Source organism: Myotis myotis, unplaced genomic scaffold, assembly GCF_014108235.1.
Source record: "Myotis myotis isolate mMyoMyo1 unplaced genomic scaffold, mMyoMyo1.p scaffold_m19_p_21, whole genome shotgun sequence".
NCBI lineage: Eukaryota > Metazoa > Chordata > Mammalia > Chiroptera > Vespertilionidae > Myotis > Myotis myotis.
The window spans coordinates 3441178-3572223 of NW_023416326.1; the positions used below are offsets into that span (position 1 = coordinate 3441178).

Here is a 131046-nt window from a genome sequence, read left to right on the forward strand (position 1 = left end):
GAACACTGGTTTGATACATGTGGGTGTGGCCTGGGAGGAGAAGTGGTCTCCATCGTCGGGGTGTTTCCTTACTGGGGCAGACAGCAGCGGGTTCTGGGGGTCACTGGTGAGACTGGAGTGATGGGAGACGCCCTGCCGCCGCCTCCGAGAGCTGGCGACTGCGATGGCCTTGTCCAGTCCAGACAGTCCTTGTGTGCAAAGCTCTTCTCCCCAGGGGTCCAGACGCAGGCCAGACCCCATGACCTTCCTCGTCGCCTCGGTGGGGAGGAGCCGGGCTCCATCTCCCCTGACCCTGAGCAGGAAATCCCGCCCAACTGGGAATCATGAGAAACCAGTGACAAGATATAGGCTCAGGCCCTGGCCGGTTTGGCTCAGTGGATAGAGCATCGGCCCGCACACTGAAGGGTCCCGGGTTCAAGTCCTGTCAAGGGCACATTCCTCAGTTGCAGGAGGCAAACGATGGATATGTCTCTCTCACAGCGATGTTTCTCTCCCCTCTCCCCCCCCCTCCCTCCCATCCTTCTCGCCACTCTCTCTAAAAACCAACGGAAAAAACATCCCTGGGTGAGGGTTAACCGAAAAAAAAAAAAAAGTACATGATCTGTGAGACGAGAGACAGAGGTAGAGATTTGAGAGAGAGAAATAAGTAGGGAAATAACACGCAATTAGTCTGTGTCCACCTTGGCGACTAGTTTTTGTTAAATTCATCAAAATGATGATCCGTGTGTGTGTGTGTGTGTGTGTGTGTGTGTGTGTGTGTGTTCGCTCCTGGGGCTCAAGGTTAGCGGTTGTCCTCACTCCTCTTTCTCGGGGCCTGAGTGCTGACGGAGGGCGCCTGCCATCCATTCAACAAAACGCAATTTGAGCTGAGCTTGCGCAGGTCTAAGTGGGCTCATCTGTCTATTAATTTTCCATGTTTTAGTAATAGAGACATCGGCTGGGCTGGGTGGAAATATGTCTATATCGAGGCAGCTTACGCTCCCTCCCTGACGGCAGGGGTGATAGTCAAACGTTAAACAACCATGTGGGCTTTTAAAAATATATATATATTTTTTGCCCTGACCGGTTTGGCTCAGAGCGTTGGCCTGCGGACTCAAAGGTCCCAGGTTCGATTCTGGTCAAGGGCATGTACCTTGGTTGTGGGCACATCCCCAGTAGGGGGTGTGCAGGAGGCAGCTGATCAATGTTTCTCTCTCATCAATGTTTCTGGCTCTCTATTCCTCTCCCTTCCTCTCTGTAAATAATCAATAAAATATATTTTTTAAAAAAAATATATATGTATTTTTAATTGATTTCAGAGGAAGGGAGAGGAAGAGGGAGAGAAACATCAATGATGAGAGAGAATCATGGATCAACTGCCTCCTGCACGCCCCACACTGGGAATCGAGCCTGCCACCTGGGCATGTGCCCTGACTGGGAATCCAACGGTGACCTCCTGGTTCCTAGGTCGACGCTCACCACTGAGCCACGCCGGCCGGGCCACGCGGACGTTTAGTGGGACCCCTGTATTCAGTCGATTTACCTTCAATTGCCCACCTGGACCTGGGCCTGAACAGATGCCCGTGGGCCCGTGGGCCCCCCCCCGGAAGGTGCCGGGGGTTTGGTCTAAGCACCTGGGTCTGGTGCCGAGCTCCAAGGCACCAGAGCTCGTGGCCTGGCTGCCAGGGCTGCCGGGGTCACCGTGCCAGCCCAGTTCACACGCTGGCTCCTCTGTGCTAACAAAGCGCCATTATCCCGAGAGCCGCGGCCGCCTGCCAAGAGCCAGTGTGAAGGCCTCGTGGGCTCGGCAGCTGTGAATTGGCAGCAGGCGGTGCTGGCTACCGATGCCCTGCCTGCCGGGGGCACTTTCCCAGCGCCAGCCTGCCCTCCTGAAAGGGGCGGGGCTGGGGGAGAGAGGGGGAAAGGAAGAGGGAGGAGGGAGGCAGAAAGAGAGGGAGGCCCCTGGACCTGAACGGCCCCTCCCCTTGGGTGGAAGGCGGCGTATGGTTGATGCTCTCTCATCACTGTGGTTTGTCTGCTCAGTGTCAGAAGAGGAAAAACCACCCCCCAGTTAGGCGACCGAACCACAGGAAGCAAATGCCTGATCACTTTGCAGAAATGGCCTTGGATTCAGAGTCTGGAGGCCTGCGTTCCGGGCTCCGGGCGGGGATGCCCGCCAGCCAGCGGGGGGACCTCCCCCGTCGCCCTGGCCCTGCCTGGCTGCCCGGCCCTGTGCTCTGGGCTTCCTGCTCTAACTGGGACCCTGAAGGCCCGGCCGGTGTGGCTGGGTCCCGTCTGGTTGGGAGAAGGGAGAGGCCGTGGAGGGGTGGGGAGGGTAGTTCGTCATGCATCTGATTCCCTCCTGGACGGAGGGCTCCCGGGTTCGGAGGAGAATGGGACCATCCCCCGGGCTTCTGCCAAGGTGGCATTAGGACCTGGCCTCTCAGAAATACGCCATCTCCCCCTCCTTTCAGCATCTCCACCTGCTCGGCGCCTTCGTCTTCTAAGCTCAGCAGAACTCAGCTTATGTATGTGGGGTGGACATTGCCTCTTGTCTCTCCCAGTTGGCCGTAAGTTCTAAAAGGATGGTCACTACCCCGGCCGGCGTTGGCTTAGCCGAAGTGGTCGGCACACTCATTAGTCAACAGAGCCAAATACCAACAGTACAACGATTGAAGTTTCTTTTGAGAGCCAAATTTTTTAAACTTAAAGTATATAGGTAGGTACATTGTTATTCACTTAATTAGGGTACTCCTAAGGCTTAGGAAGAGCCACACTCAAGGGGCCAAAGAGCAGCACGTGGCTTGCGAGCCGCAGTCTGCAGACCACAGTCTTAGCGGTTGAGCGTCGACCTAGGAACCAGGAAGTTCAGGGTTCGATTCCCGGGCAGGGTTGCTCAATACCCCGTGTGGGGCGTGCAGGAGGCAGCCAATCGATGCGTTTCCCTCACGTCGGTATTTCTGTCTTTCCCTCTCTCTAAAAATCAATGGGGGAAATATCCTCGGGTGAGGATGAAAACTAATAAAATCAAATAAAAGCTAGAGGGACTTGGGGGGCTGGGAAATATCACAGGTGGCGCTTTCTTCCTCCGAGAACAATGGGCCCTGGAGTCCCCCCCAACATGGGGGGCACACACCCTCCCAGCTCAGACCCAGCCCCCGGGGAGGGTGGAGGTGGGCGGGGGAGGCAGCGTCTGCCCGAGGAGGCCCCGGAGCCTGCAGACGAGGAACATCTGTGTCCCATTATCGGCAGAACGGGGTGCGCCGGAGAGTGTGCTGGCTCCCGCGGGCAGGGCAGAAGCACCAGTGTGACTCAGCAGACGCCCCCACCCCATCCCCGGTCCCTCAGAGCCACAGCCCCCCGGGGTCCACCTAGCACCTGGGTCCCCCCAAGAAACAACTCCCACGTACCCTCAGGGCCGCATTGCTCGGGGCTGGATTTTGACAAGACCTCCATCCGCATGAGAAACCTGCAGGCAGGCCTGGCGCGGGCGGCTCAGTGGACTGAGCATCGTCCCGTGCACCAAGAGGTTGCTGGTTCGATTCCCGGTCAGGGCACAGGCCCGGGCTGTGGGCTCGATCCCCACTGAAGGGCGTGCAGGAGGCGGCCGATCCATGATTCTCTCTCATCATCCATGTTTCTCTCTCTCTCTCCGGCTCCCTTCCTTTCTCTCTCTAAAAAATCAATAAAAACATATTTAAAAATAGAGAGAGAGAGAGGAAAAAAGAACTATGAAGAAAAATATATGCTATTGCCACCCTGGGGCCAGATGTTAGCATGAACCAGTGGATGGAGATGAAATGCGGGGGTGGCGGGAGGCCGCCGGCCGGCCGGGTGTGGCCAGGCTGGCACCGGGCCCTCATCCCCAGCCCGCACTGTCCCTGTGACACAGGCTTTCCGCTGAGGCCTGGACATTTTCACAGGAGGGGCTGGCAGCGAATGCTTGGCGTGCGGGTCCTGTGTCAAAGCAGCGGGCTAGGGTCCCCACACTCCTCACCAGGGGCTGGAGCCTGAGCCTGAGCCCTCCGGGACAGAGCCCACCCCGTCTCTGGGGGCCCGTGCCCCTCGACACCGCTTCCCACCAGCCTCCAGGGGGTACCGCGTCAGGACTGCGCACAGGGTGCCTCCTGAAGGGGTTTCACGCTGGCCTGGCCTGGCTCAGGGGTTGAGCATCCACCTATGAACCAGGAGGTCAGGGTTCGATTCCCGGTCAAGGGCACACGCCCGGGTTGCAGGCTTGATCCCCAGTGTGGGGCGTGCAGGAGGCTGCCGGTGCATGATTCTCTCTCATCATGGATGTTTCTCTCTCTTCCTTCCTCTGGAATCAATCAAAATGTTTGTTTTTTAAAAGAGAGAGATTTCACGCTTTTACTAGTAACTGGTAAGAACCCGTCTCTCCTCCTCTGCGTTCAGCAGACGCGTCCTCACAGGCGTCCTGGCCCCCGCAGGGGCCCAAGCAGACAGGCCAGGACTCTCTGAAATGGTTTTATTAAAGGCTATTAATAGAAAATAGAGAATACAACCGGGTTACAAGGAGTCAGTAAGAACGTTTCTCTTGGAAAACCGTGTATCAAAGAGGGAGAGGCTCCAAGAAAAGGAGGCCGCTCCGACCCCCGCTCCGGGGGGCCCGCCACCCCGAGATTCCCCACGTGGGCGGCGCATCCGGACCCGGGGGGCAGGGGACAGACCCGGGGGGGCTGGGGAAAGGACTCGGGCCCTCGTCTGGCTTCTCGGGAGGGAGTTTGCAAAAGACAGTCCACCCGGAGCAAGACGCTGAATCCTTGAGCTGAATCTTTGGAGCGGGGGGGGGGGGGGGGGGGGGGGGGATGGGGGTGGTGAATCCCAAAACATACAGGCTTCCGCTGAAAAGGGTGTATTTTTTTAAAAAAAAATAATACACAGAAACTCCTGGTTTTAGAAGCTCAGTCCCGATACCCAGGGAGGAAAAAGGTGGCGAGCATAAGAGCTTCATTCCCCTGATTTGGAGGCACCGGGCGTCGATCCCCAGGAGGACGGGCAGGGAACCCTGTGCCCAGGAGGATGCGGATCCGAGGAGGACCCCAGGGTCGGGCGGGGTGCAGACCTCGGGCAGGTTCCTTGACTCCCCAAAGTGGAGCAAAGCGACAGGACTCGGGACCCCTCTGGGGTTTCCCGGGGGACCGTGAAGGGGCTCCGTGGCTCCAGGAGAAAGTGGGAGAGAGATGCATCGTCTCCCGGGACAGACAGGTCACCTCGTGGGCATGGTCCCGGGACACGGATCTTCCTATCCTGCCACCAACACCGAGGAACACAAACTCAACGCCTGCACGGCCCCCGGTTCTTAAGGGACCCCGCTTTCTGGGCAGGGACCCCGCTTTCTGGGCTGGGGCCCCGCCGCTGGCCGGGAGGGATGGGGGGGCTGGCCCCTGCTGGGACTCCAGGCTCTGTCCCTCCCACCTTGCTGGAGACGTCTCTGCCCTTGTCTATTCAACTACATTTAAACGGCACAGAAAGAACCTGTATTTGCCACAATAAAGACGGTCAGCAGCCCGGCCGGGGTGGCTCAGTGGTTGGCCGTCGGACCTGTGAACCAGGAGGTCAGGGTTCGATGTTGGCCCAGGGGGTGGGCTGGATGCCCAGTGTGGGGCGTGCAGGAGGCAGCCGATGCATGGGTCTCCCTCCCTCCCTCTCCCTCCCTCTCCCTGAAATGAATACAAATCTATTCTTAAAAAACGAGACAGTCAGCAAACGGAGGCAGGTCGAACCCAGGGCCCAGGGGGCCAGATGAGGTTTGGGGACACGAAGCAACTGGCGGGAACGAAACCCCAACAACACTGGCTCGGCCGCGGCTTTGGCAGAAACCTCCCTGGAAAAAAACAACAAGAGAGCGCGGCCGCGTGCCTCCCCTCGGAGCCAGAGAGAATATCTGGAAGTCGTTTCCGATCTGTCCCGTGAAACAAAGAGGCGTTTTTCTTTTTTTAAAAAACCCAGAGGCTTGGACCAGGTGCTGGCTGGCAGGAGGGGCGGGGATTAAGGCGTCGGTGAGCAGAACACAGTGAGAGGTGCCGTGTCCATCACGCTGGGGCGCGTCCCGCGGGTTCGCGCAGCTCCGGGGGGCCGGGCCGACTCCGGTGGGCGAAGAGGAAGGGTGGCGGGTCCACTCCTCCCACCCCGGTGGGTGCAGGGGCCGCCCTGCTCCCCTGGGCAGCCTGGGAGCCACGCTCACTGGAGCAGCAGTGGGCCGCGCGGTCCCTCTGTCCCTCTCTGGGAGACGCCGTTGCTATGACGACAGAGGTCTCCAGGTCCCCGCAGAAACTGGACTCTTGAGCTTCTGCGGGCGGGCGGGCCTCGGGAGGGTCCGTGGTGGCCGGCGGGACCTGCCCCAGCCAGGGTCGGGCTGGAAGGTCTCGCAACCAATCAGAAGAGCCCTGTCCTCGGGTGACCCCGCCACCCGCCCTCGGCGTGGAGAGGGGGGGCAGGTGGGGACACCCATGGGCCACATCAGCAGCGAAGAACTTCCAGGAGGAAAACGGTACAAACGCAAGCAGAGGGGTAGCCCCACCGCCGCTAGATCTCGACAGGAAATAATGAGACGTTAACACAAAACGTTTAGACATGCAACGCGGACGGACGCAAGGATGCCCGGGTACCAGGCATGGGCCCAAAGACGCCCCCGGCCAGGCCTCACGTCTGTTTCCTGGACATGACGCAGGGGCGAAGGGTGGGGTCGGCCAGGGGAGCCCTGGGCGGCTGGGATTGGGGGTGAGGGTGGGAGGGGGGCACGTGGGGAACAAATCGGCCCACCACGGCAGCCGGCGCGCTGCTGCCACACTGCTGAGGGCATCACCGGCGACCACCCATCCAAGGTAAACCGTCCAAGGAAACCCCCACAGAGAAAAAAGGGGGGAATGGGGGACGAAGGAGAAGGAGATGGAGGCCACGCTTGTCACTTGTGTGACTGGTGGAGAGAGAGCCCTTTGCCAGAGGAGGGGGAACCAGTGCACAGCAGGAATGCCTACCGGTCTTTAAAAATTCCAAATGCAAAAACTTCGGTTATCAAATCGTGGAAAACGGCCGATACATCGGGTCTTAGCAAAAGAGGGGGGAGCTCTGGAAATCTGGACACGGCGATTCTTACAGTTTCCAAAAGATTCAAAAAAAATAACCGCGTACAGAGACCGGGAAAGGCCCCAGGGAGAGGCTGCCCTTTCCGCCCGCGCCCGCCGGCCCGGCCGCACCTCGGCGGGAATCGTCGGGGGTTCTTGGTTTCTCTGTGGGGTCTGTGCGCGTGTGTCTGACTCATTTTACCAGTTGTCCAGGAAATCAAACCCCGTCTTCAGGATGACACTGCTTGCGCTGACCTGCGGGAGAGACGAGAGCAGCCGCGTCAGCAGAAGGACTTTTTTTAGGGCCGAGTAACCTAAAAACAGCATCTCGTTTAAAATGACCCAAATGAAGGAGCTGCTTCCGTCCGCGAGGCTCCCTGACCGCCATTTGCCTCGGCGCTTGGAACCAGAAAATTTTAAAATCAGGTTCAATGCGACCAACATGCCTGGATGTGGTGTTGCGGGGACGAGAAGAGATAAACCAAGGAACGTATATACTTATAGGCACAGCCCATGAAGACCTCGGGGAATGGGGAGGGGCTGGGAGACGGAGGGTTGGAGGTGGGGAGATCTCTGTAATACTATCAACAATAAAAAATTTAAAAAAAAATCAAATTCTATGCAGGCTACACTCGGCCCGGATCCACACGCTTCTCTCTGTCCCCAGGCATGTCTGTGAGCAGCTTCTAGACCAGTGGTTCTCAACCTTGGCTGCACATTAGAATCACCCGGAAATCTTTTTAAAAAATCCTGATTTCTGGGCCTCCTCCTCCGGAAATTCTGTTTCTTCGTTACTAACGTGGTGGCCCCGCCCCATCACAAAGAAACAGAATTTCCGGAGGAGGAGGCCCAGGAAATCAGGATTTTAAAAAGATTCCCGGGTGGGGTGGGGGTAAGGGGAAGAGATCAACCAAAGGACTTGTCTGCATGCATATAAGCCAAACCAATGGACACGGACAACAGGGGGGTGAGAGCATGAGTGTGGGGGGGGGGGCAGGTTGAGGGTTAATGGGGGGATGAGGACACATTTGTAATACCTTAACCAATAAAGAAATTTAAAAAAAGATTCCCAGGTGATTCTAATGTGCTGCCAAGGTTGAGAACCACTGGTCTAGACCAACCCGCACAGCAAAGGAGGAAAGCATGCCTCTCTCTTTTCTGAAAGTCAGGCATGTGTGAATGCAGTCATCACGGAACAAGAGAACACGTCACAAACAGTCTTTCTGATGTCACACACACACACACACACACACACACACACACACACACACACCTTGCAAAGCTGAGAGAATAAAAAGTATGGGGAGGCCTGGCCGGTGTGGCTCAGTGGTTGAGCGTCGACCTAGGAACCAGGAGGTCAGGGTTCCATTCCTGGTCAGGGCCCAGGCCCAGGTTGTGGGCTCCATCCCCAGTGTGGGGCGTGCAGGAGGCAGCCGATCCATGATGCTCTCTCATCATGGATGTTTCTCTCTCTCTCTCCCTCCCCTTTCACTCTGAAATCAATAAAAATATATTTTTTTAAAAAAGGGAAAATATAACAAGCATTGGCGAGGATGTGGGGAAACCAGACGTCTTGCTCGCGGGAATGTGAACGGGTGCGGCCGCCGTGGAACACGGAGCTGCCACCTGCTCCCGCGATGCCTCTTCTGGGATCCGCCCCGAGGGACTGAAAGCAGGGACTGGAGCCCTGGCCGGTTTGGCTCAGTGGACAGAGCGTCGGCCCTCGGACTGGAAGGTCCTGGGTTCGATTCCTGTCAAGGGCACGTGCCTGGATGGCGGCTCGATCCCTGGCCCTGGCCGTGGCTCGTGCGGGGAGGCAACCAACGGATGTGTCTCTCCCACATCGATGTTTCTCTCCCTCTCTCCCTCCACGCTCTCTAAAAATCAATGGAGAAATAGCCTACCTCGGGTGAGGATTAGCAAAACAAAACAAAACCAGAAACAAAGGCGGGGCCTCGAACAGGTATGTGCTCACGATTCACAGCCGCCCGGAGGTGGAAACGGCCGTGTCCCGCCCAGAGGAAGGGCCCACCCACCTCCTGCCCGGAGCAGGGCCACCCACCTGTGTGGCGCTGGGTTCGGAGAACAGCTCATCCGCCATCTCCCCATCGCTGGGGCCGGCCCCGGGGGAGAGCGGCTGGCCCACGGGCTGCGAGGGGGCGCCCTCCTGCGACGCCCCGACGGGCGGGGGTCCCTCGGGCTGGACGCCGGCGCCGGGGAGGGCCAGCGGCTCCGCGCGCGGGGGGACGGGCCGCTCCGCCTTGGCCTCCCTGTCCCTCGGGGCGGGGTCCGGCCGGTAGCTGGCGGGCAGCACCTTCTCCCCCTTCTCCATGGACTTGATCTGGCTGGGGGTCAGCGAGGGGAACTCGGCCTGGGGCCCCTCCCCGCGGGAGCGCTCGGCGTTGATCTTCCAGAAGGCGGCCTCCTCGTCCTTCCGGGCGGGGCCCAGGGCATCCAGGCTGGAGGACTTGCCGCCCTGGGCCGGCCGGAGGGCCTGGGGGGCCTGGCAGGCTTTGGACGGCGGGCGGGGCTCGCTGGGGGGGCCGCCGCTGGGCTCCTGGATGGATAAGGAGGAGACGCTGAACTCCATCTGGCTCTGCAGCGGGGGGGGGGGGGGGGGGGGGGGGGGCACGGGGGACGGGGGAGAGAACAGAGACGACCCTTAGAACCCCGAGGACAAGCGCACAGCCCCCAGCCCAGCAGCGAGAACCAAGCTTTGTTGTCCATTTTCTAGAACTCTTTCCCTCTCTCTCTTTTTAAAATATATCTGTATTGATTTCAGAGAGGAAGGGAGAGGGAGAGAGAGAGAAACATCAACGATGAGAGAGAATCATGGATCGGCTGCCTCCTGCACGCCCCACACTGGGGACCGAGCCCGCAACCCGGGCCTGTGCCCCGACCGGGAATCGAACCGTGACCTCCAGGTTCATAGGTCGACGCTCAACCACTGAGCCCCACCGGGCGGGCCTCAATTTCCTGATTATGGGCTCCCGATATGGGTAACAGAGAAGCGCAGGTCCTGTGATGAGATCCAGGGGTGGTGACCAGGCCACAAAGGACTCAAGTTCAAATCCCAAGCTCAGAGCCCTGGCCGGTGTGGCTCAGCGGATAGAGTGGCGGCCCACGGACTCAAGGGTCCTGGGTTCGATTCCGGTCAAGGACACGTAGACTCGGCCGCAGGCTCGAACGCAGACCCCGAACGGGCCGTGTGGGGAAGGCAACCCATCCGTGTGTCTCTCTCACTTCAGTGTTTCTCTCGCTTTCCCTCCCTTCCACTCTCGCTAAAAACCAATGGGGGAAAAAAACACCCTCGGGTGAGGATTGACAACATCCACCGCGCCCACAGCCCCCAGCCCAGCAGCGAGAGCCAGGCTTTGTTGTCCATTTTCTAGAACTCTCTCCCTCTCTCTCTTTTTAAGATATATCTGTAGTGATTTCAGAGAGGAAGGGAGAAGGAGAGAGGGAGAGACAGCAGCGATGAGAGGGCCACCAGGAGTGACGCCCGCGTGGACAGCTCGTCGCCTTGTCCGCGGCACCGTTTCTAGACAAAGCGCCCGGGACCTCACTGGATTGTTAAGAGCCCGTTTCCGGGCGAACCCGCCGCGCCCAGCGTCTTTCCGAATTCCGCGACCGAACAGATACAGAGCCGCTGGTGTCTTTAAATAGGCCTCTGTCGCGGGAGCGAGCCTGGACTTTGATGTGGAAATTGCAGAGTGAGGGGGACGGGGGGGCCTTCGTGGAGCGCAGGCTTTTCTGGGAGCAGCAATTTCTCCCGCGGGATCCCGCGTAGAAGCCTCAGGAAAGCCAGGCCGTCGGCCTACGTGGACTGGAGGGGAGGGGAGGGGAGGGGAGGGGAGGGGAGGTGCGGGGAGGCAGGGCCAGAGGCACCGGGTGAGGCCCAGGCCGCTGGGGGCGAGTGGAAAGGGCACTCGGGCAGCACTGGGCTGGGTGTGACCTTCTGGAGCAGGGACGGTCCTGCTCCCTCCACGTCCCCGCTCCTCCCGGGAGGGCGTCCCCTGGCGAGGAGGGGCGGCTGGGCGGGTTGACCTGGTTTGGGTGCTTTGGGATGAAGACGAGGAAAGCCAGAGCCTACGGGAGGAAAACAGCCTGGAGTATCTGACCCTGAGTCCCCTCCCCCGGGGAGATGTTATGTTCTATTGTGCAAGTGAGACATGACCACAATCTCCTTTAAGAAACAGCCCTCCTGGCCCGGCCGGGGCGGCTCAGTGGTTGCGCGTCGACCGATGAACCAGGAGGTCAGGGTTCGATTCCCGGTCAGGGCACAGGCCCGGGTTGTGGGCTCGATCCCCAGTGGGGGGCGGGCAGGAGGCAGCGATCCATGATTCGCTCTCACCATGGATGCTTCTATCTCCCTCTCCCTCTCTCTCTCCCTTCCTCTCTGAAATAAAATCTATATATATATATATATTTGTAAAGCAGTCCTCCTTGACCAATGCGGGGTGCTGCGTCTCCTCCCACAGCCCCCCCAGACCCAGGGGTTTGTTTGTAGTATGTAAAGCGCGCCCCGCCGGGAAGGCGCGGGAGGCAGGGAGAGGAGGAGACGGGCCTTTTCTCCTGTTAGATCTCGTCTCCCTCGGTCCCAGGCCTCCAGCATTCCCGGCTGAGCGGGTCTGGGACTGCCAGGGGCTCTGACCGCCTCCCCTTCGACCTGCCCCTGAAGGTCACGCCACTGGCAGCTCTGACAGGCGGGGCCCATCCGACCACGGACAGAGCAGCCAGCGGGAGCAGGGGCAGCCTCTGCACCCCGTGATGAGCGCCGGAGACGGGTGAGATGCAGTGGCTGCAAACAGGCGGGCAGGTGGGTAGGAGGTCCAGGTCACCCTCCATCTTTTTTTTATTTTTTAAATGATGTCAGAGAGGAAGGGAGAGGGACAGACACATCAACGATGAGAGAGAATCACGGATCGGCTGCCTCCTGCACGCCCCACACTGGGGGTTGAGCCCGCAACCCAGCCCTGTGCCCTTGACTGGACTTGAACCCGGGACCCTTCAGTCCGCAGGCCAGCACTCTATCCGCTGAGCCACACCGGCCAGGGCTGGCCTTGGCTCTGAGAGGAGAGATGAGGGGTGAACAGGAACCTCCCTCCCGTCCGGCGATGATGCTGACAGCCCCACCAAAGAGCCGGCTGGGGAGGGTGTGCGGGGTGGGGAGGGCGGTGGGAGGGGGTGAGGGAGTCAGTCCAGCCAGGACAGCGTGTCAGTGACCCCAGGGGGGAACCGGGGCTCCGCTGGCCACGTCCGTTCTAAAAACAGAAAGACCACAACGGAGCGCAGTGTCTATTTCTGCGTCCCACTCACTGGAGAGGAATGTTAAAATCGCAGGGAAGGGGGCGCGCAGGCGGCCAAAACCAACTGTTTGGCTTGGCGGCCTCCGCAGATCTAGACGCCGAACGGAGGCTGCAGCAACGCCGTGGGGGGAGACGAGGGTTTTCTGGAGCAAATCCTAATAGAATCTCGAACCAGCGAACGTCCACTCTCTCCGCGGTGCCTCCCAGGAAGGAAGAGGACGGAGAAGCGGGGAAATAGTGCCCGGCCGGCCGGTGGGGCTCAGGGGCTGAGCGTCGCCGTGTGAACCAGGAGGTCACGGTTCGATTCCCGGTCAGGGCACATGCCTGGGTTGCGGGCCCCATCCCCAGTGTGGGGCGTGCAGGAGGCAGCCGATCCGTGACTCTCTCTCATCATGGATGTTTCTCTCTCTCTCTCCCTCTCCCTTCCTCTCTGAAACCAATTTAAAAAATACATATTTTTTTTAAAAAGGAATAGAGTCCAGACAACTTGGGGATGGAAAGTACAGTGGGGGTGGGGGTGGGGTGGGGTCCCCAGAGCCCAGCTACCAGTGCCAGGCGTGACGGCCTCTGCAGGCGTCTGTCTCCCCAGATACTCCCAGCGACCAGCCCAGAGCACGGGAATGCCAAGCACGGCTGGGCTCCCGCCCGCCCCCTCTCGGGAACATTCCAAGTGCTGGGTTTTTTCCTCTTGAAAGATCAGGAGCCTGAGAGAGGCATCCACCGCGGGGTCCCAGGGGCGCCCTCCCCACCCCCGCTCGCCTGCCAGGCCGACAGGAGTGGGAAAACGCCGGCCCAACCACCCCGACCCCAGCTGGGCCCCGCAGCCTCCCTCTGAGCCCCCCTCTCTGATGGAGAAGTCAGAACAACAGAGGCACCTGGGTCAGCCTGGGAGGGAGACGGGACCAGGGAGGGAGGATGAGGGTCAGCTGGGAGGGAGGAGGGACCAGGGAGGGAGGATGAGGGTCAGCTGGGAGGGAGGAGGGACCAGGGAGGGAGGATGAGGGTCAGCTGGGAGGGAGGAGGGACCAGGAAGGGAGGATGAGGGTCAGCCTGGGAGGGAGACGGGACCAGGGAGGGAGCATGGGGTGGAAGACAGAGGGATCCCAGGAGGCTGGTGCTACACCGAGACCAGTCTGTGCCCTCTCCCCCCGCCCCACCCTCACTCCACACACAGTAGAAACAGGCCCGTGGGGGAGAGCTGGGGGATGGTTCCGCCATCAGGGGCTCTCCTGCTGAGAGCTGTGCTCCACCGGGCAGCGACCTCTGAACCCTGGCACCGGGCAGCGACCTCTGAACCCTGGCACCGGGCAGCGACCACAGCCCCCACACAGCACCAGCTTGCTCTCCGCAGGGGGAACCCCGGGGGCCGGCCTAAAGGAAGGAGCCCACACAGAGGCGCCCCCGGGGCTCTCAGCTCTGCCCGCACGGCCGACAGCGTGGACAGCGTGGACAGCGTGGCCGGGGTCAGCTCGCCGGCCTCAGGTATCTGAGCGTCAGAGCCGGGAGAGCTGGGGGCACGTAGGCAACACGCACGCACGCAGGCGGCGGCTGAACTGAGTCGTCGGGGAAGATGAGAGCCTACAGGTCCCAGCAAGTCCACCGACATGTGACGGGGCGGCTGCAGGGACGGCTGGGCGGCCAGCGGTGCTCCTGTGGGTTCCGCCAGCACACGCAGCTCTCCCTCACGGCTGCCTCTACTGTGTGTGTTTGTAACGGGTTTGTACTGATGTCAGAGAGGAAGGGAGAGAGAGGGGCATCCATGATGAGAGAGGATCATGGATCGGCTGCCTCCTGCACGCCCCACACTGGGGATGGAGCCTGCAATCCGGGCCTGTGCCCTGATCGGGAATCGAACCGTGACCTCCTGGTTCCTAGGTCGACGCTCAACCACTGAGCCGCACCGGCCGGGCTCCGACCAGCCTGTGAGTCCGAAGGCAGAGAGTGACCAAGTCCAGGTCGCAGGGGGCAGGTGGCTCGGAGCCTGAGGCCGGGAGGGGAGGTGGGGGACTTTCTGGACGTCGACCTTGACTCATCAGGACGGGGGAGGGGACAAGAGCCTCTGGGCTCCGGGACACCCTCCACCAGCTCCAACCCGAAACCACCCACGTCCGACCTGCAGGTCGGCCCGAAGGTGAGGCCGCAGCGTGAGCCCCGCGGCCGGGAGGCCAGCGGCTCCGCCCCGAGAGGGGACAAGCCTGGACGGGGACGCTGACCCACAAAGACGTGCCCGGCTGCAGGGACACGGTGACAACGGGTGACACACTAACTTGATTTTATCGCGCCTGCTCAAGTCACCGGGCTCCCGAGGGACCCGCCGGCGTCGGCGGACAGGGACGGGCAGCACGAGGGTGACCCCACTGGCCCCGCATCCGCGAACAGAGCTGTTCTCAAAACCTTTTCCGGGCGCCTGTCCCCCACATTGGCCCCGGGAGCCGAGACCCGTGTCAACAGCTACCTGGGAACCACCACCTCTCCTCCCCGGCCCCCAATCCTCACCCAGGTTAAAAACAGACGAAATGGCCCTGACCGGTGTGGCTCAGTGGATAGAGCGTCGGCCTGCAGACTGAGGGGTCCCAGGTTCGATTCCAGTCAAGGGCATGTACCTTGGTTGCGGACACATCCCCAGTGGGGGGCGTGCCGGAGGCAGCCGATCCATGATTCTCTCTCATCATGGATGTTTCTATCTCTCTCTCCCTCTCCCTTCCTCTCTGAAATCAATAAACATGTATTTCAAAGAATAAAAATAAAAAATAATTAAAATGAAAAGCTCCGCTCACAGCTCTGCCCTACAGAGCACCCCCACCGATGCCCTCAGGGCTGAGCCCCCACACCCCAGGCCCCCACAGAGGGGAGCTAACTCATCGCCAGCCCTCCCCCCTCCTCGCCTCTCCCCGGCCGGCCGTGTGGGGCCCGCGGCCTTCCGAGTCCCGCGAAGGCTGCAAGAAAAACGCACAAGGATGCAGGTCCTGCTAAGAGGGCGGGCCAATCTAGACCGAATCCAACTCACCCTCGTCTCCCAGGAGAAAGGGGCCGAGTGCTCGTCCTGCCAAGTTATGTCCTGAAACGACAATTCAAGAAGAAATCTGAAACTCGGACCCGAGCGCCCCCGGCAAACATCTGCCAAGGCCGCGGGGAACCGACCCCTGGGAACCATCCCAGGTCCTGGCTGGGAGCGGGCCTGGCGTCGGGTCGCCCTGGGCAGAATGTGCTGGCGGCGGCCTGGCTGTCCCCTACCTTCCGGGCCTTCCCGAGGCTGCCGGCCACGCGGCTCCCAGGCCAGGCAGACGGCGCTGACCGCCCGCCCGGGAGGCCCAGGATGGATGTTGGGGAGAAAGGGGAGGGGGCGTTAGGACCCAGGGCTCAGCCCTCGTGCAGGAGGCAGCTGACCCAAGGGGCCACGGGATGATGATTAGCCTTTTGAACAGCGGTTCTCAACCTTCCTAAGGCCGCGACCCTTAAATATAGTTCCTCATGTTGTGACCCCCAATGTCATTGTTATAAATTAAACATCATTAAAGCATAGTGATTCATCACATAGCAATATGTAATTATCTATGTGTTTTCCAAGGGTCTTAGGCGACCCCCGTGAAAGGGTCGTTCGACCCCCAAAGGGCTCGCGACCCACAGGTTGAGAACCGCTGCTTTTGAGGCGCAGTTTCCTCGTCTGTCAAGCTGATGGGGCAGAGACAGGCTGTTGGGGACCAGCCCGGACGGTAAGGGACAGTCATCACGCTCTGTTGGCCGCGGTGGCGTTGCTCTGATTGGAGGAGGCACAGCCTAACCTGGCTGGGAGCAGCCTGTGGGCCTGGGCGCTCACCTGGACATGCGGCCCCTCCTCCCCATCCGGGCGCTGCCTGTGATCACGGAAAGATCGACAACCTTGTTGCAGACCAGAGCCCCAGCCCTTTGAAGACCCCCCGCCTTTGCATACCCACAGCCCTTTGCAAATGCCAGGCCTCCATTACCTGTGAACTGCCCGCTGGCGTACCAGGAGGCAGCCGATCCATGATTCTCTCTCATCATTGATGATTCCCTCTCTCCCCCTCTCTCTCCCCCACTTCCTCTCTGAAATCAATAAAAAATATATATTTGCCAAAACCGGTTTGGCTCAGTGGATAGAGCGTCGGCCTGCGGACTGAAAGGTCCCAGGTTCGATTCCGGTCAAGGGCATGTACCTGGGTTGCGGGCACATCCCCAGTAGGAGATGTGCAGGAGGCAGCTGATCGATGTTTCTCTCTCATCGATGTTTCTAACTCTCTATCTCTCTCCCTTCCTCTCTGTAAAAAATCAATAAAATATATTTAAAAAAAAAATATATATATATATATATATATATATTTTTTTTTTAAGTTTATAAAAATTTTTTTAAAAAAAGAGAGGGAGCGTGGGCCACCGCCCTCCCGTGTGGAATGTCAGTTAAACCCAAGTTATTTTCATTTACAAACTCCTTCCTCCAAAAATGGCCATGGGCTGCCGGGAGGCATGCGCTTCGACCAGCCTCTCTGACCGGAGTCTGCAGCTGCGGGAGGGTGTGCGGGAGGGTGGGGGTGGGGGTGAGGGGAGGGGTGTGGGGGGGAGGAGTGCAGTTGAGCCAAATGACCTGAAGGTCCTACAATGCTACGATCTCAGAAATGATACAACAAGAGGGACCTTGTTGGCAGATGGGAAAACAGAGCCGGTGGACAGACCGTAAATCTCCTTTCATCTCGATTTGGGCCTGGACAGAAAGGGAAGGGAAGGGCGCGGGGGCCCTGGCCCAGGCAGGGCACCCCGGGCTGGACTCCCTCCTTGTGGGATCTGCTCTCTCTTCTAAACGTCAATTATGCAGCTTGCGTCCCTCTGCTGCACCGGCTCACGTCGTGACAGGCAGCCGGGACCCGCTGGCTGTCCGGTTCCAGAAGGTGAATGAGTTCGGGACTCTCAGCACCAAAGACTCGGCCTGGAGCTCGGACAGCCAGCCGTGTCCCTGGTCACAGCCAGCGGGGAGCGGCCGCGCCAAGGGGGTCAGACGGGGAGGGCGCCTCTCCGCGATTTCTCCCCAATTTGGTGTCAAGTCCATCGTCTGCTGTTGGCTCCCGCAAGGAACCGAGTCAAGGGGCACATTCCTGAGATTTCTGCCATTCTGAGCTCATAAAAAAATAACAGAGTGCCTGACAAAAATAAACACGCCACACAAAAATGCGGCCGAAGCTCTGATGTCAGCGCTGGCCTGCGCTCCAGCCCCAGGGGGCGCGGGCGGCCGGACAGGCTCCCAGGCATCAGAACTGCTCCCGCCAGGACCCTGATTCAGGACCATCACCCGGGGCCTGGACGGGGCTACGGCCCCCACCTCCCACTCCTCCCTGCAGCCAACGCTCCACATTCCACGTTAAATGTCATTTCTGCAAGGGTTTGGGTATTTTGCTTTTGAAATTATTTGGCTACAAGTAACTCTATAATTGGCTATGATTTTTTAAAAAAATATATATACTTTTATTGATTTCAGAGAGGAAGGGACGGGGGAGAGAGATAGAAACATCAATGATGAGAATCACTGATCGGCTGCCTCCTGCATGTCTCCCTACTGGGGATTGATCCTGCAACCCGGGCCTGTGCCCTTGATCAGAATCGAACCCAGGACCCTTCAGTCTGCAGGCCGACGCTCTATCCACTGAGCCAAACCAGCCAGGGCTCATTGGTTATATTTCTTCATTGATTATTAGAGTGGAAGGGAGGGGGAGAGACAGAGAGAGTGAAATATCGATTGGTTGCCTCCCGCACGTGCCCCCGAACGGGACTGGGGATCAAGCCTGCAGCCCAGGTACCTACCCTTGACCGGAATCGAACCCAGGACCCTTCAGTCCAAGGGCTTATGCTCTATCCACTGAGCCACATCGGCCGGGCTGACCGGCTATGGTTTATCTGTGGAAGTCACGTCTGTTCCAAAAGTATCCAAAAAAGAGAAGCTCCGGACCGAGCGCTCACTGCGAACCTGGTGGAACTGCATGAGCGTCCCCGTCCCCTTGGGTGGCCTTGCTCAGACCACTGAGCACGTCTTCCCGTGGATTTGACTGCTGCCTCTCAGCCTGTGGCGCAGGGACAGCACCTGCGCACGGCTCTGCAGTGGGGGTCCCTGAGGTGCCCCCAGGTCGGCGGAGGAAGGACGTGGGGAGCACAGGGCCAGGCCACTGGCAGCCCCTCTCCTGGAACATTCGAAGAATTGCTTCTGCAGCCCCTCGAGCCCCGTGAAAGTCCTGTCTGCACTCTGGGCCTCTCTGAGCGCAGGCTGGGGGCCCTCCTGGGACCTCCCCCGGCTCTAGGGCGCACCTGCCACGGGAGTCAGTGGGAGCGGCCCCCTCCCCAGGTCCTAACTAGACTCGGGTTCACACAGGAACTATCCACAGACACCAGACTCAAGACTCTCTGAAGAGGCCCGTGACCAGCAGCTGCAGGCCTGGCCGCCAAGCAGAACCCGCGAGGATGCTGTGTCCACAGCGGAACCCGTGGGCCCCACCTGACTTCGTTTCACCAACCCAACCACCTCCCCAGGTCGGGGCGGGGGGCCTTTTCTCTGCCAAGGGCCACAGGAAACCACCCACTTAAAAATTATCCTGGCTCGGCCCGGCCAGTGTGGCTCAGTGGTTGAGTGTCAACCCAGGAATCCAGAGGTGACTGGTTCCATTCCTGGTCGGGGCACATGCCCCGGTTGCGGGCTCCATCCCCAGTGCGGGGCGTGTAGGAGGCAGCCGATCCATGATTCTCTCTCATCATGGATGTTTCTCTCTCTCTCTCTCTTCCTCTCCCATCCTCTCTGAAATCAATCCTACATAATAAAAGCCTAATATGCTAAGTGTCTGATCATTCGTTCAGCCAGTCGCTACAACGCACACTGACCACCAGGGGGCAGACACACCGACCGGTAAGTTAGATGGCTGCTGAGGTCCAGCCAATTGGACTGGGCAAGACGGGCGGGACACGTCCTGGAGCCCTCCCGCGGTCCCTCCCCGGCCCCGATCGTGCACAGGCGGGGTCCCTCACCCTGGCCTGCACCCTCTCGCAATCTGGGACCCCTCGGGGATGTCAGAGAGCCCGTTTCAACCTGATCCCCACAGGCCAGGCTGAGGGACCCCACTGGTGCACGAATCCGTGCACCAGGCGTCTAGTAAAATATAAAATAAAATAAACAAATAATGACGTCTATTAAAAATAGAGGAGGGAGGAGGGAGGAAGAATCATTACAATATGCTCTGTTTCTACCAACTGCTTATTCTTAGGGACTAAGAGCTGCCCACGTATTTATGGAATCGATGGTTTTCCCTTTGACTCGCGATATATTTAACGCTGCTGATCGGAGCGTTTCCTCAAGTGGAGTACAGACTGCACTTCCGACAGCACAAAGGCGGTTTCGGCTGAACTGTCGGCAGCGTCCACCAGGAATTCGAATGCCCAGCCCAGGCCTGCAGGGAGGCCCGTGTGGCGGCAGCGGGACCAGGGGGCACATGGAGGACAGAGCCAGGGAAGTGAACAAAAAAACAAGTAGGAAGTTTAACAGGGCTGGTCGTGCCTGGCCGGTGTGGCTCAGTGGTTGAGCGTCGGCCTGAAGACTGAAGGGTCCCAGGTTCGATTCCGGCCAAGGGCATGTACCTTGGTTGCGGGCACATCCCCAGTGGGGGGGTGTGCAGGAGGCAGCTGATCGATGTTTCTCTCTCATCGATGTTTCTAACTCTCTATCCCTCTCCCTTCCTCTCTGTAAAAAAATCAATAAAATATATTTAAAAATAATAAAAGGACTGGTCGTGCCCGGCTGGTGTGGCTCAGTGGCTGAGCGTCAACCTATGAACCAGGAGGTCAGGGTTCGATTCCTGGTCAGGACACATGTCCGGGTTGCAGGCTCGATCCCCAGTGTGGGGCGTGCAGGAGGCGCCGATCCATGATTCTCTCTCATCGCGGATGTCTCTCTCTCTCTCTCTCTCTCTCTCTCTCTCTCTCTCCCTTCGTCTCTGAAGCCAATTAAATAAATAAATAAATGAAAGGGCTGGTCTTATTTTTTCGAGAAATGGCTCTTTTGTCCGGTGCTAAGGGGATCTCTTGCTTAGGGTGTAAAGGTGACTCCTGCCAATCAAATGGTGACTCCAGACCAGCCACCGTGCTCTCAGCGGTCCCCTCCCTGCCTGACGGTGAGCTAGTCATTTCATTTCTCTGCCAAACCTGTTCCCCGGCAGCCGCGGGGGCCAGGGAGGGGCCTGTGCTGCTCGCTCCCCGGGCTCAGCTGGGTCAGCGGCTTTCCTCCCAGGAGCCCCAGGGGCAGGGTACCTGCCAGGTGCTGCTCTGGGCATAGAACCCCCCCCCCCCCCATCTGCAGGGCAGCTTGTGCCACTGGCTCTGGACTCATAGCCACGTTCTCTCTAACTCCTGCCCCGAGCCAGGGCTCAGGACGCCAGGGGCAGAGACACCAGAGCCATACCACCCTGGCATCTTTTCTAAGACAGCCACAGATGTGCCAGACGGCGGTGGGGACCATAATGACACATCCACATTCTTTAAAAAAACAAACAAGTCCAGAATGCCGAAAAGCAACCCTCAAATTTCCCTTTTGCTTTTTCTGCCGAAGGCTGCCCTAGCCGGTTTGGCTCAGTGGTTAGAATGTTGGACCTCAGACTGAAGGGTGTCACGGTTTGATTCCCTGCCAAGGGCATGTACCTGGGTTGCAGGTTCGATCCAGAGTTCCGGTCGGGGCTCGAGCAGGATGCAACCGATCCATGTGTCTCTCTCACACTGTTTCTCTCTGTCTCTCTCTCCCTCTACTCTCACTTAAAATGCTGCTATGGGGCCTGGCCAGCGTGGCTCGGTGAGCGTCAGCTTATGAACCAGGAGGTCACGGTTCGATTCCCGGTCAGGGCACATGCCCGGGTTGCGGGCTCGATCCCCAGGGTGCGGCGTGCAGGAGGCACCAGTCCTCCTCCATGAACGGCCAACCTTTCGCCAGCTCTAGGGGATGCATTTTTACTAATTTATTTTTAAATATATTCTTATTGATTTCAGAGAGGAAGGGAGAGAGGGAGGGAGAGAGAGAAACATCAACGATGAGAGAGAGTCACGGATCGGCTGCCTCCTGCACGCCCCACACTGGGGATCGAGCCTGCAACCCGGGCCTGTGCCCTGAGTGGGAATCGAACCGTGACCTCCTGGTTCATGGGTCGCCGCTCAACCACTGAGCCACGCCGGCCGGGTTAGGGGATGCATTTTAAATTCCATGGTGCCGTGAAACCACAGCCACTGCAGGCAGAAAGACAGACGCCCGGGACAACGCCCGTGGATCTCCCCTCAGAGGCCGTGTCTGTGCCTGTGCCCTCCGTGCTGAGCTGGTCAGGGCCTCAGCCGCCTGCTCTAGGCCCGCCTGGCACAGCTCAAGGCTGACAAACAGGGCTGGTTTGGTCTGGAAGCACCTACAGGTATGACCATAAGAGTTCCATTTGTTTTTAAATCAAATTTAACTCAGGACGGGCTCAGCCTGGCAGCTGGTTCAGGAATGACAGTCCTAAGTGAACTTGGCCCCTCTTCCTTATCAGGGACGCTGAGCCCTTATTGGCCCCGGCTTTCTGATGGGGAGCAGGCCTGACCCCAAACTAAGGGAAACTGACAGTCACTGGCCAACATTTGGTTTTGTGTGTGTGTGTGTGTGTGTGTGTTTTGATATTTTTTATTGATTTCAGAGAGGAAGGAAGAGAAAGAGAGAGAGAGACAGAGATACAGAGAGAGAGAGAGAGAGAGAAACATCAATGATGAGAGGCAATCATGGATCGGCTGCCTCCTGCACGCCCCACATGGAGGATCCAGCTCACAACCCAGGTATGTGCCCCGACCGGGAATCAAACCCTGACCTTCTGGTTCATAGGTTGACGCTCAAGCCCTGAGCCACGCCGGCCGGGCACGGGCCAGCATTTGTAAGTACAGTGCTTACAGGTTAACTTCCTCTCGTATTTATTTCTTCATGACTTTTCCAAAGAGGCGCTGCCGGCATTTTCACCTCCCCCGTCTGAGCACAGACCCTGCAGACATCTTTAGAGAGATGCATATTTTCCCTTTGAAAAGGTCTCAGCTCTGGGAATACATTTTCGACCTATACTGTCATCCCTCCGGCTTGCCCCACCCTCTTCTCCTGGCTAAGCAAGTTCATGTCTAATGGAGACTTCTTTTTTTTTTTGTAAATATATTTTTATTGATTTCAGAGAGGAAGGGAGAGGGGCAGGGAGATAGAAACATCCATGATGAGAGAGAATCGTGGGTCGGCTGCCTCCCGCGCGTCCCCCACTGGGGATCAAGCCCGCAACCAGGGCATGTGGCCAGACTGGAAATCGAACCATGACCTCCTGGTTCATTGATCAACCACTGAGCCACGCTGGTGCCACCCTTTTGCCAGCTCTAGGGGATGCATTTTTATTCATTTATTTTTTAAAATATATTTTTATTGATTCCAGAGAGGAAGGGAGAGGGGGAGAGACAGGAACATCGATGGCGAGAGAGACTCTTTCTTTGATGCTTTCAGAATAAATGGACATCGGCCGCCTGTTTCTGTCCTTCCCATGTCCCCGGCATCCACGTGGGCTTAGGGCCCGACCACAAACCTTTTGTGTTAACAAATGTCCCCGCACAGCCAGGCCTGGAGATCGCATGCAAACCTCCTTCTTGGCTAGAATCCCTCCCACCGTCCGCAACTTCCTTGGCCAAGCTCTCCATGCCGGGCGCCTCCTCCCTGCCACCTCCCAGCCTCACCACCAGCCTGTGCGGGTCTCACTGTCACGCCTCCTGCTCCCTCTGACTTGGCGACTCTCCTGCAAAAGTTAAAGTCTCAAAGGCCCCCCAAAAAGCGCCGGGCGAAACCTAAGGGCAGGTTTCAGCTCAACCAACTTCGGAGGAAAAGCCCGGCTTCTGAGCAGCGCGGGCCCCTCGGGGCCTGGTGACCGGGTGGGGGGCACCCCTGAGCTTTTCTTTGCAGCGTCTGTGTCTCCCCAAAACGTACCCCTGCGTTTTTTCCGGCGGAAACAAGAGGCCACCATGCTCGCCCCCCAAAACAAGGCTGGTGCATCCATCGGCTCCCTCGGGCAACGTTCCTTCCCAGGCCTGGGTTTTGCCCCTTATCTCCGGGGGGGCACCTCTTCCTCCCCCTTATCTCGCCTGGCAATTCCACGGCCCCTGGCAGCTCACCAACGCGACTCTGTCATGTGCGGGGCGCCCCCCGCGGCCGGCTCGGGGGAGGCGGGGGGGCTGAGGGGGCCAGAACCCGCTCGTCCGGCTTAACACCCCCGCTGTGTCCACTTTGAGAAACAGCCCGGGAGGCCCAGCGGAGAGGGCGACACGGGGGTTCCTTAAAGACCTCCTGCTGCTCTCGGGAGCCCCCCAAACTCCCGGGGAGCCCCCACGCCGCCCCTCGGCTCCCGGACCGCCGCTCGCACCCCTGCGCCCTCTCCGCTCCAGCCCCCGCTGCGGGCAGGTGCCCCCCTCCCCCGCGCGCCCCGGACGGGCAGCCTCGACGCAGGGAGGGGCGAGGGTCCCGGTCCCGGTCCTGGTCCCCGCCCGGCCGCGCCTACCTCGTCCCCGAAGCGCACCAGCTTCTGGCCCGTGGGTCCGCGCAGGCCGGGGAAGCGCGCCGGCTCCTCGGGGTCCCCGGGCGCGCGGGGCGCGGGGGCGCTCGGACCCACCAGGCAGCGGTCGATGATCGCGTCCTGCTGCGCGGGCGGCAGGCGCGCCCACTCGGGCCCGTACTTCTCGCGGATCCGCTCCTTGTCCTGCATGATCTTCCGCGCCATGGGGCTCAGCGACGCGAAGTAGGAGAAGCGCTTCCGCTCCCGCTCGTCCAGGGGCCGGTTCCCGCTCATGACGACCGAGCGCGAGGCCGCGATCGCCGCCGCCATGGACGCCATGCCCCGCCGGCCGCCGCTCCCCGCGCCCCCGCCCCGCCCGGAGCCCCCGCCCCACCCCGCGCCCCGCCCCGCGCGCCCTCCCGCCCCGCGCCCCTCCCCCGAGATCGGCGCCCTTCCGCCCCGGGAGCCCCGCCCTCCACGTCCTCCCACCCCCGGAGTCCGTCCTCCGCGCCCCGACCCCCTGGGATCCCGTCCCCCGTATCCCCGCCCCGGCCCCGGAATCCCATCCTCCGCGACCCCCACGCCCGGGAACCCCGCCTCCCGCTCCCGCCCACCCCCCGGAACCCCGCCCTCCACCTCCGCATTTGTCCCCTGGTGACACCCCAAAGGTCCCGGCGGCGTTGTCCGGGTCCGCCCTCGATGGTTCCCGTGGGGCCCCCACTTCTCGGGGCTCCCCCAGGCCAGCTCCGGAGGTGGCTGGCGCGTCCCCTGGTCCCGGCGGCCCGGCCCGAGGCTGCTGGAGCCGCCATGGCGCCACGTGGCCACTGTTTGACAAAGGAAACTTTTCCGCCGGGTAACGTGCCAGGAAGCGGCATCCAGCGACCCAGCCGCCGCCTATTCCTCCCCGTCCCTTTGCCCGATGAGCGTCTTCTGTTTGTTTTTAAAGATGCTTTAACAAATATATTTTTAAAATTGATTTCAGAGAGGAAGGGAGAGGGATAAAGATGGAAACATCCATGATGAAAGAGAATCATGGATCGGCTGCCTCCTGCTCACCCCTCACTGGGGACCTGCGACCCAGGCCTGTGCCCTGACCGGGAATCCAATGGTGACCTCCTGGTTCCTAGGTCCACGCCCAGCCACTGACCACGCTGGCCCGGCTGTTCTGCTTTTCTTCAAGCCCAGGACACTGGGCCATTGTCCTGGCACCGGGCGCTGACACAGGAGGGGCGGGCAGTGGGCAGCGAGGAGGCGGAAGGGACGGCCTGGACTAGTGTCCGGGGTGTTAAAAAGAAAATTAGTTCCCGCTCCTCCTAAAGGGAAAAATGAAGTGGGAGGTAGCTCACAGTGCCTTCCCTGCAGGTGGCAGTTCCTCCCACAGGGCCGGCCACCTGCCCTGTGTTTTGTCGCTGTGGATGGAGAGGTCCCCAAGATGCCGCCAGGCCTCTTGAAATGACACTTATTTTGGAGTCTCGGAAAGCAGAGCTCAGCCGCTGGATGTTTGCAAACAACATGGAGAGGGGCGGCCAGTTTCCTTAGGCAGAGACACACCAACAGTGGGGGCCAGGCTGGTCATTTTGAGATGAGGCCCACACCTCAAAAATCAAAATTACGCTGAGCCCGGCCTGCGTGGCTCACTGGTTGAGCACTGACCTGTGAACCAGGAGGGCACAGTTTGATGACTAGTCAGGGCACAGGCCTGGGTTGCGGGCTCCATCCACAGTGTGGGGTGTATAGGAGGCAGCCGATCAGAGATTCTCTCTCATCATTGATATTTATCTCTCTCTCTCTCCCCCCCCCCTCTGAAATTAATAAACATATTTTTCAAAATTATGCAGAGCTCTTATCTATTTTAACATCTGGCTGATTTGAACAAGACTGTAACCCGGTCTCAGATGAGAATTAAGCATCCTCTCTTAAAACAAAAAATTGCATTTTGGCTGTTCCTTTGCTTTCAAAGTAACACTTGGATAATTCTGAACACAATTGTACAGATAATTTACAAAGTTCTGGGGCTTTTTAAAAAATATATTTTTATTGATTTCAGAGAGGAAGAGAGAGATAGAAACATCAATGATGAGAATCATTGATCCGCTGCCTCCTGCACGCCCCCTACTGGGGATCGAGCCCACAACCTGGGCATGTGCCCTTGACCAGAATTGAACCTGGAACCCTTCTGTGTGCAGGCTGACGCTCTATCCACTGAACCAAACCGGCGAGGGCCAAAGTTCTGTTTTAAATGTGAAATGGCCTTATCATCTTCTGGCCCAGAAAGTCTAAGAAAATATTTTTAGAATGTCATGAATGTGGCAAGCTCTGTAATACATGACGCTGTTATCAACAATGTTATCGGCATGATATCCTGGGAACAGCCGCCAGATCACAGCCCGGATTGCACAGTATGTGGAAGACTATGTATGAAGCCAAAAGGATGAGAAAAACTTTTGGGGATTATCATTCTCTACTAGAGGCCCAGTGCATGGAATTTGTGCATGGGTAGGGTCCCTAGGCCTGGCCGGCAATCAGTACCGATCTGTGGGGCAACCAGGGGACCCCCACTGGCACCCGCCTTGGTTGGCCTGGCACCACCTGGTCATCAGCCCTGCCTTCTGCTGCCGCCACCAGTCAGGGCCTGCAAGCTGGGGGCAGCTCCTGTGTTGAGCATCTTCCCTCTGGTGGTCGGTGCACATCATAGCAACCGGTCATTCCGCCATTTGATCGATTTGCATATTAGGCTTTTATTATATAGGATTTAAGTTGCTACATAGGTCCAGTACACTAACCTGAGTGCCACTGAATTCTTCTGGGAATCCTTGCTTAATAGGGAGTGGCATATAAAATGTGTTCTTGAGAGTTAATTGACATCTTGGAATTTGCTTTGAAATTTGCATAAGATACGTTCTGTGCAATTAGAAACCGGGTCCCCTGTGGTTCTTAAAGCAGCTGCAACAAACAAATGCTGCTTTAAGTTTTTCAGACCAAATGTAATTTATTGCCAGAGACGTCCTGATATAAGATGACCTGACACAATTCAAGGACATCAGCCAAAAAGTATGTCAAGCCCAGGATCCGGAAGATGAGGGGTAACTAAAGAAAGACTCCTTCCAGGTTACAAGAAACTCGGGGAATTAAAGAACTTGGCTGAAACTGCTGGGGAATGAATATACATATTCATGCACTCCAGGGAAGAAATAAAAATAGACAAATTCCAAATAGCTAATAAGGTAAAATAGTGAGATGGATCTAGTGTTAAGAATTGTAAAAATTAATATAGCGAGCCTTTTTTTTAAAGAGAGAAACAGCGAGGGAGAGAGAAACATCCATTAGCTGCCGCATGCACACTCCCTACTGGGGATCGAGCCAGCAACCGGGCATGTGCCCTCACGGGGGAATCAATCGGTGACCTCTTGGTGCATGGAACTATGCTCAGCCAACTGAGCCCCTTCGGCCGGGCCCAAAGGGTGCTACTTCCCGTGTGTTCGTCCCATGGTGAGCAGTTCATCTAAATAAAGATGACAGGCCGGCTGGTGTGGCTCAGTGGATGAGCGTCGACCTATGAACCAGGAGGTCAGGGTTTGATTCCTGTGAGGGCACATGCCCAGGTTGCAGGCTCGACCTCCAGTGTGCGGCGTGCAGGAGGCAGCCGATCCATGATTCTCTCTCATCATGGATGTTTCCATCGCTCTCTCCCTCTCTCTAAAATCAGTACAAATATATTATATATATTAAAAAACCAAGATGGGGATGGCATCTGCAACCTTTTGGGTGTCATATGAGCAAGGGGAGGCCTGGGGAAGCCCCTCCCTCGGGCCAGTGAACCCCTTGGACTCTACGTCCACTGGCCCTGCGTGTGCTGTATGTGACGTGTTCACCCACAGGTCACGTTCACGTCCCTGGGGCTCGTGAATGGCTATCCCAGGACTGTTATCTTCTAGTTGAAGATCAGGGCATGGCTCCTCTTCTCTCTCCACTGCCCATCCCAACGTGCCAACGACACAGCCGAATGTCAGCCACATGTCACGTAGGCTGTTAGTACAGGCGTCTGGGGAATGGCCCGGCCCGCATGGCTAGGTGGTAGAGCATCGACCTGTGAACCAGGAGGTCACAGTTCAATTCCTGGTTGGGGCACAGGCCCTGGTTGCCGGCTCGGTCCCCAGCATCCCCAGTACGGGGTGTGCAGGAGGCAGCTGAACAATGATTCTCGTCACTGTTTCCATCCCTCTCCCTCTCCTCTCCTCTCTGAAATCAATAAAAATATATCAAATCACACACAAACACACACAAACAGATGTTTGGGGATGAATTTGTTTTCCCAAACAGTTTGCGTGCCCAGTCCCCCAAGGAGAAACCTTCGAGATCATGGAAAACCACAGAGCCAGCATCCCGGCCCACCTTCTCCCAGCCCATGACCAGCTGACAGTGCCAGCCCGTTTCGGAAACTGAGCGTGAAACCCCGGGCACCGTGGCAGGCGATGATCGTCTGGGGGAGCCGCCTCTTGGTGACGGGGCTGGGCAGTGTGTGTGCTGGCGGATGAAGCCGCCTTCCTAATAGACGCTTTCTGCCCGGACGCAGGCAGGCCCGAGGACAATGACTCAGCCGGCATCTGTTACTGGTTATTCCAGATGCTGCCCTGCCTGGGCTCTGCGCTCCACTCCCACCCCCAGAGGATGGGCAGGGGGCGGGAGTGAGCCTGGCTTGTATTTTTGTTGTGGTTAATCCCCTCACCTGAGGATATTTCCCCACTGATTTTTAGAGTGGAAAAGAGGGGGAGAGACAGAGAGACAGAAACAGCAATGTGAGAGAGACACATGCGCTCTGGCCAGGGCCAGGGATCGAGCCTGCAACCGAGGTACATGCCCTTGACCAGAATGGGACCCGTGACCGTGCAGTCTGCAGGTTGATGCTCTATCCATTGTGCCACACCGGCCAGGCGAACCCGGTTGATATAGGAAACCAGCCGGTACATGGTGTGGTTGGAGGGCTGAGCTCATGACCGAGACAAGGAGGAAGGGAAAGACAAGATGATCTGACAGACTTACTCTTGGCAGAAACGTCGTTGAATGTTTTAAGGGGTTCGGGTATTTTTCCGATTGTAGGGAGAACTGTCATGGCGTCAACCATGGTCTGTCACCAAGTGGGAACAGGGGCGAGGCACCCCCGTGTCTAAGGAACAGAACTGCCTTTTCTGGGCAAAGCCACACGAGGCTCAAAACAGGGCCCTTCTGGCCTCTGATGGCATTTTTTTAAAAAAATATTTGTATTGATTTCAGACTGGAAGGGAGAAGGAGAAACATCAATGATGAGAGAGAATCACTGATCAGCTGCCTCCTACACACCCCCTACTGGGGATCAAACCCGAAACCCAGGTATGTCCCCCGACTGGGAATCGAACCGTGACCTCCTGGTTCATGGGCCGAAGCTCAACCCCTGAGCCACACTGACAGGGCTGGAAGCTTCTTGAATCTGGGTCCAGAGGCTCTTTACTGGATAGAACTCTTGCTAGGAAGCAAGTCCACACTTCATATGAGAGCTGCCCAGGGGCACGAGGTAAGCAGATCCACTTGCAAGGGGTCACCAGGGCCCCAGCTTGCACTTACGGGGCGGGGCGCATGCTGTGGTCACAGCTGATGTGTGTAGGCCCAGGACCCGGAGCACAAGTGGAATTTTCCTCTCAGCGCCGGAGGCCGGGTAATTTTCCAGACTAATTTAAACCAGAGGACGGCTCCTGTAAATCGCAGTGATTCAAGCCCCTGGGCAGAGGCAGAAGCCCCAGGCTCAGAGGCTGTTGCCTAACTCGGGTTAGCCCTCAATGGTAATCCTGTTTCCTGGTCCTGGGATCTAAACAAGAACCCTGCTCGGCTCCCAGAGCATCCTAGCGGTTTCTAGAGCATCCTGGCAGCTCCCAAAGCATCCTAGCGATTTCTAGAGCATCCTGGCGGCTCCCAGAGCATCCTAGCGGTTTCTAGAGCATCCTGGCGGCTCCCAGAGCATCCTAGCGGTTTCTAGAGCATCCTGGCGGCTCCCAGAGCATCCTAGCGGTTTCTAGAGGATCCTGGCGTAGGGCGGCCACACCCAAGTGCGGGCTGCAGATGTTTGGGGCTACAGATGTGATTCTCACGCACGGACCTTCCGGACTTGCTCTTTCATGAACCCGCCGTCCTGCCTCTCGTGATTTCGAACCCGCTGGGGACGCTGTCCGGGAGGCCGCTGGGCACTCGAGGACATGAGGCAAAGCAGAGAAAGGGAAGGGGAGGAGCCTCAGACATGCAAACAGGGTTCAGAAAGTGGCCTCTCTTAGACAGGCAGCTCACTTATTCGGACCATTTCACGAAGTGACCAATGGGTCTCTCGGGATTTAAAAGCTTAACGGGCTGGTGATAAAGTGAGGAAAAGTCCTGGATAAAATGGAAGGATCTGACTTTGAGGTAAAAAGCAAAAAGAGGAAAAAGTAAAAACAAAACAAAAAATGTTCCTCCCCGCTCTCTCTAACCTCGTGCTTTGCGTCCTGCAGAGCAGGGGAGGCGGCCCTCTGGGCTTCCAGGCCTCGGGGGCACAGAGCAGGCGCACAGACCCGCTGGGTCAGGACTTGAGCGCAAGACGCGGACAGACACACAGAGGCTCCCGTGGACGGTGCCTCTGAGTCTAAGCGCCTGGGAATGGAGCCGTGGGTCCAGAGACGACGGTGGGCAGGGCAGGCCCTGGGGTCAGAGAGGACCAGCTGGAACCCGGGCCCCCACCCCCTCCAGCAGCTGGTGACCGTGCACAGTCAGGACTCCCTGCGCCTCAGCTCCCCCGCCTGCAACGTGAAAAGCAGCGACACCTGTCTACCATGAGCGCAGCCCACACAAACACTAGTGACAGAACGCCGGCAAGAGGTTCGCTCTGCAACCAAAATCAAGAAAAGGAAGACGAGTTGGAAATGGCAAGTTTAATGAGCCCATTTCACTCACGGCCACGTACCCTGTCTGCAAAAAATCATCAGTATTTTCTGAATGCTCTTATGCCTGAAGTGAAACTCGTTCACAAAATAAAAGCATACGTGATCCAGTGTCTAACACCAGTGATTCAGAGAAATCACCCGTTTATTTTTCCCAACAAAGAGGGGGAAAAAAAAAACATGGTTCGATAATTCAGTGTTTCGGTCGCTGGCAAAAACTGTCCGCACCAAAGCCGAGCTCCCGGCTGCGGGCTCCGCGCAGGCGCTGACGGCCGGCACCCCCACGGCAGCCCCAGCGGAGAGCCGGCCCGTGAGGTCACAGGAGTCGGAGCCAGACGCCCGGCACGATGTGCCTAAAAAAGAAGCTTTGGGAAAACGCAGACCTGTACAGGGAGGCAAACACTCCTGCTGCCGCCGGTTCCGTTCCTTTTATTAGTTTTTGGTTGTGAAGTAAACGTTTTTGCTGTGAGGGAGGAGCTGTAGGACTTTGAAGTGGAAGCCAGCAAGCCACTGGCTAGTACACACGCCTTCCCTCCCCCAAATCCTCTCATGATTTCTGTTCTGGTTCCGAAAGTAAAGAGAACGATTTCAAGTATTCAATTCCTATCAAAAATTGGTATCAAAAGTAATAAAGGACCTAATTTCTTTGTAATTCCACGTTTTAAAAAATAACTTAAGAAGCACGAGTCCGCCCTTTACTGTGTAAACCCCGCAGCGCGGCTAGAGCTGCTGCAGGCAGCGCGGCGAGGAGTCGGCGTTCAGCACCTCGATCATGGACCGCAGCGTGGGGAACGTCTCGGACACGGAGGGCAGGGCCTTGTAAGCCGGCGAAATGCTGAAAAGGAAAAACACAGGAGGGGTGTGAGCGGTCACACAATTTTACAAAAAGGCAGAGTGTATGCTGCCTTCCTTCCTACTGTGACACCCACTTTCCAACAGCCCACAGCTGTAGTGACAGTGACTACAAAACACGGAGCTGGGAGCGGAACACCCCCCAGGCACCGAGGCACCAGGAGGCTCATGCGATGAGCTGCTCAGAAGTGCCATCCGAGTCTTTGGGGAAAATATTAAAACTGATTGGCACATGACCGTGAGGTGCACACGTCCCACGGGCGGGCACCTGGGTGGAGCAGGAAACCGAAACAAGGGTATCCCGGAAGAACGTGGGGCTGCTAGACACGCGTGGCAAGGCTAACGGGACGCGCAGACGGAACCAGAGTGTCCGCAGACAGGGGCTCCGTCTCACAGCCGGGACCACGAGGCATCTGCGAGCGGTTTCCTCCCAAGCCCACTCCCCTGCGGCTTCTGTAGAGCAGAGCCAGGAGGGGCAGAGGCGGCCGATCACGTGGCGTCCGGCCGTGTTCACTGACGCACACGCGTGTCCCTCGCTCCTGAGCACGGAACCCGAGGGGCGGGGGTGAGCGGGACATGAGCCACGAGAGCTGGCTGTCTGGTTACACAAATAATAAAGACGCCTGTCACTTCCTTCACAGCGTCTGTATTCATTACTGTCACCCACACACTCGCCCTTGAAGGGGCCTTACAGGACCGCAGACCACCTGCCCTGCACGCTCCCTGTGTGAGAGGAACTCGGGGAATCGAGCGAGTCCCAGCCCCTCCGAGGCAGCAGCCCCGGGAGTGGCCCCTTCTCTCCCGTCAGCTCAGCACCCTCTGCGGACCCCGCGAGGACTGACCTTTTCAAGTTCATCCAGCTTTTGGCTACTTTGCTGAAGGCCTCGGAACCAGGGGCTGTCATGGCTTCAAAGTCCACCAGCTGAGAGAGAAGGAGCGTTAGGGAGGGGGTGAGACATGAGGCACGGTTCTCCTGGGACACCTGGTCCCCTCATGGGTCGTCACAACCCACAGCCCGGCTGGAGCGGCCATCCTCCCCGGGGCCACCGCCTACCTTGCCCTTGGGGATCTTCCCGGCCACTTCCTTCCCGCTGGCCATCAGCGCCCCCACGATCACCGAGTACGCGATCACACTGTTTAAACGAAGCACAGGTCAGTCCCCAGCTCACCGGGGCTCCCGTCGTGAGAGGTGACATTTTTTTTTAAGAATCCTCTGAACATTAAACGTAAGATTGCTTTCATTTGGTTTAAAAGGTACAGACTGATTTACTTCTACAAAAGGATCTACGATGTAAAATGCAAGGGTCAATGTGACCGAGAATATCCTTTTCTGAGGAATAAAAGCCTTCTTTTAATTAGGACGCTTCTTCCCACTTAGGTTTTCGATTCCTGGGGACAATGAGTTAGAAAATATGTCTGTTTATATTTAACAGCTTCATGTGGCTTGGCTGTCACATGCATATCGACAATATACTTGGTAGGTCCAGGTTAATCCTATCACTTAAGCATTAAAAACTGGCCTTCAGAGAAGAACAGAACTCGCTCTCCAGTGCTACCAGCGGGTTTGAAAAGCGATACGTTGTGTCCGTCTCCTTCCTGGCATCGAACACACTCCCTCCTGATTCTCGCATCTTTGTGATGCCCGCGCGTGTGCCCGTGCCAGGCGACCCAGGTGGCCCAGGATGCAGATAACTAAGCGGGGTGAGTGGGCCCCTGGGACAGGAGTCGCCCGGGGCTCCCCTACCAGGGACGAGCTCACAGAGGGCACGGCAAGCGCAGGAGGTGGAGGAGGCGGCAGGGCCTGGGCTGGCACAGCAGGAAGGCGCGGCCCGGGGGGACTTGAGGATGTGAGGAAAGGTGGGAGGCGGTGGGGGTAGGACCCTCAGAGGTTCCGCAGGGCAGAGAGGGAGGGAGGGGACGAGGCAGGATGGGGCCTGGCCCGGGCACCCTACAGACAGGTGCTAACAGCACATGCCGGCGACATGCACACAGCACTGGGCACCCTACAGACACCTCCCCTGTTACTGACATCTAAACCCCTGAAGGGTTCATGAGCCAGAATTTATTCACATGGTAAAAGCAGTACAGAATGGTGGGTGACTCAAAAGTATAAAACATTAGGGCTACAGGTCAATTAATGGCTAAAATTTGGGGGAGAGAGATGAGGGTGGGGTAACAGTGTGGGCGAATATGAAAATTAAGGTACAAGGAGCACGAAGCCTGCACACAGTAGGCCTTCAATACACCTTCGTGGAACGAATGAGCCCGAGCCATAGCACTCCAGCACACAACATCAGGACTCTCGAGCAATTATTTTCGATGATGTGGTGGATCAAGGACATAATGTGAGGGTGGACTTCGAAAAAACCAAAAGGCAGGCTTCTGGTCTTTGATTGGGCTACTTCTGTACCCACACCCACAGAGGGAAGTGCAAGCAAAAAAAGAACATGCTTTTCCATATGAAAACTTTAAAAGTATAGGACAGCACTCACCTGGATCCTCGAGAGAGTGGCATTAAATTATAAAAGTAATAAACTAAAGATAAGATTAAGTTGCAAACAGCGTCAGCCTCCTAGGAAAAAAAGACACATGCCCGTGAGCTTACACACCAATGACAGACTGAGTCTTTATCAGAGCACATTGGGAGCAGGGTCATCTCACTCCTCCCCCACAGCTGCTCCCACTCCTGACACCTGGTGTCCCCTAGGCCACTCCTCCCCAGCAGCCTGCTCCCACTCCTGACACCTGGTGTCCCCATAGGCCACTCCTCCCCAGCAGCCTGCTCCCACTCCTGACACCTGGTGTCCCCGTAGGCCACTCCTCCCCCACAGCTGCTCCCACTCCTGACACCTGGTGTCCCCTAGGCCACTCCTCCCCAGCAGCCTGCTCCCACTCCTGACACCTGGTGTCCCCATAGGCCACTCCTCCCCCACAGCTGCTCCCTCTCCTGACACCTGGTGTCCCCGTAGGCCACTCCTCCCCCACAGCTGCTCCCACTCCTGACACCTGGTGTCCCCGTAGGCCACTCCTCCCCCACAGCTGCTCCCACTCCTGACACCTGGTGTCCCCGTAGGCCACTCCTCCCCCACAGCTGCTCCCACTCCTGACACCTGGTGTCCCCGTAGGCCACTCCTCCCCCACAGCTGCTCCCTCTCCTGACACCTGGTGCCCCCCTAGGCCACTCCTCCCCCACAGCTGCTCCCACTCCTGACACCTGGTGCCCCCCTAGGCCACTCCTCCCCCACAGCTGCTCCCACTCCTGACACCTGGTGTCCCCGTAGGCCACTCCTCCCCCACAGCTGCTCCCACTCCTGACACCTGGTGTCCCCGTAGGCCACTCCTCCCCCACAGCTGCTCCCACTCCTGACACCTGGTGTCCCCGTAGGCCACTCCTCCCCCACAGCTGCTCCCACTCCTGACACCTGGTGTCCCCGTAGGCCACTCCTCCCCCACAGCTGCTCCCACTCCTGACACCTGGTGCTCTCCTGTAGTTTTGCTAACAGAAGGGTGCACAGTCCAGTCTAGAGCCTATCTTCCCAGCTGTTTTTACAACTGCAAACGTTTCTGATAAGCATACAAATCTCTACCTCCTTTAATGCTATTTGCAAGGTCAGAATATACATTGAGATGAAAATAAGGCACTTATTAGTATCGATTATGCTCTTGACAAGCCTCCCTACCTCAAAAGATTCTGGTAAGCCCTCCTCTGCACAGAAATTTAGATGGTAAATATGCTTAATTACGTATAAAACTTAGATGCTTAATCATAAGAAGTAATTGATTAAAACTGTGAGAGAAAGAAGGTGCCGTCTCGGGGCCACGGGCACCCGTTCCAGGACGTGGATGGAGTCCTCAGACTCTCGGCCCAGGGACAGCGCAGACATCCAGGGGACAGGCCAGATCCTGCCTCCGGGGAGCCCCCCTTGCATTGGGGTGGGCAATGGAGGGACAAGGTCACAGACCAGAAAAGGTCACTTTCATCAGGGACCACATTTTTCATTTCAATCGTGACAAAGCCCAAATGTATGATAATATATCCCCAATGACTGCAGTTACTAAATATGGGGACCGTCTTCATCAGCACATCTAAAATATGTACAGGACATGAAAGCTGGTTTCAAGCATAAAATGAGTAATCCTGCCAAAACCGGTTTGGCTCAGTGGATAGAGCGTCGGCCTGCGGACTCAAGGGTCCCAGGTTCGATTCCGGTCAAGGGCATGTACCTGGGTTGCGGGCACATCCCCAGTGGGGGGCGTGCAGGAGGCAGCTGATCGATGTTTCTCTCTCATCGATGTTTCTAACTCTCTATCTCTCTCCCTTCCTCTCTGTAAAAAATCAATAAAATATAAAAAAATAAAATAAAATAAAATAAAATAAAATGAGTAATCCCAATGAGAGGACAGAGGCTTAACGTTCACAGAGAACCGCGGGCAGCGTGGACGGAGGGACACACACACCCACCCCAAACTCCGACGAGAGAATGAGCACTTTCCCCTTTGCTGTCAGGTCTTTATAGAGGGCGTCGATTTCCGCGTGATATAATTGTGTTCTTTCTTCTGTGGTCTGAGTTTCCACAGAAAATAGTATGTTGCCGACCCTAAAAATATAAGAACGCGAGTCAGAGGCATGGGCGCTACAACCCAGAGCCAAACAGAGAGTCAGAAAGGAAGCAAATGGCACGCTGATGTGGCACAAGCCAAGCGGAGAGCAGACCCCGCCTCCCAACCACACGGGTGAGGGGTGGGCCACGCCACCTTTCCAACCACACGGATGAGGGACGGGCCATCCCACCTTTATGACCACACGGATGAGGGGTGGGCCACCCCACCTTTCCAACCACATGGATGAGGGATGGGCCACGGGATGCCATTTTCTCACAATCCGGAGGTTGCTGGGTCTAACCATATGCACTTATTCTAGGAGCTTAAGCGAATACAGGGGGAAACGGCTACTCGGGGCAGAGACTGGATTTAAACGCCCAGAAACGGCCACCCTGGTGTGACCGGGGCACAGGGCCTCAGAAAGCTCTGGGACACCAGTTTCCTCTCCTTTCGTTAAGCCTCTGCTGCAGGCGCAGCTCCAGGCCAGGCCTGGGAGGATGTCATTTGACACTGCAGGTGTTTGAGGGAGGGGGCAGAAGTGAGGCACGAACTACTAGGATCTGAGACTGCTATTCTAGGGACCCGAGGCCGCGGGTGAAGTCTGGATTTTAGAATCTATATATATAAAAGGCTAAGCGGCCAGCTGACCGGCGGACGGGTATGACGTGCACTGAGCACCAGGGGGCAGGTGCTCAACGCAGGAGCTGCTGAGGGACAGCAACTTTGCAGAGTGCCCTCTCGCACTCCGGGACCCCTTGGAGGATGTTGGAGAGCTGGTTTCGGCCCGTTCCCCGCAGGCCAGGTCAAGGGCCCCCCCTCTTGCTGGAGGGACCCCACTCACTCTGCAGATGCCCTTTGAGCCCCAGCGCGCCCCAGGTGAGGCCAGCCGGGGAGGGACCGAGGGAGGGTGGCTCTAGGGGATGTCCGGCCCGTCTTGCCCAGTCCCGCCTGGCCGGCCACCTTTAATTAATTTCCTTTCAGTGTGCTCAAGTCTGTGCACCGGGCCTCTAGTAGTTAATAAAAACGCCCCTTCGGGGCTACTGAGAGTGAAAAAATAGGACACCCCCTAAATGGTCAATAACAAAAAAAAGTAGTGGGGGAAACAACTCCCATAAAATGGAGCACTAAGCAATTATTACACATGCTGATGAGAACAGGACACGGGACATGCTATAAAGCAATGGTGAGGATAGTAAAGCAATATGCACAACATAATCGGTTTCTAAAGAAAAGAACTTCAGGGTTTGTATTTGTTAATCTGGGCTTATCTGCATATTCTATTTTTTAATTTTCATCTGTGTATTCTACATGCTGTACACCAGGCGCTGTTCTTGGAATACATTAACACCTGCATTAGAATAACTTGCAATGGCCTTCCGTCTGCCAGTCTCTCAGCCCTGTTCGTCTTATTAGTGAAAGCCTTCCCCACAAAGAACTTCCAGAACCCAGAGGGGCACTGCCACCTGAGACATCACCCTCAACACCGAGAAGGCTGTCACACCAGCACAGTGAGGAGTCATCTGCCGTGTTAACACTATGGCTGTCATGTGAAGAAACACGTGGCCTTGTTTCGAGTCAGGGGACAGGGACAGCCCTGCTGCGGAGTCTCCGTGGCAACCGGCACAGAGCACAGCCCACTCTGCCCCGGCGTCAGCCCCACCCGGCCGAGCACGTACTTGTCGCCGGTGATGGTGATGGTGAAGCCATCGTACTCCTTCCCTTGGTCCTTGAGGCTGGGGACCTTGGTGTTCACCGTGAACCCATCCTTCGTCTTAGTATTGAACTGCTTTCGGGGGGAAAAAGTTCACGTTACTCGTGTTCAAGTCACTGTCAACCCTCACCCGCCGCTGTGCGGGGCGGACTCGACGCCCGTGCTCCCAGGAGGTCACCGAGGTCCCGGACGCACAGACCAGCCAGCAGTGATGGAGCACAGGCCCCAGCACGGACTCCGGGCCCAGCTCGCACCCTGCAGGGCCCCCACGAGGCCGCAGAGAACCACGGCACTGCAGGCTCCCGGCTCCCGGACTGGCCGGGGCGCCCTCACTCCTGGAGCTGCTTTGGGTTTGGGTGGCTTCTATGCTCATCATCGGCTGCAATTCTGAGTCTGAGCGGAAGAGCTGCACCGACACCCGAACTCAGAGCAACACCGTGCCCTGCTGCGCGCCTCCCGAGCACGTCTGATTGTTCTGGAAAGTGTTCCCTGTGACATTGGCAACTGGGGACTTGGACCCACACCGACTCCGCAGATCACGGGCCAGGATGTTCCAGGGATCCCGCCAGCTGCTCCCTCTCGGCTGCACTGAGCCACTGCGCCCAGCACGCTTCCTCTCTAAGCCGACACCCGTCTGACATGTTAAAGCCTCCCTAAGCTGACTGTGTGTCCTGCCTAGAACCCGCCCGCCCCCCCCCAGGAACTAGAGGTTACAGGCAGAGGCGGCCAGTGTTCTGAGTGGTGCATCCCAGCAGCCCTCGTGGAGCCGTTCTGCCCTGTGGGGGGCATTTGGGGAATTCACGGGGCGTTTGGTGGCCACAGCGATGAGGTGGGTGGGAGCCAAGACTACCCGATGCCCCTCTGGACTTTCCTGTAGACGATAACCTAGCTATAACTTAGTAATGACCGAGGCCTGGGACTCCGGTTACGCTTACGCACTAAATGTTTGTTACAGTTTTAGTATGCACGGAATTTTCCAGATTGCCAGCAGCACATAAACTGAGGAAGCGGTGTACCAGGTACTGTCTGGACTTTCCGGAGCGTGGTTTACCGTTTCAGAGAACCCTGTCACCCGTGGCAGCGTCGCTCATGGTACCCGAGTCCCCACATGCTTGAAGCAGGATTCACCTGCGTGTATTTTTAAGGTTCCTTCTGTCTCCCACATCGACTGCTTCCTCACAGACCTGCTTCTATGCCTGAGTGCGATGCCCGAGTTTCACTTTATTTTGGTTATTACGCAGCGTGGGTACGCGAGGGTTTTCGGGCGGCGCACTTTATAAACTTGATGACACTGGCAGCGTAATATTAATGAACATGGCGTTTAGCGACTCCAAGAAGGCTGCAGCTTTACTGTTCCCTGAAGGCGTGCTGCGGACCTGAGGGTAAACTTACCTTCATGATCGGAAGAAGGTCTTCCACTTTGTGTACCTTCTCCAGGGCCTCTCTCACCTCCAACAAGCCTTTGGGGTTATTGGCACTAAAGAGAGAGAGATGGGACTAAAATCAACAGAGAAACGTAATGATTGTGTGGCTGCCTCTCGCTGGGCCACAGCAAAAGTTCCTAAGTAATGGGAAGGGTTCATCCGAACGAGTCCGGCCCACAGATGAGAATGAAGGAAACGGGGAAGCAGATTGGACGAGCATCCTGTGTGGCCATGAAACCTCACTCGCCGATTCCAACCCTGAAGTTAGAAGCAAAGGCTTTTTCTTTGCTCACACAGAAGTACCTGCTAGGTGGTGGTTGTTGTTTTTTATTAATTTTTTATTTCCCTGCTAGGTTTTTATATCAATTTTATATTTACTTGGTGATAATGACTCACTCAGAATTTTTTTTCTCCAGTGTTCTGTTCACTGTTATGACTATATCTTTACATCTCCCTCCCTCTCCGGTGAGGAAGAATGAATATTAAGACTGAAGTCCCTTCTAAAGGATGCCAGAGGAGCATCCTGCCTTTTAGAAGAGACTAGGAAAGCCACAACACTGAGGTCCATGGAGTCTGTTAAGTTATGAAGACGCAGGTTGATAAGTCACTATGAAAGGCTTTATGATTCCAAACACGATGCAAACATTTAATACACTTTGTTTACTCCATCAATAAGCTGAGTTTTCAAGTTTCATAAACATAACAAAGACGTGAAATCAATCCACCACTAGGAAAAAGAATGTAAAGCATTACCCGTGATAAATAAGAATTCTGTCTTTAATAAAATGAAGAATTTTCTCAAAATATTCCAGGTATCTCATGTTTATCACCTGCCCCCTGTAAGAAAAATAATAAAGAATTTTTACAAAGGGATAGATGCCAAACAACATCGAATGTCCAAGTTAATTCAAAAGAACAATAGGAAAGCGAATAGGATGAGGTAGCCACACCTACAGGGAATTCACCCGTTTGCAACCAGTGCACGGAGCGGCAAGGACTGCTCGTCGGCTCGTGCACCCGGTTCCGGGGGAGGTGCCGCCCTGGAGATGCCCGAGTGGGGAGGAGGGTCCTCAAGGGCTAACGAGGCTCAGACATCTGTGCCACTTCCCTCCCCGGGATGCCTGCACTTTCCCAGCGACACGCCTTCTCCCCGTTCTCCTGACGGCACTGCTGCTGCTGCCGCCTGATGTCCACCGCAGGCAGCCCACCATCCCCACTACCCGCCCTAAAGGGTCTCTCACATTTCTACGCCCGCCCCCGCCCCCGCCCCCAATCTGAACCCCAACTCCATGCACAGCCACACGGTGGTGTGCGCACCCCACGGCTATGCACATGGGCCAGAAAATGTACACGCCGACTGGTGTCACGTGTACGTCGGGCTGGCGTACATGTCCCGCATGGACACACCTGACCGGCAGGCACAAGAAAATGGACACAGCCTACGTGTGTGCGACATGCACACACCCAACTGCTCCCCAGACTCCCCCACACCTCGAGTTCCTAACAGTCCGTCCACTCATCGACACTCTCCCAGCTCTACGCCCACCCCTTTGTGTCCTGTCACTACCTGGCCTCCTGGGACACCCACACACCTGAGCCAGACAGGACGTCTCCCTGTGGCCCCATGCTCTCCCCATGTCCACCCCCCACCAGCGCTACTCATCCTACCTTCCAGCATCCTCTCTCCCCTCCAACTCACTCTGCACAGCTTCCAAGCCTGGGTACCTGTTCACCTGAGCTATCACACAGCTTCCTAACCACTCCCCTGCCTCCCAGGGACCGCACTTCCTCCTGCAGCGGGACCAGCTGCGAGGCTGCAGCCAGGACTCTGCACGGCAGAGCGGGTCCGTGCCGGCCCTCGTCCAGGTCATCAGGAAAGGAGCCATGGGCCTCTCGTGGTCTCCAGGCCCACGACTGAGAATAGACTCCGATGAAGACAGAGAAGATGCACGGGGGGTCCTACCTGATTAAATTGATGTGGTTGTTGAAACCTCTGCTCAGACTGCGTGCCGGCATCTGATCTAACCACAGCACCGGCTGGTCTGGGTCCGCAATCCTGTAAAACAGAGCTAGTTAGAGACGAAGGCTTTCCACAGCCCAGAAAGGTCCCAACGCGTTAACAATAAAATATCGTCTTTGCACAGCGGGGAGAAAGCGGTGGCGCAGACCAAACTCCAACCAGCTGTCCCGACGGCCACGGAGGAAGTCAGGACAGGCTTACTAGCAGGGCGGCACTTTCTCATGAAAGTGAGTATCATCCGTGACCCACGCCGGAGCCGGGCACCCCGGCACACACGGCAGCTATAGAGACACGCACCAAAGTCCATGCAAAGGCCATAGGCGCATGCTCTTTCGAAATGACTGCTCTTCTGGCTGGTGCGGCTCAGCTGGCTGAGCGCCTTCCCACGCGCCAAAAGGTGCCGCTTCTATTCCCAGTCAGGGCACACGCCCAGGTTGTGGGCGCAGTCCCGACGGGGCAAGGGAGGTAACCGATCAATGTTCCCTCTCTCTCCCTCTCCCTTCCTCTCCCTCTAAAATAAATAAAAACCTATTTTTTCTTAAAAAAAAAAAAGATTGCTTTTTCTAAAATACTTTTAAAAAAAATGTATGTGGAAACATGGTAACTCCTATTTGTCAATAGTAAATGAGTGTATTTCAAAGAATAATGATGCCAGCAATACTTGACAAATTTAGAGAAGATAATATAGTGTATGAGGCTTCCTGTTAGGAAATAAAACAGAACTTGAAACCTGTTGAAGAGACTTTTTTTTTTTAATCCTCACCTGAGGATATTTTTTCCATTGATTTTTAGAGAGAGTGGAAGGGAGAGGGAAAGACAGAAATATCAATGTGAGAGAGACACCATGAGTGGTTGCCTCATTCCTGAGCCCTGACCAGGACCCAGGCCGGGGAGGAGCCTGCAACTGAGGTACGTGCCCTTGACAGGAATCAAACCCGGGACCCTGCAGTCCGCCGGCCGAGGCTCTACCCACTGAGCAGCACCGGCCAGGGCGAGGAGACCTCGTCTCGGTCATGCAAATGCTGGTTACCGTCTCCACTTCACCGCGATGTCGAACATGTCCCTCCACTGCATCAGCCGCGTCTTCCCGTTCATGCGCACCTTCGAGCTGGTCCAGGTCCGCTGCACGGCCTGCATGACCTCCAGGGCGGCCAGGCCCATGGCTGCGGGAGAAACCGTGAGGGAGGGGCGGCCAGGACAGCTGCGGGCCTGAGCTTGCGTCTCAGGGGTAACTCCGGTCGGTAACAGCGGACCCTTGAACCCTGGGTTGGGGCACTGGCCACCTGCACAGCTGGAAACCCGGGGACCAGTTTGATTCCCCCAAACTAACTGCCAATAGCCTACTGTTGGCCATAAGCCTTCCTGATTACATAAACAGTCGACTAACACATACTTCATCTGTGATGTGTATTATGTACTCTATTCTGAGGATACAGTAAACTTGAGAAATAAAAATGTTATTAAATCCTAAGGAAGAGAAACGGCCTCCACAGTTCTGTGCTGTATATGCAGTTACGTTTACATCGTCTGTTGGCAAGACAACTGTCTGCCAGCACCCACATCAGTACTGTCTTAGGCGATGCACTGTTGGGGCTACACCTGTCCGTAACACCAGACATGACACAGGGAAAGCTCATGTGGGAAAGCTCAGACGTATCTGCAGGTGTCAGGGTTCGTGCACTGACAGGGAAGAGCCAGCAACCTGACTGCTTTGGGATAGCCGGAAATCTCTATGAGCTTCCAGAGATGCACTGAAAATATCTACGCACGAGTGGACCCTGCAGGTCCAACCTGAGCTGTTCAAGGGTCAGTGTGTAAAGAAAGAATCACAAGTGTGGGGATTTAACAAGGCCGGGTGCACACCGCAATCATGACGGCCCTGCCAAAACTCAACCTTTCAGAGGGGACTAGAGATACCCCAAAGGTGTCCCCTCCCTTCGGCTCCCTGCCAAAGCACCCGGAGGCCTCCAGGTAGGAAGCCGCCCCGGGGGGCGGGGGAGCTGCCTGCCCCACAGGCCTCAGACCACCCTACGGTCTGTTAACGTCCACACCATGGCAACCGCACGGAGCCAGGGCAGGAGGCATCGTCCTTCGGGATGCAGATGAATGAATCTACAGGTTGCTGTGATGATCACGTGGAGATGTTGAGTAAGCACAGCAAATGGTTTTTTAAAGCACAGCGCGGGTTAGCAATCCTGGCTCCTTTGTCTGAAACGGCTCCATTTTCGGAGCCTTTCACGTACCTCTGTGTATTCTCTTGTTGGGCAGGAAACCCGGCGTTTCGTACTGCATCAGTGACCCCAGACGATCCGCTACGCAGATCAGCTCCTGTACCTCCGGCTTATAGCTCTCAAAGTTCTGATGCAACACGTCTCTGGAAGAAACAGGTCGGACACGATAAGGACTTTTACAACAGGCATCGGGTCATCAATTTCCCCGAAGAGCAGTCGCCGCCTCCACCGAAAACCAATCAGGAAGCCGAAGGCCAGCCGGTTGCTGCCGATTCTCACATTAGCGATCTGACTCTGTGGGATGCTGGGCCCGAGTCGGCACCGAGTTCTTCCTCGGCAGGATCTGCACCTGCTTCTGGTGAAAGCCTCCCATGTGGGATCAGTGCAGCCCTTTCCAGTCCAGCCAAGCCTTCCTGCCTGTGCCTCCAGCATGCTTTTTTTTAAAAATGTTTTTATTGATCTTCAGAGAGGAAGTGAGAGGCATAGAGAGATAGAAACATCATCGATAGGCTGCCTCCTGCATGCCACTACTAGGATGGAGCCCCCAACACTGGGATGTGCCCTGACCGGGAATTGAACCAGTAACCGCTTGGTTCCTGGTTGATGCTCAACCTGTGAGCCACAGGGCTGGGCTGCCTCCAGCATCCTACCACCGCAGCTGTTAGATACGCTCCCCTCTGGGACACCTTCCTTGTAAACGTGCTAAGCATTCACCATTCCAGTTTGGACGCCTTTCTTTCTTTTCAGAGAGTGAGAGGGTTGATCTTTACGGAATTTTCTTAATTCTTAAGACACTGTGGCCTCCCAGGAATCAGTATCTATTCAGGATCTAACGGTGCTGTGACCGGAGAGCCCTTTGGCATCTCCGCTTTGCCCTACGGCAGCAGTCGTTGGCCAGTAGTGGGATTTCAGACCTTCAGTATGTTAAGTAATTTGTTTTAAAAGTAACACAGCAGAAGAATATTGCGTATCAAAGGCTGCCAGTCAGACTGCCCATGATTAGCAGGGAAGATCCGACTAGAAGAAATGACGAAATCCAGAGGTAAGTTTCATGGTACTTTATAACCTAAAGAAGCCCGGCTGGTGCAGCTGAGAGGTTGAGCGCCAACCCATGAACCAGGAGGTCACGGTTCGATACCCGGTCAGGGCACAGGCCTGGATTGCAGGCTCGATCCCCAATAGGGGGCGTGCAGGAGGCAGCCGATCCATGATTCTCTCTCATCATTGGTGTTTCTATCTCTTTCCCCCTCACCTTTCCACTCTTTGAAGTAAAAAAAAAACCCAAATATATATATAAAAAAGAAATATCTGCAGACGTGTCAAATCCAAAGTGATCAGAAACAGGAGCGGAAGGCCGTGCGCTGGGGAAGAGACGCCCGGCGGACTACGTCCAGCCTGAACAAGAGGACACGCCCGCAGGGCACTCACTTGACGTGGGGCTGCAAGCCCGGCTGCTCCTCGTAGTCTTCTATGAGGAAGGGCAGGTTCTTAGCCCAGTGGTCCTTGAAGCTCCCGGGCAGGTCCGCGTCCACGCTGTACTCCGTGAGGGGCGTGTCCAGGTGCGCGTGGAGGTACCGAGAGTACTCTGCGGGCGGGAGTGAGACCTCACACACCCAGTGCCGCTAAAGGAGCGTCTTCTCTAGCGGGCGGCCACACAAATGTTTTGTGACACATGCACTTCGTTACAGTAACTCTAAATGGGGAGCACCATGCTAAGCGGAAGAAGCCAGCCAGAGAAAGACAAGCATCACATGATCTCACTCACATGTGGAATCTAATGAACAAAATGAACAGATGAACAAAACAGATGCAGAGACACAGAGGCATGAAACAGACGGATGCATTTCAGCGGGAAGGCGGGGGGGGGCTGGGTGGGAAGAGATGAACCAGGGAACTTTTATGCTTGTGTGCATAACGATAATGCAGTGACTGCCTCCTGAGGGGGCGGGAGCGAGGTGGAGGGGGTCAATGGGGAAAAAAGAGACATCTGTAATACTTTCAAAATAAAGATAATTTTTTTTTAAAAAAAAGAATCCTACATGGAGACTCCAAATTTAATTAAGTCACTATTGTTATATGCTAATCGGAATGACCTGCCACTGACTTGAGTCTCCAGGTGAATACAAGCGTTAGCCTGGGCCCACAGTGGCTGAATTTTAACCACCTTCCCATGAACTACACCACAGAGCTCACGTTTCCCTTCCAGATGCTGAGAATCCAAGTGTCAGATTGAGCCTGGTTCTCCGTCACCTGCTAGATGAGTAACTGCCTATATGGTTTCACCCATGGACCGCCTGCTGCTGATCTCTACAAAGCAGCGCAGAAAAAACCCGGGACCTGGCTCCCCATCCCTCCATCTAGAGCTCACAAGTCCCAGTTTTCCAAACCAGGAAAAAAGAGGGAATTCAGAGGACAGGGCTGTGCTGCCCAATAGGCAGCCCATAGCCACCCAGCCACGGAGCACTTAAATGTGGGTGGGGTGCCTGAGAAGCTAAATTTAAATGGATTTGAATGAATTTAAACTTAAAAACATTTGATACAGTTATTAGAAAACTTCAGTATGTTTGAAAGAACTTGCATATGTGAATCTACTTTTTCAACGTTAAATTTTATGAAACTTAAATTTAGATCAAATATGCCCCATGGAAATTTATATTGAAACTGAGATGTACTGTAAGTGCAAACTTGGAAGACTTAGTACAAAAAAGGTAAAATAGCGAATGAATGGTGCTTTCCTATCAGTTACATGTGGAACTGATATTGTGGATATACGGAATTAAATCAAATGTTCTGTTAAAATTCATCCCACCTGTGTGTTTGGACCTTTTCAATGTATCTACTAGAGAATTTAAATTACACACACAGTTTGCGATTATTTTCTGTTGGACAGTACTGTTGCGAAGGGCTCATGGTAACAAAGGAAAGAGAAGAAATGGAAGGAAAGATCTGGCTTTACGTGAAAAACAAAAACATCCAGTTCCGAGTCCCACCGCTCACCACGGGGTGGCTGTGGACAGGCTCCCTGGAACCTCTGATACTCAGCTGTCCATGGAACATAAGAGACAAGACAAGCAATACGCTTCCTGGTTTTCCGCGTGAGAATTCAGTGACTGTCGTTTCTGACTCACCGCGGAGGTATTTCACTTTCAGGTACTCGGGGCTGGCCTTCTGGCCGGGGAGGGGGTCGTTGAGCATGACTTTAGTCTGTGCCTTTATCCCCTCGTAGAACTGCCCCATGGCCACGTGGCTGAGGCCCCGCATGTACTGGCACACCTCGTTGTACGGCTCCAGCTGCAGACACCGCTGCCGCGGCAAAGGAGAAACGCATGTTAGTGTCGACCCAGTTTAGGGAAACGCTCATGTGCGCCATCCTTTCATCTGGAACTAGGCAAGCTCTCCCTCCAGGTGAAATCAGGCCCCATACATGCTCTGTGAATTAGCCGACAGGGCGGGGCAGCGGCTTTCCTTCCGTTCTGAGGCAGAAACCCGACTCCCCAGCAGCCCGCTCATCCCGGGACTTCCCGGGGAGCCACGCACACCTGCAGCCGGCTCGCGCGGGCTCACCTTGAAGTTCTTCAGGGCCTCCTGCAGGCTGCCGTGGTGGTAGAGCATCAGGCCCCGGAGCTGCAGGGTCTGCACGTGGTTCTGGTTGAGCAGCAGGGCCTTCTGGAAGCTCTCGGTGGCTGCTTCGAAATTGCCCAGTTCTCTAGGGGTTTCACAAGAGTCACGCAACGGTACAGACCCGTTAGAACACATACTCAGTAAGTCATCTTCAGAGTTAAGGCCTAATCTGGGAATCGGATAGCTTGGCAAGGGGTTTCCCTTTTTATTTTTATTGATCTCAGAGAGAAAGAGAAAGGGAAAGGGAGAGGGAGAGGGAGAGAGAGAGAGAAAAACATCAATGATGAGAGAGAATCATGGATCGGCTGCCTCCTGCACGCCCTCCATTGGGGATCGAGCCCCCATGTGCCCTGACTAGGAATCGAACCATGACCTCTGGGTTCATAGGTTGATGCTCAACCACTGAAGCCACGCCGGCCGGGCTCTCAGAGTTTTGAAGAGAGTTTCTGTTACTGTCTTCCTTTTCTAACTTTTATGGTACCTTTGAGTAAGTCAGAGTGCATTTTTTTTTCCCCAAAGCCAAAATCAGAATGGCTCTATTTCTGAGGGCCAGGCATGGAGCCAGGGAGCCAGGCAGCCAGGGTCACGGCACAGCTTCTCCCTCCCGACAGAGAAGCGTCAGAGCTGTAACACTTCATCCCTCTACTGCAACCCGCACCCAGATCATAGCCATGTGGGCAGTAGCCTTAGTGGCGGCTTAAAAAAACAGCAGCATCTATAACTCCACAGCTCGTGAGGCCGCCATTCAAACCATCACCCGGGGAAGCCTCTCACTTTCCAGACAGATACGCATACACACGGAAGTTAGGAGCGTAAGAGTAAGTATCATGACACCCTCTGACACACGGGTCCTGCTGTATTCCAGACTCTCAACAAGTGCGCACATGCCTTTGCGATTTAGAATGACCATTTCTTTTGGTTAAGAAACGAAATTTCGGCCCAGCCAGTGTGGCTCGGCGGTTGAGTGTCAACCCAGGAACCAAGAGGCCGCCAGTTCGATTCCTGGTCAGGGCACATGCCTGGGTTGGGGGCTCAATCCCCGTTGGGGGCCGTGCAGGAGGCAGCCAATCGCTGATGCTCCTCTCTCATTGATGTTTCTACCTCTCCATCCCTCTCCCTTCCGCTCTCTCTAAAAATAAATAAATAAATAAATAAAATAAAAACATATTGAAAAATAAAATCTGACTCATAAAACAAGGAAAAGAAACACAACTTTGCTTAGAGATCATTCCTATCTGAGGCTCTGGCTTCCCCACTCGCCACCCGCCTGCTGCCCACCTGGCGCTCCTCTCCTTACCTGTAGGCCTGCCCCAGGCTTTTATACGCATCGATAAAATCAACCTTCTGCTTCAGAGCTTCTTTGAAGGATTCAATAGCTTCCTGCAAAAAGCATATAGAACATTGTTTCGCTTGCAGAACAGTTCAAATTGAGTTTTGCTTCAATCACTAAAGCACCTGAATGTGTATTTCACAGGGTCTTAGTGACTTTTTAAATAGGAGGACTTTACAAAAAGAGAGAGGTAGGAAGTGCAATCAACTGAACCTGGAGAGTTTACTTCAGTCAACAGATGCATCCCTGGGAACCACAGCTTCTCCCTGTCTTAGGACGTTCCGCCTAAAGATACCACCTTCCTATTAATATCATTTCCTTCATGATTGAAAGCCCTGTGGAACCACAAGGCCCACCAGCTGTAGGAAAAACTCAGATGATCATAACTAGCAGCAATAAAATAGAACCAACTAAAAGGGGGGAAAGCAAGCCCACAGTGAAACTGTTCACAAAACACGTGAAAAGGCCCCTGTATGGGCTGTCTGAAGGGTTCCCATGATCTATAAGGAAAAAGAAACAGGGACACAAAATAAAACAGAAACCTTAAAGGTGGGCGTGTGGGGCCTGGCTCCTGGCAGCACCGTGGCAGGTCTGCGGCTGAGGGAGTAGGGGCCACGCAAGCTAAGGGAGTGGGGGCCACAGGGCACCCTGCTGCCAGGAGGAGCCGTAGCAAACACAGCGCTGGCCGCTGTGGGACTCTCCCTGTGAAAACCACTACAAAATGGACCCTTCTGTTTCAGAACCGACATCCCAGGCTTAAACCGGCACCAAGTGTCTTTTTCATTCTGATTGGCTCGTTGACTGTAATAAAGATTATGAAGACATTTCACACATTTCCCCAGGAAAAGAAGTGTCTCACTTAAGTGAATGGCTACAAAGCCTGACGCTTTAATGAGAAAGACTTTACAACTTCTGTGATCATCATTTCATCCTCGATGAGACAGTTCAGAGCAGAAAACTACTAAAGATGTCACATGCCTTGCACATGGTAGGCACTCAATAAATATTTAATGATTTGGTGGGCACACAAGATAATTTTGCAAAAGCAGTACAATCCTAATTCTTTAAAAAGTCACGCATTCCCTGCTTCTGGATTTTCTCAGGGGCGAGGAGCGGGCAGCAGGGCAAGAGGCTGGCATCTAAATATTCCTCAGGCAACAATAGGACAACGTGCACTTTAAGGAATTCAACTGAACACTGTTTGGTAGAAAGAGGAGGACCGGTAACTTCAGTATTTAAGAAATGTTCAAGACCGCTGTAAACTAAGGCTTCCTGTTATGACGTATTTTTGACTTTTAAAATTTTTGCAACTATATTTTTGATTCAGCAAACATGTACTGAGCGCCTACGACGTGCCGGGCAGTGGGAGGCACAGGGGAGACACGGTGAGCAGATCACGACCTCTGTCCTCTAAGCAATCAGTCGAGTTAGAAGCTAGGATCTACCCCGGTTATTAGAATACGCACTAAGAACTACAATAGAGGCACGCGTCCACGTCCTGGGAACAGAGGGAGACGCAGCTACCTGACCCGGGTACAACAGGCTCCCAGAGGAAGGGGTGGTGGGCTGGGCCTCAGAGAACGTGGAGGAGAGGAACTTGGGAAGGACAGAGGCCTGGTGGACGGGAAGGGACTGCGCAGGGGGACGGGGCACTCAGAATTGGGGGGAGGGGGAGGAGAAAGGGGTCAGCAGGAGTGCAGGCAGCTCGGGTGGGAGTGGAGGAGATGGAAGAGGTGGGGACCAGGCCAGTGTGGTCACCTGGGCCATGCTGGCAGTGAGGGCTGGGGGCTGCAGGCAGGGGTGCGGCCTACGAATGGGCTCTGGGCAGCATCACAGCTGTGCACCAGCAGAGCATACAGACTGCAGAGGGGGGAGAAAGGGGCCAAGTAGCAGGGGGCTCGAATGGAGACAGTGTCTCAGGAAAGAAAAGCAGGGTGCAGTTCGGGAGACACCTGTAGGAGCAAACTAGGACCGCCCGGGCAGCTGTTTGGATGTGGGGACGAGGAAGAAGGCAGTCAGGGAGCTTACCAGCCGGAGAGCCTGCTGGGGCCAAGAGCTGCCCATCGGAGGGGAGGGCAGGGCTACCCAGCGTGAGGGGGACCGGAGGAAGGACGGGGCGGGAGGGGAGGGTCAGAGCCCAGGGAGGCGGGTTCAGTCTGGGTGTCTGTGGGCGTCTGGGGGAGGCGCCCAGGGCCATCGGCTGCCCACTGCACTTACAGCATGCTCGGACGCACAGATCTTCAATGTGTGATTTCTCTTCAGCTTTAAGAGGCTTTGGTTCGGGGTTCCTGTCTAATGACTGCACAGCTCTCTACCTCATTCTGCCAAAGAGGGGACACAGCAGAATCAAGATTTGAAGCCGCTGGGAACACAGAAACTACGTTCAAATGCATCAGCCTCTGTGGATATGCGCTGGCTCTGGGCCGGCTGGTGCAGGGAGTGCCCTCACACCTCTGGCCGGGCCTCCTCCCGGCTGGCGGGCGGCCAGCTCTCCCTCTGGCCGACAGCACAACCTCAGGGAACCCTCAGCGTAAAGGCTGATCGAAATACGTGCTCAGAACATACAATTTCTTAAGTATCCTTGAGACACAGATAAAACAGAGAGAATCCAATAGGAAAATGGTTGCTGTTTTTTCCCTAAAACATCCAAACTGTCCGGTACAGCTACTGAACTGGACAGCTGTGCCATCTGCCATGCAATACTGCCTGGTAGGTTTCTATGTGCTGGACGATGACGTAAATAAGGGGTCACCCATCACCCACTTCCTGGATTTCTGAACTGCCTTTGGCCTGGAGAGACCCCTTCACCAGGGACACAGAGGTATCTACACGAAGTTCATTCATTTAATGAAGGCGTTTCACCACTGACTCAGGGTCGGGGCTGCGCCAAACTCAATTCCACGGCATTCTCCCCACCGCGCAGCGAGAGCAGGGTCCGCAGACCACGCACACCACGTCACCTTCAGGAGTCCCCGGTGGAAGAAGGTCAGTCCTTTGTACAGCATGGCGATGGGCTGGTTCCTGTTCAGCGCTAGGGACTGCTGGAAGTCTTCGTGGGCCGTGGCGTAGTCCTGCGGGAGGGAGAGTGGGAAGAATAAGGCAGCACTCGCTAGACACCTGGACATTTCCTACCTCTGACCGGGAAAGAAAAAATCCCCATCTATTCTCTGTCCTTTCAGCCTCAGAGGAAACATTTCATGACCATAAATAACTCGAATGCTTCGACTGTTAAAATAGTGGGTTTTCTTAGGAAATGGATGGGAAGACCGACAAAGGTTTAATATAAGCATACTGTTTCAACTATTCAAACACTATTATTATTTTAAGTAATATTAAAGTGATAACCTGTTAGAGGAACTTTAAAAATTATTTTCTCGTATTCACAGGTTATTGTATTAAATACATCTAAAATAATTATGCTATAAATCGACCTTCACATGTACTATGCTGAGATTTTTTAAATATCTATTTTTTGCATTAAAATTTTTTATAAAAATTACATAAACCCAAAAAAGATAACTGGGGCAATCAGAAATGCCACTGTGATGATAAAAGACAAGCCTGCTAGACCTGGGTCACCCACAGAAGGAACCTGCGGCCTGGGGAGCCACATTAGCTCAGCTCATGGTTCCGGGGTTGATACCCAGAGGAATTCAGACTGTACCTCTAAGTTGAATAATCACACTGACAGCAGGCCCACCCGCTTTCCTACGCTGGCAACCACAAGAGAGGCTGAAGTGTAATCCAGGAACCAAATTTCTCGTTTCTCTCTCTTTCTCCCCCCGCCCCCTCCGCCCCGGCCAGAATTAGCTCCTACTGACAGTTCAAGCAAGTTCTTGGTACTTGATATTTCGCTACGGGTTCTATTTCAGCGAAAAAATAACAATAAATGCTCTTATAACGAACGGTCTTGTATCACCAACATATTACTATGCGGCCCCAAACCCAAATCTTCCGGGAGCAGAAGGAAAGGTGACCTCGGTGTTTATCATCGCGCAAGGAAGTGTTTCTGGGCAGAAAGGACCCACCTCTGATATGAAGTGCAGGGTCCCGCGGTGCCGGTACAGGCGGGCGGAGGGCTGCAGCTGGATGGCCTTCGTCAGGTCGTTCACCGCTTCACTAATTCGTCCCAGAGGGGACAGAATCTACAAACCCAGAAAGGAGGTCAGGAGAGAAAACGCCCAGTGAGCAACCCTAGAACTGCCGACGTTTTCATTACGCTTCAGCACACTCCACTCTCAGCATTACTCCCTCCGCGGACTAGAGTCCTTGACCTCATGCACTGGGCAGTGGGGTTCAAGGTCAGCAAGCTGAGCGGCCTCGCCTGTCCGCCCAGGGGGAGGCTAACGAGCTGGGATGGCAGCCACGGCCTTGGGGCTGCTCCACGCTCTGGGTTAGCACCAATGTTGCTGTTCTTGAAATGTGAACATTTTTCCTCAACCTCTAGTTACTCTTTCAGACCCAAATGTGGGGTCAAAATCAATCGGAAAGAAAACTGGGAACCATTAAGACAGAGAAAGGGCTGGGCCCAGAGAGGGCCGTCCATGACCTGTGGCTACGTCCTCAGAGGTAGTAAGTGCCCAATGACCATTTCTAAGGTTTCGGGTGTTCGTAAGCCCTGGTGTGTTCACGCTTAGCTTGACAGGCATGATCCGCGGCACAGAGAGACACGTCGGCAAGCCTGTCTGGAGAGCTCTTTGGCCCAGCGATGGTGTGTCCAGGCCACAGGACGCCACACGAGATAGTGCGGGAGGCAAAGGTACACCAAGAAGACGTGAGGAAACCCCAAGTGGGTGTCAGTGTGCACGCCTCAAGCTCAAGCACTTTCTCCTCAGCAAACGTTCTTGGTTAGGATTGGTTTTCTCCTGATAATACAGGTCATTTTGATCAAGTTTTACTAACTGGCTTCCTATTCTGCAGAAGCTGCCAACCAGCAAAACAGAGGATTCAGGGGGGCACATTGCCAGGAAGAGGAAGGAACAAAGCACAGGCCTGGGAATCCCACAGGCAGAGTGGGCGGGGCTTCTGTTTGGAGGGAGAAATATCCCTACCCAGTTTATTGACCCCTCAGTACATAACCATAATCAATAGGCAGAATAATGACCTGAGTAACTAAAAATGCTGCATTATGTTCACTGAATATAGACTATTTCAGAGAGTAAAACCGTTCTCCTAAGGTAATTTTTGACATATATGTAAGTGGTATCTATAATTTAGCTGGAAAAAATCGCCATGTAGTGACATCATCGCCCAATAACCCTGGAAAAGGGCGATAGTTGAAAATTACTTTTCTAATTACCAATGTCATTTTGGGATACATAATTAGCTTTTTATTAGATATACAAAACTTTTAAACCTTCTAGATTACTCTTTTTTTTCTAAGTAAACTTAGAAATTAAAGTCATGCTTTATCCATGATGTTTTAACCACCACGCACTCACCAAAGTAGAGAAAGAAAGAACCTCAGGATTACAATCCAACATAGACCGGAGGTAATGAATCATATATATCATTGTTTGAGAAAGAATTTTCTTCTTAAAGCTAAATCCCCAATAAAACATAAAATTCCCGCCCTAACCGGTTTGGCTCATTGGATAGAGTGTCGGCCTACGGACTCAAGGGTCCCAGGTTCGATTCCGGTCAAGGGCATGTACCTTGATTGCGGGCACATCCCCAGTGGGGAGTGTGCAGGAGGCAGCTGACCAATGTTTCTCTCTCATCAATGTTTCTAACTCTCTATCCCTCTCCCTTTCTCTCTGTAAAAAAAACAACAACAAAAAAACATAAAATTCCCTTTAAGAAACGGAACTCTAACTTAAGAGACTATAATTTAGAGAACAAAATCATCACAAATAGTTGTAAATTACTAAAATACGGCCAGTGTGGGGTCAGTGGTTGAGCGTTAACCTATGAACCAGTCAGGGCACACGCCCAGGTTGTGGGCTTGATCCCCAGTAGAGGGAGTGCAGGAGGCAGCCCGTCAATGATTCTCTCTCATCATTGATGTTTTTCTCTCTCCCTCTCCCTTCCTCTCTTAATAAAAATATGTTTAAAAAATATAAAATAAAATACTTAGTGCTTCCTTGCTAAGTTTTCTCTCCCCAAAGAGGAAAAAGAAGTAATTTTTTCCTTTAGTTCAACTATGACATCCCACCTGATCAAGATGACTAAAGTTAAGTTTTATTTCGGTTAAATACATTAACATAATCCCTAAGCATTCCACATGGCTAAGTGTGCAGTAAAATAAACACAACAGGAAACATGGATATTCACTATTATCTTATGAAAACAGTAAAACGAATACATTTCATTAAAAAGCATTAAAAGTGAGTGCCTTCGCACACATCCCTTTCTCTGCTCTGTACGTGGGTCTGATGCGTCTCAAATCTCCTCCCGGTGAGGGCGAGGCCTCTGCGAAGCCGGCACCAGCCCTCCCCTTGCCAACCTCGCGCAGAACTCTGGGGCCGAGGCCACACCGTCCGGCTCCTGAGGAAGCACCCTCAGGTCAGCTCTCGCGATTCCCTGGAGTCCCGCCTTATGTGACCTCCTGCTCCACTAGTGTTCCTTCAAGGTCTGGTGACAGGCACCCTTACCTGAGCTGTGTCTCCATGTGGGCAGGTGTGTCTCATAGGAGTTACAGATAAACACGTGCACACATGCGCGCACACACATGCTTCTAAAGGCTACACGTTTCATTTTGACCACACCGTCATATTACGTTTTGCTAAGGTATGTCACATATACAACAATATACTTTTCAATGAACACTGACAGTAGTACGTGTCGTAAATACGAAATATTACTATTATATGTTAAATCAGGAGTATCATGTTTTAATACTCAATATTACTATTATATGCGAAATCAGGAGTCTCATGGGCCCACAGTTGCCTAGTAACTTCAACCATGTTTGATATTTGAGGAAAACATAGCAGGCATAAGGGGGCTTTAAAATTGACAAGTGATGAAATAATAGAAAAAAAAATTGAGACTGAACTAATCTGGGAAGGGCAGAGGGAAAAGAAAACCACACTCACTTCTGCTCGCTGCTCAAATACCTCTGGGCGGTCTGGTTCCAGGGCAATGACTCGGCTCAGTTCGAACAGAGCGAGCTCGGCATTCTTAATGTCCTTGAAAAGGCATCAGCTCAGTATGAGATGCACTGTTACTCAAGACCGGGCGCAACAGATTTCTGCAATAATAACTTAGTAACGACAGAACTGCTTATTTAGAAATAAATACCAACTTAGCATCTGTAAGTTAAATAAGTTAAAGTACCATTATTCAACTCACTCCAGTCTACCTACCCATCAACAGCACGCTGGCCCTGACTCCTATCACAGGTTCCACAGATGGTGAAATAGTTTCTAAACTTCACCCAGTAAAACCCCGAATCAATACATTTCAAGGGATGAGCATGTGGACACCAGCAGGCAGAGGACACCGCCGACCAGCGGTGCTGGGGGAACAGAAGGGGCCAAGTCAGTGTCAATGAAACCCCTAGGCGTCCTACACAACAGGAAGTCCAAGTAAGTTCTCTCTAAAATCGGCACATTGCCCAGTCAGTGTGGCTCAGTGGTTGTGCGATGACCTATGAACTAGATCATGGCTCAATTCCTGGTCAGGGCACATGCCCAAGTTGTAGGCTCGGTCCCCAGCGGGGGGTGGGGAGGTGGGCGAATGCAGGAGGCAGCCGATCAATGATTCTCTCTCATCATTGATGTTTCTATCTCTCCCTTCCTCTCTAAAATCAATGATATATATATATATGTTAAAAAAAAACCATAACTAAGAACGGAGCTCCCATTCCGAGTCCTGCTGCGCTGCTGACGCCCAGCCCCTGCTTGCACCATGAGTGTGTCTTAGGAACCAGTCACGGTCTCCTGCTTCTCTTGGTCTACGTCCAGTTCACTACAAACTAAAGTGCAGGCTGGCCAAGACTGTCCTTTAAGAGTAGACAATATGGCAAAATTGACCTCCGCAGACCTGGGCAGACATCCCCAGTTCACCACCTCCCGGCCACCTGGTCTTGAGTCAGTCCCCTCCTGCCACCTTCTCCCTGTGACCTGAGCAGCCCTCTGCACTCCCACCAGAGCTCCACCAACAGGGAGCGCTCCATCCACCCTGGTCCACGCAGGTCGTGTAGGCACTACGCAAGCGCGACTATTCCATACTCACATGTAGGCCCTTCTTTCCATAGGCTATCCCTCGGCCATAAATGGCACTAACCAGATCAGGCTCCTCCTAGTCAGACCAAAACAGAAACACGTCAAAAACTAGAAACGAAACAAAACAAAAGAAAACAAAGTCAGTTTCTGCTTAAAGCACGTTAACACCCCAAGTGACAGCTCTGTGCTACCACACATAAGTCAATACGCAGTCCCCAAGCAGGGAAACCTGTATCCTTAAGCCCATGGGAATGAGACACGCAGGAAGAGTTTTGCATTAAAAAAAACAAAACAAAACAAAACAAAAAACCTAAAATAATGAGAACCAACAATACTGAGCCCTGTGCTGGCCTCTTTCACAGGCATCTGATTTAGAATGTAGGTGACTCTCTCGACCACTCCATGGCTGGCAGCGTCAGCAAGCAAGTCCTACAGAAAATGGGGGCTCGGGGATTCGACAACTGGGTGATGCCGCTTCCTGGGTTACCTCCTGTCTTACAATCATGAAACCACCGGGATAGGGCTGACCCTCGGAGCCAGCACAGTGAGGAACAGGACACCAGTGGGCTCCTCGGGCTGTTGGGGACACATGGTCCTTTACACTCAATGGTCAGACCATTCTGCAACCTGCTCTCAGATGGGCCGAATGAAGCGCCACTCAGGCCCAGAGGCAGAGCGACTGCCCGGCCATCGAGCCCCGCACAGCAGGGGCAGGAGCTGCCTCCCTTCCCCCCCCCCCCCCCCCCCCGTGCTGAGAGAGATGCCTCCTGAGTCCATGCGGCCGCTGCCATGTTGACCTCATCTCTGAATCCGCCCCAGGTTTTAAGAAGGAAAAGGGCTACGATCCTGGTGGAACTCTTGACCCTGCTGAAGAATTTAATAGAATCGCACCGGACGGGCCACTTTAGAGGCGAATCTATGGCTCAAATCAGACCTGAGAGGGTGCCGGTCAGCCCTGCAGAAAAGACACCTCACCTCGCTGTGAGCAAAGAGAAAGAATAAAGGAGAAGAGGCCATGCACTGGAAAAGGAAAAGGCTGCTTCAGACAAGATGAGGTCCATCTACACCCAGTGGCTAACGGGTGGGGTGCTGGCTCCACCCGACAGGCCTCAACGCCGTATGGGAAATTGGAAAACTGCAGGGAAACAATGACAGATTTCTAGCTTCTCTTGGAAAACTAAAAGATTCAACAAAGATAGCCCACGTGACAAAAAAATGACTAGAGCTAAGGACTGGCTGGCTGCCTCTTCAGATGAAGGTGTGGATTCGTCTGTCTCCCCAAGCCCATCTGTCTCACATCAAGACACTGCGCTCATGTCAGGCGCCTCCCTGCGCCCCGTGTGGTTCTGGGTTTGTGATTTGTAACTCAGAGGCAGCTGGCATGAAAGGCTGTCCATGCTACTTGCTAAAAGGAAAAAGAGGACAGGCTACAGAGAACCACAGAGGCGCGGCAGCTACTTCCTGTAAGTGGAGCTGACGTGTGATTGTGCGGGTAACTGATTTCCCCTGGGGGTGGGATTACTAGATACGCTCTCCTTCTATGTAACACCCTGCTGTATTCCTTTCAATTGTTTAAAACAAACACGTGTGCATCGGTAAACAGAAAAAACGTTAAGTACTGTGTACTGTAGAAAATAATAGAAAATTATATTACGAATAAACATCTTATTTAAATAGTAAATAAAACATTTAGTATCAGTGGCAGAAAATTTAGGAAATAAAGAAAAGCACAAAAAAGAAAGGGCCCTCATCATCTGCCACCCAGAGGTGACACGGGAAACACTCAACCCCCCTCCTGGCTTCCGGCAGAGCAAGCAGTCTGGGGGGGAGGGTCAGCGGGGAAAGGAACCGCGGAGGCACGGAGGTCAGACAGCCTTCGGGGTCCCCAGGGCAGTCACCCCAGCCAGCGGGCCCCGGAGGGCACCGTCAGGGAGCCTTGCCTGCCAGAGGGGCGGGCAGTGGTCTCCTGTGACCATATTCTCCAGTGAGAGTAAACCCCTCAGATCTGTAACATCTCAAAATGCCACTCTCCAAGTCTTTCTCCTAAAACTGAGACGATCATCAGGTGAAGCAGAAAGAAATGAATTTAAATAGACACTTATTCTTCTGGCAGGACGGTCACCCCCGTACACCCTGTGGCCAAGGCCAGCCACCCTGGGAGTCCCCCACCTCCCCGCCCCACACGGCGACGCAGGCAATTCTAGAAGGTTCACTCCTGAGTATCTCCCGTGTCTCCTTCCCCACCCATCGGCCCCCAACTGGCCACGGAAGCCTTCCTCCTCACCCAGGCTGCTGCAAGGCCTCACCACCTTCCTACCTCTGCCCCCTGCAGGCCTGGTCTAAGTGCCACCTATCGAGCATTACAGTCTGACAATGCCACTCCCCTGGCTGGGAGTATTCTCTGGCTCCCAACACCTACAATAGTGACATTCATATCTCTACTCTCATCCATAGTAAGAAAGAATTTTACATTGCAGCCCAGTACACACATGTATACGTACATAACATACATATATACACACATGTATACTGCGTATACTCCATCTGCACTGTTATCTGGTATTTTCTAGTCTAATAGAAAGTGCATTTTCTAAAAAGTGCTGCCTGACGTGCCAGTTAATTTCAGGCCCTACGGAAGGGTGGCAACTGGTAACTTGAAAAAGAAAGAAATCACATCTAGATGCCTCTGCAGAAAATACCAATCACTCTCCTGCCTTCTGTTCAGCCTGCTCACACACGCTCACATGCGCACTCTGGAAGTCAGCACTACGGACAGCTCCCGGACACCAAGGCTCCCCAGCTCCCTGCATCTGCAAGCACCACCCACCCACCCACCCGTGTTTTCAGAGAATGAATATTTCCACCTTTTAATATTATTTACTTCATGCAAATGAAAAACCCTGGTATAATAAGGTAGTTACTTTATTGGAATGATGGCCACTTAGATGTCTCAAAAATAAAGGTCTAATTCACTATCCTCATCGTATTATTTACATAGTGACTTTAAATTTTAAAAAGATTTATTCTTCCACCACAAGGCTGGCTTTTTAAATTAAAACTCAAAAGTACTGGATTGCCATAACCGGTTTGGCTCAGTGGATAGAGCGTCGGCGTGCAGACTGAAGGGTCCCAGGTTCGATTCCGGTCAAGGGCATGTACCTTGGTTGCAGGCACATCCCCAGTAGGAGGTGTGCAGGAGGCAGCTGATTGATGTTTCTCTCTCATCGATGTTTCTAGCTCTCTATCTCTCTCCCTTCCTCTCTGTAAAAAATTAATAAAATATATTTTTTAAAAAGTCATTGGATTGAAGACAGACAAATCCAAAAAAGTCACCACAGAGCAATGTATGGAGGACTACGTTTGGGCTAAGTTGTAGACACACACACGTATTTACATAAAGGATGTTTATTAAAGATCATACCAGAGTCACTTCCACCAGAATCAGATCATAAGCGGATGAGCTCTAGGTCACATAATCAATCGCAAAAGCCAGCTAACTGCCTCATAAAATGGTCCTAATGCGGCGAGGGGAAGGCACGGGTGCACGCTGGGAGAGACGCAGCACCACTGTTCTGAGGACTGAATACAGAAGGGTGTTGTTGGGATAAAAATCAATTTCACTGCCACAAGCAACAGTACCACTGCCTTGGCCAATGATTGAAAAAGAAGAGCAGTCAGGTTTAAAGAGTGATCATACTCCTAAAATATTATTTAAAAAGACTGATTTAGTGTCACGGTGAGAAATGAAGTCACGGTGAGAAATGAAGCAGTAACTGTTCTTTGCACCTCTGCTACCACCGACTTGTACAGTTTCCTGACGAGACTGGCTATCAAGAATTTGAAGAACTCAACAAAAAACTCTCACTTTCAAACATAAAGCCTAATACGGAAAAGTTCTGTCCAGAAAAGCAGGAACGAGTTTCTTATTAAAATAGTAAAAAGAACTTCAGCATTTGCTATCAAGTCTTTGTATTTTGTGTTTGTTATAGTCATATAATCTAAAGACATGGGACAAACGTCACCACACTCTATGTGAAATTTAAGTTGGCCTCAGGTTCCTCCAGTGTGCCTTGCAAATATGATTGTCCACACCCGTCATGATGTGGAAAACCTAAGAGGCACCAAAACAAGGGATAAGAAGAGAGAAAGCGCCCAGTCGGTGTGGCTCAGAGGATGAGCATCCACCTAGGAACCAGGAGGTCAGGGTTCGATTCCCGGTCAGGGCACAGGCCGGGTTGCAGGCTCGATCCCCAGTGCGGGGTGTGCAGGAGGCAGCTGATCAATGATTCTCTCTTATCACTGATGCTTCTATCTCTCTCTCCCTCTCCCTTCCTCTCTAAAATCAATAAAAATATATTATTTATAAGAAGAAGAGAGAAAAGCAGCAGCAGCAGCGCCCAAGTCACTCCCCCTCCATAGAAAAATGTCACCAATGGCCACCCAGCTCTTTCTTCTGTTGGGGACAGTGTCTGAACGTAGCGCTGCCCCTAATCCCACTCCTGCCCCATCAGTTGCCTGAATCACCAGAAAACCAGTCCAACCTTATCACCCACACATTCACAAAGAAGAACTTCCCAGACTGCCTGGCCGGCGTGGCTCAGTGGTTGAGTGTCGACTTATGAACCAGGAGGTCAGGGTTCGATTCCTGGTCAGGGCACATGCTCAGGTTGCAGGTCCAATGTGGGGAGTGCAGGAGGCAGCTGATCAATAATTCTCCCTCATCATTGATGCCTCTCTCTCTCTCTCTCTCTCTCTCTCTCTCTCTCCCCCTTTCTCTCTGAAATCAATAAAAATGTTAAAAAAAAGACTTCCCAGACGAAAGCAACCCATTATCTCAGAGATTGATGAAAATGCTCTATTACATTTCAATATATTAATGTCTTTTCTCAGCACGAAGAGAGATTTACTTTCTGAACACCATTAGAAGAGAAGCGGTTTGAAGCAATAGACAATACAAAGACATGTTATAGGGCCGTTAAAGGAAGATTTAGAGAAATACTGAAAACATTTACTTATAAAACTAAATGAAAACGTAATACAAACAGTACATATAATCAGATTACAAAAGACAAATGTGTATTTTGAAAAGATCATCAATAGAAAACTTTAATGGTAGAGTGGCAAAACTGGAATTTTTTTTTTCTTTAAAATTTTTTTCTTTAACATTGCTTTATTTCCTTCAACTACAATGGTAATAATATTTTCAAAGAGTTGAATGAATTGACAATATATCTGCGAGCTCATACTGTTTTCTGCTGTTGATCTCCATAGGTTAATTGACATTTGCGCCTATAAATGTATCAAAACCTCCCTTTCAATCCAGGCCCAAGTGTTCGCTGTGTACAAGTTTAAATATTGCAATGTTAAACAGAAAGGTGCTTTAAAAACTATTTACACTCTATCCTTTGTACTGTAAACTCTACTGAAGAATATTATTCCGTATGTCCACCCAAACGCACAGCTCCTTGGGGACTTTAAAGTAATAACTAAAAAATATACCATCAATTTTTTTGAGAGCAAAGATAAGCCAGTCAATGAAGGAAAAATACCACATGATCTCACTCATTCATGGATAATAGAGACCATTATAAACTTTTGAACAATAATAGATACAGAGGCAGAGCTGCCTCAAACAGATTGTCAAACTGCAGCAGGAAGGCCGGGGAGGGTTGCGGGGCAGGAGGTAGGGGGGTAAGAGATCAACTAAAGGACTTGTATGCATGCATATAAGCATAACCAGTGGACATAAGACATTGGGGGATAGGGGAGGCTAGGGGACTGTCTAGGGCGGGGGGATAAAATGGACACATATGTAATACCCTTTGTAATACTTTAAGCAATAAAAAAAAAAAAAAAAAAATAACCAAGCCCATGTTTAAAAAAGAGAAAACACATGCGCAGCAAAAAAATTCAAAATTATTTTCTTAAAATGAAGTCTACGTGCTAGATTGTAAACTAGCAATTGGCCCTTACTGTATCAGCACAGATAAATATGCCAGAATGGTGCTGTGAGCAGTTAAAATTTACTGAGCATTTACTGTGGGCCAAGTACTGGACCCAAAGTACTTTGTAGGATATTGCATTTAGGACTAACTAATATCTTTGGAGGTAGTTATATCCCCATAATCTAGGAGGTTAAGTAACTTGCTTGTGAGCAGCTAAGTGGACTGGAACCTGAGTATCTCTAACTCTGAAGTCCACGTGTTCTTCACCGTCCTCTACGTCAGCCATCGGTAATGGGGACGTAGCTACAGAAATATGGTTAAATGATGATGGGACATATGAGGCCAACCACGTTGGGCTCCATGAAGGGTCCCTTTGCAACTACGTATTTAAGCATTTCGCCTTAACCAGATTTTAGCGCAGTCATCCATCATCCAAGGCCCCATAATCCCACGGAGGCGTCTCATAATTAAAAGCGAGAAACAAATCCACGAGTGGGACTTAACCACTGAGAGCAATTCCTGCACAGAAAGCACACATCTGGATTCCAAGAAGCACAGTGCCCACGCCCGCGGGAGAGGCCACGGTAGGGAGGAAAGTGAACTGCGCTAATGACCGTCTTCTTAAACCTGCATTGGAGGCCCGACTGCCACCGAGGGCGGGCCTCACGTTCCTCATGTACAGTGACACTGCGGAGGGAACGAGACCCCGGACGAGGCCTGCACCAAGGAAGTGCTCCCAGTCAGGGCTGATTTCCTGGGCTTTCGGACCTAACCCTAAAATAGACGGATTACTGCAACACTTCAAGGATGCGTGAGTCCGTATTTTTGTCATGACTCTGAACTTGAAATTACATAATTAAGAAGAAAAATTACCTGAAGCATTGTTGAGAAATGTCTTATTGCTTCATCATAGAGTCCACTGCCAATCAACACATAAGCAATAGCTGTGGGGAAAAAATGCAAAAATATTAAAGGACAGAATAAAGGATCTCAGACGAAAATTCTTTACTGAATCTTAAAAGGCAGCTGTAAGGACTAGAAGCAGTTAAAGAAACCCTAGACATTAATAAGATGTAATCGAATTCCTCTACCACTCAGCACTTGCTAATCAGTCTTCTAGTTTTATCTGGATTTAAATTATTAAAGCCATCTATAAAACATCTGCCTACAAGAAGTAATTATCTTTTTCCAAGTCCATCACTCACTTTCAAATACCAAATAACCTTTATGAGCCTTCCTATCTATATCTCAAAAGAACTAGTAATGACCCTGAATAATATCCACATAACATGTGATTTTACTGTGAAAGTCATGAGAAATACCCAAAGAGCATCACAAATCTCGATTCCTAGGGGTGCTAAATTTACTACCAATTACCTAATAAGAACAAAAACAGAGGCTCAAATTAACATATATTAACATAATACTTAACTGTAAATAATTCACATGATTGCAATGAAATGATAGTCTTTTTTCTACCTCTCCTATTCAAAATACAGTCAAAACACTACTCAAAATTTACACTAGTGAAGAATGAGTAGTTTTGATCAAACTGTTCAGGTAAATTTTAATATTATACATTATATTTCCACCTATAATGCTTGCCCAAACTCTGTACCTCCCCAAATACACCTGAAAAAAATATTCCTCATTCAATATAATACTATATTTCTTTGCAAAAAAAAGCTGTACTGCAACTCTAAGATGTCATAGGTGTTAAGAAGATGGGCAACTAAAACTTTTACTGTCAGTAGAGCTTAAATTTCCTGACAGTTAAAAAGTAGCAAAACGCTTAAACGCAGGAAAACATTAAATGCAGGAAGAGATTTAAATCATCTTTATAACTAACTTGAGAAAAGCAAAGGTCCAAAACATTGAGCATCATAATAATACAAGAGTTTTTGAGGGCATTCTCCAAAATAAAAAAATAAAATAAAACAAAGGACTGTTTTTATACTAACGTCTTTGAAAAGACACATTAAGGTCAAACTTGTATCCAGCAGAACAGTGGATGCTATTCAGATAGTCGTATCAGGTAACAAGATAACCAAAGACGTCTTTGGTGAGGGCCAGTCATATCAGAGGGAAAAGCAACAAACAGTAATAACAGCGACGTACTGCGCTCTTAACACGTGCAAGGCCCTGCCCTGAGCACTGATACACGCTAACGTATTGACTCCTTTACTGCAATGAGGCAGGTACGACTACCATCTCCATTTACAGACAAGCGTAAAGTCGTTAAACAAACTGTCCAAAGACAACGTGCAGTGAATGAGACGCAGGAACCAGGCTGCCCAGCTCGGCTCCGGAGCCCTGCAGACCAGCGCCTTCCAGGGAAATACGCAAGCGCGGCGGAGGTGCTGGGCACTGGCCCGGAATACAAGAATGGTTTCAATTCCTCAATGAGGACTTCGGAAAAGACCAAATCTGGGCCTTAAAGGGTCATTCCTTGTCAAAGGCTGCTCCAAAAATAGCACCAAAAAGTGATTAATACTTTCAAAGTGGGCGACTCTCAGTCATCGGCACCCCCAGAGAAAAGGAGGCAAGACAAGAAGTGCTTGGTCCTCACATACAATGTGCATGGCCACAGAACGCATACAATGGTTACGTGTAAACTAGAGGCCCGGTGCACGAAATTCATGCAAGGGGCTTGGCCCTTGCAGCCCCAGCTGCCTCGCGGCCCAGCCCACTGGTCATTCCGGAAGGTTGTTCTGGAAGGTCATTCCGCCGTCCTGTCTAATTAGCATATTACCGCTTTATTATATAGGATTAGGTAGGAAATCGTTGTATAGGTGCCCCGAGCAGGCATGTGTTCCTGTGAGGTCTGCCCTGCTACCCAGTTCAGTCCTGTATCTCGAACTATTTCCTCTCCTTCAAGGGTGAGCTGACCAGGGAATGAGAAGACACACCCAAAAGCCTACCAGACACGGGCCAGCCCGCCTGTTTTAAACACGCCCTGGACAAGCCAACTGCACGACCTGCTTGCCGATCTGAATAAACTCAACTTCCTCCACCCACGTTCTCAGCCCGTGGTGATGACTGTCCCCGTGAGCGAGTGAACCCACACCTACCCTTTTTATTACACAGAAGGCGGGAGTAGGCGTGGTTCCCTTCTGCTTTCACTTCTACATTGTTCACACTTGATGACTACACACGACCTTTTAATGAGTGACAGTTCCTAGGAACTCATTCCCATAATTATTAATTTCCGTGGAAGCACGGGCTGGAACAGTCCTTCCCGATCATTCCTTTCTTTTATGCTACGACGCAGACCACTCGCACCAGCAGAGCCCGTCTCTGTCGGTCTCGTGCTCTCTACCGCTCCATCCTGCCTACCGGCTCTGCGCGTAATCACAGATTTGAGGGGAAAACCAGAGCCGCACCCCCGACGGAAGTCTCACCTAACTCCTCATTTGTGCTGTCGTTGTCAGTAGCAAACGGAAATCTCTTCTGTTCTGCGATAGACTTGGCCTGGCTCTGAAATAAAAAAACGAACAGACACACACGTTAGCTTATCAGAGATGAAAACATAATAAAAACCTATCTTTGGAAAAGTAAAGCTACACTGAATTTATAGGAGAAGCAATAAATTGTCCCTCTGTCACATCGATTGTGTACGTCACGGGCACCATCTGCGTGTAACGCATGTGCTTCCTCCCCCGATTGCTGGTGGTTCCATGTCCAAGAGCCAGACCTTTCCCCTCCGAAGGGATTCATCTTGCTGGCGGCCTCAACGCTCCCTCTGCGTCTCCAGGGACCATTTAATGACCTCAGCTGTGTTGCAAACATCACATTCTAGTGACCAGTTCTTCAGTGGGTCTTGATAACAGGACATTGCTTTTAAACCCTGACACAGTTTAGAAATAAGAGCTACACGTTGTGCAGAGATGGCACCGTAGAAGGACCAACAAAATCTGACCAGGAAACAAGACAATCCGTTGAATAAAGCATGGCCATGAACGTGACCCTCCCCGTAAGGCAGGAAGGAGAATGGCCCATGCGGAATCCATGCGGACACGCGCACATCTGGCGGGACTCAAAAACAAAGTGGGGCCGGGGGAAAACAGATGAGATGTTAGCTTATAAGTGGGATGATTCCATAAGCAGCATCGGTCCAGCCCACAGAATGAGGACTCCGCCAAGTGTTGGAGACAAATCGTGTCTGATAAAGAGCTGCTACTTCCCCAGGAATGGCTGTCAACGCTCAACGATGACACACTAAGCCTACGGGGTTCACATTAACGTGACAACTTCCTACCGGATTCACCTAAGACATGATCAAACCTGGTACACACACCCACAGACAGGAAAAGCTAAGACGACCCATGGCTCTTGGCAAAACTCTAGGACTGGAACCTGGAGACATCCCCATTATTTGAATTCTTCTTTTTTTTTTAACCCCATATTCCATAGATTCCAGCCAAATAATTTCACGTGGGAGACTCTTCTGACTAATGTACGTGCTGCTTAGCCAATGACTGGGATTCATCCCCGCGATGAGCTTCCTACTCAAACTGAGTAATGAGGTATGTCCACGGGCATCCGAGACCCTCCAAATCCAGGGGTACGTTCAGATACAGGGCGGTATCTGGTTTGCCCAGAAAACAGATCAAGAATAAGCAACCTCTGGTTAAGACACAAGTAAAAAGACACAGGTCAGAGGGCACCGCAGCTCAAGAGTCAGTTCTCGCTTCGAGCCGGGACTCCAGAAGGAACGAGACACCAGAGAATTCTACCAGGACGGGGATGTTCTACACTTTACTTCCTCCAGCAGAACCTTAATGACGAGAGCAGCTCAGCCAGCTCTCTCCTTGAGCTGGGAGCTCCCGCCCCGGGCGACCACGTCAGGCTTCGTGAGGAAACAGCACATTTAACAACACAGGACAGAAGCACAGGACGGTGCGCACATCCGGGGGTGACCAGGCACGAGCCCCTCCTCTTTGTCAGATGACTGAGGACAGCGCACAGATGCAAAAGATTTTTCTGCTTAATACATTGCTTCGAGCCGAGAAAAGGAGGCTATAAATAATTCTCTGAATACTGAAGAAGCCTTATTAATTTCATCTGGCATTCGGTGCGAGGTTGCCATTTGTCAAGGCTTTGTGCAAAAAAGATGTGGGAAAGAGCAGAAATGAAGTCCCATGAAGACAAGAAATCACTTGCCAAGCAACATCAAGAGTAGACTGAAGAGCATGCCTGACTTAAAACTGCTTATTACATTAAAGTAAAGTCTGTAACAGAAGTGGGCAGGGTAGAGTAGGGACAAATTCATTTCTTTTTTTCCATAAAATTTTATTGATTTCAGAGAGGAAGGGAGAGGGAGAGAGATAGAAACATCAATGATGAGAGAAAATCATTGATCAGCTGCTTCCTGCACACCCCCTACTGGGGATCGAGCCCAAAACCCAGGCATGTGCCCTGACCGGGAATCGAACTGTGACTTCCTGGTTCATAGGTCGATGCTCAACCACTGAGCCACACTGGCTGGGCACAAGTTTCCTCTTCTTTTTTTTTTTTTAAATATATTTTATTGATTTTTTACAGAGAGGAAGTGAGAGAGATAGAGAGTTAGAAACATCGATGAGAGAGGAACATCGATCAGCTGCCTCCTGCACATCTCCTACTGGGGATGTGCCCGCAACCCAGGTACATGCCCTTGACCGGAATCGAACCTGGGACCTTTCAGTCCGCAGGCCGACGCTCTATCCACTGAGCCAAACCGGTTTCGGCAAGTTTCCTCTTCTTATAAGGACACGACTCATAGGGCCATCTCAAACTGGAAAGCCAGCTAGTAGAAAGCATCTGAATCACTATCAATCAGAAGTTTCGTCATTCTCTAAGCATCTAATCGTCTGTCCACGGTGGGGATTATCCAATCTCTGGTCACCGCTGGCCTCCATGGCCCACTCACTACCTTGTGAGACAGCCCAGTCTGGTCTTGGACAGATCCAATTCAAGCGTCCAGGTATCAGTCTGGCTGCTAGGCACCGAGTGAGGCCAAGTCAGTACATCGTCCTCTGGTCTGCAACTCCTTCCTATCGTCAGTTCTCACAGGAAAAGGCAAAGCTCTGTTCAGGAAAGAAAGAGTGCCCTACAGTGGAACTTTGAACAAGAGGAAAAAGCAGTATCCAAGTGGATGTTGAAGGAAAGGCCTGGAGAAAGAAGATGGGAACCCCTGGGCACCGGAAGAGGAACTCGGCTTCACGGAACTAAGTGAACAGCAGGCAGAGCCCCCACACCTCGAGGCAGAGGGGCCGCGGAGCACATGCTAACGTGGACAGACAGACGGACACAGACGGACGGTGCCAGTGCCGTGCGCTCACCCGAGTGGAGAGCTCTCCTGCACTTAGGTGGGCTGATAAAAAATACAGACACAGCTCAGAGGGAAGGCGGGGGAGAGATAATCAACCGAAGACGTTGTATGCACATATGCATAACCCATATGTGACACAGAGACAGGTGGTGGAGGCCTGGGGCTGGAGGGGGTCACTGGGGAAAAAGGGGGACATACATAATACTTTCAACAATAAGGATTTTAAAAAAAGAAACAAAAATTAAAAGTACAGACATATAAGATCCCCACACAGACGAAGGCTGGGAAAATGAGATTAGACTCTACTTTCAAACACACGAAGCTCCTAGAAATAAGGTTCCTGATGCCCTTTCATTCCTGAGGACTTCACAGTGACATGTCCTAGGTCCCGAGTGACCGGCCATCCAACTCCTAAGTCACAATAACTCAACGTGACCCAATACAGATGCACGATCTTCGTCTTATGCCCACAGGCCCACTGGGCTCAACCCCTGGTTGATAAGCAGGGACCTGCACCTTCGGGGATGCGCATCACACACAGAGGGTGTGGGCAGAGGATGCGTACCAGGATCTTCTCCGTGTTGAGGGAGAGCAGAGAGTCGCAGGGCAGCGATCCCCGGGGCTCGCAGTCCGAGTCGTGGAAGTTCAGGAAGGAGGACTCTGAAAAGCAAGCAGGCCTTGTTACTCTCCGCGCCTTAAATACAGGGCTCTTAGCGGCTCAGCTGGGAACTGGAATGTGAAGGATCCTCAAAACCAAAGTAAGGACAAGTGTCTAGTCCACTTGACAGCTGTGTGCATGCGTTACAGTGTCCAGTATCGTGTACACCCCTTCGTGGCTGTCCTCACGGCCATCCTGAAAAGGACCAAAGCCAGCTAGACTTCCCAGATGCAGAGACGCGGTTCTGGCAAGTTAGAACTTATCCAAGGCCAACAGGGCAAACCAGTACGAGTCCAACGCTAGTCCCACCGCAAACATGGAATCAGTTTAGTTGCTAAGGCCCTTTCACTGCCCTCTCCCACCTGCAGCATTTACCACAGGTTAAAAAAAAAAATCACAAAAAGGAGAACAAAGCCAGGCCTAACGTTCCAAGATACGCATGGATCTCATATCACAACATACAAATAACTCCTAAAATTCACCAAGCAAAGGGCAACCCAACTTAAAAAAAAATATGGTCAAAGGTCTTGAATAGGCAAATTTCCAAAGAATATGTAGAAATGGACACTGCATTCATGAAACGATGCTCTACGTCATTATTAATCAGGGAATGCAAACCAAATCATGAGGGACCACTTCACACCCGCTAGGATGGCCATCATTTTTTTTTTGAAATGGACAATCTCAAGTGTTGGCAAGGATCAGAGAAACTAGAACCCTCATGCGTTGCTGATGGGGATGGGAATCGGTGTGGCCGCTGCGGGAAATGGCTTGGTGGTTCCTCAAAAAGTTAAACACAGGCTGTGCACATGATCCCATCACTCAACTCCTCGGTACACACCCCAAAGAACTGAAAACAGGAACTCAGACAAGAACAGTATTCAGCCTTGGAAAGGAATGAAGTACCGCTACATATTACAACATGGGAGAAGCTCCACGGCCCCACTCTGGCCAGGCAGGGGAGGCAGGACTTCCTGGAGCCTGTGCCACTGACCAGTGAAGGGAGAGGGAAGTTAAGAATTTCACAGGTGAAGGGGGGGGGGGGGGGTCCAGGCAGAGATAAGCACCCCGTACATCTGCCGTCTTCTTCATTGGCTGGAGCTGAGTATTTTCTGTGCCCACATTACTGAACTCTCAACAGCTCTAGTAACTTCTCCATTCACTCAGTGAATAACGGTATCATCGACATGTAACTACATCAAGATCTTTTAAATATTTATACTCATTTGGCATCTTCTGGCACTAGATAAAACCTCAAAAAAGTGCTCAGTAACACGAGTGACAATATGCACTCCTGCTCATCCCGACATTAATATTTCATTCAGACATGAAGTAAAACGACAGGCGTGGCAAGTGGCACATGGCACCAGCTTCAGCTTCGTGCAGCTGGAAGAGAACCAGTGCTACTGGCTGAAATGGGAAGTTTAGGAGGAAGGGCAGTCCTTGAGGGAAAGGCGACCTTTAAGTCGAGAGCTTGTGCGATGCGGGCTGGAAGCTGCCTGGCATGCAGGTAGGAAATAAATTCCGGGCAGAACAGATAAGAGCTGCCGACATGAACGTGATCGTTACCTTGGGCTCCTTGAACACATGGGGAAGTAAGCTCAGCAAGAAGGGACACGTTCAAGGTCACAAAACGAGGAAAGAGCACAGCCGAGCCTTGCCACATCTGCACTCACGGGCACCACGTCAATAAAGGTCCAGGGTCCAGCTGCCACCACTCCCTCCCCGGCGCTGGGTGCTGGCAGTAAACAGGGGCTGGCAGAGCAATGCCACCCGCTCCTTCCTCCCCGCCTCACCCACGGCCGCCTGAGAGGAGCAGTTTGAGTGCAGAGACAAGCAGCAGAAGTTTTTCTTCGCCTCTCCCTCAACGGCCTAGAATTGTTCAGACGGAGGGCCTGTAGCAGCCGGGAGAGAGCCGTTACTCGGAAGGGCGACAGACTGGGAGCCGAGTGTCCTCAACTGGGAGAGAAACTGACAAGACCTGCTGGTTCAAAGTCCCCTCTGCGTCCCTGGGTCTCTGCACGGAACGGCCAACGTTTACCACACATTTGTTCTCCCCATCTCCCTGTGACCAGCCCTCTTTACCTCTGAAGTCCCGGCCCCCCGCCCCTTTCTTCTCAGCTCAGGATGGCAGCTAAGCCTCCATTGCCCGACTGACCGCCTGTGGGCTTCGGTCCTTGCAGAGCCCCCTTACAGACAAAATTACATTTTGTTTTTCTCCTGTTGATCTGTATCATGTCGATTTCAGAAGAACCTGGACGGGTAGAGGAGAAATGTTTCCTCCCCAACAGAGCTGACTGGGGCAGGTTCAAGGGAGCCCTGGATACGTGGAGGCAGAGCACGCGAACATCTCCTTTGAGGAATTCTGCAGAGATGAGGTTGTGGCTGGAAAGACCCTGGTCCTGTCGCTGCTGCTTGCTTTTTCCAAGATGGGGGCTGCTACTGCCAGGTGCGTGCTGATGGAAGACAAGGGGGCGTGATATCCCGGGCGCAAGGAGAGAGCACTGAAGGCAAAAGCTGCGGGCAGGCCCGGCCCATGTGGCTCAGTGGCTGAGTGTCGACCTATGAACCCAGGGGTCACGGTTTGATTCCTTCTCAGGGCACATGCCCAGGTTGTGGGCACACACCCCAGCAAGGAGGCGTGCAGAAGGCAACTGATTGAAGATCTCTCTCATCACTGATGTTTCTATCTCTCTCTCCCTTTTTTCCTTCCTCTCTGAAATAAAAATATATTTTTAAAAATCTGAAGATACTTGTCACAAAATTATATATGTCAACAAACACACAAAATCAAGATCAAGGAAAAAAAAAAAAGGATTGAGCAAATATACTAATAGTAAGGGTTACTGCAGTTGGTAAAATTTGGTTAACTTCCTCATAGCCAGAACAAGAAAGGAAATAGCTCTCATTATAAAAGCTCCCGTCCACTGATTCCTTATCACCCCCAAGGCACTGCGGATCAAAGTGCTCTCGGCGATCAGATCGATTTCACTGATTTAAACGACTGGTCCCTCAGTTAAGGAAGTTACCATCTGTACTGGCCACCTTTTTTTTCCTTTGTTAAATATATTTTATTGATGATTTCAGAGAGGGAGAGAGAGATAGAAACATCAATGATGAGAGCGAATCATTGATCAACTGCCTCTCCCCGCACTGGGAATCGAGCCCGCAACCCTGGCATGTGCCCTTGACCGGAATTGAACCTGGGACCCTTTAGGCCGCAGGCCCACGCTCTATCCACCGAGCCAAACCAGCTAGGGCTGCACTGGCCATCTTTAAGTCTTATGGACTTGGTCAGGATCAGAGCTGAATGCTAGCTGGCATGGGCAGGTCTGTCTGATGCTGAAGACGGGAGTAGTTCTGGACTCTGGCACGAATCTAGACCCTGATGTGGATCCTATGGGGCTTCTGGATACAGAACATGAGCCCCTCGGGCTGTGACAGAGTTCACTGTAAATCCCGAATTGGTTCCCACACCTTTTCTTCTTAGGACAGAGAGGGGCTGGTGATGGCTGCAAAGGGCCCAGCATCCATCCACCTGCTTGTCCAGGGGAAGGAGGGAGACATGAGACATCCCAGCGTCTCACCACATGGGCACATTCTGCAGCCAGGGAAGCCACGGAGCCAGCGGGAGCCCCCGGTAGCGCCAACAGGGGACTCTGGGAACTGTCTGACGTCATCAGTGGCAAAGGCCCGTTAGCACCTGTCAGCAGCTGCTGGGACATGCATGTCAGCCCGTGAGGCCGGCTGAGAGGCTCGAGCTGCTCATCTGCAACAGCACGTTTAAAATTCCAAGCTAAGAAAGGAAGTACTGCCTGGGGGAGAGACCAGTGAAACATTGAAAGTGAAACATTGAGATAAGTTATGCTCCAAGCCTCCCGGGACAGTGTGCACCCTCCCAAGCAGAGAACCTTAGACAATGGTGTCTACTCGCGAGGGAATGGAGGGATGGCCAGGATGATTCCTCTACATGCCAGTTTAGGAAAACTCACATCTGCCCAGCCAGCATGGCTCAGTGGTTGAACGCTGACCTATGAACCAGGAGGCCACGGTTCAACTCCCAGTCAGGGCACATGCCCGGGTTGTGGGCTCGATCCCCAGTGTGTGGCTTGCAGGAGGCAGCTGGTCCATGATTCTCTCTCATCATGGGATGTTTCTCTCTCTCTCTCTCTCTCTCTCCCTGTCTCTTCCTTTCTAAAATCAATAAAAGTATATTAAAAAAAGAAAACCCACATCTATCTTTATTGGGGGGGAGGTGCATACCGGCATAAGCCTGATGCTACAGGATAAAATGTGCCACCTGGATCAATAATATCCATTCATTTCATAATATCAATTGATTGCATAATATAAATCCATTTGTAGCTTCCATTGCCTCGCATCTGGGTCTCCTCTAGCCAGTGAGCATCACCCAGCTATACTATTATAGGCGGGAAGGGAAATGAAGATTTACACGACATATACTGTTTGCTAGTAAATACTACAGACGTGTGTTGCTACCTACAAACACTTAGTGTTCAGACGGGGTTTTATCCGGGGCCTCACCACCTGGGTTCCTCCTCTGGCAGCTGTGGGGCTGCAGGAAGGGGGTGATCTCACTGTGCCTGGGTTTCCTCTGAGACAGGAACTACCATTCAATGCGGCGGTCACCGGTGTTCCCATCGACTAAGAGAAGAGGCCGACCCACCCCGAGCTCTGACAACACACGGGGCACACCGCAAGCGCTCAGATAGGTTCGTGGTTTCTCACTTCCCTCGTTTCCCTCACCGCACTCGAAGAAGAAGAAGAAGAAGAAGAAGAAGAAGAAGAAGAAGAAGAAGAAGAAGAAGAATGAAAGAAAAAAACCCTGCAATCAGGTAACAGTGTCTTCCCCTTAGAGGGGAGACAATTTTGCAAAGACAGGCCATTCACTTATTTGGATTCCCAGAGAGCGACAGAGTATAAAACCCATTCCTTTTTCCCCCACTCGGCCAGGCTGGCCCTGCTATGCGGGCTGTTTACTAGCCAAAGTCTGTGGCTTCACAATAAGCAAGTCACATACCCCTGACTTCCTCCAGGAAGTCAGGCTGTGCTAAAGGGAAACCGGTGTGTGCTAATCTTGACATCTCATCTCAACCAAAAAGAAAAATACTATTGTCTTCCAGGTACAGAATGCCCAAGAGCAGCGCTCTCAGGCCGTAAAAGCCACGGGAGGGAGGTGGACACAGACCTTAGAAAAGTGAGCCTTAAGGCGACTCACTGCAGGGAAGCGGGTGGGGAAGGGAGGGAGGCGGCTGCAGGGTGAAAGCATCCAATACAGAACTTGGACACAAAACCTGCACGCGGACTACATCCTGCCCGGGCGGCATCTCTCGGGAGCCCATTCCCCGGAGGCCAAGCGCGCCCCGGCGCAATGAATGGGCTGGCCCGGCTCCCTGGCTCCCCGGTGCGCGCGCAGCTCCAGCTCCGACTCTCACGCAGGCTCGGGGCCCGCGGGGCCCTTTTCACCTTCGGGGCGACACCTGACAGGTCACAGGTCAACCCGCAACAACCGGAAGCCAGATGCCGACAAGCAGATAAGACGGGCTCGCTGTGCGGTTCCCCTCTTTCCTTCCAGGGATCGGATGGCAGAGGCTGTTTAATACGATCAACAGCCCAGGGAGTCGGGACACCCGATTTCCAGGCCTAACGCGGGCCAGGCATCCCTGCTCCGGGCCCAGGCCCCGTCCTCCTCCGCCCGTCAGTCCCTCCCCGGTTCCCACGGAGCCCGAGGGGCCGCCTGCCGTCTCCTCCTCCACCCTCTCCGCAGCTGCTGGCCTCGGGAGAGGCCGCCCTGGCCCGGGAGCCTGCGGCCGGCTCTTGGCTCCATTCACCGGCCTCCCAGGGCGGCTATGGGAGGAGGGCGCGCGGCGCGAGGGTGCGAGCGGCTGGAAGCGGCCCCGGCGGGACACCGCGCGGAGCCGGCTCGCGCAGGAGCACACGCCGCGGCCGGCGGCGGAGAGGCCGGGGTTGGGGGCACCCGGCCCGCAGCCCCCACGGCCCCGCGGCGACCCGGACGCCCGCGCGCCGCCGCCGCCCACTCACCGCCGCACTCGGCCGAGAACTGGTCCCCCCAGTCCCCGGACTGCGGGCTGCAGCCGCCGCCCGCCGGGGCCTCCTGCTGCCGGTGCTGCAGCTCCTGCTTGAGCAGGGACAGCGGCGTGTAGTGCTCGGTGGCCAGCGCGCCCGGCATGTAGGGCAGGACCGCGAGCAGCAGCAGCACCAGCGCGCGCCGAGCGACGGTCGCGGCGCCCGCGGCGTCTCCCCAGCAGCAGCAACAGCAGCAGCGGCAGCCGGCAGGTGCCATCTTCCCTCACGGCGCATGTGCGGCGGCCCTCGCCGCGCGCCGCGGCCTCCCAGACTTACCCCGCGGCCGGCAGGTGGGCGGCGGGAAGGGGCGGAGGGGAGAGTGGCATTGCCTGCTGGGCATTGTAGTCCCTCCGGACCAGCTTCGGGGCCCGTTTCAGGTGGTGGGACTACGAATCCCAGCAAGCACCGCGCGGCGCAGACCTTCCGGTCTGGCTTCTGACGTCTTCCCGCGTCACTGAATCGGAAGTTCTGGGCTTCGGTGGCATAGAAATGGGTACTGGTGGGCGGGGAGGGCTGCGGCCCGGAAAGGGGAGCCCCGAGGGGGTGACAGCGGGCAAGGGGAACCCCGAAGAGGTGTCAGCCACTCCTCCTGCCGCTTCGGCTTCCTTCCAGTACAGGTGCATCGAGTGCAACCAGGAGGCCAAGGAGCTGTACCGAGACTATAACCACGGGGTGCTGAAGATAACCATCTGCGTGAGTGGTCCGGTGTGGGGAGTCCTCGGGGAGAAAACGGGGTGGCGAGATGTGGGGACCAACTGTACCAGCTTTTTAGGGTGATGAGAATCGAGTGTCAGGATCTTCAGCGGGATGCTGGGCAGACCCGGCCGAAGTCTGTCTCACCTGTACTTGAATACCTGTCGTGACGGGGAACTCACTACCGCACACTGCTGTTCTCTTAGGGGCCAGTCACGTCTGCGGGTGAGACCTAACCCGGCGGACATGGATTGTAGGTGCTGTGCAGAGGAATTAAAAAGCGGATTAGGTCGACATTTGGGTTCACACTAAAGCCGTTTTTATTTCTAGATATGCTCCCTTTGATAGACAAGTGTTAGCATTCGTACACCCCATAACCCATGTTTAGGTTCTCTTCGTAGAATGAGACTGGAAGACCAGAGATGCTACTTATTTTGTTTTTTTAATATGTGTTTATTGATTTCAGAGAGGAAGGGAGAGGGAGAGATAAAAACATCTATACTAATAATCTATACTAATAAAAGGGTAATATGCTAATTAGACCAGACATCTTCTGGACGTCCTTCCAGACAAAGCCACAGTGGCAGGGGCCTAGGCAGAAGTGGTTAGGGGTGACCAGGCAGGCAGGCGAGCAGTTAGGGGTGACCAGGCAGGCAGGTGAGCAGTTAGGGATCAGCGGTCCTGGATTGCAAGAGCCTAACCTGGCAGTCGGACATCCCCCAAAGGGTCCCGGATTGGAGAGGGTGCAGGCCGGGCTGAGGGGACCCCCCCCCCCCCCCGCAAGAATTTTGTGCACTGGGCCTCTAGTCAATGATGAAAGAAAATCATGGATCGGCTGCCTCCTGCACACCCCACACTGGGAATTGAGCCCTCAACCCCAGGCATGTGTCCTGACTGGGAATTGAACCGTGAACTCCTGGTTCACAGGTGGACGCTCAACCAGTGAGCCACGCCTTGTACCGCATTCTTTACCCAGTTGTAGCTCTCAGAAGCTCTGGGTGCGGGGTTACTTTTCTGAACGCTTTTCTCCAAATCATGTTTCAAGAACCACAAAGTTGGGACCAACTGGCCAACAGGCAAGTTTATCAGTGAAAGTACATTGTAAATGTATAACGATTCCTGCAAACTGAACGTAGAACTTTCTGGGATACTTTCCTGCTAAAATCAGTCTTTAAGTCAAACATCCTTTTAGCTTCTTATATGTGAGATTAAAAAGTTACTGTTTCTAGCCTGGAAGATTATTTTTAGTCACTTCTGAAACCGTGTCTTGAGTCGATGAACAGTTCGTGTTGGGAGGGACGTGTATTTACATAAATGCTGGTGTGGCCTCAGCGCTGTGCAAGTCCGGAAGAGGCTCTGCTATTTTGAAACCCTTTAAGATTTCAGAATGTCTGAATTTGCTTGTTCTAATATTGTTTTTGCATCATTTCAGAAATCCTGCCAGAAACCTGTAGACAAATATATCGAGTATGATCCTGTTATCATTTTGATTAATGCTATTTTGTGCAAAGCCCAGGCCTACAGGCATATTCTTTTCAATACTAAAATAAACGTAAGTTGTGACAGTTTTTTTTTTTTAATTTCCTAACTTTACTTGGTGATGCTTTTGCATTTTAAAAGAATTAATTGTGAATAGAATGAAAGAACGTTTTACATACCCTGTCGGTCCCCGTTGGTATAAAGCGCTGCTTTCCCTGACTGGCTGCTGCTGTGTCTTTGACTCCCAGATGCACGGGAAACTCTGCATATTTTGCTTGCTTTGCGAAGCGTACCTGCGGTGGTGGCAGCTGCAAGATTCCAGCCAGAACACCGATCCCGACGACTTTATCAGATATGCCAAGGAGTGGGACTTTTACAGAATGTTTGCCATTGCTTCTCTGGGTAGGAACAGGCCGTGCTTTCTTTTTTTTTTTTTTTTTTTAATTGATGTGAGAGCCCTAACCAGTTTGGCTCAGTGGATAGAGTGTCAGCCTGCGGACTGAAGGGTTCCAGGTTCGATTCCGGTCAAGGGCACATACCTGGGTTGCGGGCACATCCCCAGTAGGGGGTGTGCAGGAGGCAGCTGATCCAATGTTTCTCTCTCATCGATGTTTCTAACTCTCTATCCCTCTCCCTTCCTCTCTGTAAAAAATCAATAAAATATATTTTAAAAAATTGATGTCAGAGAGGAAGGGAGATGGAGAGAGAAACATCAATGATGAGAAAGAGTCATGGATTGGCTGCCCCCTGCACGCCCCACCCTGGGGATGGACCCTGCAACCCGGGCATGCGCCCTGATGGGGAATTGAACCGTGACCTCGTGGTTCATAGGTTGATGCTCAACGGCTGAGCCACGGCTGGCCGGCGTCATGCTTTCTATATTTAGTTAACTAGCACTTGCACTTGTGATTGAAAATAAGGCGCATGGTAAGAGGAGCCAGTTAATATAGGACTTGAGACTTAATTTTCAGTTCTACCGCTAACCTGCTAAATGAGTTTATCTAAATTATCTGGGTTTTTTTTACTTTTTTATTTGTTACCACACTCATGGTATGGAAATATCGTCAATTAAATGGTCTTTATCCATCTGATGGATGTTATCAGAATAAAGAGTTTCATAAAATATTTTGAGACATCACATTGTTGATAAAATCCTTCAATTTAAGTTCTCATTTTCCATTTTGAAAATGACCTGTGCCCCATCTTTATAAAAACAGATTGAGCCCGGGTCGGTTTGGCTCAGTGGTTAGAGCAGCAACCTGTGACCGAAGGGTCTCGAGTTCAATTTCAGGTCAAGAGCACATACCTCGGTTGCAGGTTTGATCCCCAGCCCTGGTCGGAGGCAACCAATGAATGTCTGGCTGGCTTTCTCTCTTTCTTTTCTCCCTCCCTTCCACTCTAAAAATCAATGGAAAAAATATCCTCAGGGGAGGATTTAAAAAAAAAGAATTGTTGAGATATATTTCCAAAATTATACCAGCAGGATTTGACACAAAAAGCAAAAAAAATGAGAGAAAGAGGAAAAACAGTTGTTCTTGATAATACGTTGTACTTTGGGGTTGTGGTTTGCTTTCATGGGGATATGGTGTTTTTGGATTGGGACATTGGTTAAGATTTTCATTTCCCATTTCCTTCTTAGAACAAGCTGCCTTTTTTATTGGCATCTTTACCTTCCTATGGATTGAAGGAACCATCGCGACGAAAAAGAACCCCAACTTCGTCTTGCTGCTGAAGGCATTGCTGTTATCCAGCTACGGGAAGCTCTTGCTGATCCCGGCTGTCATCTGGGAACATGAGTACACACCGTTGTGCCTGAGACTCATCAAACTATTTGTCCTCACATCAAATTTTCAGGCAATTAGAGGTATGTCTGTCTTCTCAGCTTTCCACGGATATAAAAGCTTCTAGGCTTTGCCCGGTGGCCAGTGCTGCTCAGTGGTTGAGCTTTGACCTATGAATCAGGAGGTCACGGTTCGATTTCCTGTCAGGGCACATGCCCGGGTTGTGGGCTCAATCCCCAGTAGGGGTTGTATGGGCGGCAGCCAATCAATGATTCTCATCACTAATGTTTCTATCTCTCTCTCCCTCTCCCTTCCTCTCTGAGATCAGTAAAAATAGACATTTTTAAAAAGCTATAGCCTTTTATTTCTAGATCACAGTTTTTATATGACCTGTTAAACGCTGGAAATCTTTATAGAATGATGACAATGCCTACCATTTGTATAGTGCGTTCTACATAGCACGTATTCAGTATGTGTTCAGTTTCACCACATGGTACATGTAGCTTTCAGAATGTCTTCTTCCCATGCATTGCCTCTGTCCTGTGGGGTTAGCAGGGCACCATTGTTATCTCCACTTTATGAATGACTTGCCCAGATTTGCATGGTCAGGCAGCTGTCGAGCAGGGACAATTCCTGCCCCACCAAAGGGACAGAGAAGCCACTCTGTGTGTCTTGTGAGAAGTGCTCTTTTAAATGAGCACTTTTTTATCATAATGCTTATCGTCTTGTCACCTGTAAAGCCAAAAGTACCCATTTTTTCTGCTATTTCCTTGATGACCTTAGAATCTGTATTTTCTTTTCCCTTTTAATATTAATGGGAACCTGTGTCTTGACTTCAGGAGTATTTTTGTTATGAGCCGCTGCTTTGGTTCTCTCAAAAGGTTTGCAGCTGGGAAAGGGGGAGCAGGTAGCAGCATAAGTTAGTAAGAACAAATAAGAGTTTTTCTAAAAACAGCCTCACCAAACGATCCCCTTCACACCCCGTCATCTACGTCCCACGTAATAATGACAGTGTCACGTCATTCCCTCTGAAACTTACCCGGGTCCCGTGCCTTTGCTTCCGCAGTGACGCTCAACACCCGCCGCAAGCTGTCCTTCTCGGCCATCGTGTGCGGGCTGCTGGCGGAGAGCGCCATGGTCCACTTCTTCCGGAGGATGGAGTGGGACGTCGGAAGCGACTGCGCCGGCTACAAGTCGCAGGACTTCTGAGGAGGTACAGCGCTCACACAGGCGTCCCTCGCCAGGCAGACAGATGTCACCGTGACTAAGGAGGCCCTTACGGGGGACCCCCCCCACACACACACACCTGGTTGCCTCCGGACGTGAGGGCGGGCCTCACAGGGCCCTTCACTGCTGTCATCTTCAGTGACCTCTGCATCCGGAGCCCTGGCCTCACAATTTCCCTGACTCCGCGGTCCCACTGACTCCTGCCAGGACCTCAGACTCAGAAGTCAGTCGGTCCCAGCGCCACCTTCCCCCACCCTTTCCAACCATCTGCTCCCTCCCTCCCACCCCCAGGGCCCAGGGCCCAGCAGGGCAGCAGCCCTGTGTCCCGGATCTTGTGGGGCTGCTCCCATGGTAGACACGGTGCCCCCACTGTGACTTCCGGTGAGAAAAATAAGGTCACCTGTCTTTGACAGCCCTCTATCCTCCATTACATTAGCTCGTGTCCTATCCCTGTTCATGTCTTACATTACAATTCCCCGTGTTTGTGCCTGACTCCCTCAAACCGGGTCAAGTTCAGTGCCCAGAGAGTCCAGGCCCGGGTTACTCTGCCTCCCATAGAACAGGGCCTGCCCTAATAAGTGTTTGTTGATATGGTTACAGCAGAACATGCTGTTCCAAATACTTCTTTTATATCCACAGTTTTGTTCTTTACTACTTGTGGCATGGCCAGCTTAAGAGAAGACATAAATATAGCCGAACTCCTCATTCCTGTGGAGTAAAGTGAACCCAAGATTTAGATAGACTGCCGGGAAAGAAAGCGATGGTCATGGCATTCGAAACCCCAACCCTGCCACCCCTCAGCCCTCACCCCACCTACAGGAGACAACAAAACCACATGCACAGTCACAGACACGCACAGGAACCTCACACACACACAAGGAATTGCTGCAGGACTGGGGCACCAGCGAAGACTGACACGTTGTAGACCCTGCAGGTAAGCATTTAAATGAAGAGAGGAACATGCATTCAGATTCATAAACATCTGTCTCATTCCCATCTGCATGCTTGTATCTTTTCATTTAAATGTATGCTACTGACTTTAAATAACATATTTAAAATAATACTCTGTATTCTTATAACTTTTCTCTTAATAAAGTCAGAAAAAACTAAGCTTTCGTCAATCTCCAATTCAGTATCTTTCCCTCCCTGTAAGTTACCTTGCAAAGTAACTGACCCAGAAATAAATAACTAAAAACAGCTGAACTGTACACTTTACAGGAGTGGATCATACCTCAGTGAAGCTGTTACTAAATAAGTGTTACCTCTCCCCTTTTCTCTCTTCCTGTCTCACTCATTTGTTCTTTCACTCATTAGTTACTCATTAAACAGATACTACTGAGCACCCACTGTAAGTGTGTCAGACCCTGGGATACAGGGGCGAGGAAGGCCTGGCCCTGTGTGCAGTGACGGGTTTAGAGAGGAGGGTAGCTCATTGCAGCCCAGTGTGATGGGTGCTGTGAAGGGTATGTAAGGGTCCTAGAGTAAACCCGTATGAAGGTCTTCCGAGAGGAGCGGGGACGGCAGGAACCTCCCGTATCCCCGGGAGAGGAGCAGTGCACCCTGACTCCTGAGGGCGGAGTGGGGGACGCGTGCACGGAGCTGCGGACACAGCACGGCAGGCAGGGCGGCACCGGGTCGTGTTTTCAGTGGTTCCAGGAACTCGTGTGAAGGTCAGACTGTGAAGGGCTCCCTCCAGGAGTTGTCATTGACCCCGAGGACAACGAAACCAACAGTTGAAGAGAAGAATCCCAAGTGAGAATAAAACAAAACACTGGGGCAGCATCCCCGAGCAGCCACTTGGTGGCGGTGCTTGTACTTAGAACAATGTCTGTTTTCCAAGCCTCCCTCCCCCCCAAATTGGGATGTGGCCTACTGACAACAAACAAGGCATTTCTATGGAAAACCACTTGAAGCTATAAAAATGAAACCAATCCCTTGTATTTATTTTTTTTTAAGTAGGTTTTTATTGATTTCAGAGAGAGGAAGGGAGAGTGAGAGAGAGAAACATCAATGATGAGAGAGAATCACTGATCAGCTGCCTCCTGCACGCCCCACACTGGGGATCAAGCCCACTACCCATGTGCCTGATTGGGAATGGAACTGTGATCTCCTGATTCATGGGTGGGCACTGAGCCACACCAGCCAAGCTAAATCCTCTTAGATATCCCATATACTGAAGAGCACGTGCATTCGGCCGTCACAGTCATGGGGCAGCCAGCCGTGAGCAAACTACGGCCCGCGGGCCAGATCCCGCCCGTTTGAAATGAATAAAACTAAAAAAAAAAGAAAGACCGTACCCTTTTATGTAATGATGTTTACTTTGAATTTATATTAGTTCACACAAACACTCCATCCATGCTTTTGTACCGGCCCTCCGGTCCAGTTTAAGAACCCATTGTGGCCCTCGAGTCACAAGTTTGCCCACCCCTGGGTCAGACGGTGGCTACACTGTCAGCGCCCCCTGGTGGCTGCTGAGTTCCCGACATAGCCAAGAGCCAGCAGCGCTCAGTGTGAGGACCCTATGTGAGACGTGAATGAGCCCCATGAGAAACGGACAACGGGTCTTTTGTTCAAAGGTTTTCTATCCCTGCCTGAAGCCCTTTGAGCTAAATTTGGAGGAAAACGTCATGGGGTACATAGGAGCCAAAGAGAATATTTTTAGATATTTACAAGACAAAAAAAGATGAAAACATTTTAAAAGTGTTTTTTATTTATTTTTAAAATACGTTTTTATTGATTTCAGAGAGGAAGGGAAAGGGAGAGAGAGAGAAACGTCAGTGATGAGAGAGAATCCTGGATCGGCTGCCTCCTGCACGCCCCACTCTGGGGATTAAGCCCGCGACCCCGGGCATGTGCCCTGACCGGGAATCGAACTGTGACCTCCTGGTTCAGAGGTTGACATTCAACCACTGAGCTAAAAAGTAGTTTTTAAATCACAGTCTTATATGAAGAAACTAAAGCTTAGGATGCTTAAGGGATTTACTCACGGTCACGCAAGTATATAGTGGCACCGTTGGGACTAAAACCTTGGCCTCTACGCCTGGTCTAATGGGGGACCGACCCCTGGAACTATGTTGGTCTGCACACCTCGTCTAGTGGGGGATTCCTATTTTACCTTGTTAAGAAAGGGGATAACTTACTGTGTGTAAAACACAAGAATAAAGAAAAAGAGGAATTAAATAAGTAGGGGCCTGGCCGGTGTGGCTCAGTGGTTGAGCTTCAACCTATGAACCAGGAGGTCACAGTTCGATTCCCGGTCAGGGCACATGCCTGGGTTGTGGGCTCCATCCCCAGTGTGGGGCGTGCAGGAGGCAGCCCATCTCATCTCATCACTGACGTTTCTCTCTCTCCCTCTCCCTTCATTTCTGAAATCAATAAAAATATTTTTTTAAAAAATAGGCCCAATTCAGTAGGTCCAGGCAGGCTGGAGATGGTGTGGCCTTCTCTATTTTTTTGTTAATCTTCACCCAAAGACATCTTTCCACTGATTTTTAGAGAGGGGAAGGGAGGGGAAGAGAAACATCGATGTGAAAGAAACACATCAATGGCTTGCCTCCTGCACGTGCCCCAACCAGGGCCAGGGATCCAGCCTGCAGCCAAGGTACATGCCCTTGACCAGAATCGAACCTGTGACCCTTCAGTCTGCAGGCCGACACTCTATCCAGAGCCAAACTGACTAGGGCTGGTCTTATCACTTTCGATTTCTTGTCCCCACTGGACAGTATGTCACGCACTGAAAGCCACCCCCCACGTAGCTGCTCCTTTCAACGCAGGAAATGCGCTTCCTCCCAGCACCTCGCCCAGTTCCCGACGCAGGGCCCCGCACACACAGGCCGCCAGCACGCGTTCCCGAGGAGTTCCACGTCCCCTCTCTGCCATGAGGTGCCAAAAAGCAATCTTCACCCCAAAAGGAAGAAGAGGAGCAGGGGGGTAGAGTATTAAAGGCCCAATAGGCCCCAGCCGGTTTGACTCAATGGGTACAGCATCAGCCCGCAGACTGAAAGGTCCTGGGTTCGATTCCGGTCAAGGGCACGTACCTCGGTTGCAGGCTCCTTCCTCCCCAGCCTGGGCCCTGGTCAGGGCATGTGCAGGAGGCAACCAATCGATGTGTTTCTCTCTGCCTTGCCCTCTCTCTTCCACTCCCTCTAAAAACAATGAAAAAATATCCTCGGGTGAGGATGAACAAAAAAAAGGCAGAGCAGCCCTGAGACCTCCCTGCGAACGATCCACTGTGGACACATGTCCGAGAAGCAGCCGACAGGGGAGCAGAGCTGCTTTCAAACTCTTCGTGGCAAGAAAACAGACTGTCATTTCCTCCCCGTTTCTGATTAGATTCAGTGCATTCCAGCCAGGAAAGTGGATTCTGATTTCAGGCCAAAATGAGACGCAACCACAGACAGAGTTCAACGTATTTTATCATTTTAATCTACAAAGTGTAACGTGTTCATAAAGGCTTTGAATAAATAGATTAAGGCTCGAGGTGATCTCTGTTCTGAGTGAAGGGGGGGTCCGCTTTCTCAGATCCCAGTGAACATCCAGGATCTTTCCAAACAGAAACATCTGCCCCCCGACAGCACATGACACAAGACAGGAGCCCAGTTCCCCATCGGCAGACCCTCCCGTCCTCCTCTTTCCTCCTCTAGCTGACGGGCACAGAGTGAGACGAATTTCCACAAGAGAATGCAGTGGCCGGTGTGACCTGCAATGCTTGCTTTGTCAGTAATGAGCTGTCACTGAGTCACCCGGACGGTCAGTGACACAGCCGACAGAGAAATAAAGCTCCGCCAAGAGGCTCAGAAGCTCCCAAAACAGCAGAAAAGGCTGCCAAAGAGGCCGGGAAGGAAGGAAGGGCGCCGTGAAGTGTCAGTTCCGATACATCGCTCGCCGGCGAATCCCACAAACCCCGGATGGAGGGCGCGGACCATTCCCCAGCTGTCAGGCCTCCCCGGCTCGGAGTCCTCTCGCAGGAAACACCGTGAGCGTCTTCGCTGGGACCCTCCGTCACATGCTCACCCCGAGTCCTGGCAGGAATGGCCCATCCCCGGGTGTCAAGGATGCCGCCAGGCACCTCCTAACCACCTGAGCAGAAACCCCACCATCAACACCGACGGCCACCAGGTGTCCCTGCCTATGGAACTGGCCACTGGTCCCAGGTGCCTGGGGACCACCCGCAACGCAGGCAGGAGCAGAGGTGCCTCCTTGCCAGAGAAGCAAAATGCTGGCCCTGGGCCCAGGATGGGCGGGTCCCTCCAGAGACCGTCTTAGATGGACTCCAGAATCCAGTCGCTGCCGGAGAGGGCCCCTGAGGGCAGGGCCGGGTCCCTCGGGTCCCTGGGCGGGCCCCGCTGCCTCCCGTCAAGGAGCGAGCTAGGATCCTGGAAGAACTCCTCCTCCTCCTCGAAGAAGCCGTTCTCCAGGGCGTAGGTGCCGTCGGGGCTGGAGGCCGCCTGGCACGCCCCCTTGTATTCCTGGATGGACTCGTAGAGGCTGTACAGCTGGCAGAGCAAGGACATGTCCAGCTGTCGGAGGCCGACCTTGGGAGACGGGGCGGGAGGGAGGGGAGAAAGGAAACATCAGTTCTGGAGGCTCACGTCAGGGGGAACCTCAGCCCCGCGTCTGGGCCTGCTCGGCCAGCACACGCCTCCCTCCCGCACCGACGGCTCAGAGCAGCGCCGGCACGGCCAGGGTTGAGACACCGGAACTGTGTGATGCCCACGCCTCACACTTGACTCCGTGAGGCAGGGAAGGGTCACGCCTGTGGAATTTAGCCGGCACGCCCTGCACTGCACGGGCCGGTGGCCCCGCCGGCTTCACTCTGGATGCGGAAGCAGAGACAGTGTGTCCTGACCTCTTGCTATGATCAGAGTCAGAGAAGCCCCTATGACAGTCACTGTCAGGTCTCTGGGACAGCACAGAGAGGAAGGGAGAGGGAGGGAGAGAGAAACATCAAGGAGGAGAGAGAATCGTGGATTGGCTGCCTCCTGCACGCCCCCCACTGGGGATCAAGCCCGCAACCTGGGCATGTGCCCTGACCGGGAATCAAACCATGACCTCCTGATTCCTAGGTCAACCGATGTTCAACCACTGAGCACGCCGGTGTAACCATTGCACATACAAATCTACTTTCTTAAACACCTTTTAAATAATTTGAAATAATTTTCTACCCGGCTTCCCCTTGAGAAAAAGCATCCGTCCTCTCCAGCGAATACCCTCAGGCCCTCGGGCTGTTCGAGAGGGCGTTCCGGTCTGTTCCCCGTCCAGCCCTGCCCTCTGGACTCTCTCCAGCTTCCCGGAGTCCTCCCTCTCCAGTGTCCGGGTGTGAACACGATGACTCAGCCTGTCCTGTCTAGGATTGATGACAAAGAACGTAAACTTTGATAACGTAAGTCACACCCTCCCAGAGTCACACCAATATCTGCTCAAAAAGTCACAGGAAGCCCTGGCTGGTGTGGCTCCATTGGCCAGAGCATCGTCGATGCCCAATCAGGGCACATACCCAGGTTTGGGGTTGGATGTTTGATCCATGGCTGGGATGCATTCGGGAAGCAACTGATGTCTCTCTCTTTCACCCCCTCCCTCCCTCCCTCCCTCTAAAAAAAAAAAAAAAAAAAAAAAAAAATCAACAAAAAATATATATTTTTTAAAAGTCATAGAAAATATTCATCTGGAAGCTCTCTCTCCTGAGTCACTTGGTTGCCAGTAGGTCACCTGGGGGATCCCAAGACAGTTCCCGGCTAGGAATGAACGGTGGACAAGACAGAAGGGGGGGAGGGGGTTCATGCCATCAGCCCACGCTGACCGTCACCTTCCCAGGCCTGGACTCACGGCTCTGCAGCCCTCGCCGGGTTTCAGAGGCTCTGACTCCCCAGGCTGTTCCCTTTAGGTGCCAATTGCCAGGGTGTCCCCAGTCTGGGAAGAGACTGACCGGGCTGGAGAGAGAACCTGCCTGTCCCCGCTGCCTGCAGCCGCCGCTGACTCACAGGCTGCCCGTCACCAGGCGGAGCGCTGGCCTAGCCTGGCTCACACCTACCACCCAACCCAGCAGATGCCAAGCCTTCAGGCGGACTGAGCAGGGCCTCGAACACTCACACACACACACACACACACACGCACACGCACATACGCACACATGCACTCCACGCCCACACACAGCCCAGCGTCCCTGCTTCTCCAGGCACTAAACTTCCTTCCATTTCCCGGAAACCCTCCCGCAGAGCTAGGATACGAGGTGAGTAGCTGCAGGGACAAACCTAGCCTCCCAGCCAGGACTCGCCGGCCTCAGCTGTGGGTGTTTAGACACTCGCCTGTGAATTTTCCAGAGGGAAGTTGGGAATCCCGAGGTGGCATTCTGTAACCTGTTGTTCTGTAACTGCACCTCGTGCAATGGGTCAGACTGAGCACCCCCCCCCACACACACACACACCTGGACTGTCCCCCACCTGTCCCCATCACACGTCTCAAAGCCTCCTTCCTGCCCGGCCGGCGTGGCTCAGTGGTTGAGCGTCGACCCATGAACCAGGAGGTCACGGTTAGATTCCCAGTCAGAGCACACACCCGGGTTGCGGGCTCCATCCCCAGTGTGGGGCCTGCAGGAGGCGGCCGATCCATGATTCCCTCTCCTCATTGATGTTTCTCTCTCTCCCTTCCTCTCTGAAATCAATAGAAATATACTGAAAAGAAAAAACACCTTTTGACAGATGGGAGCAGATGACACAAAACCAGGTCCCTCCCAAGTGCAGGTGGGAGGCGTGTGTGCTGGGAAAGCCTCCAGCAGGCGGGCCCAGCATCGGCCTCTACGCTGAAGGGCGCGGGGTCAGGGGCAGGACTGGGGTGGGGGGAGGGGGGCCGTGGGAAGGGGACCGGAGGACCACCCACCAGCACTAAACTGCAGGGGTCCTGCTTCAGGACAGGCTAACATCCTGTACGAGAAAGGATTCCTCATCCTTTCAGGAAAAAGTGTGTGTGGGGGGGGGGGGGGGCACCCACTAACTCCCACCACTGTCCCCAATCTACCAGCACAGGGGCCTGTAGTCCCACAGGTCCCTGGAGGCCGGCTGATCTAATTCACAGCTGGATTCAGGAAATAACTCCTTTGTTTTTCTTGTATGTTTGTTTGTTTGGTTAATCCTCACCCGAGGATATTTTCCCCCTGATTTTTAGAGAGCGTGGAAGGGAGGCGAAGAGACAGAGAGACACATCCATGTGAGAGAGACATCGATTGGCTGCCTCCCCCACGCGCCTGGACCAAGGCCGGGGCGGAGCCTGCAACAGAGGGACTTGCCCTTGACCGCAATCGAACCCGGGACCTTTCCGTCCATGGACCAACACTCTATCCACTGAGCCAACCCACCTAGGGCAGAAAAAAAAGTTGTTTTGTTTTTTTTTTTGAAAGCACACCTTGAAAAAATTCAGATAGGCTCGTGGAAGAAAAACCCAGAATTCTCAGATCCTGTGATTTGCTCCTCGTTCTAGATCTAGACCTTCGAGACAAGAACAGTCTGCTCATGCCCAGTGCTGGGAAGGGCCAACAGGATGCCTCCCTCCCTCCGTCCAGGCTGCCTGCTTCCCTCCTGATCGTTTCCTTGTCTTTCCCACAGAGCGCCCTGCACCTGCCCACACACACAGGTGTTCACCGGCCCCGACATCCACAAGGGGGCCCAGCCCGACCCTCCGAACGGCTTCCACTATTCACAATAGGCCGGCTGCACAGACTCGCCGCAGACAGGGCGGGGCTCCCAGCGGCGTTTCGGGGCACCCGGCTTCTGAATGACTTTGGAGGGTGTCATCGGGGAGGGAGTTGTTTCTAGCGTTCATAAAGTGACAACAGAAACATTACCACGAAGAAACAAGACTCAGCCCTAACCGGTTTGGCTCAGTGGATAGCGTGTCAGCCTGCAGACTGAAAGGTCCCGGGTTCGATTCCGGTCAAGGGCATGTACCTTGGTTGCGGGCACATCCCCAGTGGGAGATGTGCAGGAGTCAGCTGATCGATGTTTCTCTCTCATCGATGTTTCTAACTCTCTATCCCTCTCCCTTCCTCTCTGTAAAAAATCAATAAAATATACTTTAAAAAAAAAAAGAAACAAGGTTCAGAAGATGAACCTTCAAAAGTTAAAGTTTCGTTTACTCATAATGAAGTATCACGAAAAACTTTCGGGTAATTTTTAGCAATAAAAATTGTACTAAAAGAAAAAGTCTGTTTTACTAAAGAAACTGAAAAAAAAAAGTTGGGCCCGGCCAGTGTGGCTCAGTGGTTGAGCACCGACCTATGAACCAGGAGGTCACGGTTGGTTCAATTCCCGGTCAGGACACATGCCCGGGTTTCCGGCTCCATCCCCAGCAGGGGTCGTGCAGGAGGTAGCCCATCAGTGACTCTCTCTCATCATTGATGTTTCTATCTCTCTTCCTCTCTCTCTCTCTCCCTTCCTCTCTGCAAGCCATAACAATATATTTTTAAAAATACTGCCCAGCTTTTAACCAGCTCACTAGCTCCCCTCGAGGGACTGGTTGTAGAGAGGACAATCTGGGCTGTACACACATTTGTGATCGATGCCCTTGTTTCTGGGGGGCAGGCGTGGACTGTTAGGGTGAGGGACTGAAGCTCTGAGGGGTTGCAGCCATGGCAGAGCGGGCGCTGGGCCAGGCCTGCAAGACTCCCTCCACCCAGTGCCCTCTGGCCAGCCCGTGCTGCCCGCACAGACCACACTGCCAGCCGTGGCAGAGCAAGCAGCTGAGGTCACAGGTGGCTTTTAGGGGGGGCTTTTCCTGAGACTTCTAGACGTTCTGCTATGAATGTGTGTTCACTGACAACAGGAGGACCCGTGACGTGATCTGTCTGCAATGCAACGCGTGAGTCAGCACTTACGGACGCTTGCGAGTGCGTCTTAGACTTGACGTGGTGAATGCCCCAAATCTAATGGAGTTGTCTCGCGAGGATCAACAGGGCCGGAATGGAAGCAAGCGGTGACCTAACAGATGGTAACCTGATTTCCGAATAAAAGATGTGTTGACAGAAGGACTCTGACCTGCATACTATTTAGAAAAGGAGAAGCAGGCCTCCCAGCTCCCCCATGGGCTGTGGTTCTGTCTCCTGCGCGACTTTCCCCGCCCCTGGGCCGAAATGTGCTGGTGCTACGTGACCAGCTTCACCTCCTGCCAATGCCTCAGTGTCGCCAAGCTGAGGACTGGACTGTGAAGAGCAATGGTCACCCACAGGCAGGAAAGAGACCAGATTGCACGCCTGCACTCCCAGATTAAGCCAGACCCGAAGCTCACCCCACCTCTGCACCTCCCAGAAATGCCTCTGGCTAGGGAAGGAGGTCTGAGTTGGGTTTTCTTTTCTTTTTTTTTTAATGTTTATTGATTTCAGAGAGGAAGGGAGAGGGAGAGAGAGAGAGAAACATCAATGATGAGAGAGAGTCATTGACTGGCTGCCCCTGCACACCCCCTACTGGGGATCGAGCCCTCGCAACCCGGGCCTGTGCCCTGACCGGGAATTGAACCAACCGTGACCTCCTGGTTCATAGGTCGACGCTCAACCACTGAGCCACACCGGCCGGGCATGCTCATTCTTTTAAATCTTGCTGGCCCGTTATATGACACCTCATTGTTTTAATTTGCAAACCTGTGGTTTTTATAAGGGATGTCAAATAGCCTGTCATTTCGCTTTAACGTTTCGGAACGTGGCTGTGATACCTCCAATTCTGAGTACAGTCAACAACCTCATAAAACACCCTCTTCTCACGGTCTCTAGCCTCCACACGCATTTCTGCAATCTTCTGCAGCTGGGCCTCTCCGGGCTGGGGCCCTGGCGTCCACAGGGGTCACCCCTCCCCTGGAGTCACCCTGGTCAGAGGACAGAACAGAGGCCCTCCCTTCTCCACCCTGACCCCAGTCAGGGACAGCCCTCCCTCGCCGATTCTTCAAGACAGGATGCTCATGCCTGCAAAACTAGGCCAGCGCCCAGCTCTGAGGGCCAGTCAAGGAGTGAACAGAAAGTATTCATAAAAACCGAAAAGACAGCCCTAACCAGTTTGGCTCAGTGGGTAGAGCGTCGGCCTGCGGACTCAAGGGTCCCAGGTTCGATTCCGGTCAAGGGCGTGTACTTTGGTTGCGGGCGCAACCCCAGTGGGGAGTGTGCAGGAGGCAGCTGATCGATGTTTCTAACTCTCTATCCCTCTCCCTTCCTCTCTGTAAAAAAATCAATAAAATATATTAAAAAAAAAAAAAACTGAAAAGACGCCCTCGCCGGTTTGGCTCCGTGGGAATGGATAGAGTGTTGGCCTATGGACTGAAGGGTCCCAGGTTCGATTCCCGGTCAGGGCTCGATTCCTGGTCAGGGCTCGATCCCCAGCAAGGGGGGTGCAGGAGGCAGCTGATCATGGATGTTTGTCTCTCTCCCTTCCTCTATGAAATCAATAAAAATATATCTTAAAAAAACCGGAAAGGCCGCCCATCTTAAAAATGCCTGTGGAACCCCAAGGAAGACCAGGGGTTTTCCGTCTCCAAGGTTCTTGGGGGGAGAATAAACATCTATGTTCACTGCCCGTGAAGGAATGAGCCGCAGGAGAGAAGGAGCAACCCGAAAGCCCGGCCTGCTTATCACCTGGAAACATCTGGAACATGTGGGCAAGGAATGGGGTGCCTAGGAGGCCGGGGCTCCGGAGGAGGAAGTGGGGCGAGCGGGGCGAGGATCTGACGCCGCCAGGCCCGGGGCTGGTTTCCTGTGCACGGGGCCGTGGTCTGTCGGCCGGCTTTCCTGCACGGGGCCCTGAGCAATTTCACTTTCACACCGGGGTCTGCAGTCTCCGTGGAGATAGGAGGGCCTCCCAGGAGCGAAAGGGCAAAGCTTCCGGTGGGAGTCAGGTGCACCAGGCTGTGGCCTTCTCCCCGAGCCCGCCCAGGGCATCCCTGCCCACCGGGCCTCTAAAGTCTACAGTTGAGCCTGGCCTGTGTGGCTCAGTGGTTGAGCATCAACCTATGAACCAGGAGGTCCCGGCACAGGCCCGGGTTGCAGGCTTGATCCCCAGTGTGGGGCGTGCAGGAGGCAGCCGATCCAGGATTCTCCCTCTTCATTGATGTTTCTGTCTCTCTCACCCTCACTGAAATCAATAAAAACATATATTAAAAAAACAACGATAGCCCTAGCAGGTTTAGCTCAGTGGATAGAGTGTTGGCCTACGGACTGAAGGGTCCCAGGTTCGATTCCAGTCAAGGGCACATGCCCAGGTTGTGGGCTCGATGCCCAGTAGGGGCTGTGCAGGAGGCAGCCCATCAACGATTCTCCCTCGTCATTAATGTTTCTCTCTCTCTCTCTCCCTCTCCTCTCCTCTCTGAAATCAATAAAAAAAAAAAACAACATAAAAGACATTAAAAAAAACAACTATAAAATAGACTTTGAGTGTCTATCACCTGGAGAAGTTACCAGATGAGGCCCAGACAGCACGGACATTGTGCTTAGCCAGGAGGCACCCCAAAATACTGACAGGATCCTCTCTAGGCGCTAGGACGGTGAGCAGCCTTGAACTGCTTTGCTTCGCTGCACTTTCCATAAAAAGCCGACGTCACCTCTGACTCCTTTTCATCACCTTCCCCGACTCTGAATATTGAATCAGCCATGCCTGCAGAGTCCGCTTCAGCGAAGGGTCTCCCGTCAGGTTCTTGTCCCATGTTCGCGGGTCCCCCACCGGCTGGAGGCTCTCACCTCCTCCGTGCACACCTGCGGCATCTCGCGCTCCCTCCTACTCCTGCCGTCAAACCCCAACTCCGTGCCATCTCCTGCTTCAACACCTCCCGGGCTATGTGAGGCTGAGCCAACCTTGGCCCAGGTCCCAGCACCTCTGGGGCTCCCCATGCTGTTCCCGGGGTGGGGAGGGGGGTGGGGGGAGGAACAATCCGTTCCTGCTCGCTGCCATGGCCTTTCCCACGTGAAAACCCTGTCGCCAGAGGACATTTCTCCATGGATTTTTAGAGAGAGTGGAAGGGAGGGGGAGAGACAGAGAGAGAAACATCCACTGGTGGCTTCCCGCACACGCCCTGACCAGGGCCAGGGATGGATGGAGCCTGCCACCCAAGTACGCGCCCTTGACCGGAATCGAATCTGGGACCCTTCGCTCTGAGGGCCGACGCGCCACCCACTGAGCAATCCGGCCGGGGCTAAAAAAAAAGGGGGGGGGGGACTCATCACATTCTGCCATGAATTCTAGCTGCATCCCTTGACACAGATGGGACCTCAGGCCCTCAGATGAAATAGATCAACACACTATTCTGCAAATAATTCCGTTCTTATCTCGAAAGCCTCTCCCCTCCTGCAAAGGGAGCTTAGGCCTGAGGTGACTGCTCAGCCACCCTCAGCCCCAAGTTAGCAAATCTCTTAAAAAAAAAAAAAGCCAAAACACCACGGGGACTTTCAAAGACCTGGAGGCCTGTTTCTAAAGCCCCCTCTTCTCTTTATCTCAGCCAACCATCAGACAGATAGACCTACCATCTCAGCCAAATATCAGACAGGCAGACAGGCCTACAGCGCAGTTTATTTTCTTTGTGCTTCAAAGAGACTTAGAGAGGGCCCTGGCCTGAGGCACAGTGACAAGGTTGGGCTGTACTGGATCCTGATCCCCCCCCCACCCCACCCCCCAGGGAACCTGGAAAATGACTTCCCAGCAGGGCTCTCTGACTCCCCAGCCGCCACAATCAGACTTCAGAGCATGTTTACAAAGCAGGGAGCAGACAAACAGGAGTGGCCCCGAGGGCTTCCTGTCTCTGATCCCGCAGAGGGGAGGGGGGAGGGGGGCCTTCCTATCTCACCCCCACATGTACCCTCCGCCTAAGTTCAGACTCTGCACACAGCAGGCAGAGGTTTACTATCGAATTCAAACCCAGCACTGGTTTCTATGAACGTGGATCCATCCATAGAAACTGCTGGGAATTGAAGTCATTCTGTAAGCAGCTTTGAGAACCTTCTCAGAGCGGCTTGGAAATGCGTCCATGCCCAGGCGCGGGGGGAGAAGGCAGTCCCTAATGGATGAAAAAGTGTGGAGGCTGCTTGGTCGTCTAGATTTAATGAAGTCTCGGTTCTGAGACCAGATGCGCTCCTTTAAGAAAAAGGATGCATCCCTTGGGTTTCCGGTCAACAATCTCCAGATGAAGAGTTAAAGGATTCTTGTGATAAATGTTTTGGGAAATGTATTATTCTTGGGACAGAGAGAAGCAGCCTTCGGATATATTTGATTTCCTACATTAAGTACCTACCTGGGCGAGGAGAGGGAAGGGGCCTGCAGGTTCTAAACACAGGGGCGGCGGGGAAGGGGATCGTGGCCAGCGAGAGGGTTGGAAAGGAGGCGGGTTTCCGTCCTCGCCTGGCCTGGCCGACGCTGGAGAAAGGCTCGCCGACACCTAAATCCCTGCCCTTGTCCTGCTTTTGGCGTCACCTAAACCGTGCGTCCTGCTCCACAGACACCTCATGCGCTCCCCCAGGGCTGAGCAAAACGAAGCCCCATTGTCCGGAGCCCAGACACCACCCGCAGGCCCGCGCGCTTCCCCCAGACCCGAGGGCGCAGCTGCCCGGCCGGGCGCGGGTTGGGGGCGCCTGGCCTCCACCACCATCTGCGGCCGCCCCCCACCCCCTCCCCCCGCCGTAATCGGACTCTGCACGCGCCGCCTGGGGAGCGGGGGAGGGGGCCCGGGCTGCTCCAATCCGCGGTCTACACTCGCTCGGACAAAGCTGCCCTCCTCGGGGCAGGAAAACGCCATCGCACACGGCTCTGCACCCCCCTTCCCCGGGCGCGCAGGGAGCCGACCCCGACTCGGGAAGTCGCTAGAGTTTCCGAGCCCGCGGGACTGGGGCGGGCTGCGGGTCTCTGAAAGCGGCCCCTGGAAAGGGGGGACCCCCCCAAAACAGGGCGGTGGGCCAAATCGTGAGCACACAGAGGGCAAGTCGAAGAGGTAGGGGAGCCCGGCCGGTGAGCTCAGGCGCTGGGCGTCGACCCAGGAACCAAGAGGCCGTCGGTTCGATTCCCGGTCGGGGCACATGCCCGGGAGTCGGGGACTTGCAGGAGGCAGCTCTCTCGTGACGTTTCTCTCTCTCTCCCTTCCTCTCTAAAATATCAATAAAAACACATTCGAGCAAGAAAAAGGGAAAAGGGGGCAGTGGAGAGGACAGTGCCCGTCTGCCCGGGCCGGCTCCGGGGGCCACCCATCCAGAGAGGGGCGGGTGGGCGCGGGGACTTCCGGAGCGGAGCGCGCGGGTGCCGCGACCTCGCCTCCCTCCCCGCCGCCCGCGGGGCCCCCCTTACCATCTCCTTGCGCAGCAGGGCGAGCGCGGCGTCCAGGTTGGGCGGCTTGGGGGGCAGCGCCGCGCTCCGGGCCCCGCCGCCGCCCGCGCCGCCGCGGCTCAGCTCGTCCTGGATGCGCGACTTCTGCGCGTACAGCCGCTCCAGGTGCCGCCAGCCGCCCGCCGCGCCGCCCGCCGCCGAGTGCAGCAGCCCGCTCAGGCTCTTGGGCAGCGGGGGCAGCCCGTCCACGCGCAGCCCCCGCGCCGCGCCCGCCGCCTCCCGCGCCCCGCCGGCCCCGCTCATCGCGCGCCAGGCCACGCGCCCGCCAGCGCGCCGCGGCCCGAGTCCAGGATCCCCCGCCCGGCCGTTCCCGGCGGCGCCCCACCCACTTCCCGCCGCGCCCCGCCCCGTCCCGCGCCCCGGGAGCCGCCCCCGCCCCGCTGACTTCCAGCCCCGCCCCCTCGGCCCCCGATCCGCCCAGCCCCGTGTTCCTCCCGGTGCCCCGCTCACTCCTAGCCCCGCCCCCTACCCTGGCCCCGCCCCCGGCCCTGGCCCCGCCCCGGCCCGTGCCCGCCTGCGCCCCTGTGCGCCCCTGTGCGCCCCTGTTCGGCGTCTGCCCTCGCTCACCTATCGCTTCCCCGGGGGGTTGGGGGGGCACCCCCTCACCTGTCGGGGGGGGCACCCCCTCACCTGCCCACGACCTCGCGGGACCGAGCCCTGCCCCGGCTGCCCCACTCCCGGCCGGGTGGGCTCCCCGAGCAGCCCCCGAAGCTGCTCATAGTGACCAGTGACCGAGGGGGCCCCCACTTCAGTGCGCCGGGGGAGGCCGGCTGGGGCAGGGGGCGGTGTCCAGAGGCTCCCGCTCCGCGAGCAGGAGATCGGAGAGAAAGTGGGGCCGTGGTCGCCGTCCCCGAGGCCAGGACCCACCCAGCCGGTCCAGGCTGACCCAGGTCTGGGACAGCCAGACCCCGGCCCGTCCCTCGTCCCTCGTCCACTTGGGCGCTGGGGCCTTGTGAGTAAGAGGCACGTGCAGACTCCGGGCCCAGCGGCCATGAGCGCCAGGGCCACTTTGGGCATCAAAGCGCATACTTGCGCCCGGGCGGTGTGGCTCAGTGGTGAGCGTCGACCTATGAACCAAGAGGCCGTGGTTTGATTCCCGGTTTGACTATCAACAATAAAAAGTATATTTAAAAAGGAAAACCAAAACCCAGTTATTTAGCTCTCCTTTTTGAACCATGAAATGATTCCTTCCATGAATGCATGCACCTGGGACTAGACTCCCCCAATCATGCCAACAATAAAAGTGAAAATAATACAGAAACAACAACAGCAACCAAGCATGTCTGTCAGCCTGGCCCTGAACGCACCAGCCATTCCACAGAGAAATGTCAGGAAAGTAGAGAAAAGGATTAACTCTCCCAAAATATCCATCATCTCTGAAGCAAAAGTAACCCTCATAGCCCTGGCCGGTTTGGCTCAGTGGATAGAGCATCGGCCTGCCGACTGAAGGGTCCCGGGTTCAATCCCCGTCAAGGGCATGTAACGCGCTTGCTGGCTCCATCTCCAGCCCTGGTTGGGGCAGTGCGGGAAGCAGCCAATGAGTGTGCCTCTCTGGCATTGATGTTTCTCTCTCTCTCTCTGTCCCCCCCCCCCCTCACTTCCACTCTCTCTAAAAATCAATGGGAAAATATCCTCGGGTGAGAATTAACAAAAATAAATAACAGTTACAGCCAGAGAGAGACAGAGAGGTCAGGAAATAAGGACCCATTGGCACACACAGCCCCACTGCAGATCGGATACCCATGCCGTACACAGAGTAGATAACTTTAATGTCCACTGATTATTTGTTTTCATTATTAAACAATTCCATTGTTCCAAATACACTCAACGGGCTCGTAAATGGCTAAGTTCTGAGCACTTCAGACAGCCCAGGCAAAAAAGCCCTGCATTTTGGGGAGCTTTCCCCCTTTAACCTAGACACCCTCTCCACAGAGTCCAGCCCCAGAACCCTTGTGTGTGTTTTTTTAAATATATTTTTATTGATTTCCAAGAGGAAGGGAGAAGGAGAGAGAGAGTAACATCCATGATGAGAGAGAATCACGGATCGACTGCCTCCTGCACGCCCCACACTGGGGATGGAGCCCGCAACCCGGGCATGTGCCCTGACCGGGAATCGAACCCTGACCTCCTGGTTCCTAGGTGGACGCTCAATCACTGAGCCATGCTGGTGGGGCGGAACCCTTGTTTTTCACGTGGGCAGATGTCTCCGCTGGCCCCTTGCCCCAGAGTGAGATGGGCCATGAGAAGCCCCAGCTCAGGCCGTGTGAGTTGAGAGCACTGGGAGGTTTCCAGCCCCACCTACCGCCCAGATTCCTCCACCTCATCACCAGCCTCGCCTTCCACTAATCTCCTAGTCACATTTCCGGATTTCAGGCATTTATTTATCCGCCTACTTAAACGGCGGGTGTCTTCTTCGGCAGAGTGACAAGAGTGACACCTTCGCTGGTGTGGGAGTAAGGAAGCATTTGATCTTTGGTTCACACCCTGGCATGAATTCCTTTCATCCCCTGAGTCACCTTGCTGTCTGTCCTGAAGATCCGCAGAAGCTGGGTGACAGGAGGCGTGGTTATCCATGGTGCCAGGAGAAAAGACATCATTTCAAAGTATCAGGGCAGCGATATCATGTTAAAGCGCATACGTGTGCCCGGCTGGCGAGGCTCAGTGGTAGAGCGTCGACCTATGAAGCAGGAGGCCACGGTTCAATTCCCCATCAGGGCACCTGCCCGGGTTGCGGGCTCCATCCCCAGTGTGGGGCGTGCAGGAGGCGGCCGATCCGTGATTCTCTCCCATCATTGATGTTTCTCTCTCTCTCTCATCCTTTCCCTTCCTCTCTCTGGAATCAATAAAAACATATTTTTTAAAAGCTGGTTGATTTGCCCAGTTTGCTCAGCTCCTCGGCCCTGGGACCTTGACACCGGCCTTGAATGCTTCCTGAGGAGGTGCTGGGGGCGGGATCGGGCAACTGGTTTTGTAAAGGCCCGACCAGAGCCTGCAGGTAGAGGTGATGGTCGAAACATGTGAAATAGAAATGATCACAGGGGGGAGAGCCCTCCACCAGGATTAGGGACACTCACTCATGAGCCCTTTGAAGCAAAAAAAAAAAAAAAAACCACCAAAAAAGGCAAAAGAGAGTTCAGAGATCTAGAAAATGCAGTAAGTAAATGAAAACATGTAGGCCCTAACCGGTTTGGCTCAGTGGATAGAGCGTCGGCCTGCGGACTCAAGGGTCCCGGGTTCGATTCCGGTCAAGGGCATGTACCTTGGTTGTGGGCACATCCCCAGTGGGCGGTGTGCAGGAGGCAGCTGATCGATGTTTCTCTCTCATCGATGTTTCTAACTCTCTATCCCTCTCCCTTCCTCTCTGAAAAAAAAAAGAAAGAAAGGAAGGAAGGAAGAAAGAAAGAAAAGAAAGATAACATGTAGGAAGAATCTGCCACAAGCTGTTTCCTTAAGAGCAAGAGGCAGCACTTCGCAGAGGAGGCTGGGCCTCACTGGACAATGCCCTCGGGGGTCTCAGCAGGAGCACAGCTGGCGGGAGAGGAGGTGGGACTCGGGGTAGAGACGTGGAGAAGAGTTTGTGGAAACCAGGCAAGAGGAGACTGACATGGATGGGCAAGCTGGTGGGAGGGAAAAAAGCATGAGGAGGAGGGAGAAATGCTTGGGTTGTTATCGCTAATTCATATCTCCTCCCCGCCCTCCTTTCTTTCCCTTCCCCTTTAATCTGCTTCACCGCCAGGCAGTGAGCCAGGTTCAAAGATCTACATGAGTGACTCTGAGGTAATGAATGAAATCCTCTTAAGAACATGGTAATTATTTTTGTTAATGCGGTCCCAGCCTCTCCTTAAACGTCTGAAAAGATGTGGGGGTCACATCATTGAGATGTCAAACCTTTCTGAATTTTAGGAATAATTCTCCTTCGTGGTGGGGTGGCCTCCTAATTGAAAAAGCCCTCGCACAGCCCTCGCACAGCCCTCGCTGGTGTGGCTCAGTGGATAGAGGGGTCCTGGAGACGGAGGGGTCCTGGGTTTGATTCCGGTCAAGGGCACACGCCCAGGTTGCGGGCTTGATCCCCAGTAGGGGGTGTGCAGGAGGCAGCCAATCAATGATTCTCTTGTATCATTGATGTTTCTCTCTCTCTCTCCTTTCCTCTCTGAAATCAATGAAAATATACCCTGAGTGGCCAGATTATGATGACCACCCCATCAGTACTTCATCGACACTTCCAAAAATACTGAATACTGAAAACTTCCTAAGCAAATACTCTCAAGATTTTATTATTATTTTTATTTGCATAATAACTAATTCACTTCATTGTACTGATGGGGTGGTCATCATCATCTGGCCACTCAGGGTATTTTAAAATAACAATAATAATAATAAAACTAAAAAGTTCTCACACCGCGTTATCTCATGTGGCTCCACAAAAGTCCTTATTTAGTCAAAGAAGATCCCTCTCTTAGGAAACATTTTTAACTGCGAGAGCCCTGCTTACACACTCTTCCTCGAAGTCAGCTGAATGGCTGTTTTTCCTCCCCAGCTATCTCGTTCCTCTGAGCTGTCCCTCCTTCGCTTAAACACCCGCAGGCCCTCCAGCCGGCCTTCTGTGAAGATGTGCTTTTGAATGACTTTGCCCTCTGCTCCCTCTCCTCCACACGCATCCTGGTTGTCAGTATTTCTCTTTGCGGGAGGGATGGTTCATCTGTAAGTGACAGAGTCCAGATGTGGCTGACAAGCTCTGGACAGCTAGGACTGGTCCCCCCACACCCCCCCCCCACACACACACACACTCACTGTTCTGCTGCTCTTCAAGCTTCAACTCCAGTTAAAGTGGGGAGTTGGACACATCACACTTCTGAAGAACATCGAATGTTCATCCAACTGTAGGTTCAGCCCTTTTTCAAGTAAGTTGCACAAGAGAATAGCAGCCCATCCCGACAAGTGTTAGGATCAACAAATATATGTTTATTTAGGCCTCAGATGTTTCTGGAAAGACATGTAAGAAAGTGGCTCTTTACTTCTAGGGAGTGGAAAAGGGAGGTTCCCACAGGGACCGTTTTTCTTCTTTAAATATATTTTTATTGATTTCAGAGAGGAAGCGGGAGGGGGAGAGAGATAGAAACATCGGTGATGACAGAGAATCATGGATCGGCGGCCTCCTGCACGCCCCACACTGGGGATCGAGCCCGCGACCCCGGGCATGAGCCCTGACTGGGAATCGAACCGTTCATCGATCGAACACTCAACCGCTGAGCCACACCGGCCGGGCCAGAGTGGCATCCTTAACCACCGCAGTAGCCAAGCCACCAGTTTCACTGATAAACAGAACAGGGTCAAGGACAGAATCCTGTGCCAGAGACCTTCCTCGTGTGGCAATGATTTGTTGACTCCCATTCCTTGTGTACATTGGACTGCTGCAGCTCAACTGTGTCGGATTTCAAGGGCGCGGAGTTCAGTGTGACAGCCAGGAGCCCCAAAGGTCTACTAAACCAGTGACAGGTGACCAGCTCAGATTGAGAGGCGCCGCGGGTATAAAATACACAGCGGGGTCCCAAACACCTCGTATGAAATCAAGACTAGAGAGACCTCATGAGCCATCGTTTATGTGGATTGCACGTTAAAATAATAATATTTTTGGATACATTTGGTTCAATAAAATGTATTCTTAACACCAACGGGACCTCTTTATTTTTTAGAACACTACGAGATTTATAATTACGTCTGAGGTTTGCACTTGTGTGGACAGCGTCCTGGCCCTAGCCGGTTTGGCTCAGTGGCTAGAGCATCAGCCCGTTAACTAAAAGGTCCCAGGTTTGATTCCAGTCAAGGGCACCTACCTCGGTTGCAGGCTCCTCCCCAACCAATCGTGCAGGAAGCAACCAATCGGTGTGTCTCGCACATCAGTGTTTCTCTCTCTCCCTTTCTCCCTGCCTCTCCTGCTTGTCTCTCTAAAATCAATTTTAAAAATTTAAACACACACACACACACACACACACACAAACACACACACGAAACTAAACTTTTATCTCCACGCAGGAGATAAAGCCAGCCCTTGACCAAGGGCCTGGCTGTGAAGAGGGAGAGGTGTAAGAGACACTTTTTAAAAAACACATAAAACCTGATGACTAGCCCTAACCGGTTTGGCTCAGTGGATAGAGCGTCGGCCTGCGGACTCAAGGGTCCCGGGTTTGATTCCGGTCAAGGGCATGGACCTTGGTTGCGGGCACATCCCCAGTAGGGAGTGTGCAGGAGGCAGCTGATTGATGTTTCTAACTCTCTATCCCTCTCCCTTCCTCTCTGTAAAAAAAATCAATAAAATATGTTTAAAAAAACAAACCTGATGACTGGTTGCGAAGAGAGATTTGAGAGTTACCCTCAGAGTCTACCTCTGCATGCCTTCTTTTTTTAAAAAAATATATTTTATTGATTTTTTACAGAGAGGAAGGAAGAGGGATAGAGTTAGAAACATCGATGAGAGAGAAATATCGATCAGCTGCCTCCTGCACACCCCCTACTGGGGATGTGCCCGCAACCAAGGTCCATGCCCTTGACTGGAATCGAACCCGGGACCCTTGAGTCCGCAGGCCAACGCTCTATCCACCGAGCCAAACCGGCCAGGGCATGCATTCTTTATCCTGAAAACGTGAGAGCTGAGAGCGTGGCTATCCTGGTCCCTGAGACCGTCCAACACAGTCACAGCCGTTCAGTTGACACGATTCAAGTGGAAACTAGCCATTCAAAAGCCCCACAGCCCTGACCAGTTTGGCTCAGTGGATAGAGCGTCGGCCTGCGGACTCAAGGGTCCCGGGTTTGATTCTGGTCAACGGCATGTGCCTTGGTTGCGGGCACATCCCCAGTGGGGGGTGTGCAGGAGGCAGCTGATGGATGTTTCTCTCTTGTCAATGTTTCTGGCTCTCTGTCTCTCTCCCTTCCTCTCTGTAAAAAATCAATAAAATATATTTTTAAAAAAACCAAAATAAATTTTTTTTAAAAGCCCCACAATAACGGGGACACGGCTGGCCTGCAATTGTCGCCGTGTACGCCGCACAGGGGTGCCCCTTAGGAGGCGCTGCCCGCACCTGTGTGTGCTCAGGACAAACGCGGCGCTTCGGTCCAGGAGAAAGACAAAGCTGCTTTCAGAGGAAGACAGGAAGCGAAACCTGAGCTCCATCTGTCCGGGGCCTTGAATAAAAGCAGACGTGTCTGCCTGCACCTCACCTTCTGCCCGTGTTTCCTTCGGTCAAAACTCAGTACCTTGGCACCCTCTCCGTGTGCCATTTATCAGCATGTTGCTGGCAACAGATGTCCAAGGCGGGTGGGGGCAGGGGGGGAGGGGGGTGGGGAAGGGCCCAGGATGCTCACTGTCCAGGCTGTGTCCACAGGCCTTTGTTGGAAAAGAGGCAATTGCTCCAATCAGAGTTTGCTGAAAGGGACCTCTGGGTATCGTCTCGCCCTGGTCCGATGAACGCCTGCTTGGGAGTAAGCAGGAGGCGATTTTATGTTATTTATTTTTAAAATATATTTTTATTGATGTCAGAGAGGAAGGGAGAGGGAGGGAGAGATAGAAATATCCGTGATGAGAGAGAATCATCGATCGCCTGCCTCCTGCACGGCTCACCCTGGGGGTGGAGTCCGAAACCTGCTTTTCACTGTGTGCACCACCCCCCATGCATGGGAGCCTAAGGGTGCCGGGAGCTGGACCTCAGGGAGCTGGGTCAAGTGGGACCTGGCCTGGCCTAGGGACACAGCGCCCCCTGTGGGCCATTGCAGGGAAGTCCTCCTTCCACGTGCGCAATTACTGTTACACCCAACCGGACTCGCCAAGTGCAGAGCAAGGTGGCTCCCCCGCGGGGAGGCTGGGGGGGAGAGGGGGGGGTCGCGGGTGAGGGTACACCAGAACATCAGGTAGGAGGTGAGTCGGGAAGAGGCCCCACCTGGCCCAGGAGCTGGTGGCAGGATCCTTTAAAAAAAAAAATTTTTTTTATTGATTTCAGAGAGGAAGGGAGAGGGAGAGAGAGAGAAGCATCAATGATGAGAGAATCATGGATCGGCTGCCTCCTGCATGCTCCCTTCTGGGGACGGAGCCTGCAACCCGGACATGTGCCCTTGACCAGACTCAAACCCGCGGCCCTTCAGTCCGCAGGCCGGCCGGTGCTCTATCCACGGAGCCACACCAGCCAGGGAGCTCTTGCTATTTTTACAAGGGCACATACCTGGGTTGCAGGCTCGATCCCCAGCCCCCACTTTCCCCCCGCCCCATCGGGGTGCATGTGGGACACAACCAACCTATATGTTCTCTCTCACTGTCTCTCCTCCTCCTAAATAAAAACCAATGGCAAAATATCCTCAGGTGGATTTAACAACAACAACCAAAAGAAGTTCAAGTGTCCAATAGACAGACACACAGTTAAGCTGCCCCTAGTCTGTGGAGGATCGGATTCCGGGGCAGGCCCAGGCGTGAGTGACAGGAGGCTCACGTGGACAAATGCAGTGGACACAGAAGGCGCGGGGCTGTATCCCATCCCCAATAACAAACACCTCGTTCCCCCCAGACGTATAGACACACCCTCCTCTTGGGGTGACGCAACCAGTGTGATCCATTTAGTCCCAAGAATCCTGCTGGGAAACAGCCCCTCCTTTTAAGAGACTATTTTATGCAAATCGCTGTTAATAAATGCGCCGTCTAAAACCCAGAGGCCCTCTGGGTGCTTATGACTGCACGCAGGGAAAGCGGCTTAAAGGCAGTGATCAAGCTGAAGCCGGTGTCCTTAAAAGAAGAAAGTAGGACACAGACGCACACAGAGGAAAGGCCGCGTGAGGACACGCCCGTCGGCCAGCCGAGGACAGAGGCCTCAGGAGGGACCAACCTCGATCTTGAACGTCCAACCTCTAGAACCGTGAGAAAATAAACTCCTGTGGCTTAAGCTGCCTGGGCTGTGGGGGTCTGCTGGGAGCTGGGCCTTCAATTCACACTCTTCTCCAGTCTTTATTGGGGATCATGCAGGGATGTCATTTAAAACGGAATGGGGCCCTAGCCGGTTTGGCTCAATGGATAGAGCGTCGGCCTGCAGACTCAAGGGTCCCAGGTTTGATTCCGGTCAAGGGCATGTACCTTGGTTGCGGGCACATACCCAGTAGGGGGTGTGCAGGAGGCGGCTGATCGATGTTTCTCTCTCATCGATGTTTCTAACTCTCTATCCCTCTCCCTTCCTCTCTGTAAGAAATCAATAAAATATATATATATAAAAAAAACGGAATGGGGTGTAGGTATGCGTGAAGGCAAAGAGACCAAGGGACCATGTAGCTCTATAAATTGAGGAGTCATGTCATTGCTCCTGGCTTTTTTTTCCCATTCGTTAACTGCCTTGCTTTTCCCATCTGTAAATTGGGACAAGAACAGTCATGCTTACTCTGCAGTTGTGGAAATAGCCTGAGGAAATGCAGCCAAAGTTGTTCCGTAGGTGCTCAATGAGAGACCATACCGCTCTCAGAGCGCCTGTAAGATCGACGTGTGTGTTAGACAGAAACACGGGTCTCTATTGTCTGACGATTCCCAGTGTCACTGCTGGGATGAAGGAAATTAAATGCCTGGTTGAAACCATTTCATTTCTTGGTCATGTTTCTTTAAAACAACAAAAAAGAAAAGATAGCCCTAACTGGTTTGGCTCAGTGGATGGAGCGTCGGCCTGCGGACTGAAGGGCCCCGGGTTTGATTCCGGTCAAGGGCATGTATGTACCTGGGTTGCAGGCACATACCCAATAAGGAGTGTGCAGGAGGCAGCTGATCAATGTTTCTCTCTCATCGATGTTTCTAACTCTCTATCCCTCTCCCTTCCTCTCTGTAAGAAATCAGTAAAATATATTTAAAAAAAAGAAAAAAGAAAGAAAAGATAAAAGTCTATTTAGGTCACAGTGGGTGGATTAACCACTGAGTGTTGCTAAAGGACCAGAAATTAAAGTATCCAGGCACCTGGTCACCTTCAAAACAAAGGCAGTTAAACACTGCCTCACGGGAGAGTTGCTGGACACGGTCTAATTCAGGATGGCACCGGGCCCCGGAGAAACCAGCGGGCCAATTTCTCACTCGGCTGATCCCTGGTCCTGGAAGGAAGAAGCTGCAGAAATAAAATCGCTAAAGCATCACACGATTTTCTTTACCTCCCTCCCCTTAAAACGTCCTGACTGGGCCTGGCCGGTGTGGCTCAGTGGTTGAGCGATGACCTATGGTCCAGGAGGTCAGGGTTCGATTCCTGGTCATGGCACATGCCCGGGTTGGGGTTGTAGGCTCAATCCCCAGTGTGGGGCGCGCAGGAGGCAGCCGATCCATGATTCTCTCTCATCGTTGATGTTTCTCTCTCTCTCCCTCTCCCTTCCTCTCTGAACTCAATACAAATATATACATTAAAAAAAAAAAAAAACCCAACTTCCTCACTGGGTGATCTGACTCCAGTCCCGGTGGCTTTACAAATCCCCACTCTTCTCTCCTACCTCCCCCTTCCCCCAGACTCCTGGGTCCCTGCAGCAGGAGCCCGACGCCGTCCCTGGGCTGCTCCGGGCTGGCGGCTGGCAGCATCACGCTGGCCTCTCTCCTGGCCTCCCGTTCAGGCCGAAATTCCACTGCACCTCCACCCCCCCCCCGGGACCCAGGGCCTCGCTGGCAGGGATTGTGTGGGGCTGAGTGGGCCCAGCTGCTCCATGGCATTTGATTGATGGGGGTTTAGCGGAGACCTTTTAAAACCCAATTTCCTTTGGAAAGGCGTCTTGGAAAATCGCCCTGGCTGTGTGTGTGTGTGTGTGTGTGTGTGTGTGTGTGTGTGTGTGTTTCGAGCGTGTTTGTTTGCGTGTATGTTTTTATGTGTGTACCCCACACACACCAATGGACTCTTCAAATACAGTGTCTATTGAATTGAACTGAGTTCAAGTGATTTGAATTTAACGTGGGAATCCCCAGAGGGGAGGAACAGAACACGTTCCCCATCCCCGGACCTGGCCCGGAAGAGTGTTCCAGACCTTTTCATGTCTGAAAAATGCTACAAGTACTCATAGTTTTCCCTGGGACCAAATACTCTTCAACCTCAGCAGGTTCAGCAAAGTTCCATGATGCCCAGTGTTCCCAACTCCGGAACCACGCTGCTGGGCCCACTCCTCTAGGCAAGTGCAAGAAACGGCAGCTTCCAGCGGTTGAGCCTTGACCTGTGAACCAGGAGGTCACGGTTCGATTCCAGTCAAGGGCAGGTACCTCGGTTGCAGGCTCCTCCCCGGCCCGGGCCCTGATCGGGGCTCGTGCAGGAGGCAACCCATCGATGTGTTTCTCTCACATCGATACTTCTGTCTTTCCCTCTCTCTCCCACTCTCTCTAAAAATCAATGGAAACATATCCTCGGGTGAGGATTAAAACACACACGCAATGTTATTGCCTACGTTCCTTATGCTCTACTTTACCACATCCGCGTGACTATTCCGGAACAACCAATTTGACCAAATTACTGATTTCTGTTCTTTGCTGTACATATCCCAGAAGCATTCAAACCTTCAACAAATTGTCCTGTGGCTTTATGTTCCGACCAGCAAGGAGGTTTTCACTTCCCCTCTGACTCATCTGTTCCTTTTCGAAGCTCCCGTCTAAATGCCTCCAGCCATTGACATTCCAAATATCCTGGCCTTTTGGTTCCCCATGTCTTAAATTCGTTCTCATCCTTTTGTTCTTTTCTTTTTTCTTTATCTTTTTTTTGCTGCAATCTTGGGACCCGAGCATCGCTGGTGGAGATACCTGGCATTTTAGGAGTGTTTCCACCCATTTGCCACACAGCTTCATGTCGATCTGCTCTGGACCAGCTGGAAGACAGGGTGACTGGGATTCACGCTGTGGTGGTGAGATTTCCCCAAAACACCCTAACGCAGCGGTTCTCAACCTGTGGGTCGCGACCCCTTTGGCGGTCGAACGACCCTTTCACAGGGGTCGCCTAAGACCATCCTGCAGATCAGATATTTACATGACGATTCATCACAGTAGCAACATGACAGTTTTGAAGTAGCTACGAAAATAATGTTATGGTTGGGTCACAACATGAGGAACTGTATTTAAAGGGCCAGAAGGTTGAGAACCACCGCGCCTAACGGAAAAGGAAGAGCTGGGTCGATCCACAGATGTTGCTGTTGGCTTTCTAGGCTACACTCTTCCACTGGACAAGAGTTTGGCCCTTACCTTGGACATGAGAAGCACAATGCATGGATCCTCAAAATGTCCTCACAGTGTGGCCTGGGGAGGGACCTGTGTGCTGACCACAGGGGACACGGGGGATGGGGCTCTGGGCTGACCAAGGAGGAGGTTATAACTCTCTCTACTACTATAAGGGCTGCAGTCAGAACGACTATTTTTTAAAATAATCTTTTAAAAATATGTTTTTATTGATCTTTAGAGAGAGAGGAAGTGAGAGGGAGAGAGAGCTAGAAACATCAATGAGAGAGAAACATCATCGATCGGCTGCCTCCTGCATGCCCCCTACTGGGGATGGAGCCTGCAACCCGGGCATGTGCCCTGACCAGGAATCAAACTGGTAACCTCTTGGTTCATGGGTTGATGCTCAACCATTGAGCCACAAGGGCTGGGCCAGGACAGCTATTAAACTGCACTTTCGATGCAGGAACATCACGGAGGCCTGAGCTCCAAGAGCTGAAGTTTAGGGGGTGTTTCCCACCCAGAAGGCCGGAAGCCCTCACTCAGTAAAGCTGTAAATACCAGAATCGCTTCGTCCTTGACACACAGCCAGTTCTGGGCCCCGTTTAAACAGCGAGAAGCCGGGAGGTACCGTGCATGTGCTGGTGAAAGAGGCCTTTATGAGCTCGCTGCCGCTGGAGCCCGGAGGGGAGGGTAAGTGGAATGTACTGGAATGTCTGACAAAAGGCAGATTCTTGGGCTAAGCCGCTCAGTGCAACCAACGTGTGAGGCTCCAGGCTGCTTGGCTAGCCCGGCCTCTGGGCCTGCTCTGCAGCCAGGAAGAGTAGCGTGGAGGGGGCTCCCTCTGCCCAGCTCCCCCTCCCCCCAGAGAGAATCGGGGGGCAGGCAGACCTGTCCTCTTGAAGGTTGGGCACCCACAGCCCTGGTGTTTCCTGGCAACCTCCCACACCTGAGAGGCCTCCCTCCCTTCTAGACCTGGAGACTTATATCCAGGTGTGGCAGACAGGTTCCCGCTTACGGTGGCTCTATCTATAGAAGGCAGATTAGCCCCTAACCCAGTGGTTCTCAACCTTCCTAATGCCGCGGCCCTTTAATACAGTTCCTCATGTTGTGGTGACCCCCAACCATAAAATTATTTTCGTGGCTACTCCATAACTGTAATTTTGCTACTGTTATGAATCATCATGTAAATATCTGATAGGCAGGATGTATTTTCATTGTTACAAATTTAACATAATTAAAACATAGTGATTCATCACAAAAACAATATGTAATGATAGATGTGTTTTCTGATGGTCTTAGGCGACCCCTGTGAAAGGGTCGTTCGACCCCTAAAGGGGTCGCGACCCACAGGTTGAGAACCGCTGCCCTAACCATTTGGGTCAGTGGATAGAGCGTTGGCCTGAGAACTGAAGGGTCCTGGGTTCGATTCAGGTCAAGAGCATGTACCTTAGTTGCAGGCTCCATCCCCAGTGGGGGGGCGTACAGGAGGCAGCTAATTGATGCTTCTATCTACCCCTCTCCCTTCCTCTCTCTAAAATCAATAAAAATATTCAAAAAAAAAAAAAAAAGGCAAATGAGGGCAAGGTTGTTACCATCTCCACCTGGTGTTCCGCTGCCTGGTGAAATCATTGCTCTGAGCTTCCTATAGCCGAGGGCAAGGAGAGTCAGGTGTCTTCACTCTTGGAGCTCTGCCCTGGCCCTGGGTGGGTCGGCTGTTCAACCTGAAGACACACTGCTCACCCGTGGACAAAGCTGAACTGAAGAGTCATAGGATTTTATCGTTTAAAAAAATACATTTTTATTGATTTCAGAGAGAAAGGGAGAGGGAGAGAGAGAGAGAAACATCAATGATGTGCATCAGCTTGCGGCCCCTGTCCCCTGGGCACCAGCCTCACCCAGGGCTGTGGCTTCCTCCCGTGACTCGCCAGCCGGCGCTGCTCCCCCCCCGCCCCCACCCCTGCTGCCACCCCCACCCCACTACGAGCCTGCAGACGCTGAGCTCGCAGGCCTTGCGCCACGGAGCCAGCGCGTCTTTGTTTGGAGCCACGGAGACCTGCAGGAGAGGGGGAGGCGAGACTTCAATATTCACAGCGTTTCTCAACAAACGGCTCCTAATGTGTGTCTGTTTCACGCCAGCCTGCAACTCCGTGGGCTGAGCCGGCTGCGCTGCCAGCCCTTCCTTCTGCCTGGTCCCCACCCACTGTGCCCGCGCCTCGCCCACCGCCCTTCCCGCGGCAGCGGCGGAGAGAGAACAGCGGCGCAGACCACTGGGGGGTGGAGGGAGGCGGCTCCGGGCGGGCGCCGCGACGCCGAGATGTTCCCATTCATAAAACCAACCTCCGCGCTCGGGGGGCCTGCCGCCCGCCGCGCCCCGCGGGGCCGCACCCGGGTAGGGCTGGCCGGGGGCGCGCGGTTCCCGGGGCGCGGGCCTTACGTGGCGCGCGCGGTCGCGCTCCGCAGGGAAGTCGAATGTTACGAATCCCATCCGGTGTCCTCGCTCAGGCCGCCCGGAGGACTGACATCGGTGGCTGGATGGACACGGAGAGCCAAAATGGCTTGCGGTTCGATTCATCAGACAATACCTCGCCCCTTGACTTGGTGTCCGACATCTTGGGACGCGCGTCTCTCTGCTCCATCCCAGATGCAGGAAGCGACGGTCAAACCCCGCTCTCCCTCCCCCTTTGTAAACAACTGGCCTCTTCGGTCCCCGCGACTCCCCTTTTGATGGGGGCGGGTGGGGGAGCGGGAGTGGGCAGGGCAGACGGTGGCAGGGGCGAGGCGGGGCGGGGCGGGGCGGGGCGTTGCACGGCTGCAAGATGCGCTCTCCATCCCAGTCCTAGATTCTTATTAACAATGATCCCCGCCGCGAAACCCTTAAAATTGCCCCTTCACTTCCGTGGCTGCCAGAGGCGCTGAGTCCTTATTCGCTGAGCTGACGCCTCCCCCCTCCTCCCCTCCCCGCCACCCCTCTCTGCCCTGGAAATTACAACTCCTCGGCGCGCCGCTCGGGGAGGAGGCTGCGGCGGCGGAGGGAGGCGGGGAGGGGATCCCCGAGCCAGCCCCGTGCTCGCCCTCCGCCTACCGGCTGCGCAGCGCGCGGCCAAGGTCAGAGGCGCCGCAGGAGCAGCCTTGGAGAACCAGAGGAGCGGGTCCATCCCGGCCGCAGGAAGAGCGCCCAGGGCGCATTTGGCCGCACCGGCGGCCGCCAAGAAGGGAGGCGCACGGGGGTCTCCGGGCCGGCGAGGCCCCGCTGGGGTAGTCACTGGCATCGCGACCCGGCAGGTGGCGGCCCCTCTTCGTGTGCGCCTTGAACTCGGGCTCCACTAGAGGCTCCCGGGCGCTGTCCGCCGACTGATGGTGCTGAACCCAGCCCCGCTGTCAAGCGGCCTGCTCTCCCGCCTTCTCCCCTACGGATCGCCCCTTTTGGGGGCGGGGCAGCGGCCAAAGGGGGGGCCCTGGGCAGCCGCCCACTGGAGCGGAGGGCTTGGAGCAGGCGAGGCAGGGAGCGGCAGCCGGGCGCGGGTCCTGATGTGGAGAGGACGCGCGCGCTGCGGCCGCTGGCGGCGCCGGTGCTGATTCATCACCTCGAGCCTCGCAGGCCCCCGCGAGGGCAGCGGGCGGCGCGCTCCGGACTCGGGCCGCAGGCGGAGGCCGCTGGGGCCGGAGCCTCGCGGGCTGGAGGTGAGGACCCTTCCCTTCTCCTGCTCCCCGTCGTCGTAGGGCGGCGGCCTCGGGACAGAGAGGGGCGTGCCCCGAGCTGCGCGGCAGACATGCCCGTGTGGTGCCCCCGCCTCCAGTCTACCCGGTGCTGACCGCGTTCGCGCCCCCCTGCGCCCGTCTCCCGAGCTGGGGCCATCCACCCGGGACCCGAGCCGCGCGTGCCGCCCGAGCCGCGATGGAGGAGGAGCTGAAGTGCCCCGTGTGCGGCTCCCTGTTCCGGGAGCCCATTATCTTGCCCTGTTCCCACAACGTCTGCCTGCCCTGCGCTCGCACCATCGCGGTGCAGACCCCGGACGGAGAGCAGCACCTGCCGCAGCCGCTCCTGCACTCGCGGGGCTCCGGGCTGCCCGCCGGCGCCGCCGCCTCGCCTTCCCCGGACCCTGAGGCCGCGCCCGGCCCGGCCTGCGGCGGTGGCGGCAGCGGAGGCGCAGCCAGCGGCCCGGGGGGTGGCAGCGGCGGCGGGGACCACACGGACAAGCTGAGCCTGTACAGCGAGACGGACAGCGGGTACGGCTCGTACACCCCGAGCCTCAAGTCGCCCAACGGGGTGCGAGTGCTGCCCATGGTGCCCGCGCCGCCCGGCTCCTCGGCCGCCGCCGCGCGGGGCGCCGCCTGCTCCTCGCTGGCCTCGTCCTCCAGCGCCATCACCTGCCCGCAGTGCCACCGCAGCGCCTCCCTGGACCACCGCGGCCTGCGCGGCTTCCGGCGCAACCGGCTGCTGGAGGCCATCGTGCAGCGGCACCAGCAGGCCCGCGGGGCGCAGGCGGCGGCGGCCCCGGCCCTGGCCACCTGCCAGCTGTGCGACCGCACCCCGCCGGCACCGGCCGCCGCGCTCTGCGAGCAGTGCGACGTGCTCTACTGCGCCGCCTGCCAGCTCAAGTGCCACCCGTCCCGGGGGCCCTTCGCCAAGCACCGCCTGGTGCAGCCGCCGCCGCCGCCGCCCGCCGAGGCCGCTTCTTCGGCGTCCCCGGCCCCGGGCGCGGCCCCGGGCGCCCCCAGCTCGGGCGGCGGCTGCAGGAGTCCGGGAGGCGCCTCGTCCGGAGCCGGAGCGACCGGGGGCGGCGCGGCCCGCAAGTTCCCCACGTGCCCGGAGCACGAGCTGGAGAACTACAGCATGTACTGCGCGGGCTGCCGCACCCCCGTGTGCTACCTGTGCCTGGAGGAGGGCCGGCACAGCCAGCACGAGGTGAAGCCGCTGGGCGCCATGTGGAAGCAGCACAAGGTGGGTGAGGGCCCGCGGGGCCGGGGGGGCCGGAGGGGGTGCGTGGCCTCTCTCCTGGAGAACTGGCAAGGGCTGGTCAGAGGGTCAAGCGGACTGACCTCATTTATTCATTCACGCGGGACCGACCTCATTTATTCATTCATTCACTCAGGACCAACCTCATTCATTCATTCATTCATTCATTCCCTCGTTCTCTCATCTGTCATTGGACAAACACTTCAATGAACTCCAGATGCTCTGAGCTGGGTGTTGGAGATGGGAAGGGCATGGAAAGATGACGTAGTAGGAAAGATGATTCTACATAAAGGGCACCCAGAATGCAGAAGCGTGCTTTTTTCACGCCTTAAATTGACTAATAAGTTACCGTTTAAAAAACATGTATTTTTATTGATTTCAGAAAGGAAGGGAGAGGGAAAGAGAGATACAAACATCCATGATGAGCATCATGGACCGGCTGCCTCCTGCACACCCCTCACTGGGTATCCAGCCCACAACCCGGGCGCGAGCCCTTGACTGGAATCGAACCCGGGACCCTTCAGTCCGCAGGCCCACACTCTAACCACAGACCCCAACTGGCGAGGGCAAATGAGTTACCTCGGTGGCCCTAGCGTCCAGCGCCCCTTCCCCCCTCTATAAAGTTTGTTTTTAAGTTCAAGTGTTACCACTTGCGCTCGAGAAAATGTCCCAAGTCTTGCACTTGGTTAACGGTCTCTGAAGGCAGGAAGGATTTGATCCCAGCCCTCGGTGAAGGGACACACTATTCCCTCCAGAGCCAAACTCCCACCGGCTTCCAGAGCAGAAATTTCCCTCCTCTGTCAGCTAGTCTCCAGCACTTTCCACCCTCAGGCACCGTGTTTGAAGAAGGCTGCGTCCTTTTCCCCCGGGGAGCGTGGTGCCGTCACAGAGCAGGCTCTGAGTAAGCACAGAGCAGGCTCTGAGTAAGACAGCGAGGCCCACTGGCATCTGCAGGTTGCCCCAGCCTCCCTCCCCAGCACCTGCCTGGGATGCCACCTCCCAGTGGGAATGGAACAGCCTCTTAGGCTATTGGCTGGAGCTCCCTGGTGGCTGCCAATCAGGTCAGGCGCTTGATTATGGCCCCAAGGCAAGTGCAGGGTCAGTTCTTGGAAGGAACATGCATCTTCATGGCTCATCCAAAGGCTCAGCTGAGTAACTGGACTCTCAGGCCCCCGAGGTCAGTGAGTCAGGCCTGGCAGAGTTAGAGTCCCCGACAGCAGCTGCAAATGTGGACACCTATTATTCAGCGTCCTCTCTCCAGTAAATGTTTCACACCTTAAAAAGACAGGTGGCAGCCGATCGATGATTCTCTCTCATCCTTGATGTTTCCATCTCTCTATTCCTCTCCCTTCCTCCCTGAAATCAATTTAAAAATATATATTTTTAAAAGATTAGCACCCTAGCCAGTTTGGCTCAGTGAATGAAGCATCAGCCTGCGGACTGAAGGGTCGCAGGTTCAATTCCAGTCGAGGGCATATGCCTCGTTTGCAGGCTCGATCCCCAGTGAGGGATGCGTGCAGGAGGCAGCCGATTGATGATTCTCTCTCATCATTGATGCTTCTATCTTTCTTTTTTTAAATATATTTTATTGATTTTTTTACAGAGAGGAGGGGAGAGGGATAGAGAGTTAGAAACATCAATGAGAGAGAAACATTGATCAGCTGCCTCTTGCATGCCCCCTACAGGGGATGTGCCCGCAACCCAGGTACATGCCCTTGACCGGAATCGAACCTGGGACCCTTGAGTCCGCAGGCCGATGCTCTATCCGCTGAGCCAAACCGGTTAGGGCGATGCTTCTATCTTTCTCTCCCTCTCTTTTCCTCTCTGAAATCTATGAAAATATATTTTTTAAAAAATATTAGCCCCCTCCCTGGCCTCTGTCCACTAGATTCCTGGAGATGGAGCCCACAACCCGGGCTTGTGCCCTGACCGGGAATTGAACCGCGACCTCCCGGTTCATAGGTCAACACTCAACCACGGAGCCACTCCAGCCAGGCCACTCTTCCTATAGTGCACAGGACACCTCCCCCAAACAATGACGCAGCCCCAAATGTCCATAGTGTTTCTGCTGAGACGCCCGGCTGTATAGTTACATAGACCTACCTCCCAGTCTCAGCGCCTGTAATTCTGTAAGCTTTAGGCACAGCTTAAAGCCCGCTGGATAATAACACCTAATTCCCACCATTGTTGTAAGGAGTAAGTGTGATTCTGTGTGGTTAGCCTCTAGCACAGTACCTGCCCCACAGTAACCAATGTGTGTTATTTTTTAAAAAAATATATTTTATTGATTTTTTACAGAGAGGAAGGGAGAGAGATAGAGAGTTAGAAACATCGATGAGAGAGAAACATTGATCAGCTGCCTCCTGCACATCTCCCACTGGGGATGTGCCCGCAGCCCAGGTACATGCCCTTGACCGGAATGGAACCTGGGACCTTTCAGTCCGCAGGCCGACGCTCTATCCACTGAGCCAAACCGGTTTCGGCCCAATGTGTGTTATTATTTTTCAAGTTCTTACACTTAAAAACCACTCTACCTGCGGGAAAGCACAGGGTGCATAAAATGCTTATTTAACCTCAGTGACCTGGTTTCCTGCAGAAACACGTGTGCTGATAACTTCTTTATTTTAAATATATTTGCATTGATGTCAGAGAGGAAGGGAGAGGGAGAGAGAGATAGAAACATCAGTGATGAGAGAATCATGGATCGGCTGCCTCTTGCACGCCCCACATTGGGGATGGAGCCCGCAACCTGGGCATGGGCCCTGACCAGGACTCGAACCGTGACCTCCTGGTTCATAGGTCCACACTCAACCACTGAGCCACACCGGCCGGGCTACACACAAGTCTTCACAATGAAGTGCAAACTGTGTGCCTCTAATAACCCCTCCTCCTCCTCTTCAACCTGTGACTCCGGTGTAGGCCCAGCTGTCCCAGGCCTTGAATGGCGTTTCCGACAAGGCGAAGGAGGCGAAGGAGTTCCTGGTGCAGCTGAAGAACATTCTGCAGCAGATCCAGGTGAGCCGGCCGCAGCGCCGGGAGCGCGGGGGGTGCAGCAAGCTCAGGAGAGGCGTCCAGAGGAGAGGACCGCATGTGGCGAGCACGCGTTCAGGGATGAGCGCGAGGAGGCTGGCTTGTCCTGCAGCCTCAGACACGGCAGACACCGCACTCGGTCCACCCATGCTCACGCGGGACTTGATACAGGAGATTTCACATCAGCTCAGTGACAGAGGATCATAGGAAGAGCTGGAGAGAAGTTGTGCACCCCCTGTATGGCCACGGCATCCTACGGGGTGTCAGCCTGTCCAGGGTGTTGGGTACCCATGTCATCAATGCATCCAAATGTAAACGTGTTATTTACTAAATAAGTGTAGATTTAAAAAATATTTTTATTGATTTCAGAGAGGAAGGGAGAGGGGGAGAGAGATAGAAACATTAATGATGAGAGAGAATCATGGATCGGCCCCCTCCTGCATGCCCCACACTGGGGATGGAGCCTGCAACCCAGGCATGTGCCCTGACCGGGAATCGAACCGTGGACCTCCTGGTTCATAGATCGATGCTCAACCACTGAGCAACACTGGCCAGGCCTAAGCAAGTGTATTTGTAGCACTCTTGCTATGTCACATCCTGAGCCAGATGCAGACCCCTCAGGTACCGTGTCTGGCCTCAGGAGCTCGGAGTGTGAGGGAGAGTGCACACGCGTGTGCTCCGTGTGAATGTGCACGTGGAGGAACATACACGTGGTGACCCTGGAGAGCAGCAGTGTCAGGATGGAGGAAAGGGACTGAGGGACTAAGTTGAAGATGGCTGCTTGGGACACATGTACACATGCAATAGGACGGGATTATGCAAAACGCAACTTGCAGCCTGTTCCCCCGCCCCCATGAGGATTCCTGTGACAATAAAAACTCTGAACAAGGTTTGAATGACTAAGGACTATCCCGCCAGAGAGATGTGCCGCGATGCATGGCTCCTCTCCCCCAGTTCATATCTACTCGGTTTCCAGTTTCATCGTGTCTCGGTAACTCCAGGACGCGTGTCTCTGACCTCCGTCCTGCGTCTGGGAGCCGTCAGACCTCAGCATGCCTCCCCTAACCCTCTCTGCTCCCCCAGGAGAACGGGCTGGACTATGAAGCCTGCCTGGTTGCTCAGTGTGACGCACTGGTCGAGGCTCTGACTCGGCAGAAGGCCAAGCTGCTCACCAAGGTCACGAAAGAGAGGGAGCACAAGCTGAAGGTAGGTCCCCGGGAGACCAGGGTGCCCACGCCCCTCCCTGCCCGTCCTCGTTGCAGCCTCTGCACCCAGCACGGGTGGAGCACTGAGTCCATATTAGTGAGTGAGTGAACCGATGAATGAATGAATGAATGAGTGAAGGAAGGAATGAGTGAGTGAGTGAATTAATGAGTGAGTGAATTAATGAAGGAATAATTGAAGGAATGAATGAGTGAAGGAAGGAATGAGTGAGTGGATGAATGAATGAGTGAGTGAATTAATGAAGGAGTAATTGAAGGAATGAATGAGTGAAGGAAGGAATGAGTGAGTGAATAAATGAATGAGTGAGTGAATTAATGAAGGAATAATTGAAGGAATGAATGAGTGAATGAGTGAAGGAAGGAATGAGTGAGTGGATGAATGAATGAGTGAGTGAATTAATGAAGGAATAACTGAAGGAATGAGTGAGTGAATGAATGAGTGAACGGATGAATAAGCGAGTGAGTGAAACAAGAAAGGGATGAGCAAGCTGCCCCTGGGCCCACGTACTCACGTGACTGTCCCTGAAGCCAGTCGACACGCATGTGGTCCCTCCAAAGCCAGCACCGGACGCCCCGAGTCCTGCCGGTCGCAAGTCCACTCTCCCCGGCCGCCTCTGAGCCCCGTGTGCTGCCTCCAGGACTCCTGCTCTCGCCTCGCAGCGCAGCAGTGGCCACTGACGGTGACGAGGCCGAGCTCGCTCAGGTCCCAGCTCTGCCCTTCTTAGGCCGTGTCTGCTGGGTCCCACACTCAGTAATCAGCAGCCATGACAGGACCCCAGCCAGCAAGGGGAGGGGAGGTTCCCCTCGCATGGTGCTGGGCTCCTGGGCTGGGCAGCACCTGTGAGCACGCGGCATTGACGAAGGACGGCTTCATAGTCCCAAGGCTCGGTCTGTTTTATAGACATTTGCCAACCGAATCGGAAAATATTACTTCCTTTCCTCTTTTTTCTTTTTCTTTTCTTTTCTTTTCTTTTCTTTTCTTTTCTTTTCTTTTCTTTTCTTTTCTTTTCTTTTCTCTTCTTTTCTTTTCTTTTCTTTTCTTTCTTTTTTTGGTTAATCCTCACCTGAGGGCATTTTTCCATTGATTTTCAGAGAGAGTGGAAGGGAGAGGGAGAGACAGAGAGAGAAACATCGATGTGCAAGAGTCTCATCGGTTGGTTGCCTCCCACATGCCCCCAACCGGGATCTGGGATGGAACCTGCAACCCAGGTACATGCCCTTCACCAGAATCAAGCCCGGAACCCTTCCGTCTGAGGGCTGGTGTTCCAACCGCTGAGCCAGACCGGCCAGGGCAGGAAACACTACTTTCCAGGGAAGGAGGAGTGAGCTCTGGGGATGGTCCGTGGCTGGTGAACCATCGAGTCCCCCGAGGCCAGTGAGAAGGGAGACCAGCCGGGGGGAGGTTCAGATTCCGCACTTTCTCTGCTCGTCTACCCAGAGTTCAGGACGTTTGCTCTGTTGGGGGCTGTGGCCCCACCTGTTGGGAATGGATCCCCATTTTATCCCCCAGTAACGAGGGATGTGGTGCTCAGGAGCAGGACGGCGAGAAGAGAGGGTTCGCGGCGGGCCGGGCCAGTGCCACCTCTTCCAGAACCTTCTCTGTGACTCTCTCCTCGGATGATGAGAGGGTGACTGGGGACTCTTTCCCCGCAGATGGTCTGGGACCAGATCAACCACTGCACGCTGAAGCTGCGCCAGTCCACGGGGCTGATGGAGTACTGCCTGGAGGTGATCAAGGAGAACGACCCCGCTGGCTTCCTCCAGGTGAGCCCGCTCCCAGGGCCCAGGCGGGCTCGCTCCCTTCCCCCAGCCCCACCCCACTCCCCAAACTCCGCTAGGAAGACCCCTTCCCAAGGCCTGGAGGTGAGTAGTCCTTTGCTCAAGGGTTCCAGAAGACCCGAGTCCTGCCGGTCGCAAGTCCACTCTCCCCGGCCGCCTCTGAGCCCCGTGTGCTGCCTCCAGGACTCTTTTTTTATCTTTATTATTTATTTGTATTGATTTCAGAGAGGAAGGGAGAGGGAGTGAGAGAGAGAGAGAGAGAAACATCCATGATGAGAGGGAATCACTGATCGGCTGCCTCCTGCACGCCCCCCCCCCCCCCCACTGGGGATGGAGCATACAAAACGGGCATGTGCCCTGACCGGGAATCAAACCTGGACCTCTTGGTTCATAGGTCGAGGCTCAACCACTGAGCCACACCAGCCGAGCTTAAGATAGGATTTAAACCATACAGTGCGTTTGCATGTTCCGCCTGTCGCACTGGTAGGGTTCATTTCCTCTGGTCCACGGCTTCACACTAGCCAAGGGCAGCCCCGTCCTGCCCCTGGGCACAGGGACAAGGCCCCCCCCGCCTCCCTCATCACTCGCTGTATGATTTTTCCTCTGCAAATCCAAACCCTGACCTCCACGCTCCCTTTAAGATCTCGGACGCCCTGATCAAGCGAGTCCAGGTGTCTCAGGAGCAGTGGGTCAAAGGCGCCCTGGAGCCCAAGGTGTCCGCGGAGTTTGACCTGACCCTGGACAGTGAGCCGCTGCTGCAGGCCATCCACCAGCTGGACTTCATCCAGATGAAATGTAGGGGTGAGCCGGGACTGGCCAGTTCAGGCAGGGCTGCTTTCAGAACAGGTGGCCCCTCTGAGGGGCAGCTTACAGGGGTGGGGAATGTCCGGCCCGCGGGCCATAGAAGGCCCGAGAAATCCTTTGGTCTGGCCCTGCCAAGGCATGAGGGGTGAGTTCACTAAATGCTTGACCAAATATAGCAGGCTAATTTTCTTTAAACATATTTTTTAAAATTTATTTCAGCGAGGAAGGGAGTGGGAGAGGGAGATAGAAATATCCATGATGAAAAAGAATCATGGATCGGCTGCCTCCTGCACGCCCCACACCGGGGATGGAGGCTGCAACCCTGGGCATGAGCCCTGACCGGGAATCGAACCGTGACCTCCTGGTTCATAGGTCAACGCTCAACCACTGAGCCATGCTGGGCGGGCGTAGCAGGCTAATTTTTAAATGGATAATTTTGCATGGCCTGCAAATGATGTTATAAATATGGAAGTGGCCCTTGGCAGAAAAACGGTTCCCCACCCCTGCACTACAAGGTCATGATACTGGGAGGGAGGTGGAGCGGGAGGGGAGGGACGCCCGAGTCACAGACTAAGCTCAAGCCCCAGCTCAGCCACCCACTGGCTGGGTGGCCCTGGGCAGGTGGCCCCCTGGCCTGAACCCAAGCTGTCCCACTAGTAAGAGAGCATCCTTGTTCATCAGAGACACTGTCCCGTCCTCCTGTCCTCCCCCAGGCCCTGACCTTTGCCTTCCTCCCTCCTAAGCTCCAGGGGCCCCTCTTCTGCCTCTGTGACTTGTTTCCTGGCCTTGTTTCCTGGCTCACTTCTTCCACCTCTGTGACTCTCTGAATAAACTTTCTCTTATAAAATAAAGTAAAATAAAATAAAATATGCTCCCAGCACAAGGCTTAAATGTCTGCATTTTACAGCCCCATCCCCACCCCCGTACCCCCAGCACTATCCCAGCCCCAGGTGTAAGCTGTGCGCTGGCCCCCAGGGTCCCTATGGGCCTGGAGGCACGTGGACGGAGGCTCTGCTGGAATTCCCACAGATCCTCCAGTTTAACAGTGGAAACCAGTGGTTGTCAGTGGGTGGGTGGGTGGGGGAGGCACCTTCTGTGGCCCCAGAGGTGCCTGGACACCCTATGCCTGCCCTCACCTGCCCACCTGGAGTCTAGACCCCGGGGCGAGGGGTGCACAGGACAGGCTGGGAGTGGCTGCAGGGTGGCTGGGGAGGAATTCAGCCAGGTTTCCTCCTGGGGGCCTGGCCCGGATAGGGAAGGGGAGGAGGTCGGGCCCTGGGATGAGGAGGGGGCCATAGAGGCCCGGTGCCCTGAGGGGGGGGTCATGCTCTAACCCTGGTGTCCCTGTCCCTGCCGCAGTGCCGCCCGGCCCCCTGCTGCAGCTGGAGAAGTGCTGCACCCGCAACAACAGCGTCACGCTGGCCTGGAGGCTGCCGCCCTTCACCCACAGCCCCGTGGACGGCTACATTCTGGAGCTGGACGACGGCGACGGGGGGCAGTTCCGGGTGAGCCCCGTGCAGGTCTGGGGGGCCCGAAGGTCCAGGCTGGGAGTGGCTCTCACTGCCCCAACCTCTGGGCCAGCCTGAGAGGCCGCCTGTTGCTCTGATGCCACCAGAGAGGGTATTGGCTCCAAGGACAGAGTGATGAGGTGCAAAGGCCCTGAGGCAGGAATAAGGTTTTTAATATATCTATTTTTACTGATTTCAGAGAGTAAAGGAGAGGGAGAGAGAGAAACATTAATGATGAGAGAGAATCATGGATCGGCTGCCTCCTGCACGTTCCCCACTGGGGATCGAGCCCACAACCCGGGCATGTGCCCTGACCAGGAATCGAACTGTGACCTCCTGGTTCATAGGTTGATGCTCAACCACTGAGCCACACCAGCCGGGCATCACTCTGACACTTTCAATGTCAACATGCCGCCGAGAGAAACCCTCCAGGTAACAGGTGATGGCCGTGTCCCCGGCTCTCTTTCAGGAGGTGTACGTGGGCAAGGAGACCCTGTGCACCATCGACGGCCTCCATTTCAACAGCACCTACAACGCCAGGGTCAAGGCCTTCAGCTCCTCCGGCGTCGGGCCTTACAGCAAGACCGTGGTCCTGCAGACGTCGGACGGTGAGCACGGGGGTCCCCGGGGGAGAGACAGGTGCGGGCTCTGTCTCCGAGCCTGGGTGAGAACCTGCTAGCAACTCCCCCACCCCACCCCACCCCCGCTGACCGGCTCCTCCCGCCTCCTTCCTTTCCAGTGGCCTGGTTCACCTTTGACCCCAACTCTGGGCACCGGGACATCATTTTGTCCAACGACAACCAGACGGCCACCTGCAGCAGCTACGACGACCGGGTGGTGCTGGGCACGGCGGCCTTCTCCAAGGGCGTGCACTACTGGGAGCTGCACGTGGACCGGTACGACAACCACCCGGACCCCGCCTTCGGGGTGGCCCGGGCCAGCGTGGTCAAGGACATGATGCTGGGCAAGGACGACAAGGCCTGGGCCATGTACGTGGACAACAACCGCAGCTGGTTCATGCACTGCAACTCCCACACCAACAGGTGCGCTTTGCCCTTGGCCCAGCCAGCGTAGAGAAAGGGTGTCCCAAAATTCACGCAAGATTTGAATTTTGCGTGAGCAATAACAACAACAACAAAAAACCAAAAGCCTAATTTTACTTGGTTCATTGAATCAGATTCTAATACCTGTGGCCCTTTGATTTCAATCCCTTCCACTTGATAAGCATCACCAAGTACGAATGATGGCCCAGGAGCAGGGACAATGAAGACCAATGAAGACCACAGCTTTGCGGATGTGCCAGCAAAGCCGTGGAGGCCATTGACCCGGTGTGCTATTCCATACATAACCCTGTACTGTATGCTTTATGAATCAATAAAAAATGTACAATTTTTAATTATAAACCTGGGTTTTCTATCAAAGTTACTTCTTGCGTGAATTTTGGGACACCCTTTATATTTAGGCGGTTGTCCCTGAGCCACCGCGACATCCCGGGCTGGGTGTGGTGACAGCCCCATGGGGGCTTCTCTCCGCAGGACGGAAGGCGGCGTGTGCAAGGGGGCCACCGTGGGCGTGCTGCTGGACCTGACCCAGCACACCCTGACCTTCTTCATCAACGGCCAGCAGCAGGGCCCCACAGCCTTCAGCCACGTGGACGGGGTCTTCATGCCGGCCCTCAGCCTCAACCGCAACGTGCAGGTACCTCGCCCGCCCCCCGGGGCCATGGGCTGCTGCCCCTGCTGCTCGGGGGACGTCCACGGGGCATCTGGGCGGCCGGGTGGTTCTCATTCCAAGGCGAGAGGCGCAGATCCGCTCCTGGGGGCACACGGGTGGGCTGCGCCTGAGTGACCTAAGGCCACAGCCCCGCGATGCGGAGACGCGGCTGCCTGTGGGCACCGGCAGCAGAGGGTCACGTGTGGCCGCTGTGCCCTGGGCGCTCAGGGCTCGCTGGGGCACCCTTGCCCCCCTCACCGGTCCCGCGTTCCTTTCCAGGTCACCCTGCACACAGGACTGGACGTGCCAACCCACCTGGGGCGGCCCAAGCTGGCCGGCAACTAGCCCCCCGACTCCTGCCCCACAAGGGCGCCTGGGAGGAGCCCGCCACCCCTCGCTGAGATCAACAACCACGCGGGCCGATGGATGACCACGTCACGGTGCCCCCCGAGGCCCCTGAGTATCTTAGAGACGTGTTTGCTTTGGGGGACGGAGGATGGGTCACAGGCTGGGCCTGCCGAGGCCGCTGTGGGTGGGGGACACGGGGGTGTGCTCCCCTCAGTCCCCCCTGGACGGTTCAGTACTCACAGAGGACCTTGCTCCTGGGAGTGAGAAGGGATCGGGTGTATGGTTTCCTGCCGCCTGTTCCCAGAGCTTGTCTTTGGGGGAGGAGGGTGGAGGCGGAGAGGAAGGCAAACTTGGTGACTGTGGCCCTGAGAGCAGGAGCAGGAGACCCTGTGGCCCCGTGGCCCCAGGGCCCGCCCGTTGCCAGGAGAAGGTCTTGAGCTTTTGGGTCCTGGAGCTTCAGTGAGTTCTGCCACTTGCAGACGAACCAGGATCCGTGGGAAAGGGCGCTACGCATTCATGCGATCCTCAGCCGCTCTGAACTGTTCAACGCCTTCTAAATGGTTTCCTTAGGTCCCCCATCAACCAGCCTCTCTCTCTCTCTCTCTCTCTCTCTCTCTCTCTCTCTCTCTCTCTCTCTCTCTCACACACACACACACACACACACACACACACGCAATCGTCTGCTGAAGTGAACCCACTCGGTCCTTAGTTCCTAAACACAGAAGGAAACCCGGGAACCGGAATTGGAGTGACCAGGTGACGCGTCTCCACCTGGGGGTGGCTTCTCTGGAACGGGCTCCCCAGTGACCTGCAAGCTGTCCCAGCTGCTCCCCCGAGCTGTGCCCGCTCAGACGCACCCACAGAAGATGAAGACCCCGGGAGCCCCTGAGAGCCGGTCACTGCTGCTCTGAGACCCAGCTGTCTGCCATCATGAGCAAGCAGCGGCCGAAATGGCAACGGGGCAGCCGGGACCCCTGAAGAGGCAGCAACACTGTTCCTTGTCCCCCAACTTCCTGGATGAGCCTGGGTGTGCTGAGGCCACAGGGAGCACCCACCTCCTCCCTCCCCTCCCTGCTGGGAGCACCCACCCCCTCCCTCCCCTCCCTGCTGGGAGCACCCACCTCCTCCTTCCCCTCCCTGCTGGGAGCACCCACCCCCTCCCTCCCCTCCCTGCTGGGAGCACTCACCTTCTGCCTGGAGACCCATTGGAGTCAGGTCCATCTCTCAGAAAAAGATCTCACTCCTCCCTCACCCCCTTCGTGTCCCCCGCACCTCCCTCTGCAGGTGGACGTACACCTCCCTCCTTTTTGCAGGAATATATTTTAGAAGCATTTTCTTTCTGAGGCCGGGGAGCGACTAGTCTCTTTGCTGGATTGGATTTTTCTATAACTCAGTCCGGACACCAGCACCACCGGTGTCCACTCGGCTCCGGCCGCTTGTCAGACACCGCCCTTGCTTTCTGAGTGACGCTAGCGCCCTGCAGACCCTGCCTCTGGTCAGCAGATCCGGCGACTACGATCCTACCTCGAGCCCCCGCTCCTGCTGCGGCCAGCTGCCCGGTGGCCTCAGGAGCTGTCTGGTGCTGTGTCCAAGCCTCGCCCACCAAGGTCCTCATCTGTGCAGCCGCCTCTCTGCTCGGCACCCACGGTCCTCAGTTTCTCTCCTTCGCTCTGGGTGGACTCAGCCTGGGGGGTGGGGGTGGGGCGGGCGAGATTCCTGAAGACGGGGACACAGAGGCCCCACGGCTTCCTGGACCCGCAGAGCCATGGCTAGCAGGGCCAGCTGCACCAGCTTTGGGAAACGTCTCCTGGAAACGACGAAGCCAGTGCCCCGGGAATAGGAGTGCAGCTGGGAAATCAGGCAGGGCTGCCTGGTGGAGGGGGCTTTTTACTACAGTGGAACCCAGATGCGAGGCGGGGAGCTCCCCGCGTCATCGAAGCTCTGCGTCTTTGGAGGGAAGATGCTCAATCAAGCTCAGCCCGGACTTGGTGTCAGCTGGGAGAGCCAGTACCGAGGTCCCAGGGAGAAGGGACGTTCCCACAGTTTCAGGTGCCTCTTTGGGGAAGAAAATGTCCTGAAATTCAGGGAGAAGCCACCAAAACACCCTGCCCCCTCCCACCGCAGCCAGCAGGCCGGGAGGTCCCGTGGGCGCCAACACGGGATGGTCCTCCCTTCCCTGACGCCGCCGGGAGCGCAGAGCCATACGGCTGATGCCAGGGACCGCGCCCAGCCGCCCCACGGCCACCCCTCCTGTCTCAGCACAGGACACCTTTCAGGGACAAGAATGGACCTGGGAGGGAAGCCAGGTTCGTGCAGCACACAGTGTGTTTGGGGGTCGGCAGCTCGGAGCAGGGACTCAGCAGCCCGTGGCCGTGCGTCACCCTCCCAGGAGGCCCTGGCCATCAGAGAAGTCACGGGCCGGGGGCATCTCATCGGCCACCGAATCCCCTGACCTTTACACCGCGGTGACACTCTCGTACGGAAAATTATATCAAAGAGGATGCTCTGTTGGGCTGGCGGAGGAGTAGCCTGGTCCATCTCCCCAGCAGTTTCTGTGAGAAGGGAATTCAGGGTCACGTCCAAGGTCAGGCTCCCTGCCTTGCCGATGATGCCTCGGTTTCGGTTTTGTACGTAGTTTCCCCGCAGTTTGTCCTTTGCTGGCAAGCAAGCTTGGGCTTTCCTTGTAGAAGGAATCTCTTTAAAAAGTTCCCAATCGCATCTCACTCCTAGCCTCCTAGCCGCTAATTCATAGCAAGCTAAGACCTTCCAGTGGTTCTCAACCTTCTGGCCCTTTAAATACAGTTCCTCATGTTGTGACCCAACCTATCAAATTATTCTCATTGCTACTTCATCACTGTCATGTTGCTACTGTGATGAATCCTCATGTAAATATCTGATCTGCAGGACGGTCTTAGGCGACCCCTGGGAAAGGGTCGTTCGACCGCCAAAGGGGTCGCGACCCACAGGTTGAGAACCGCTGCTCCACAGCCCTGCCTGTCCCCTTTCTAACCAGGGTAACCCCCCCGATGAAAGCGATCTGACCCGCGAGGGAATGACCTAGTCATGGGAGATGGTTCCAGGCGGCCCCTCCAGCCCCGTGTGCAGCCTGTGGCCCTCACCGCGGGCAGCGGGCACAGGCCTGTCCATCCGGGCACCTGGTGCCCTGCCCCCCACCGCCCAGGGCTCTCTCTCAGGAAGGCAGCAGAATGCAGGACCGGTGTGCACTTTTCCTGGGCGTATATTTTTAATTATTTTTTTAGCCCTCACCCAAGGATATGTTTCCATTGATTTTTTTTTTTAAATATATTTTATTGATTTTTTACAGAGAGGAAGGGAGAGGGAGAGAGAGTTAGAAACATCGATGAGAGAGAAACATTGATCAGCTGCCTCCTGCACACGCCCCACTGGGGATGTGCTCGCAACCAAGGTACATGCCCTTGACCGGAATCAAACCTGGGACCTTTCAGTCCACAGGCTGACGCTCTATCCGTTGAGCCAAACCGGTTACGGCACCGGGCGCATATTTTTAATTATTTTTTTAGCCCTCACCCAAGGATATGTTTCCATTGATTTTTAGGGAGAGTGGGAGAGAGAGGGAAAGACAGAGAGAAACATCGATTGGTTGCCTCTAGAATGCACCCGACCTGCAACTGAGGTTCCTGCCCTTGACCATGCCCTTGACCGTAACTGAACCCAGGACGCTTCGGTCCACAGGCAGACACTCTACCCGCTGAGCCCAAGGGGCTAGGAGTGCGATGCGCTAGGGCTCCCAGACATGTTTGCTTTTCTGCCTTCATTCTGATAGCAAATGTAGGACGTGGGCCCCTGTGGAGGCCTGTTCGGGCCCAGGTGAGCCCGTGGCTTGTGGATGAAGCCGCTCTGGCCCACGGGCCAGGCTGGTGCTGGGTTTCTCAGCCTCAGCACCACTGACATTTGGGGGGCGGGTGTTAGTGCCCGGGTGTGGGACGTCCTGTGCAGGGAGATGTTTACAGCAACCCTGGCCTCCTCCCTCTAGTGCCAGGAGCAACCCCCAAGTGAGCTGTGACAACTGGACGCGTTTACAGACCTTCCCGGGCACACCTGGCTGGGAACCCCGGGGCTGTGCTAGTGGTTTGTCGGGATGGGGGCACCCCCTCCAGTGTTACCCGGAAAACCTGCATCACAGGCTGCGGGCCTGGGTTTTCATACCCGAGACCAGGCTCTCTGTGGGTCTGCCCCGTCCTGCTGGCTGGGGGCAACTGGGACAGACAGACGGATGGATGGACACCAACCGGTCAGGCCGCAGCTCCGATTCCCCGAAGATGCCCCCGCCCCCACCCCCATTCCTGGAAACAAAACCCTTTCGTTGTCCTGGCAGCTTCCGAAGTTCCGTCAGGTTCCATTCGACGGTATTTAAGTCCTCGCTGATCCTGGGGCACCTCGGGGCTCCTGGGCACGGAAGTCCCGCCTGTGGCTGTCTCCATTCCTCCCTGCAGGTCCTCCTCGGAGAGAGGGGATCCTGACAGCTTGATGTCTATCGACTGGAAACTAGCCGGGAGCCCGTGGGGGCAGGATGTGTGGGCCAGACGCCATGTTCAGGCCTCGGGGGCTCATCGGAACCTGGCTCTGACCCGGTTCAGGTCCGGGTGGGGCCCGGTCTCTTCAATCCTCCGGTGCCTCAATATCCCCACCTGAAGAAGGGGCCCGTCCTCCTCACCTACCTCCTCTGCTCTCCTCTGAGGCCTAGACAAGAACGCGTTTTCCATCAAAACAGGACGGTCTGTCATCTGTTGACTCCAGGCCAGCGGTTCTCAACCTGTGGGTTGCGACCCCTCTGGGGGTCGAACGACCCTTTCACCGGGGTCGCCTAAGACCATCGGAAAACGCATACATAATTACATATTGTGTTTGTGATGAATCACTGTGCTTTCATGATGTTCCATTTGTAACAATGAAATCGGGGGTCACCGCAACATGAAGAACTGTATGAAAGGGTCGTGGCATTAGGAAGGTTGAGAACCACTGCTCTAGGCTAATGGTCGCCTTAAGTAAATCGAGCCCAGGGGGTGACTCTCCAGAATGTTCTCCGACCATCGCATCTTCCATCTGAGCCTCTGACGACAGTATTTTTGTTTTGTTGTTAATCCTCACCCGAGGACATTTTTCCATTGATTTTTAGAGAGTGGAACTGAGAGGGAAAGACAGAGAAACATGGATGGGAGAGAAACACAGGGGTGGGTTGCCTCCTCCACTTGCCTCGACCAGGGCCCAGGCCAGGGAGGAGCCTGCAACCGAGGTACATGCCCTTGACTGGACTCGAACCTGGGACCCTTCAGTCTGCAGGCCGGCACTCTATCCACTGAGCCACACCGGCGAGGGCTCTGAGGACCGTATATATTGCACAGCTGCCTGGCCTCTCGGGGCAACGCTGACACTTATAGCAGCCTTCCTCTGAGGCTAGGAAGCAGCCCCCCGAATGTCCCCATCACCACGAGGCCTCTGCGCTCTGCCCGAGACCCTGGGCACAGCCCCACGCCAGCACTCCTGCTATTCGTCCCAAAGGCATTGTGGGCGGAAGTTCCCTTCAGATACAGAGAGAGGTGCACCCCTCTTTCTGACTTCTTGGTTGCCTTAAGATCTGGTATCTGAGGGGTCCCCGCCCATAGTCTGGCTCCTTTGTCTCCAAAGATCTCTGTGGGGGGACATTTGAAAGCGAGGTCTCAGAGAGAGGGGTACAGCTCTAGGACTTCCGTCACTAAGTGGGTCCCCGGCTTTTCCCTTTTTTTTTGTTTTTCTGTGAAGCCTGAGTTTATTTCTATATAAAAATGCTCAAGAGACTTTAAAAAGGCCCAAAGGCGTCCAGGTTTAATTTAAGATCGTCCCGAGGTGGCGTCTGTCAGTCTCTCCTTTGGCGAGGCATCCACTGGATCCTTGTTCATGAAACACCTCGGTCACTCTAGCTGGATCGTGGCCACTTCCTGTGACTCCCAGTCTCTGTCCTAAACGGCCACGGGGTTCTGAACGAGGAGACGCGTCACACCGGAAATCAGCACAAGACGCCTGCAGGTTCTACACGAATGTCCCCTCTGCGTCATTCTTCGCGACCAGGCCCAGGGATTGCCAACTGGAGTAGTGGAGACCGCGACGAGCGTCCCCTGCAGAGACTGGTATGAAACGCGGCCCTTTCAGGCCGGAAACCAGCAGGCACCCTCCAAGATGAAAACACTCCCCGACTTTTCCAATGAGCGACATTGACTCCAGTCAGAAGGAGGAGGTGGGAGTGGAGACCTGGCGGCACTGGTCCTCTCTCCAAGGGCACTGCTCATTGAGGGCGCTGGTCCTGGGGAGGGCCCTGGGGGCTCCTGGGCAGCGAGGTGGGCACACTCACCAGGCCAGGCCCTCGGGAAGGCTCTGAGAGTCCACCATGTGCTTCAGGTTTGGGACAGTGACGGCTGGGGCCCTGCGAGCAGGAACACAGTGGCTGCTGCCCTGGGGGTTCCGCCTGGGGTCCTCCCACTCCCGGGGACCACCCCCGGCCCAGACCACCTCAGTACCCAGAAGAGGGCAGGCTGAGCAGAGCAGAAAACGTCTGATGCATGACCCAGGATTGCTGCTTTCGCACTCAACTGTTGTATTAAGCATGAGAGATGTTTGTTGACCGTTGGCAGAGGAATTTAAAGAGTAACGAAGCGCTTCGTGTCCTTGTTTTGGCTGCCGACAGAACGCCCACTTTCCTGCCTCTCTTTACCCGGTCCCTCCCTCCCCTTCTCCCCATCCCTCGCATCCACGTTGTCACTGGTTGGTGGTGTTTGGTGGCAGCCCTTGGTCCCTTAGGTGTTTGAGTTCCACAAGAAGCCCGGAGGGGGGGGGGGGGGCTTTTTCTAATTTTTGTATCGGTGCCCACAGCCTTTGTATGTTTTGGATTGCAGACACTGTGTTTTCTGGTCTTCGGGGGTTGGTGGAACTTTGTGTACTGCCTTTTGGAAAACCTGAGTTTTACCACGGTCTCAAGCAGATTTGAAATAAATTCTTTTGACACTGCCAGCAACTGAAAGACGAGGTGTGGTCTGTGATGACGGCTGGGCGCGGGTCTGCCCTTCCCCAGATATATAAAAATAATTGATTTCAGAGAGGAAGGGAGAGGGAGAGAAACATCAATGGTG

The 131046-nt window shown here is 54.2% G+C and overlaps 5 protein-coding genes across 17 annotated transcripts; 2 read left to right on the forward strand and 3 right to left on the reverse strand.

Moving 5' to 3' along the window:
• Positions 1-5124: 5124 nt before the first annotated feature.
• Positions 5125-24314, reverse strand: CUNH1orf198 (chromosome unknown C1orf198 homolog). Of its 6 annotated transcripts, none has more exons than XM_036354905.1 (4): positions 24052-24314; positions 15381-15431; positions 9127-9621; positions 5125-7319 (listed from the first exon to the last, which is right to left on the reverse strand). In XM_036354905.1, the coding sequence occupies exons 1-4, from the start codon at positions 24271-24273 to the stop codon at positions 7263-7265; spliced, it is 825 nt and encodes a 274-aa protein (XP_036210798.1). In that variant the 5' UTR covers positions 24274-24314; the 3' UTR covers positions 5125-7262. The 6 variants fall into 6 exon arrangements, with proteins under 6 accessions (XP_036210798.1, XP_036210797.1, XP_036210794.1 ...); XM_036354904.1 differs by having other exon boundaries at positions 9127-9660; XM_036354901.1 differs by having other exon boundaries at positions 23941-24314.
• Positions 24315-30848: 6534 nt separating this feature from the next.
• Positions 30849-76269, reverse strand: TTC13 (tetratricopeptide repeat domain 13). 8 transcript variants are annotated; one of them, XM_036354712.1, is made up of 23 exons: positions 76132-76269; positions 69655-69749; positions 66178-66253; positions 63650-63720; positions 56842-56907; positions 55701-55793; positions 52692-52808; positions 51624-51734; positions 48631-48713; positions 47277-47418; positions 46841-47015; positions 45141-45297; positions 43725-43855; positions 42512-42644; positions 41425-41517; positions 40215-40298; positions 39430-39514; positions 38003-38112; positions 36187-36322; positions 34217-34296; positions 32779-32857; positions 32567-32646; positions 30849-31707 (listed from the first exon to the last, which is right to left on the reverse strand). In XM_036354712.1, the coding sequence occupies exons 1-23, from the start codon at positions 76193-76195 to the stop codon at positions 31593-31595; spliced, it is 2376 nt and encodes a 791-aa protein (XP_036210605.1). In that variant the 5' UTR covers positions 76196-76269; the 3' UTR covers positions 30849-31592. The 8 variants fall into 8 exon arrangements, with proteins under 8 accessions (XP_036210605.1, XP_036210598.1, XP_036210597.1 ...); XM_036354705.1 differs by lacking the exon at positions 76132-76269 and adding an exon at positions 75811-76114 and having other exon boundaries at positions 38003-38109; XM_036354704.1 differs by lacking the exon at positions 76132-76269 and adding an exon at positions 75811-76113.
• A 45-nt stretch (positions 76270-76314) lies between these two features.
• Positions 76315-82145, forward strand: ARV1 (ARV1 homolog, fatty acid homeostasis modulator). The gene is made up of 6 exons (XM_036354713.1): positions 76315-76548; positions 77981-78100; positions 78276-78429; positions 79667-79891; positions 80875-81021; positions 81675-82145. The coding sequence occupies exons 1-5, from the start codon at positions 76345-76347 to the stop codon at positions 81015-81017; spliced, it is 846 nt and encodes a 281-aa protein (XP_036210606.1). The 5' UTR covers positions 76315-76344; the 3' UTR covers positions 81018-81021; positions 81675-82145.
• Positions 82146-85433: 3288 nt separating this feature from the next.
• Positions 85434-96659, reverse strand: FAM89A (family with sequence similarity 89 member A). Its single transcript, XM_036354893.1, has 2 exons — positions 96326-96659; positions 85434-86569 (listed from the first exon to the last, which is right to left on the reverse strand). Exons 1-2 carry the CDS (start codon positions 96605-96607, stop codon positions 86297-86299), a joined length of 555 nt encoding a protein of 184 aa, XP_036210786.1. The 5' UTR covers positions 96608-96659; the 3' UTR covers positions 85434-86296.
• A 14917-nt stretch (positions 96660-111576) lies between these two features.
• TRIM67 (tripartite motif containing 67) lies at positions 111577-124473 on the forward strand. The gene is made up of 10 exons (XM_036354930.1): positions 111577-113484; positions 116419-116514; positions 117613-117735; positions 119406-119516; positions 120173-120332; positions 121695-121840; positions 122313-122451; positions 122583-122886; positions 123379-123541; positions 123836-124473. The coding sequence occupies exons 1-10, from the start codon at positions 112438-112440 to the stop codon at positions 123899-123901; spliced, it is 2355 nt and encodes a 784-aa protein (XP_036210823.1). The 5' UTR covers positions 111577-112437; the 3' UTR covers positions 123902-124473.
• Positions 124474-131046: the final 6573 nt, after the last annotated feature.

Bases quoted from the DNA above. Each gene is read 5' to 3' on its own strand.
- CUNH1orf198 (XM_036354900.1), bottom strand. From the start codon at position 24,273: ATGGCGTCCATGGCGGCGGCGATCGCGGCCTCGCGCTCGGTCGTCATG. The intron at 15,432-23,940 runs GTAGGCGCGGCC...TTGTCGTTTCAG, and splicing joins TGGTGCGCTTCGGGGACGAG to GACATAACTTGGCAGGACGA. The intron at 9,661-15,380 runs GTGAGTTGGATT...CCCCCGCTGCAG, and splicing joins CTTTCTCCTGGGAGACGAGG to AGCCAGATGGAGTTCAGCGT.
- TTC13 (XM_036354704.1), bottom strand. From the start codon at position 76,072: ATGGCACCTGCCGGCTGCCGCTGCTGCTGTTGCTGCTGCTGGGGAGAC. The intron at 66,254-69,654 runs GTACGCATCCTC...TTTTTATTTCAG, and splicing joins TCAACACGGAGAAGATCCTG to AGCCAGGCCAAGTCTATCGC. The intron at 39,515-40,214 runs GTAATGCTTTAC...CTCTCTCTTTAG, and splicing joins AGAATTCTTATTTATCACGG to TGCCAATAACCCCAAAGGCT.
- ARV1 (XM_036354713.1), top strand. From the start codon at position 76,345: ATGGGTACTGGTGGGCGGGGAGGGCTGCGGCCCGGAAAGGGGAGCCCC. The intron at 76,549-77,980 runs GTGAGTGGTCCG...GCATCATTTCAG, and splicing joins TGCTGAAGATAACCATCTGC to AAATCCTGCCAGAAACCTGT. The intron at 78,101-78,275 runs GTAAGTTGTGAC...TTTGACTCCCAG, and splicing joins TTTTCAATACTAAAATAAAC to ATGCACGGGAAACTCTGCAT.
- FAM89A (XM_036354893.1), bottom strand. From the start codon at position 96,607: ATGAGCGGGGCCGGCGGGGCGCGGGAGGCGGCGGGCGCGGCGCGGGGG. The intron at 86,570-96,325 runs GTAAGGGGGGCC...CCGTCTCCCAAG, and splicing joins CCCTGCTGCGCAAGGAGATG to GTCGGCCTCCGACAGCTGGA.
- TRIM67 (XM_036354930.1), top strand. From the start codon at position 112,438: ATGGAGGAGGAGCTGAAGTGCCCCGTGTGCGGCTCCCTGTTCCGGGAG. The intron at 113,485-116,418 runs GTGGGTGAGGGC...ACTCCGGTGTAG, and splicing joins CCATGTGGAAGCAGCACAAG to GCCCAGCTGTCCCAGGCCTT. The intron at 121,841-122,312 runs GTGAGCCCCGTG...GCTCTCTTTCAG, and splicing joins GCGACGGGGGGCAGTTCCGG to GAGGTGTACGTGGGCAAGGA.